The following is a 144,179-nucleotide window of genomic DNA, read 5'->3' as shown; positions in this document are numbered from 1 at the left end:
TTAAAGTGACTTTTTAGAGCTACACCTGCACCAAAAGGCAGAAAATATAGAGTAATTGTTTATTCAGCAAATATTTACTGAGTGCATATTATCTAGGCACTGGAGACAGAAATGTACAAGTTAGGCGTAGACTTTCTTTTAATGACGCATACGGTATTTTTGTGGGGTGGAGGGGCTTAAGTTTACAAAATAACTCACTAAATAAATAAGCAATATTATTTAGGATAATATGAAGATGTGCTATGAGACGGTGTGCTAGGGAGTGCATAGGACCCCTTTAGATGTGGAAAGAAAGCCTCTGTAAGAACTGATTGACCAGAGGAAATGTCCATGGGAAGATCTAGAGGCAGACCTGAAGCAGATCATTCCAGGCAGAGAGAAAAGTCCTAGAAGACCCTGATGCAGAAAGGGAGTTGGTGTGATGCGTCAACGAAAGGAGGCCAGGTGGCCGGAGCAATGAGCTGTGGTGATCGGCTGAAATCAAGTCGGTGGGAAGGTCAGCAATGACTGCGATGTGAGAGGAGATGAGAAACGATGATTTGAGTCTCCTGAGCACATACCCAGGAGCTGGTAGCTCGCTTGCAGCGGTTTGTATCCGTGGGCACCAGCTTGCTCTGAGGCAAGGCTGCATCACTCCGCTTCGGCTGAACTTCCTAGCTGCAGAGCGTGCTGTTCTCTGAAAACACCACCTTCATTTCGGCTGCTCTGCGAGTAGGTGGCAGTGTCATTATGTCAGCCTTTATGAAAAGAAATTATCGGGCTTGAGAGTCCGCCTGCCGATGCAGGGGACGCAGGTTCGTGCCCCGGTCCGGGAAGATCCCACATGCCGCGGAGCGGCTGGGTGCGTGAGCCATGGCCGCTGAGCCTGCGCGTCCGGAGCCTGTGCTCCGCAACGGGAGAGGCCACGACAGTGCGAGGCCCGCGTACCGCAAAAAAAAAAAAAAAAAAAAGAAAAAAAAGAAAAGAAATTATCACCAAAAGGTACAGAGTGCAGGATCTGGGAAATTCCTGCTTTAACTGCCCAGCAGGACTGAAACAAGGAGCCTGGGCCATTTCTGCTTCCTGGTAAGGCTCAGATATGCTCTGAAGCCCAGCGCTCTAACCCCTTCCATTCTGGTGAGGCCCCAAGAATACAGGAGTCCTGAAGAATCCAGATCCTTCTCAGTGGCAGACCAAGACACTGGCAACACAAATCTCTGTTCAGAAATGAGGCATCACAGCGCTCATGCTCACGGTGCAAATAATCTGCCTTTTTAGCTGCAGTAGCCAATTTGGTTAGCATTTGGGGAAAGAGATGGGAACGAAATTGTTAGTGCAAACATTGAAGTGTTACAGAAAATGTCTTCCAAAACGGGATTTTTTTTCTCCTGCCCAAGTTCGTAAGAGAGTGACAGAGGTAGAGGCAGACTTTTTCTGCATAAATGTTTCCCCTAACCAATGCCTCATGTGTATAGCACACAATACTCTTCAAACAGCATACATGGTAGAGAGTAAAGCCACAAGGAAAAAATATATTCTTTATTTCTACAGGTGTCTTTTACTCTCTGTTACCTGATGTTTACATAAGAACTAAACAGTTTGAAGAGCATTATTTCTCATTTTGAAAAGAATATCACAGAACACATTTTATGTGTTTGCCATCAGAAGTCTGATTTCCCCTTTTTAGTTTTTCTAATAAGGTAATCACACTGCTGGGATCAAATGATTGTGACTCAGGCTAGATCACACACACACAATATCCAAATTCATCAGAAGCAGGGAAGAGCTTTCAGATGTATTTCTTCCACTGTACAAATGCTGGGAGTCTGCAACTCAAGAAGCTGAAGAGAGGATGACCCAAAGCAAAAAATATAAATATGCTCCATTACTGAAGGGACTTGGTTGAAAAACACGAAAGTTCTATCCCCACTGCAGTCAGCTCACATCCTTTTTATACATTCCTCCTCCGAGACCCCCTCAGCCTGATGCACAGTTATTGAACTCATCCCAGTAGAGCTATCCATTAGTTTCCAGGGTAATTGTTTTTTATCTAAAATAAAACTTTACAAATTATAAAAAGCATGCAGAGTTCACAGATATTATTCAGTATAACTCTTATGAGTTATAAAGTACTTTATAATTGCTTTTTGTTAATTATGAGATTAACTTCTTAAAATGAAAGAACAAAGGCAAAAAGCCTGGATGACACTTGACAAATACCAAAAGTGTAAAACTATTTAGAGGATTTTAACATTCAGGAGAAGGTAATTACCTAGAAACCTGTAATATTAAGGATCAAATATGATGGACATTTACCTTGTGACCAGCAAGAATCTTCAAGCTATTTACTTTTTATTCTGATTATAACATATTATAAATTTGGTTTCTTTAAATTGGAAATGCTGCAAAAGAGAAAGTCATATCATAAATTTGATTTCTCTTTCTGCTACAGTAAATTCCCAATAATGTGCTACAATAAAGATAGCAAAATAAGTAATGTATTAGTGTACTATCTGGGGAAACAGAGGTAGATGCTGCCTTGTTCTTTCATCCACCTGGACCCCTCAATAAAAACAGACAGAGAAACTAAATTAAAAAAGCCAAAAACCAAAGGACCATATCTATAGTGATACTAGGTTCAAGGGGAAAAAAGAAGCTATTAGTTTATTTTAATTTTGATCATCAAAGTGAACCAATAAATAATAACTGTAAAAGAACTAAGAGTATTTTAAGGGGACTGGACTACCATAAAAATAACCATTGTAAAAAAAATACAGCCCTTCTTTTAAAAAAACAAAAACAATTCTAGAAAGCAAAAAAAAAAATAGAAAACTTAGGGAAAGAGGAAAGACTGATAAAATAATATGTATCCAAGAAGTGATTAAAATATATATATTTCTGAATTATATACTAATACTAAAAATGAAAGGATAAACCATAACATGTTTTAACGGTTATCTGTAGAGGAATTCAGAGAATAGATTAGAAAAGACCTTGGTAGCAGCTATGCATCATTATTTATTTATTTATTTATTTATTTTTTAAATTGACCTATAAACTTGGATGGAATTTTAAAAGACATCCGTAAAATTTTAAAATAAAACAAATCAACAGAAACATTTCTCTAGTTTATAGCATAACCACACAGAAATTACCTTTTCCAAGAGCCTTTAAAACAAAGTAATTTGATGTCATCTCTAGAGAGACATATCCTAAAGACAAAAGAGGTATTAAAAATTACCTGTTTGGGGCTTCCCTGGTGGAGCAGTGGTTGGGAGTCCGCCTGCCGATGCAGGGGACGCGGGTTCGTGCCCTGGTCTGGGAGGATACCACATGCCACGGAGCGGCTGGGCCCGTGAGCCATGGCCGCTGAGTCTGCACGTCCAGAGCCTGTGCTCCGCAACGGAAGAGGCCACAACAGTGAGAGGCCAGCGTACTGCAAAAAAAAAAACACACAAACAACCTGTTTTAATTATCATATGATTGTTGGTAACACTGGAATTTTTTTCTGAGAAAATCATGTATGTAGTGTGGGATAAAGTAAATGAGTATGTGATATTCAAATTCCCCAGAGTGGCTGTCAGATTTCTTGTGGGAGAAAGGAGAAACAGATGTAAACTAGAAGGAACTGAGTAAAAATTCTATAGTGTCGTTTCAACTGTAGTTATCAATATTTATTCTTTGGTATTTTATCTTTAAAAATACAAACATTCAATTCCCTTCCTCTGTCCATCCACTGAAGAGGCCCAGAAATTTTTATGAACTAATAGCAATGAGCGCCCCTAGTGTGTAGATTAGATTTTTTAAACATCATTTCCCACTGAAAGAAGCAAGGGTTCTTTGGAATAAGGGCTAATTTCATCACTGAGACATAAAATACACATGGGGGGGAAGGGTAAGCTGGAACGAAGTGAGAGAGTGGCATTGACATATGCACATTACCAAACGTAAAATAGATAGTGGGAAGCAGCCGCATAGCACAGGGAGATCAGCTCGGTGCTTTGTGACCACCTAGAGGGGTGGGATAGGGAGGGTGGGAGGGAGACGCAAGAGGGAGGGGATGTGGAGATATATGTATACGTATAGCTTATTCACTTTGTTATAGAGCAGAAACTAACACACCATTGTAAAGCAATTATGCTCCAATAAAACTGTTAAAAAAAACATACACCAGATTCTCTTGTTATATCAAACAACAAGGAATCCCCATCAAAGTCTACTAGGGCTCTATCTAAGGGACTCAAAGGCCATTTGAAGAGTTTCCCATTGGCCAAATTTGGGACACCTTGATTAATAGTAATAATAATTGCAATGTATTGAAAATACAAAATATGTTAAGCTTATTAGTTCTTTTTGATACCAAAAACAAAAAAGTTGTTGTTGATAGATGTCAATAAACTAACTTACTATTTTGAAAACTGGTAAGTAGACAAATTAGGCATATAAATGTCAGCATAAGCTGACTTCCCTATACTAATTGTACCACTTGGGAAACAAATAGTAAAGAAAGAGCTATTTCTGTTTATAGAAATATTTCAGTCAATAGACTTAAAAAGTTAGTTTTTAGAATGTCCCTTTTTCATAGCTACTAATAAATAAACTGATCTAGAAAACTGAGCATCAAGAATTGCTGACATCACAAAAATGGAGATAATCGGACATTATTTGTTTCATCATGGAAGCTCAAACCACCATTTTTGAAAAAAGTTTTGCCAATAATGTTGAACCTAAATCCTGTTATATCCAACCATCAATTTGCAAGAAACACAGAGGACAGAAGAACACAAAATATGAAACCATAGCAATGCAGTCAGCAAAATCCAGACTTTGCAAAGCTCTATGGTTTCTTTAACAATAGACTGCAAAGGAAAATAGTTACAGGAGAAGAGACCTATAACACAGAAGAAAATTAAGGATCATGTTCACCAATTTCAATGTGTGTGACTTGTTTATACCCTGATTTAAACAAAGGGTATAAGCAAGTTACAATGGCAGAAACTAGTCTCACCTGTTCTTGTACTTTATACAAATGGAAGCAAATAGGAAAAAAGAAATTGCTTATGCAACAATTGGAAATATGAGTACTGAAATTAAGAAATTATTGTTAAAACTTTTAGTATGACACTTGTTTTGTGATTTTATTAAAATAATAATTTAGTGCCTTTATATGATATTACAGTTATATATGCTAATATTTAGGGACGAATTCATATGTTTACTTCAAAACAATATGCAGGGTAGCAGTAGAGTGAGGAAGAGAAATTAGTGTCAGTACAGAAGAGACAAGATTGGACGAGAGTTGATAATTATGAAAGTAGTGTTATTGGTTCTTGGGATTCACCATGCTACCCTTTCAATCTATTTTATCTCCTTTTTTAATGTTTGATAGTTTCCATTAAAAAGATTAAAAGTACAATGAACAGGAAGCGAAGGAAGCCATAAAGTGCATTTTTCTGTGTAATTCTCTAATTACTCTGCGATAGCTACATTACTTATACTATATGAAAATTGACAAATGTGAATTCTGACAACCAATTCACCTACCAAAAGGTAGTTTTGCAGGGAAAAAAATGATAATGGAAATTGACATTCATGCTACAAGATATTAAATAAATGGGAAGATTCTGAAATATTTTCTCTGATGTGCAGTTTGCCTGCCTGATACATTTTCTCACTACGACCCCTCACAGTGACAGCTGTATCTCACACTCCTAGTAAATATTGGTTAAATTATGTGATTGACTAGATTCTAAACTAAAAATAGAAACCTTAACCAGAGTAATTTGGTAAACCTAAAGGGGGTTAGTCTTAAATATACAATGCTGTGTCTACAGTACTACTGGTAATGCAAATTCAACCAGGCTCTATGGAAATGGAAGTAAGATTCAGAAATAGAGATTTGAAAGTATATTGAGATGGGATTGGGAGGGTGGGAGGGAGGGAGACGCAAGAAGGAAGAGATATGGGAACATAGGTATATGTATAACTGATTCACTTTGTTATAAAGCAGAAACTAACACACCATTGTAAAGCAATTATACTCCAATAAAGATGTTTAAAAAAAAAAAGAAGAAAGTATATTGAGAGATTGTGTTGAAACATTTTAGATGTTTAGTGTATGTTTTCTCTCATTATCTCTTACAATTAGAGCCATCAGCCTAGGGCAGAGAAACTCAAATTTGTCATGCATACATAAGCATAGAAATTATAAGAAAACTGGAAAGATGAAAGTTCACACTACAGATTAAACATATTTACTGCATATGATTAAAATTGTTAAAGAATGACCATATCTAACTTCAAGTTTTGCCCATCATTCTGTAGTGCTAAAATTCCCTCATACATTCATTTATTGATTTATCCATGAATTGGTGAACATGTATGTACTTTCTTATGTATCAAGAGAGTGATTTCAGTGTTAGAGTTTCAATAATTAATAAGGCATACACTATATTTTGAATACGGAACAAGAGATTACTAACAAGCAAATAATTTAAAACAATGTGGTAAATTTATGATAGAGATAAGCAGTTGATTAGAAAATAATAGAAAAACATAAATATAACCACTCGGTAAGTGAAGGGAAAACTATGAGGCGTTCCAGGTTTAGAAATATAATAAAGAAAAGGTCTGGGGTGGACATTATGTAGGATAGAGAGAGGGACAGGGATAATGTTATGACAACACACAGTTCTTTTCTCATCAAAATCAAAATATAGTAAAAGTAATTTTATTAAATCTGCTGCGTCCTTGTATCAGGGTTGAAAATTCGGATCATTTTCACTAGTCTGTAAATTCTCCATGAGGATAAGTACTGCCTTGGCTTTGCTCATCATGCTTTGCCCAGCATCTAACACATTTTCCAGCCCATAATATGTGATCAATGAAACGTTTTTGAATAGAGGTATGGCTGGATAGAGAGATGAATGAATAAATGTCTCGTTATTTTCAAAAAGACTGCAGTCGGCATTTACAGGCATTAAAATGTGTCCTTCTCTTGGATTATTCCTTACCATAAAGCCCTGGAAGTGACATTTGTTCAGAGAGTTTAAATATTGGGCTGGCTTTTGAAACATTCACAGACATTTTAAGAAATAACCAAGGGGTATCAGCTGCAAAAAAGCAGCTGAGGCTGAGGAGATGGGCTTCAGAAATCATCAGCAAGGCCTGCCTCTGTAGAGCCCTGACCTTGTTAGCAGACAAACTCTCCAGGGAAACTCTGATACATGCATTCATCCATTCATCCAACAAACATCTACCCAGTGCCTACAATGTGCTGGTACCGTTATAAACGCTGGAGATGCAGAAACAGACTTTCACACATGTGTGCACGCATACACCTGCCCCTACAGAACGTATATCCAAGTCAGAGGAGACAGATAATTAGTGAAACGTATAGTATTTCATCTAATGATACGTGCTATGGAGAAAAATAAAGGAGAGAAGAGGCAACTAGAGTAATGGTGAACTGTGGCCTCACTGTCCATCAGACTGCTTTGGGAGGAGAACCTCTATGGGGGAAGAGATAATCTGGGTGTCCAATGCATCTTGAATACTGATATAACCGGGACATAAGGGCGTGAGGTTAGACCTATTGCCTCCAGAAAGTTAGCGATGGGGCTATGAGGGTTTTATTTGGGTGGAGGGAGGTAAAGGTGGAGAAAGGGGGTTGCTTGGACTGTGCATTGCTCACTCGTGCTGGGCTGAGAAGTAGTCTCATCTGGAGCACTGCCAGTTCCTGGGCCACCTCCTGACTCCTTCCAGGCCGATGTGGAGGGCTGGGCCAGCTGGTTATCTCCAGACACGTCCAATGAAGACGTTATATTTACCGTAAAACTTAGAGATGTCAGAGAGTCTAAGGAATCATGTACCTCAAGTTAATTAACTATTAGGGCTTTGGGATAATAAAAATAAAATCAGGGCTGTAAGCTTTCAATCAATATAACTAATGCATTGGTCCTTAGATTGGTCTGCTTAATAATTATAGGGCTCAATATTCTCATCACATCTCCATCCTCAAATTTGTTATATGACTTGTCTATATATCCGAAGAAATACTGTTAGAAAGAACTGTGTTGAGATACACTAACATGGACCAGTCTCTTTCAGACCCATGAATTAATTTTATTGATTGAAAGCTTAATGCCCCAATTTTATTTTTATTACTCCAAAGCCCTAATAGTTAACTTGAGATTCATGATTCCTTCTGATTCTCTAACATTCTTTTATCAGTTTTAGGATAAATATAACATCTTTATTAGAAGAAGACACAGACCTGTGATTCGAGTCTATGGTCAGTGCAGGACCGAATGACTTGGCAGGTTTCCCAATGATGCCAGGATTCCAGGAGACATCAGCTTTTCTATGGATACGGTGGAAACTCATTAAGCAACAAATCAGAGTACGTGTCCAATCCTCCATGACCCTTTGCCACGCAGACAATAAAAATGGGGTTTATAGGGCTTCCCTGGTGGCTCAATGGTTGAGAGTCCACCTGCCGATGCAGGGGACGCGGGTTCATGCCCTGGTCCGGGAGGATCCCACATGCCGCGGAGCGACTGGGCTCGTGGGCCATGGCCGCTGAGCCTGCGCATCCGGAGCCTGTGCTCCGCAACGGGAGAGGCCACAACAGTGGAGGCCCGCGTACCGCAAAAAAAAAAAAAAAAAAAAAAAAATGGAGTTTATAAACAAAACTTGGACAAAATAGAGTAATAATCATCTGCTTCAAAAATAGCAAATGCTAAGAAACTTCTTTTGGATAAGGCAGAGTAGGATTCAAATAACTACTGTCCAGAAATTTGGTAGCATCGCAAAACAGTCTCAGACCTGCCCCCTTAACGTAGTACATGATAGACAGGTGCGAAATGAGAAATACAGGCAACTCAGGTAACAGCTGACACATGAAGAAGGGCCCAGCTGGGCTTGAGATTCTTAGGGTTGGTTTGGGAAGAGCTTAAACTTTGAGAACTGGATAGATGGAGAGAAATGGAGAGGGAATTCCAAATAGGGTGAACATTGTGAGAAGAAACAGGGAGGTGGAAAAGTAAACTGCTTTTCCCAAATTTATTCCTTAAGGGATGGGGGGATTATAAGGATTTCAGCAAGACGGCAGTGGGATGGGTGCATAGCATTGGATTTGTGTACAGAACTCAGTGATCTTAAAAAACATGGAAGGGAAACATTCCATCCCCAAAATAGGTTTCCTTCTTTCTTTCTTTTCTTTTTTTCTTTTTGCAACATAACCAAATCAAACTTTAGAGCAAGTAAGAGAAAGAATGTTCTCTGCTGCGTTTTGAAAACTCAATTCCCTTTGCGTTCTTTATATCTTTAAATAAAACCAGAGGGAACTGCCGTTCTCTGGGATATTGCTAACAAGCCATTTTAGAAGCTTTCTAGACAGAATGTTTTCTTTGGGGAGCTTCAGAGCTGCTGCGCCTGTGAAGTGTTCAAAGCCACTTCCTCCCCCCACCCAGCCTTGTGCTTCTGGACGAGGGGCTCAGTATGACTCTCATGCTGGACTTGTTTTCCCCCGCCCAAGAGAGAAGGGAAGGTCTTACAGAACAATTAAACACGTAGAACTTAGTCATTCCTCCAGGAAAATGAGAAACTGCAGACAGTACTCTGACGTATGAAGAAATGTTTTGAAGACTGTAAATGTCTCTGAGGGGGAAGTTGATGAATGGGAACTCAGGCATTATTCACACTTCTCCTTTGTTCAGGTTTTATGTAACAACTAAAAGCACCCACGAAATTGTAGACACATCTTGTGCAAGGTTTATTTTCAGTGAACATAATGAAAGTCATACTTAGGACTATTGGGAAATCAGAAAACTTCCACTTGTTTTGGTACTTAAAAGACGTGTATCAGAAATCGCAAGAATTGTGCCTGGGTGGGTGAGAATTTACTGAGCAGGCAGTGGTTAGGCTAGACAACAAAGCAACAACAATACTAATACGAGCACTTACTATGTACTAAGAGTTTGCATATACTATCCCACTTCAGGGTCATAACACTTATTCTTTGAAGGAAGGATTATTATAGGGAAGGAGAGGCTTAACCAACTTGCCCAAGGATATCAGGGCTAAACAGGGGCAGAGGCAGAATTCAAACCTGTGTCTTACTCTAGACTTGGCATGCTTCCCCACTAAGCCCCACCACCTCCCTGCCCACTGATAGTTCTGAAATGAGCAGGAAAGTTCCTAATTCTCTTAATTTCTTGTCTTTTTTGCTTTCTTCATTCTCTTGTCAAGTGATGTTGATGTCTACATGCTTGAGATAACTGAATGGAGTCTAGAAACTGGTCACCATTAAAGGTCATGGAAGCAACCCCCAGAGGTAATGCAAGGAGTTCTTTCTGGAGATGCCAACATGTGGAGCTGGATAGCTTCTTCCTCAGGACCTGCCCAACACATGAGAGAGTACCCTCTGATGGCCTCCATATGGCATCCAGTAGAGACCTTTAAAATATCAGGAAGATGTTTCTGAGGCTGCTCCAGAGCTAAATAACTTGGAAGCAGGGACCATAGGGAAGGCTATCATAGAATTCATGGGCCTGAGCAGAGACTCAGAAACTTTCACTAATGCTTAATAGAACAGCATTCATCCTGAACAAACAATTGTACCTCTCCCTCTCCCCAGATAGACCTTCAATAATAAAAAGGACACAGCGCTGTTCCATGTTCTTGATACAGGAATCTTTAGATATAATCTTCATGTAATCAGAAGAACCGAAAATACAACAGTGAAAAAATCTTAAGGGACTCTTAGAAGTACTTTTAATTATTTTTTTACCATATTAATAATGTTAATGTTCAGATATAAAACTAAATAGAGAAAAAATGGAGTGGTAGGAAAAGGTTGTTGATTCTTCAAGTCTATATTTGTTGAGCACCTACTGGATGACAGCTGTTACAATCTGTATCATAGAAGATAAGAAAGCAGTATATCCATAGACTATTTTGACTTAAAAGAATTGAAGATGCATGTATAAAATGATATTTTTCAAGGGAAATAGTTAACTATTGTCCATACTCTCCATTTTGGTGATTTGGAAATTGCACAGGATTTGACATCCAAATAGCATAAGGACCATATTGCAATTTCTACTACTTCTTCATAAACTTTTAGTTTCCTTCCTTTAGTGGGTTAATACCAGGCTAACTACACTGAAAGCAATGACTCACCTTTCCTTAGGTTATGCACTAGTGTTTATAAATCTCTGAAGGGGTTATATTTTTTAGATAATGGATTTCTGTTCCTTCTGTCTTGAGCCTTTGTATGATCACTTCTGCTATCTCAGCATGATGAATCTTTCCATCTTGTTAGATTTATCATACAGTGAAGAAACTTGACATTCTGATGACTCTTTTTGTTCTTCTTTCTCAAGGTTCTCCCTTGAAACGTAATGAATCTGTAATTAAAGCAGCTGCATTTAATAAATAATCCTTTAAGGCTAAAACACTACCATTTTGAATTGAGTAGTTCTTATTGTCCAGACAGACACTCTACGTAGCACTAAATATTTTAAATTAATATTAATAAATGTGTCTGAGCAATCATAAACTCAGTCCCAAGACTGGTCAAGTATGCAGACTGAATAGGCAACTGCTTGCCCTGCAGTGACAGAGGGGCCGGCAAGTACCTGGTGGGTCCATCAAGACATCCATACCTGCTCTCCCTTATGTGAAAATCAACCAGGGAAAATTCTTTTTTTTTTTCTTTTGTCTTGGGTTTATATGTTCATCCTTACCGAAAGTGTAAAAATTTATGATGTGTATACATTTAATATAAGTTGGAAATGCTTTCTTCAAAGCATATTTTATATTCAGGAACTATAAAATGAAAATGAAAGGATGGACCGTAAGGGAAATGGACACCTAATGTAAGTGGAAGGAGAATTCTCCAAGGGACTCAACTGCATTGGAGGCCAATGCAAGCCTTGGCTAATTCAGAGACATGCTCGGAGTTAACTGTAGTAAAACGAAAAGTAAAATAAATTCTGAATAATAATATCCTATCACAGGACTAGACTATTCATCTGCATACTCTAGTGAATGACTTACACCCCAATGCCCCATGACTTAATAGCTTCCCCAAATTTTACTCATTTATTCAACAAACATTTAAGTGTCTAAAATGTATCTTCCAATAGTCTAAGTGCTAGGGTAACAGCTGTGAACAAGATGGACAACATTCACTCAGGGGATTTACATCCAGCTTTAAAATACCCCGTTTAAATCGAATCTCATTACACCATTTCTTATCATCTAGATCTATCATAGATCTATCCAAAAGCCACAGGGCAGTTTTGCTTACAGATTACAAGTGGTCCCTTTCTATGGGCTATTTTCACAAGTAGTGAAATAAATAAAATATTTTATCATTTACAAATATGTCTTTGCTCTGAATGAATAAATGAACTCCTTTCTCTGTCCCAGGGCATCGACTTCTCTTGTTAAGAAAGAACAGTCCAATCTCTCTGCACAATTCTACCTCCCATAATAAACATTTAATGCCTTTAAGCAAATAATGTTATTCTCATTCTGGACTCTAGAAATTAAACAGAAACATTCATGTTATTCCTCTCATTTTCTCTCTGATGTCCTCTGTCATATCCAAAGAACATTAGTTTGTTGAAAGGGTCAGAACTGAGCCACAGGTGTCAGTGTGAATGACTGAAAGGTAAAGAAGAACCTGCAGAAGAGATCTTCATATCAGTTTGATGTAGGAACCTTGGTTCCATCCACAGTTGTGAAAATGAAATGCTAGGCAGGCAGGAGTTCCTATTCAGGGTAGTTTATTAACAAGAAATAGAGGCCAAGTTCAAGTTCTGTATTTCTACCTGCTAGGCGTATGCCCTTGTGCAATTTGCTTAATATCTCTAAGCCTGTTTCCTCACCTGTAAAATGGACACAAGATGTATACACACTTGTTATGGATTTCAGAGGAAGCATTGTTCTATCCTTATGTTACCACTTTGGGTTGATCCCTGTAGCCCCAAGAGAAGGCAGTCTTGAATATTTCTACTTCTTCTCTAACACTTTTCCTTTGCTAATCAATGTACAAAGCATATCACGCCAGTTGAACACGGGGGGAACCTGATATATACTGTCATATCAACCCTGAGCAGTGTCATTGCATTAAAAAAAAAGGAAGTGGTCCAGGGCTTACCTCCCTTCTGCTATCCTAATCACTAAGGAAGGCTTTTATCTTGTTGGCCCGGATAGCAAAACCGATCTTCTAAAGGCCTACCTGGAGGCTTACCTTGCTCTGGACCTTTCTTCCTTTCTCTCTGAAACTATCCATCTTTTAGGAGATTGTATATTTGATGAAGCCATGCGGATTCTTCATGTATAAAGGTAATCTCCGTATGCTCACTTTCTGGACAAATGCCTCAAGATCAAGTTTTGGGGAAAGAGAGAAGCCTCCTTTTTAATGAAACCATAGCCACAGTCTCCAATGCAACTTTACACAAAATAGAACCAATGCTGTACTTTGCTTTCATCTGGCACTATGCATCGACGTCTCACATTTTTAAAGAACACAGAGGACTAAAGATTCCTAAATTTCCAAGGAAGAGTGTATAAAGTGTATGTATATGAGTTCAAATTCAAGAATCTAGTCCCTACAGGAACTGGTGAGAGTAGGTGGACCATCATATTGCAAAGGCAGAAAGCCAGGAAGGGAAAGTCTTGTTACTTAAATGGAGCTGCAATCTGTGGTCTTGGCACCAGAAACAATGCAAGATCCTAGTTCTTGGGGCTTGGGATGGAAAGGAAGAGCAGAATTAGCTGTAAGATTGAGATGTTGGTTGAGAGCCCATTTTGAGGAAAGATACCACTAGGCCCAGATGCTGAAGAAGCACTGAATGTCTTAGTGAGGGGTTGTTTGACACTTGCTATAGCCGTTTAGAGGGCAGGAAAAGACCATAAATTTGACAGGGAATTAATTAATAGTGATCCAAATTGATTTCAATTTAAACTCCTTCTTACTCAATTAAAATAATCTAGAAAGATTTCATTCAGTGCAGTAGCTTTATTTAAGTAGCCATTAATATCCTATAAAAATATCCCCTTGGATAGATCAGTGTTAGCATGTCACGTACCTCAAGGGGCCAACCATGAGACGCAATTGGACAAAAGCAGTCAGATGCAGGGAATCTAATAAAGAGCGTGGGGTGAAGAGAAGGGGAGGACTGTAGATCACACAGAGCAGCTGCTAGCTGGACAGCACAAGGGCCTCTTCAGGATGTGGTTTCTCAAGAAGATCCAGAAATCCAGGTTCTGAGAGTTTTTTAAGTATGGCATTAAACAATTTTTAATATTGGCAACTAAGTCTAATTTTATAAATTCACGTTAGCGGGAATATCCATGGTTTCAGCGTGAAGCCGTGGGTTTGTTATAGGACTGAGGAACCATTATTTTAAAATTCATGGTTCACTAGTCAGTTAGGATGGAAATCAAATATACTTGGCTTGCCCTTTTCTATCTAACAGAATTTTACCTAAATGACTTCATTAGCTTTTTAATTAACAAGAATGGATATACCATTTAATCAAGTAATTTGAAATATGCTTTGTACCTTATATTATGATCTGTTATTAAAGTTAGAACTAGAAAGAGGGAGAAGTTTGAAGGGGACAGTGAGCAGAAGAAGCAGGTTTGAAGATACGTGAAAAAAGAAGAAAGAGAGAGGCAAGGAGAGAGTAAAAAGGCGGAGCAGACAAATGGTGCTGGAAAGAAACACATCCTGGAAGAGAGAAGCCATTCACACACTGGGAAAGCATATAGAGAGTAGTTAGAGAAATTCTGAATCCATAGCAGTTGAGAATTTCACTTTGCTATGTACCTCATTTATTCACTCCCCAATTAATTCAAGTTAACAAAGATACATTGACCCTCTTTGGATGCCAAACACGGTGTAGCTGAAACAGAGGCAGCAGTGAAGAAAAGCAGGCCCACGAGCTCATGGAGTTTACATTTTCACGGGGAAACAGAAATGAGAAGATCAAGAAATTAATATCTAATCTGTCAACTCTTAGGAAATGTCATAGAAGGAAAATACCAGGGAAGGACAGGGAGAACTCATAGTTAAGAGATTGCCTCTTTGGGTAGGTAGTCAAGGAAGGCCCCAATTTTAGCAGAAATCTTAAGGATGTAAAGGAGTTGTCCATGAAGGTAACACTACATACTATAAACCACCTCCACGAGGGCAGACATTGCATCTACTTTGTTCACCTCTGACCACTCATCACTCAGCACACAATGATTACTCTGGGAGGAATGGCCAAAATAGCCTTACATGGTAGATATTAGTCTCTGGACAGCCATAGCAGGAGATACAGCACCTTCCCCCAAACCTGGAAGAGTTCAAGGTCATCATATTAGTCTGTTAGGCTACCATAGCCAAATACCTCAGACTGGGTGGCTTAAACAAGAGAAATTTGTTTTCTCACGGTTCTGGAAGCTAAAAGTCCAAGATCAAGGTGCTGTCAGGGTTGGTTTCTAGTGAGATCTCTCTTTCTGGCATGTAGACAGTCACCTTCTCACTGTGCCCTCACATGGCCTTCCCTCTATGTGTATGCAGAGAGAGGTCTCCGGTGTCTCTTCTTCTTCTTATAAAGACATTGCTTCTATCAGATTAGGACCCTATTCTTTTTTTTTTTTTTTTTTTTTTTATTTTTTGCGTTATGCGGGCCTCTCACTGTTGCGGCCTCTCCCCTTGCGGAGCGCAGGCTCCGGACGCACAGGCTCAGCGGCCATGGCTCACGGGCCTAGCCGCTCCGCGGCATGCGGGATCTTCCCGGACCGGGGCACGAACCCGTGTCCCCTGCATCGGCAGGCGGACTCTCAACCACTGCGCCACCAGGGAAGCCCTAGGACCCTATTCTTATGACCTCATTCAACCTCAAATGAGGTTTTCTCTCCCTAAAAAACCTACCTCCAAATACAGTCTCATTGGGGGTTAGGGCTTCAATATATTGACATTGGGGGACTACAATTCAGTTCGTAATAGCCATTGTATCCAGGGAGTTTCATTAGTCTTCTTTAATCACAGGCAATAGGTACTGACCATGACTAATTTAGACAAAATGGAGTGTGCTGAGTGGGCGTTAGGGACAAAGCTGCCTTTACTTGAGCCTGGAACCGCTGGTCCCCAACTATAGTTGGGCAGTGAATAACCTGTACGATCATAATTCATGGCCTTATTCAAGAATCTTGGAGAATTGAAGGAAATGAAAAACCAGACTTTGGAAGGCGAAAAATCAGAGAATTTCCAGAGACTTCAAAAGCTGGAACTAATAGAGTCTCTTCAGTGTGCCATCTTGAATGACTCGAGTCATTTCAGTCTTTTTAGACCTCCCAACAAGAAAAAAGTTTGGAGGAGCGAGTTTGATGGCTCTCAAGTCATGCTCATCTCTCTTTGTAAAGAGAGGTCAAAGAACTTGATAAACAGTCCTACTGAGTCTTTCTTCATTGGGTCTGGGATGGTGCCCAAAGATAAATCAAAGTGCTGTTACAAGAAACAGGAGGAATGGACTCTTGGTAGACAAAGTTGTGACAGCTGAAAATCCTCTTCCAGAAGAAAATGAGCCCTGGTTCCAGTGTGTGGGGATTGGAACTCAAACTCTGCCTTGTTCACTGGCTCTGTGACTTTTGTCAAGTTACTTAACTGATCTGTGCCTCATATTCCTCATCTGTAGATGAAAGAAAATTCTAGAATTATCTCATAAAAATGTTGATTTAATTCATAAAAAAACTTAGAGCACTGCCTGACAGTCTGTAAGTACTCAGAAAACATTAGCTAATATTATTTTATGAGACTTAATGTCCTTATTCATGATCTACTGTATATTCTGCTTTAGAAAGTAATTTTTAAATCATTTGATTACCTGTTTAATTATTATTAAACATAAATCATTCAATTTGATTTGGATTTAAGTTGACTGAATTTCTGTCTCTTTCTCTCTCTCTCTCTCTCTCTCACACACACACACACACACACACACACACACATGCGTGCGCGTGCACATGCTCTGATGTAGGTCTCCTAAGTTTCTTCCTAAATATATTATTGGAAAATATGCTTATGAAATTGCTCTTCGTGAAATTATAGTCGTGAATATTCAAACTCACTCAAAGGCCAGAGATCAAAGCATATGATAAATGCAGGATTTAATAGGCTATGAGGAGGAGGCCAGAGAGTGAAGGTGAGTGTTAGTAATGGTTGTGTAAAGTTATTTTTATTCAATATCAGGCAGAGGGAATAAATACAAAGTTAATGAAATATTTACATGACCCAAATCGGGAGGCACTGCAAATGTTGGAAAAGCCTAAGAACCACTAGCAATGTAGCCATAAAAGGAAAAAAAACAAATGAAATTCAACTAAACAACAGTGGAATATTATGATGAAATGAAATGAAATTGAGACGGTAGACTCCTAAATTATAACACTTATTACAGTGCACTGTGCAAAATTTTTTACATAGTCAGCTCCACTGCTCAGCCAAAAGCACTATGAGACATTAACTCATTTAATTAAAAAATTATTGAGTATGGGCTATGTACCAGATGCAGTGTTATTCAGGGAGATGCACCAGTGAACAGGTCCACGTCCTAGCTAGTGATTGCTCAGATTCTATTTCACCCATCTTTGTACCCCCTAACACACAAACCTGGAGAATAGGAGAAGAAAGGAAGCAGAGGCCATTTTTCAAGTGATACCTAACTGAAAAAGGAATACTCATGGTCAAATGTATCTAAAAGGAAAACTAATAGTAACACGTATTCATTCCAACCAGACCCTGCTTTCAGTCCTTGGGTTGCATTCTCATTTCATCCTCAAACAGATGCTGACACCTTGCCTTGCACTCTAGTTAAGGAAGCTAAAGGTAAGTAACTCTTCCAAGAGTACCTAGATTGCTATAGTTAGCAGTGGTGCTGAGATTCAAACCAGGTATGTCTGATTTGGTACTTTTAAATCCTCATAGATCATTTTAATTTCTAGGAGGTAGGACACATCTAAGAGGAGCTTTATTTAAATCTGTGAATCTCATGCATTTTTACTGAGCACACAGAGAATTTTCATGCTTGAATTCTAGATTCTTTTAGTTGAAAAAACTGTAAAAAGTTTTTCAAGTGATTATTTCATTGTTAACACTTCTTATTAAGATTTGAGTTAGAATATATCAAACATGCTCACTGCTTCTTTATTCTGAGCTAAACTCCCCTTTGTGAAATATTTATATCCATTATCTCAGTTGATGCTTACAACAACTTTGTAAGGTAGGTAGTGGATAGGGAGGGAAATGCATTTCCTTACCCTTCTTCTTTACTGTTTGTAAACTGAGATTTAAGATTTATCCAAGGGCATATGAGGAAACTTTTTTTTTTTTTTGGAATCACCATCCCCACCCCAGCTTACCTGATACATTTTCCTAATCTTGTTTGAGCCAAAAGTCACTCCTTCCAGAGAGGTTTGTTTTACCTTCTTGTGACTTGTTCAAATCTATTTGTAAAAGACAAAGAACTACTTCAAAGATGCTGTAAGACTTTCCTAAAGGGTGTATATAAGAATTTGAAGCTAATTTCTGAAGTACTCCATAAATGCTGAAGAGAAAAAACAAGAATAGATCTCAGGAAAATAGTCTGAAATCAATGAGCAGAATTGCTCTAGAAATCAATATCACCAAAGGAGACATATGGCTGAAAACTGAGGACAAATTAGAATTGCACACACAGTGTAACACAGTACCCAAACAGGCAGTGATTCTCAAAGCTGTGTATAAAGAGACATTTGATCATACGTTAGGAAAGTAAGAGCCTTTTTCTGCAAAGCTCTGGGGACACCACATCTGATAATAGTGTCTGAGGTAATAGAACCCTACCAAGAGTGAAATAGGCAGGCAAAAGAAAGGATTGGGGAGAAGAAATATTAATTTCCAAGTTAGGCTAAGGAGCTTAATGTGTGTAGGTTGGTGATGTAGTGTCAAAGAGACCCATGATTCTGAACAATAATACCACTTCTGCAAAGGAAAATAGATGTTATTTAGTCTAATTTATGTGGGCTCATAAAAACAAACCAGCTGACCACTGAAGACTTAAAGAAACTAAAGCCAGATCCGTGCCTCTAAAAAAAAGTGTTCAAAATATTCAAAAAATGAAAGTGTATCTTAATTTTTAAATTAGCCTGGTGGCAAAGATTTTTGTTGATTCATTCTTTCAGTGAATTCTTATTGGATGATTGCTATGTGCTAGGCAATGTATTAGGGGCTGAGGTAGAAACATGAAGAAACTTTACCCTAAAGAACTCATTTTTAATTCAAAATGCAATTGCAAACAAATGCTTTATTAAAAGGTGTTATGTGTCTTAAAATGCACTTATCTGTACTGTGATGAAAATAGGTGCTTAGAGGAAGGGCAAATTTGTTAATGGGGTGGGAAAAAAAGAAATAACACTGTAAAACGTATTTCATGTTTTCTTTCATTTGGCTTTATAACATAAAGTTCCCATGTTATTCTACACTTTTCACGAACATTTTAATGGCTGCAAATCATGTCCTGGAGTGCAAGTGCTCACACCCCGCCAGCAGAAAGGGTATGGAATAGGCATCATACCAGGCTGGTGCTGACAGTAAGCCAGGCCACTTTATGTGTGGGGGCCTCCAGAATGTCAACCCCACCAGTGAGGAAAGTCACGCTTCCCATAGCCCAGATTTGAACGCTGCTCACCAAATCCATGCTTTGACTTCCATTGGAAGAAAATCAAGACTTGTCTCTACGTCATGCACTAGGGGTGCCTGGTAGCTTCTGTAGCCTGGCTTTGGACCAGTGACTCATCCGTACTAAAGCTGAAGCACGTACTCAGAGAGGAGGCATGGACATGGCAAGTGGGTGCCATCCACACTTCACCAGCACTAGTGGCATCATCTCACCATATCCTTCAGACCTGGAGGGGCAGGGTCTTCACTGTCTATAAGTCCTATGGGTTGCCATGATCCTTTCCACATTGATCCTAAAAAGGGGGGAGTAATTAACAAGTTAATACTATTAACAATATCAAATATCTCTTTCATTGTAATTCTAAGTAACACATATGGCAGGCCCTGTTCTATCTTGCAGGCACTAATTCATTTCAACCTTGGACTAACTTTAGGAGGGAAATGTGATTGTTTCCCATTTTATAGGGAAGGAAACTTAAGGTTTAAGAATAATTAAGATTTCTAGGAGAAGCTGCCCAAGATCACTCAGCAGGGCTGTGAGAGAGGCAATATGGGAATCCAGGAAGTCTAGATATGGAGCTTGCCTGCTTTACCATGGTGTTACCTGCACAATCAGGACTTCACCTGTTTAATTAATCGAGTGAGTGGCCAGATCCCCACTAACAGAGTATATACGATATTGGAGCCAAAAGTCCCCTTTCAGTACCAGTTCACTGAACCAACAACCTGTGCTCTTACTAAGACAGCTCTGACAGGGCCAACATAGCTTCAAAGGAGAAACGGACAGAAGAAATATTTGAAACAATAATGACTGAGAATTTTCTCAAACTAAAGTCAGTCACCGGACCACAGTTCCAGAGGGCTGAGAGAACACCAAGACGAATGCCAAAAAACTACACCTAGGAGTATGGTCTTCAAAGTACAGAAATTCAAAGATAAACTCCTGAAAGAAGCCGGGAAAAAACACTTGTGTGTAGAGGAATAAACATAAGATTACATTCAGCTTCTCCTCAGAAACTATTCAATCAAGAAGAGAGTGGAATAAAATATTTAAACTATTCAAAGACTATAAGCATCTCTTACAACCAAGCTCCATGAGGCAAAGTGTAAACACCATATGTACTTATTGGTGTTTACACTTCTTTTTCTCTTTTACTTATTGAGAACTGTCAGTTCTCAATAAGTTCTCAGCAGACAAATAAAACTCTAAAAAGAACTAACTGGAAGTTTTAAAAAGAAAATATATTAGCTGAAATAGGAAATTCAATAAATAAGCTTAATAATAGAATGGTGGTGACAGGGAAAAAATCATTGATTTTGAAGATAGAGCAATAGAAATTATCTAAGTCAAGGAATAATAGTTAAAATGCTTTAAAACATATCAAAGGCTTGAGACAAGTTCAGTAACAAAAGTCTTATCATTCATATTATTGGGATCTTAGAAGGAGAGGAGAAAAGATTGGTGTGGGAAAGAAATATTTAAGTAATATCTGAAAACTTCCCACATTTGTTAAAAGGTACTAATTTAGAGATTTCAGAAGTTCATTAAACCTAAATAGGATAAACCCAAAGAATGCCATACTCAGACACATCACAATTAAACCATGGAAATCATAGGCAATGAAAAAATTTTAATTTATTACATGTAAAGGAAAACAGGATGTGACTGAGATAATTGTGACTTTCTTGCCACAGACAGTGGAGGCTAGAAGACCTTGGAACGGCATCTTTAAAATATTGAAGGAATAGAAACAGGTAACCCAGAATTCTTTATCCATCAAAATGTTTTCCAGCAATGAAGGTGAAATAAATACATTATAGATGAAGTAAAACTAAGAATTTGTTTTCAGCAGAACTGCTCTAAAAAATACGTTAAAGGAAGTTCTTCAAGATGAAGGGAAATTATACCAAAGGTAAACTTTGAGCTTTAGGAATGAAAAAAGGGCAAGCAATATAGTAAACACAAAGGAAAATATAAAGAAATATATTTAAAGAAATATATTTAAAATATAAAGAAAATATTTTCTTTCATTTTATTTAAAATATGTATTGTGGATGAAAGGAAAATTATACCACTTTGATGTAATTTTCTATGTGTATAGATGAATACATATAAAAACTATAACATGAGAGTAAAGAAAGCTGAAAACAAGAGTGTACTTTTTATAACCACAGTACTGTTACCAATTCAGAGAAATTAACTTCCATAAAATGTTTTTATCTAACTTACAGTCCACGTTCTAATTTTCATAATGATATATTTTATATCACTTTCCCTAGAGTACAAGATCAGTTTAAGATCACATGTTGCATTTAGTCACATCTCTTTAATCTCCTGTAATCTGGAAGAATTTCTTATCTTTTCTTTGTATTTCATAACACTGAAGGTTTAAGGTATACAGTACAATTATTTTATAGAATGTGCTTTGATTTCGCTCTATAGCTTCATGATTGAGATTTAACGTACACATTCCCAGCTGCTGGAATACTACATAAATTATATTGTGACCTTTAGAGGATACCCCATTTGAAGGCACCTGTTGTCTGTCTGATTTTTTGGGGTATGTTAAATTTGATCATCTAATCAGAGTGTCCTCTAACTTTTCCACTGAATAGTTATTATTTCTGTTTTGTAACTAATAAGCAACGTATCGGAAGACCATTTGAGATTATGCAGCTATTCTGATCTTCATCAAACTTTGTCCCTGTTTTTTTAATGTTCAAGTGATTTATTGTAAACAGGATTACCCTAGCACTCCACCATACTGGCTTGGCCCCTAGACTTAATACTCATTCATGATTCTTGAAACCTTTGGAATTATAATTTCAAAATAATAATTTTCCAACTCTGCCACTTCCTCTATATTTACCAATCAGCATTCTATTGTAAAAAGAGACATTTATCTAAACTAACCAGCTAACTAGTTTCTACTGCAGACTCGTAGATTTCTATTTTACTTTTAAAAAAATCCGCTTATTTTCTGGCATAACAAACAATTCTAGGGCCATCTTGGACCTTCCCCACCCCAGGCCTGGAATTAGCCATTTCTTCAGGAATATCTGGTTACCAAGGATGGGATATGGTACTTATAAAACAACATTCAGGTGCTAGATACACTCTTTGCTATTAGGGCATCATTATTTCCAGGTCATTTCAGTGGACAGAGGTAAGATATATTTACAGGGATTTTGTTTTGCTTTGTTTCCCTAACCTGAGGTTATTCAGCCAAAGCATTGTGTTCAATAGTTACTTGAATTAGTTCACCTCTCTACCCATTCAATGTGGCTATGTTACTCATTTATAATAGAGTTGGATTTACTTGCCCCTGCTTGCATTCCATCTTAGAATTCCTTCTATCTTTTTAAATTTAATTTTGAATGTTTAGAATATGAACATGATTCCCAAATTAATCAAAAATGATACTCAGAAAAGTGTTACTCCCTCTGTTTTCTCTTTCTTTTCTCCTTAACCTAATAACATAGGTAACCAATCTTGCAGGGTTCTAGTTATCCATTTTGTGCTATCCTTTACAAAAATAAGTAGATTCATTCTGTATGACAGACTCTAGGTCCATCCACAAGTAAAGAGAAAAACAAATACCATATGTTAACAAATACAGTATATACGGAATCTAAAATAAAAATGGTTTTGATGAACATAGGGGCAGGACAGGAATAAAGACACATAGAGAATGGACTTGAGGATATGGGGAGGGGGAAGGGTAAGCTGTGACAAAGCAAGAGAGTGGCATGGACATATATACACTACCAAATGTAAAATAGATAGCTAGTGGGAAGCAGCCTCATAGCACAGGGAGATCAGCTCGGTGCTTTGCGACCACCTAGAGGGGTGTGATAAAAAGGGTAGGAGGGAGATGCAAGAGGGAAGGGATATGGGGATATATGTACGCATGTAGTGATTCACTTTGTTATACAGCAGAAACTAACACAACACTGTAAAGCAATTATACTCCAATAAAGACGTTAAAAAACAAAAAAAGTAGATTCATGTATGTTATATTTCTCCTTCGTTTGTACACAAATGGAAAAATGCTATATTAAATGTGCACTTTACTTTTTAAATATATTACATATTACAAAATATATAAAGAATAAACAATTTCCCTATATATTATGGTTATTACAATGCATTTTGTAAATCATTTCAATCAGTTTTTACTCAATTTTTTTTCACAGCTGAACAGAACCTTTTGTTCATTCAACAATTCCACTATATTTGGACATTTAAGTGGTTTATAATATTTTGCAGTTACAAATAATGCTTTAATGAATAACCTTGAGCAAAGCCATTTTTGTTGGAGGTGTATCTTTAGAGCTAATTTCTAGAAAAGAGATTGCTGAGTCAAAAGGCAAATGCATATATTGACTTTTAGACACTCCCTTTCATAGTGGTTGTACATTCTTTGAGCAATATATGAGTGAATATTTCATAGAGTGACCACAGCTTCACCAGCATTGTCAGCAGGATATATTGTCAAGCTTTCAAATTTTGTTCAACATTTCACTTATCTTATAAGTAAAGGTGAACATCTCTTCATGTATTTAAATATTTAAAGAATCTGTGTGTATGTGTGTGTGTGTATATGTTTGTGTGTGTATGTCTATATATGATTTCCCATTTTCTTTAGGTTTTTTTCTCACGTTTATTAAAATTTCTTCATATACTGAGTATATTACTTTGTATCAGTGATGTATGCTGCAAATTTTCTTCCATTTTGTCATTTGCCTTTTGATTTTCTTTCTGATGTGCATTTTTCCTATGCAAATTTTAACAAATCTATTTATTATGAATATTTATATGAATTTATATATTTATATATATTGTATGAACATAAATCTCTATAAAGTCTAAAATAATCTTATTTTATTGAATATTAATTTTTACATATATTTAGAAAGTTTCCCTACATTCATAAAGGAATTCATGAAGGTTTTTTTTAAAATACTTGGACAGTTTTATGTTTAACAATTAGAACTCTGATTCATTTGGAGTTTCCTCTGTGTATGTTTTGAGAAAATAGTCTATTTTATTTTTCAAAATATCCATTAAACTATTCCAACACCATTTACTTAAAAGCTCATCTTTGCTGCAGTGATTTGAGATATTCCTTTATTATATGTACTTGAGTTTACATCTGAACTTTCTATCCTATTCCATACATCTATTTGTTTATTCATGGGCCAGCGACACAAACTCTAATCATAGAGGCTTTGTTGTATGTTTCACATAGTGTAAAAAACTACTTCCTCCTCATAACTATTCCTTTTCAGTGGCGTCCTAGCCATCTTTACATGTTTATTTTTCCCATTAACTCAACTAGCTCCAGAGAAAACTCTATGATTCTTTTATTTGTATCACATTGTTTATAAATTAACTTAGGGAGAATTTATATCTTGATACTGTTGAAATGTTCTAAAGAGCTACTTTTGTTCAATTCTACTTTTGTGAAATGTCAGGGCATTTTATATCTCTCACATATGTTCAGGGGTTTTTTAAAATAAATTTATTTATTTTATTTTGGGCTGCGTTGGGTCTTTGTTGCTGCACATGGGCTTTCTTTAGTTGTGGCGAGCGGGGGCTACTCTTCATTGAGGTGCGCTGGTTTCTCATTGCAGTGGCTTCTCTTGTTGCGGAGCACGAGCTCTAGGCACAGGGGTTTCAGTGGTTGCAGCACACGGGCTCAGTAGTTGTGGCTTGTGGGCTCTAGAGCGCAGGCTCAGTAATTGTGGCACACGGGATTAGCTGCTCCATAGCATGTGCGATTCTCCAGGACAAGGGTTCGAACCCACACCCGCTGCATTGGCAGACGGATTCTTAACCACTGCGCCACCAGGGAGAGCCCTGTTCAGGTGTTTTACGTTAAATGTATTTCTAAGTATTTTATCGTATTTTTATTATCATAAAAGAGGCTTTCTCTTTTATTATATATTCTCAGATTTTATTTGGTTTTGATGACTTTGAGGAGTATTGGTTGGATGTTTTTAGGATGCTCCTCTATTAGAACGGGTTTAATGTTTTTCTCATATTTAGACTCGGATTGTTGGCTTTAGGGAGGAAGATTGAGAGATCAAGTATCTTTTTAATCTCTCCACACCATATCGTATCAACATGAATTACCATTGTAATTCATGATCTCCAGGCTGAGGTACTACAGGTCAGATTTTTCCACTGTCAGTTACTCTTTTGCCCCCTTTCTATAGAATTTTTTCCTCTTCACATAGCATACTCTTTGAAAGACAATTATTTAAGAAGCGGGGATTTACACTCCCCCTCCTTGAGCATAGAGTGTCAACATAGATTATTTAGAATTCTTCTGCACATGAGACATGTCTATTCTCTCCCAGTTATTTATCTACTCAATAATTTATACATATAAGTATGGGATTAAGGATATTTGTATTATACCTTGGGTTATTCTTTTGTTCAATTATCTTTTGCTCAGATTGTTCCACCGTAGGGAGCTCTTTCAGCTGGCTCCTATGTACCTTTGACATACCCATTATTGTGGGTTTCTATTTTTTAGCATTCTGTACTTTCTGGCAGTACAAGATGCTCCAGGCCCATCTTATATTTTCTGGCTCCAGTCCCAGAATCATCCACTTTTCTAAGCCAATTTTCTGATTTTTTTTCTTTTGGCAGAATAATGCTAGAAACCAGGATCTCTCCCTTAGAAACTAGGTGTGTTCACGGCTTTTGGGGTGTCATTGTTTCTTAGTCTGAGTTGACAGACTAAGGAAATCTATAGGCGTGATTCAATTTTTATTAAGATTTTTTTAGAGCAGTTTAAGATTCACAGCAAAATTAAAAGGAAAGTACAGAGAGTTCCCATATAGCCCTCACCCCTACACATGCGCAGCCTTACCCATGATCAACAACCCTCACCAAAGTGGTATTACGTTTGATGAATGTATATTACAACTGACCAGCCTATATTGACACATGATAATCACCTAAAAACCACAGTTTACATTAGGATTCACTCTTGGTGTTGTACGTTCTATCAGTTTAGAACAATGTATAATGACATGTATGCATGGCTATGGTATCACACAGAGTATCTTCCCTGCCCTAAAGACCCTCTGTGCTCTGCCTACTCATCCCTGCCCACACCCCGCCCCCTGGCAACCACTGATATTTTTACTGTCTCCACAGTTTTGTTTTCTCCAGAATGTCATATAGATGTTATCATACAGTATGTAGACTTTTCAGATTGACTCTTTTCCCTTAGTAATATTTATTTAAGATTCTTCTATGTGTTTTCTTGACTTGATAGCTCATTTCGTAGTGTAGAATAATATTCCATTGTCTTAATGTACCACAGTTTATCTATCCACTCACCTACTGAGGACATCTCAGGTGTTTTTAAGTTTTGGCAATTATGAATAAAGCTGCTAGTGCAGGTTTTGAGTGGCCGTAAGTTTGCAATTCCTCTGGATAAATACCAAGGTGTACAATTGCTGTTGTGTTGCATGGTAAGAGTATGATTAGTTCTGTAAGAAATGTCCAAACTCTTCCAAAATGTCTCTACCATTTCCCATTATCACCAGTGATGAATGAGAGTTCCTGTTATCTCACATCCTCACCAGCACTTGGGGCCGTCTGTCTTCTGTTTAGGCCATTCTAATAGGTGTGTGGTGATATCCCATTGGTGTCTAATTTTGCATTTTTTCTGATGACATATGATGTGGAACATCTTTTTATATGTTATTTGTCATTTGTATGTCTTCTTTGTGAGGTGTCAGTCTTTGGCCCATCTTTTGTTTTGTTTTGTTTTGTTTTTCTTGAGAGGTGAGAGGCATGAAGTTTATTTTTTAATTGAGTAATTCCACCATATAATTAAACAACAAATTCTAGAGGTTTGGCCCATCTTTTAATTGAGTTATTTATTTCCTTATTATTAAGTTTTAAGAGTTCTTTGTATATTTTGGACAACAGTCCTCTTTCAGATGTGTATTTTGCAAGTATTTTCTCCCAGTCTGTGGCTTGTGCTCTAATTCTATTGACATTGTCTTTTGCAGAGTGGAAATTTTTAATTTTAATAAAGTTCAACTTACCAATTATTTCTTTCATAGATTGTGCTTTTGGTGTTATATCTAAAAAGGCATATCCAAGGTCATCTCATTTTTCTCCTATGTTATCTTTAAAAGTTTTTTTTTAATTTTGTGTTTTACATTTAGATCTGTGATCCATCTTGAGTTAATATTTGTGAAGGGTGTAAGGTCTGTGCCTAGATTCATATTTTGGCATGTGGATGTCCAATTGCTTCAGCACCATTTGTTGAAAAGACTGTCTAAGTCCCATTGTTTTGCTTTTGCTCCTTTGTCAATCTGCAATTAAATTTTGAAAGAAAAATTTGATCTTAGGTCACTTTGTGTAAATAATACCCTGAGATAGTAAGGTATCCTATTTTAATTTTTTTCCACTTGTGAAAAAAAAAACCCTGGGTAAATCAGTATTTTCCTAATTTTATTCACCCCTCCTCCCCCAAAATGTAGAATGTAACTATGTAACTAATAAGATTCTGAAATTATCATCCATAACCATGCATTTTTAAATGGCTGGACTGATTAAATCATTCTTGCTGACACCACAATTTATCTAAAAGAAGTAATTCTCCTGAAATTGAACTTAGAAAATAAGTGAATACAAATACCAATCCACTTATAACTTTTCATTAATTACACTTTACAGAAGATTTTATTTGATGAAGTGTGTGATAATAAAATGTTTGATAACACACATGATTTAAAAAAATCTTAAGCTATTTTGGACTCACAACAGATCTCTTTTAAAACTTTATTTTGTTTATATCTCTTTTCTCCTGGGACACCACTGAACCTCTAAAGCTGTAATTACAGCATATTTAACTGGTTAGATGTACTACATATGAGTGTGATCTAAATAATTTCCTTAATTTTTATGTGGAACTAAACCAGAATTCTTGTGAAATTTGAAATATATCATTTGTATTTTTTTCCTGTCATCTACTGGTCTTGTTACTCAATTTGACTGAAGATTGAAGAAAAGTCCCCAATCTATACATTTTAGACAATTGTCTTGGAAGGAAACCAGTTTCTTAAAAACGGGTTTCATAGTAGGAGATAAATATCAATAAATCTCTTTTTTTTTCCTTCTTAATATGAATTGGGACAAATTTTACTATTGTTTTTGCAAACAAGAAATAATACTATTTCCAAAATAAAAAGGCACATCTTCCTGTTAACCTCTCTGGATAGGTACATTACTATATAGTAATCTACATTAGCAGGCTCAAGGTATGGAAGAATATGAATCCTTGGAAACACTTCATTCCATGAAGATGTTCAGCATTTGGGTTCCTAATTTACCAGCATCCCTGAAGTGTAAAGGACAGCACAAAAAGGACCCTAGGAGATTTTTAAAACAAAGAAAACTTTTAGCCTGGCCCTATTTCATAGTCTTTGGGGAAACCTGGAATGGAGAAGAATCAGTGACAAAGTCAGAGCAAGGAAAAGTTGGACATGGTAAATTACAGACACTGACACCACTGAAACCGAGTCCCCCTAAAACTGAGTTCCTCTGCTGAGTTTACGATTAACCTCACTATCCAAAACTTTATTCCCTTTCTTTTCCTGAACCTGTCCCCACCAAGATTGAGAGGTATCAAAGGAAAGAGGGGATTGAAACCATATACCAGCCCCTGTGTCCCTGTCCTTTGAAGTAAAAGGCTTTTGCTGTAGTCTCCCAGGCGTCCCTTGAGTCTCAAAAGGCTGACTCAACAATTAATGATTAGGAAACCTGAAGATGTAGGAACAAATAACAGCTGTTGGGCTGGGGAACTGGTAACAATTTAGACTATAAATCCACCACATAGCAGAATCACCAAACTCACAGTTCAATGAAAGAGATAGATAAAGGTCTGGCACACATTCCTAAGTTATTTTTACAGGAAGCAGTCCCCACCAGATGAAAACTGCTGACCACAAGAGCATAGACCCTAGACTGGTTGAAAGCAGAATGTTGATGATGCTTGAAATTTCACATTGATGCCAACCAATCCAAGAATTGTGCACGAGCCAATCATGCAGCCTGCAGCCCCCTCCCTCACACTGCCTATAAAACCCCTTCCCTGAAAGTCATCTGGGTGTTTGGGTCTTTTGGGCATGAGCTACCCATTCTCCTTGCTTGGCAACTTGCTATAAATGCTGCACTTTCCTTCACCACAACCCCATATCAGTAGATTGGCTTCACTGCGTGCAGGTGACTGGACACAAGTTTGGTTTGGTAACGCCAACACCAAAATTTTCCCCTCCAATGGAGATGTATTTTCTTGGTTCTTCATCTTGCTTCATACTTCCATCTTTCTCCCTAAAAATCAACAAAAACCACCGCTGTCTGTTGTCCCTGATATCTATCTTCCTCTTCTTCCTGTCTCTAAGAAATGAAGGAAAAATGGAAGTGACATCTCATTTTCCAGCAGAAGTAGACAATCCTTCCAGACTGCTGCTTTGAAACAGAAAGCCCCTCAGATGTTATCTCTGCTTTCTAAGTGGCATTTGGAAAATGAAACAGAAGGTATGAATTGAGGTATTTTCAGACTCTCCTTAATGTGTTCATGTTCCCAAAGGATTCTGACTCGCTTGGATCCAGTGAGCATGTTTTTCTTGATTCAGGAGATCTGTAGCCACACTTATTAAAAAGCTTCCCCATTATCCTTGCCAAGTAGTTTTTCTCCTCTGCTCTCAGTTTAGGGACATGGAATTTCTTGTCCCCAGAGACTATGTTTTAGGGACATCAAACATTTCCCTTTGTTTCTTACAATTACCCCTTTAAAGAAGTGTCTTCAGCACAGCAAAAGCAGTCTTCTGGTTATGGTATTAAAGAAGGTTTACCTTTGATATGTGGAGATCTGTGATTACAAACAATGACTAATAAGAAAATTAAACACAGAATTCCCTGAGTGGATATCACATGTATTTACTTCCTACCAATAATATGCATAGTGATCTAGTCAGCTGTCACAGACCTCCATTTTTTTCCTTCTAACCCCAAAGCCATTTCAAGTTGTCTATACTCTCTAGAAATTTCTTCTCCCTTTCTCCTATTCTTTTTTCTCTTCCCCTTTATTATCCTGTTTCAGAGGAAGCAAGATCATATCTGGCCTATTTCCCAAGTGTCACCTTCCTGATACTAAGCCACATTTCCTTATTGTCTTGTTCAGGAGGATGTGAAATGTATAGAATGAATTAAAGTTTTGCCAAAAGCATATGTATTATGTAAAATATCATATTTGTTAGCAAAAGATTCTCAGATTATATATAACTTTTTTTAAATATAAAAATTTTTTAAAATATAACTTTTAGATTATAAATAATGCAACTAAAATTAAAATATATAGAGCTGATGAGAAAAGGGAGTGGAATTAATTATATTGCCCAAGTACTAACCAAAAGTTAGTTGCATTGGGCAAAATATAATTCAAAGGAAAAACTATTTACAGAAACTCACAGACATATATTAATAAAAAAGAAATGTGTGATATGAAATATGCACTATATATTTTTTAGGCCACAGAGGAAATCTTCACAACATTTTTTTGAAAAGCAGTATCATAGGTCCCATGTTCACTGACTAGAATTCATTGAAGTTAGAACTCAAAACAAAATGTTGATTAAAATATAATATTTGGAAGCTAAAAATTCAATTTAAAATAATATATAACCTAAGGTGGATATCAGAAAGAAATATAAAAATATGTAGGCCTGAAATAAAAATACAATATATCAAATCTCAAGTGTAACAAAATTATATATGGAAAAAATTAAATACTAAATGCTTTCAATGAACAAAGTTTTAAATTATAGGAATTAGACCTATAATCAGCAATAAATTTTATCCAAATCATCACAGTTAGGAAATAATTATGATTTAAATTAGTTATTAAAGTATAAATAAATAAAAACAAGTTAGTTTACTCTCCCCCTGCAATTTTTCAGTGGGTTGAAAAATTTATTACTATAAAACTCCTGGCAAGTCTGATTAAGAAGAATCAATGCATTTGACTTTATCGAACCTACATTCTAAGGGAAGTAATAAAGTACGCATGTAGTAAGCAAGTCTTTGGTTTACCTGTACTCCCCCTCACTCTAACTGTAGCCAGTGCCCTTAGAGGAGCACAGGGAGAATAGAAGAGCAAAGCAATTGTCTTTGTTTCTTATCAGTTTAGTCTGAAGTTTATTGGACATTATTTTACAGCAAGTAATTCTGTTGAAAGATGATTGCATCTTTAATTCTTTCTACCTATATTTCAGAAGGCAGGGCTGGCACTCAGAGCTATGACACATTAAATCACTACTAACCCTGCAGTTCTTTACTGGAATAGCTAATCTCTAGAAAGTGCCCATATCATTCCACTCCCACCCTTCAAATAAAGGATACTGGGGCCAAGTGTTTGGGCAGCACAACTCAATGTGTGTTGTGCAACTGTGCCCTCCAGGAAGCTCTTGTTACCGGGTTGCAACAAAGGAGGGAATGTTTAGAGCCATTCTAATAGTTATCTTACAGAGTAATTTTAGGTTGTGGAAACTCAAAATGTAACAGAGAACAAGCCTGACTCCATATTGGATCTATTCCTTTAGCTCTAACCTCTGTGCTCTGTTGCCTGTGCTTAGCCATGCCGGCTCTGCATGTAAAGGAATGTTGCCTAGAGCCTGAAATATCTATGATCGCCCATTCTCAAGGCTCTGCTTCCCAGGCTTGATCTTTAAATGTGTAACACTTTTTTACATTCTTACAGAGATAAAGTTGCAGAACGGAAAATGACATCTGTCTTGTTGGAGGTTTGCAAGAACATCGTGACCAGACCTACACGGACAGCTGTAAGAACAGAGGATTATCACATGTCTGCCGTGGTCTAGCTGGCAACAAGAAGTTTGCAACAAGGAGCACTATTCCTTGCCCCAACGCCTCATGTTTTGATTTATTGGCCTGCCGTGCAGGGAGAAGTACGAACTTGGATTCGGTAACAATCATTCTTCAAATGGCCTGTATTTTGTGTGTCCTCTTTTGCCTTTTCACTTGCTCTATTAATTCATTTTTACTATATTTTACTAAAGTATTGGCCTGCAACTGAATGTGAATAAAAAGCCAAACAAAACTGGTCCTTCACCACAGGTAGTTTGAGAAATACTGCTTCAGTACATCGGATGGCTTTTCTAGCAATGTTTGTAGCTACTTTTAAAAACCCAGAGGGAGCAGCTGCCTAGCAGCTACTAAGTGAAACATCAGCTTCAGTTGCAGACACTGTGATGTCAGGTTTGTTTGTGGGCACCTGGACCTCCCTTTGAACTCTCAGTGACATTTCTCAGCCTTCACCCTTCATACGTGCCTTTATCCAAACAACAAATCAGCTGCTGCAGGCATCACGCTGGTCACCAGAGTTCTGCGGTGAGCAAGGCAGGTGTGGCCTTGACCTCAGAGTCTTGACTTTAGTGGAGATATTATCCCTTTACCACCACTGCCCTTAGAGTTTCCTTCTCCACCTAGTTTCCAAAAGTTGCTCTCAGAAAAGAAGCTGATATTGATCGTAGTGTTAAAAATAAGCAAAGTGTTACTCTCCTCAAGGGTAGCTCATGTGAATTATTACTTCTAACTATGGGGTGAAAGTTTCCAGTGTTAGGTTAGTGAGGTTCAGGATGTGGTAAGGAGAGTGTCTTGCTCAAGGGAAATTACAGCACACATGCAACCCTGATTTATCTGGACTAAGCCCAGGGTCACTCCCTTCTCCCCTAAATTGTGTCTCTCAGCATTCACCTCAAACTCAAGGACCGTGGCCTTAACCCGGAATGGCTTTTCTCCATCAATTAATAGTTAAGTATTTGCCCTTTCTGAGATCTATCAGACCATGCCCTTAGAGCACTTTAACTCAAAATTGCAGCTACAGTATCAAAAACAGCAATCACAAAATTTCTCATTCACTCCTTTTAATTGCAGAGGAAAAGTCATGTTTGTTCCCAATCATTGTCAGTTTCTTCTTAACTAGCTAGGAAGACATTTTGCTAATAACATGCCAGGAAATATATCTCCCAGGAGAGATCTGTTCTTTAGTGGCAACTGAAGGACCTCTTAGCAAAGAAAATAAAGTGGATGACTAAGTGCAAAACATTCATTAAAGTGTCCCCCAAACATGTTTTATGTGAAAAGAAAAATGATTTGGCTACAGAGAATGATTGGTATGTCAAAATTTTCATTTCAGGCAACAATTTTCTTATTAGAACAAGTCTCAGTTGTCTACACCTTGGTTTTGTTCAGAAGATGTAACATAAGATAAGATTAAAGAAAACTCCCAATGCTGTTATCTGCCCTGCAGTACCTCTATTGTAAGTACAGAAGATAACAGTTCTGATATTTTTTTTCATTTCCTTGGGTATCAAATCTCTCTCCCACTGCACATGATGACCTTCACGCTGCAGCTGTCTGCTGTGGCAGCTGCTACTCCAGCTGCTGAGGAGACCTGAACAAATAATCAAGGGGTTTGTCTCTTGGAAGGAGGAAATATACTCTTATCTTTAAACTCAGGCTCTTGCATGTCTTACAAGGAGCAGCTGAAATGATCCTTATAGTCCAAGGTACCTCAAGAATGAAAGTCACTAAATATAGAGGCATCTTACACTGTGACCAATTCCCTGAATAGGTGATTACTTTATAAGAAGTGGGTTTATAGGAGTAGCTAAATACGTACGTGCACCCACTGCTGTCCCTTGCTAGAGAGGCCAGAGCTTGACTTCATAAGATGCTCCTACAGCCCCGTAAGGTAAGTGTCACTTCTGCCTTCAGATTACTCCTGTTTCATAAGAAGTTTCACAGGAGAAGGATTTCTTGTTCTCCTTGCATTAATGGTTGCCAAGTGTCACTTTAAAACATGTCCCAGCATTTGAAATACAGAATATCCATGACAAAGGAGACTTACCATGTGGCCACATGATATTGTAAAAATGTGTCCAATTCAAAGGTGAGAAGACCAGAAGGTTGGTTATCACTTTGCTTGGGTCTCTCAGGTTTCTTAACTATAAAGCAGGTTTAGAAACTGCCCCCCCAAGAAGTGTTACAAAGATACGAGGAGCAGATATGGGGAAGTGCACCTTGAAAAACATGGAGTGCTTTATGTCAGTGGTTCTCAAACTTTAGCATGCATCAGGATTTGTTACAACACCTCCTGCAGGCTCCACTCCCTGGTGTCTGACTCAGCTCGTACCAGGTGGGGCTGGAGAACGTGAGGCTGATGCTGCATGTCCGCATAGCACACTTTGAGAATAACTGAGAAAAATCAATTTATTTGAAACTACATTTAGGGCTTCAGTCTCACCCTTTTTCCTTGCCTATCTCTGCTTTAAACAGAGCAGTTGGGCATGTTTTATTTATTTTTTATTTTTTCTGTATTTAGTATATAAATACCCCAGTTCTGTTGTCTTTTTTTTTTTTTAATTTATTTTTGGCTGTGTTGGGTCTTTGTTTCTGTGTGATGGCTTTCTCTAGTTGCGGCGAGCAGGGGTCACTCTTCATCGCGGTGCGTGGGCCTCTCACTATCGCGGCTTCTCTTGTTGTGGAGCACAGGCTCCAGACGCGCAGGCTCAGTAATTGTGGCTCATGGGCCTAGTTGCTCCACGGCATGTGGGATCTTCCCAGACCAGGGCTCGAACCCGGTCCCCTGAATTGGCAGGCAGATTCTCAACCACTGCGCCACCAGGGAAGCTCCCATGTTTTATTTTTATATCTTTGCCAGTATTGGGCCTGTGGGTAATATTTCATTTGAAAGGAGGTTGAAAATTGTCAGTTTTTAAAAGTATTTATCAAAATGGTAAAGCACTGGACTGTACATCTTCCCTAACCTAACAAAAGTGAAATGGAGTTTATAAATTATCTGAGTACTTAGATCAAATGGAAAATCTAAACATTAAGCATTCAAAATCTGAAAATTTCAAGAGCCCATTTTATTCATCTTTGTTGTCCTAGATACTTAGGAATTCCAAATTGTTGAGGCACTCACAGATTTAAATCTGAAAAAATCTATAAGGAGAGCAAGATTTTTGTCTGGTTATATCATTAATATTGTATTATAAATCTAGGGACCAACTTTTTAACATAATTGATCCTTTCTGGTTTTTTTTCGGGGGGGTTATTAAGGAATAAAATCAGTTTGTCTTAGGCAACTGAAAGGCATTATATAAATTGAATTTATGATCAAATTTTTTAACATCTTTACTGGAGTATTGCTTTACAATGTGTTACTTTATGCTCTGTATGATCAATTCTTAAGAACCACAGTGCATGGAGGAAAAATGAACATTAAACAATCACATGCCTTCTTCTAAATCCTACCAGTAAGCAAAATATATACACAGTATTTACACTGCAAAATATATGGTGGGATTTTCTTAACAGATATTAATTACTAATTTTATTTGTTTAGATTAATATGAGAAATTAAAAGTGAAGTGGGATAGGACATAGATTATAGCTTTTAATACTATTTCCTATGGGAAGGAACCAATCTCCTTGCAGAAATGACTATTTCCATATATATAGGAAATATACAAGATGAGCCTGAGACATCTTTTTTAACAGAAGCAAAGCAAATTTTCAAATGACTCGTGGAGCCATGACACACTAACAGGAGCCAACTCAAAGGGGCTCACACTAGCCACACTTGGAGCAATTTGATCATCAGAAAGAATATTGACTGCAAGTAATTAACACACATTTTATATAAAGTTTTGTATTTTTAATGACAAAAAAAAACCTCATTGGCCCACAGTGCTGGCTACTAGAGCACCAACACATTACTTTGAAATGGAAAGTAAAGGAAAATGGCCAAGCATTCATCCTATAATCCTATAATTTCAAAGTAATCAATAGTAAATGGGGAAAAATTGTTCTTTATAGAAAATGCTCAACTTTTAAAAACATGCAGAATGACAGAATTTGAAAACAACCAAAGTGAAATAATAAATCCAACAAACGGTTATTAAATGGATTCTAAAGCCATTAAGTGAAATGTTAATGAAGAAGTTTATGTTGGAGAAATCAGGCTGACCCCACCTGTACCCTCTGATTAACTTTAACATTCATTAAAAATGGAAAAACAAGACACTTTGTGCTTTAAGAGGTACTTCAAAGGGAAGTTGAAAGCATCCATAGAAGTATTGTTGCCAAATAATGTATCTGAATCTAATCACACCCCCATATCTAGCTTACAGGGAATAGAGGAAAAGTTAATAACATCAAATGAAACCATCAGCCAGATGTGGAAACTGAAACATTCTATTGGACAAGAGAATGGCTTTCTCCAACATAGCAATAATATGAAAGGTTACACCACACAGAGTTTAGAAAGACGCATAACCTATAAAAGTAAGAAGACCTTAACTAGATTCTAATTTGACAAAACAACTATAATCTATAATCATATATGTCAGAAACAGTTGGGGATATTTTATTACAGACTAGAGGTTGGGTAATATTAAGGGAATATTATTAATTTGGTTATGTGTGATAATGGCATAGTGATTATACATAGGCATATGTATATGATGTATGTAATTATGTATATATATATACATTTTATCAGTTATATATACATACTGAAGTTTTTCCTGGCAACGCCATGATGTCTGAGATTTTTTTTTAAAACACTTATGCAAAATAAAATGTTCATGGGAAGAAGAAATAGTTGAAGCAAGATTGGTAAAATGTTCGTAATTGTTGAAGTTAGGTATGAGACTACAGGGGTTTAATATAGTATTATCTCTACCTATGTGTAGGTGTGAAATTTTCTCCCCAAAGCTATGACATAATAAGAAGTAGAGAAAGATAACCCCACATTGACATAGGGAACCAGAGGAACCTAGCCCACAGGTTCTCAAACACTTTGGTCTCAAAAGGTCTTTACTCTTAGAAATTTTTGAGGATGCCAAAGAGCTTCTGTTTATGTGGGTTATATCTATCAATATTTAACATATTAGCAATTAAAACAGAAATTTAAAAAATATATGTATTTATAAATATTTTCATAATAGCAATAATAATGCCATTATATGTTAAAATAAATAACATAGGCTTGTTTTTTAATATTTTTATTGGAGTATAGTTGCTTTAAAATGTTGTGTTAGTTTCTGCTATACAGCAAAGTGAATCAGTTATACATGTACATATATCTCCTCTTTTTTAGATTTCTTTCCCATTTAGGTCACCACAGAACACTGAGTAGAGTGCACTGTGCTCTACAGTAGGTTCTCATTAGTTATCTATTTTATACATAGTAGTGTACATATGTCAATCCCAATCTCCCAATTCATCCCAGCCCCCTCACCTTCCCCCCTTGGTAACCATAAGTTTGTTCTCTACATCTGTGTCTCTATTTCTGCTTTTCAAATAAGTTCATCTGTACAATTTTTCTAGATCCACATATAAGCAATATTATACAATATTTGTTTTTCTCTTTCTGACTTACTTCACTCTGTGTGAGTCTCTAGGTCTTTCCATGTTGGTGCAAATGGCATTATTTTGTTCTTTTTTATAGCTGGGTAATATTCCATTGTATATATGTACCACATCTTCTTTATCCATTCCTCTGCTGATGGACATTTAGGTTGCTTTCATGTCCTGGCTATTGTAAATAGTCCTGCAATGAACACTGGGTGCATGTATCTTTTTGGAATTATGGTTTTCTCTGGGTATATGCCCAGGAGTGGGATTGCTGGGTCATATGGTATTGCTGGGTCATATGGTATTCTATTCTAAGTTTTAAGGAAACTCCATACTGTTCTCCATAGTGGCTGTATCAATTTACATTCCCACCAACAGTGCAAAAGGGTTCTCTTTTCTCCACACCCTCTCCAGAATCTATTGTTTGTAGATTTTCAGATGATGGCCATTCTGAGTGGTTTGAGGTGATACCTCATTGCAGTTTTGATTTGCATCTCTCTAATAATTAGTGATGTTGAGCATCTTTCCATGTGTGTTTGTTGGCCATCTGTATGTTTTCTTTGGAGAAATGTCTATTTAGGACTTCTGCCCATATTTTGATTGGGTTGTTTGTTTTTTTTGATATTGAGATGCATGAGCTGCTTGTATATTTTGGCAATTAATCCCTTGTCAGTTGCTTTGTTTGCAAATATTTTCTCCCATTCCAAGGGTTGTCTTTTCTTTTTGCTTATGGTTTCCTTTGTTGTGCAAAAGCTTTTAAGTTTAATTATGTCTCATTAGTTTTGTTTTGTTTTTATTTTCATTACTCTAGGAGGTGGGTCAAAAAAGACCTTGCTGAGATTTATGTCCAAGAGTGTTCTGCCTACGTTTTTCTCTAAGAGTTTCATAGTGTCTGCCCTTACATTTAGGTCTTTAATCCATTTTGAGTTTACTTTTGTGTATGGTGTTAGGCAGTGTTCTAATTTCATTCTTTTACATATAGCTGTCCACTTTTCCCAGCACCACTTATTGAAGGGACTGTCTTTTCTCCATTGTATATTCTTGCCTTCTTTGTCATAGATTAGGTGACCATAGGTGCATGGGTTTATCTCTGGGCTTTCTATCCTGTTCCATTGATCTATATTTCTGTTTTTGTGCCAGTACCATACTGTTTGATGACAGTAGCTTTGTACTATAGTCTGAAGTCTGGGAGCCTGATTCCTGCAGCTCTTTTTTTTTTTTCTCAAGATTGCTTTGGCTATTGGGGGTCTTTTTTGTTTCCATACAAAATGTACGATTTTTGTTCTAGCTCTGTGAAAAATGCCACTGGTAATTTGATAGGGATTGCATTGAATCTGTAGATTGCTTTGGTTAGTATAGTCATTTTCACAATATTGATTCTTCCAATCCAGAAACATGGTATGTCTCTCCATCTGTTTCTGTCATCTTTGTTTTAAAGTTTAACTTCAAAAAATTAGGAGTGGGGCTTCCCTGGTGGCACAGTGGTTGACAGTCTGCCTGCCAGTGCAGCGCGCGCGGGTTTGTGCCCCGGTCCGGGAGGATCCCACATGCCGTGGAGCGGCTGGGCCCGTGTGCCATGGCCACTGAGCCTGTGCGTCTGGAGCCTGTGCTCCGCAATGGGAGAGGCCACAGCAGTGAGAGGCCCGCATACCGCAAAAAAAAAAAAAAAAAAAAAAAAAAAATTAGGAGTGGCATTGTTTCATATATTTGCAAATTTCTTTAATTTCTGGCTTAATAGAAGAAAGCTGGATTCTCATATCTGCTTCTTCATTCAATCTGTTGCACTACTTGTGTTGGCTGAAAAATACGAAGAACACGCAGCCTTAAAAAATGTACGTAGTTGAAAAAAGGAGTGTTTAGTAACCTTTTCAGATAACTTAAAATATTCTTCTGTGATGTTACACCAAAAATTAATAAATATAATTCCTTAAATATTAGTTGCAATGTAGATTCTGAAGTCCTATCAACAAACTTTTCATACTCTATTAAATATTAGATTACAATAAAATTTATTGGTTCATCTTGCACTTTATTTATTTTTATTTTATTTTTTTGTGGTATGCGGGCCTCTCACTGTTGTGGCCTCTCCCATTGCAGAGCACAGGCTCCGGATGCACAGCCTCAGTGGCCATGGCTCACGGGCCTAGCCGCTCCAAAGCATGTGGGATCTTCCTGGACCGGGGCACGAACCCGTGTCCCCTGTATCGGCAGGCGGACACTCAACCACTGCGCCACCAGGGAAGCCCTGTTTGTAGGTATTTTTTGATTTCCCCTTTTATTTCTTCAGTGATCTCTTGGTTATTTAGTAATGTATTTTTTAGCCTCCATGTGTTTGTATATATTACAGATTTTTCCCTGTAATTGATATCTAGTCTCATAGCATTGTGGTTGGAAAAGATACTTGATATGATTTCAATTTTCTTAAATTTACCAAGGCTTGATTTGTGACCCAAGATATGATCTATCCTGGAGAATGTTCCATGAGCACTTGAGTAGAAAGTGTATTCTGTTGTTTTAGGATGGAATGTCCTATAAATATCAATTAAATCCATCTTGTTTAATGTATCATTTAAAGCTTGTGTTTCCTTATTTATTTTCATTTTGGATGATCTGTCCAATGATGGAAGTGGGGTGTTAAAATACCCTACTATGATTGTGTTACTGTCGATTTCCCCTTTTATGGCTTTTAGCATTTGAGTTTGTATTGAGGTATTTGTATTGTATGTATTGAGGTCCTCTTATTTTGTGTGCATAAATATTTACAATTGTTACATCTTCTTCTTGGGTTGATCCCTTGATCATTATGTAGTGTCCTTCTTTGTCTCTTGTAATAGTCTTTATTTTAAAGTCTATTTTGTCTGATATGTGAATTGCTACTCCAGCTTTCTTTTGATTTCCATTTGCATGGAGTATTTTTTCCATCCCTGCACTTTCAATCTGTATGTGTTCCTAGGTCTGAAGTGGGTCTCTTGTAGACAGCGTATATATGGGTCTTATATTTTTATCCATTCATCCAGTCTATGTCTTTTGGTTGGAGCATTTAATCCATGTACATTTACGGTAGTTATGGATATGTATGTTCCTATTACCATTTTCTTAATTGTTTTGGGTTTGTTATTGTAAGTCTTTTCCTTCTCTTGTGTTTCCTGCCTAGAGAAGTTCCTTTAGCATTTGTTGTAATGCTGGTTTGGTGGTGCTGAATTCTCTTAGCTTTTTCTTGTCTGTAAAGTTTTTAATTTCTGTCAAATCTGAGTGAGATCCTTGCTCAGTAGAATAATCTTGGTTGTAGGTTTTCCCCTGTCATCACTTTAAATATGTCCTGCCACTCCTTTCTGGCTTGCAGAGTTTCTGCTGAAAGGTCAGCTGTTAAGCTTATGGGGATTCCCTTGCATATTATTTGTTGTTTTTCTCTGGCTGCTTTTAATATTTTTTCTTTGAATTTAATTTTTGATAGTTTGATTAATATGTTTCTTGGTGTGTTTCTCCTTGGATTTATCCTGTATGGGACTCTCTGCACTTCTTTGACTTGATTGACTATTTCCTTTCTCATATTAAAGAAGTTTTCAACTATAATTTCTTCAAATATTTTCTCTGTCCCTTTCTTTTTCTCTTCTTGTTCTGGGATCCCTATAATTCGAATTTTGGGGCATTCAATGTTGTCCCAGAGGTCTCTGAGACTGTCCTCAATTCTTTTCATTCTTTTTTCTTTATTCTGCTCTGTGGTAATTATTTCCACTATTTTATCTTCCATGTCACTTGGCCGTTCTTCTGCCTCAGTTATTCTGCTATTGATTCCTTCTAGAGAATTTTTAATTTCATTGGTTGTGTTGTTCATCATTGTTTGTTTCCTCTCTAGTTCTTATAGGTCCTTGTTAAACGTTACTTGTATTTTCTCCATTCTATTTCCAGGATTTTGGATCATCTTTATTATCATTACTCTGAATTCTTTTTCAGGTACACTGCCTATTTCCTCTTCATTTGTTTGGTCTGGTGGGTTTTTGTCTTGCTCCTTCACTGCTGTTTCTCTGTCTTCTCATTTTTCTTAACTTACTGTGTTTGGGGTCTCCTTTTTGCAGGCTGCAGGTTCATAGTTCCTGTTGTTTTTGGTGTCTGCTCCCAATGACTAAGGTTGGTTCAGTGAGTTGTGTAGCCTTCCTGGTGGAAGGGACTGCTGCCTATGTTCTGGTAGATGTGGCTGGATCTTGTCTTTCTGGTGGGCAGGACTGCATACAGTGGTGTGTTTTGGGGTGTCTGTGAACTTAGTATGATTTTCAGCAGCCTCTCTGCTAATGGGTGGGACTGTGTTCCTGTCTTGCTAGTTGTTTGGCATAGGGTGTCCAGCACTGTAGATTGCTGTTCATTGTGTGGAGCTGGGTCTTAGCATTGAGATGGACATCTCTGGAAGAGCTTTCACCCTTTGATATTACGTGGAGCCAGGAGGTCTCTGGTGGACCAATGTCCTGACTCGGCTCTCCCACCTCAGAGGCACAGGCCTGACACCTGGCCAGAGCACCAAGATCCTGTCAGCCACACAGCTCAGAAGGAAAGGGAGAAAAAAAGAAAGAGAGAGAGAGAGAGAGAGAAAAAAAAAATAATTAAAATAAATTTATTAAAATGAAAATTAAAAAAACTTTTAAAAGTAAAAAAAAAATTTTAAATAATAAAGAAAAAGGAAAAAGAAAGAATGGAGAGAGCAACCAAACCAAAAAACAAATCCACCAATTATAACCAGCACTAAAGACTATACAAAAACAAACAAACAAACCAAAAAGATAGACAGAGAACCCTAGGACAAATGGTAAAAGCAAAACTATACAGACAAAATCACACAAAGAAGCATACACACTTAGAAAAAGAGAAAAAGGAAAAATGTATATGTATCTATATATATATTAAAAAAAAGAAGAGAGCAACCAAATCAATAAACAAATCTACCAATGATAATAAACTCTAAATACTAAACTAAGATAAACAAAACCAAAAACAATTTAGACAGAAAGCGAACCCCAAGTCTACAGTTGCTCCCCAAGTCCACCACCTCAATTTTGGGATGAATATTGTCTATTCAGGTGTTCCAGAGATTCAGGGTACATCAAGTTGATTGTGGAGATTTAATCTGCTGCTCCTGGGGCTGCTGGGAGAGATTTCCCTTTCTCTTCTTTGTTTGCACAGCTCCTGGGGTTCAGCTTTGGATTTGGCCCCGCTTCTGTGTGTAGGTCGCCTGAGGGCATCTGTTCCCCACCCAGACAGGATGGGATTAAAGTAGCAGCTATTATGGGGCTCTGGCTCACTCAGGCTGGGAGGGAAGGAGGGGTATGGAATGCGGAGCAAGCCTGTGGGGGCAGAGGCCGGCGTGACATTGCACCAGCCTGAGGCGCGCCATGTGTTCTTCCAGGGAAGTTGTCTCTGGATCACGGGGACCCTGGCAGTGGCGGGCTGCACAGCCTCCCGGGAGGGGAGGTGTGGACAGTGACCTGTGCTGGCACACAGGTTTCTTGGTGGCTGCAGCAACAGCCTTAGCATCTCATGCCTGCTTCTGTCATCTACACCGGTAGACTGTATGTTTGTCTATCATTCATTCTTTCATGTAAAACTGTTGTCCCATTAAAAAAAAATAGCTGCTATTTCAACTTACAACCAAACAATTGCACAAATGCACTTTATTTTGAGGCAACCAACCTACTTTGGAAACCAACAGAAATGTTTTACTCTAATTTCCCATTTTGTCTCACAGACTAATAAAGCATGATGTACTCAAAGTTAGAGATTTTATGAAATTAATAAATTCTCCATTTCCATTAAGGACACTCAAGTGAAACTATCCATGTATTTTAAATTTTTAACTATGAGTGCATGATAGTAAAGTAACAAGGACCACTGCAACAGTCTCATACCACTGTTTTGATTTTCGGCCAAGACATTTACTGTTTTGTCCACCATTGCTTCTGTACCATCAGCAAAAATGTATGCAAAAAGCAAATAAAACCATATTATTATGAAAGCAGTTTTGATCTCACAGTCCCCTTGCAAAGTATTAATCTTGTCAAACTCCCATCGGATATCTATAACATATACAAATAAAAGAATCATTAATAGAAAATACTAGCATAATCAAAAGGTTCATTTTCTAATCAGTCTTTCCCTTCTCACAATAGTTAAAAAGAAATGTTTATGCTTATATAGAATTTTTTAAGCAAAATTTGCTGTAGAATTTTAAGCTTGAGAAGAACTTCTTGGAAGTTTTATTCCTTGATCTACAAAACTAATATGAAAAATTGATTATTACAGCAGAGGAAGGATTCTTTGACAAAAAAAACCAAAACACTTCTTCATAGATTTGGGTTGTATATTTCCAACACAGCACATTATATATCGAAAAAAGCTCTGGTATATGCACAGCTTGTGGATCAATTGCCTGAGTTTTATCTCAGGAACATGTAAAACTAGATCAAAAGTAAACTGGATCCCACTGGCAATTTGTGGAGAAAGTGAGGGTTTGTTGATATAGAAGTGATTTCCTTCTTCCTTTGAGTTCCTTTACTTTTTTGTAGAGAACACATCTGAGCTTTCATCAAACTGTCCACTGATTATTTTGAATTCTTCTCTTTATCAACTTTCTTGCCAACTCTCTGGACCCAAATCTAAATACTAGCTTTGTATTCTCACATCTTCTGTTTTTCCAAATATGAACTCCTGTTCACCTCCTCCTTCAAAAATTGACATGAAAAGAAAAATTATTGAAGAAAAATGCTAATTGAAGTTTAAAATAGAGGGGTAACAATAGAAAGAATTCCTCTTTTTAAAGAATTCCTAGAAGTTAGAGATAGGAGGTTGCTGACAACTCAAGTCTTTTTTTCCCTCTAAAGGTGTCACAAATAAACAGAGACAAAAGAACTGATAAAAGTGGATAGATATGCAAGACATAAAATAACCCAAACACTCTTCAAGTCTAAATCCAAATCCTCTTTTGTTTCTCTCACTGATTCACTCTGAAAAGATTTTCTACACAAAGCTTTATGATTTCCTTGGTAATAATAATATAATTAACCTAGTAAACATAATGCATTTGTATTACAGACTACAGCATATTTCCTTGCATACTAATTAAGGATCCATTTATTATTTCTAGTCAAAACAGAAAGAAGAATGATCTGGGATCTCACCATCTGCATTCCTAATGACAGCAGAAATCAAATTGGCACATTCACATGGACAAACTCCTTATTAATGTGTTTTATTTTAGTAAGCAGCAATATTGGTAAATATAACATTCAAGGTATATGTACCTTTGTAGAAACATTTTATTCTAACATTCATAAAGGCACAAATAACTGTATAGTTAATACAAGCACATGCTTAGTCAATATATTTTGTAAGAAGTTGTTAACTTAAAAGAGTTTAGTACAAACCCCAGGAAGGGATTTCAGTTGGATGGAATCATTTGTTAAGGGCTCATTACTTATTTTGGTTAGATGCTTAGCAAAGCTTACCTGGAGATAGTATTTTCCCTAGCATTTTTCGGACGGTCACTGATCCTTAGTGGTCACTCTATTTTTTCTTTTTTCTAGGATCTTCATAATCAAAATGAAACTATTCAAGTGCACCCAGTTTGGAAATCATAAGACGCCTAAGACAATCCGTTAGTCATTTTCTTAAATTTTCCAAACCCATGGAACAAGTAGAAGTATCCTTCTCTCTGTTCTACTAGTCCACTTATCTTAGGAGTCAACTCCTTCTAAAGTTCCACACGGAGAGCATCACTAACCAATAACAAACGTCTTTCACTCGGGACCCTGGGTGTTGCTTGTTCTCTTCTTATTGATTAATGTAGTTAATCACTACATGTCTCTCTTTGTCTTATTTTCCTTCAAATTATTGCTATTGATGAGGCATATAGGCTCTCTAATAAGAATTTTTAATATCACACAGCTCTTAGCTTGGTAAGAATGACGAGGGGGCTTCCCTGGTGGCACAGTGGTTGAGAGTGTGCCTGCCGATGCAGTGGACACGGGTTCGTGCCCCGGTCCGGGAAGATCCCACATGCCGCGGAGTGGCTGGGCCCATGAGCCATGGCCACTGAGCCTCTGCGTCCGGAGCCTGTGCTCCGCAACGGGAGAGGCCACAACAGTGAAAGGCCCACGTACTGCAAAAATACAAAACAAAACAAAACAAAACATGAACGACGAAGAAAACCAACTTAATACAGAGATGTTTAAGGAAGACAAATTTCTAAGAGTGAGCCAAGGCACAGGTATTTCTAAAATATCCCCAGATAATTCTGAAGCACACTCCTGGTTAGGAAACCATATGTTCATTCTTTAGTAGAACATTCAATGCTTTCTTGAGTCTTACATTTAACTAAGAGCAACTGTGCATGAATATTGTTAGGAAAAACTAGAATTATTAATCTGAATGGTGCACTTAGATTTTTAGGCAAACTATATCTGATTATGTTTTCTAGACAGCATTTTAACATTTACTTTGGATGCCTTTCATGGTTAATGGTTTCTATACATGAGGCAATATATTCTACATGAGCAGGAAATGGGTTTATCTTGCTACATACTGTATCTACATTCTTTAATGTCAAACACATAGAAGGTACTTGATAAGTGTTTCTTGAATGATAGAGCATACGCTTTTGTGTAACAGTTAGACCATTAGCCTTTCTCTAAGAGAGAGATTCTATCCAACAAGAAATTTTAAAAACAGTTTCTAAAACATATCCCAAGCCTGTGAATTGCACAAATGACATCCATTTATAACTATTCAATGGTTAAATTGGACATCATGTAGAAGTTAACAGTTGTTCTACTTGTACAGCAAAGATACAGTTTATGTAAATTAAAGATAAGGCAAGATTCAGCCACTAATTAAATTTTTCAGAAAATCACCTCACAAATATTTTTGTGAAGTCTGATCCAATCTGTTCCTGCCATTATGGATGTTCTTATGTAGCATGTGAATGAAAGTTTTACAAATGGATTTAAGAACCACCAAGAGGCTACCTGGGAATTTTCATCATCTCTCATCATTCCTGAGAGAGTATTGAAATGGCCAATATGTTTTTTCATCTCTTAGGTTAGGGTTAGGTTTTTATTTTTTTAATTACATTCTTCTGGATTCTGGAAATAAAATCAAGTATCTATAATACCTGTAATTAATTATAAAACCAATAACATATCTGTTTTGCAAGGCAATTAGCAAGAATATTCCTTTTACTTTTAAAGTATATTTTAATATGGATTTCAATCTTAATAATCAAGATTTTCTTTGCATGTTGGAAAGTCATAGGTTTTTTTTTTTTTTTTTTTTTAAAAAAAACAATGTGAGGGCTTCCCTGGTGGCGCAGTGGTTGAGAGTCCACCTGCCGATGCAGGGGACACGGGTTCGTGCTCCGGTCTGGGAGGATCCCACATGCCGTGGAGCGGCTGGGCCCGTGAGCCATGGCCGTTGAGCCTGCGCGTCCGGAGCCTGTGCTCCGCAACGGGAGAGGCCACAACAGTGAGAGGCCCACGTACCACAAAAAAAAAACACAAAAAACAAGAAAACAAAAAACAATGTGATGAGTTGCCCAATTCTCTAGAAATCTCTTTATATGTATACTCTGTCAAAACAGTGAATGAACTCAGAAATATATCTATGAGGAGCAGAGATATTACTCTTAAAATGTAGCATGGCAAGGACTCTAGTTTCCAGCTTTGCATGTAAGCTTGAAAGTTGCCACTCTGTCCTAATAAAAAGGAAAAGCTGAAGAAACTAAAAAAACAACAAATTTGGTTCCACAAGGGAGGGGAAGACACAGGGCAAACCATTGCCCCAAGATTGAAGAGCAAGACAGATGAATACAGAAACTATACCATGCAGAATCTGGGCACAGTACTCGGTGCAGGGAATAAATGAGGTAAACATTTTAAAAGTGGAAAAGAGCTGTAAGTGTTCAAATACATTTACTATAATAAGCACTATAATAGAACAATGTACAAAATTTCATGAGAGACAAGAGTAGGCAGGAAGAGCTACGTCTAACTTACAGCTTTACAGTACAGGAAGTTGGAAAAGCAAGTAGATCTCTAGACAGAGAAATTTTTGTCTATTTTTTACACTTCTAGTAAACAATTACCTGGCACATAAGTATTATTTGTTGAATGAAAGTGGCTAAGACAGTCAACTATTCCAATACCAATGTCTAAATGTCAGATTGTGGCTGAAAGACAGACTAATCAAGTTGATTAACTACTACTACTATTTTTTTAATCATTCACTGACTACATAAATGATTAACTTTGTGTATTTTTAGGGCAGTCAGTCCAATGAACACACCATTACAGAAAAAGAATAGCCCTAAAATTTAATTTTCATATTCTGCTAAAATTAATCTATAGCAGCAAAGTCTCATACATACCGTTGTATTAGAAAAACTACTTTAGGTGCAGGGTTTCCTTAAGACGGATCTTAGTATCCAAGGCAAACTTATTTTCATCCTAGTAAAAATAGAATCCTCTCAATAAGAAAAAAATTATATGACATTTACACGCTTGTTTTCCATCATGTTTCTTTTGTGAAAATGTGATGACAGCTTTTTCACATTTTTCAGTTGGTCTGCTTTTGTTCTCAGTCTGCATGTACTCTGCACAGGAACCCTTTTCAGTTAAATGTATTGCATTTATTTTCCTCTAGTCTGTTATTTGTCTTTTAACTTTGCATGTGGTGTCCTATTGCACTCAAGTGTTTGATTTACATGCCATCTGATCTATCAGTCTACTCCGTTATGTCTTCCAAGTTATGTATCTTAATCAGAAAGGCATTTCTCATTTTAAGATGATTTTTAAAGTCAGTTATATTTTCTTTAATTTTGTTTTCTTTTGCCTTTCGTTATTTTATATTCTGTTCTTTAATTTATCTAGAATTACATTTCAGAAGGGAGCAAGGTAATGATTTAACCCATTTGTTCCCCCCACATGATAACCTATTTTCACAACATCATTTATTGAATCATTTATTTTCCCTGACCCATCTTACAAACATAATTTACAATGCCACATATTTCACAAATTAAATGTTAGATATTAATATTTCCTTCTGAACATTTTTTAAAGTTATGGTTCTCTACTTGTCTTTATGTGCCAATACAATATTTTAAATTACTATGGCTTTTAAGTATGTTTATATATATGGGCATACACACCCCTACAGACTGTTCCTGATTTTGGTTTTTGCTTTTCAAAATATTGAAATTATTTTGGAATTTTTCCTTCCAAACTGATTTGAAAATTAGTCAAATTTTATAAAAATTCTTCTTGGATCTTGATAGAAATGGCATTAAGTTCATAAGATTGACATTTAATATTAATCCTATTCATTGAGGACTGATTAATTGATTTGGATGTGTCACTCAGAAAAGTTTTATAGTTTTTTTCATGACCGTTTCTTAGGATCATTCCTATGTGTTTTACTGGTTTTCTTACAATAGTAAATGATATTATTTTATTCCTGTATAAATTCTGGCATGTATTTACACAGAAAAGTTCTACTTATTAATATGTTGATCTTTATTTAGTTATCTTAATAGATTCCCTTATTAGTTTAAAATTTTTATTCATTTATGACAATGGGTACCCTCATCTCATTTTTACAGACTTTGGTGAGAATATTTCTATTTTGACTAATGCATATGAAACTTAGTGTAGTTTTTTGGTTCTGCCTTTTAGCAGAGTGAGATGTTTTGCTTGTGCTCCTAGCTTACTGAAATTTAAATTTTTGTATTATATGCAAACAAATTTTAGCTGAAGTCTTTGTATTAAACCTTGAAATTCTGGAATAAACTCTATAATAGTGCAATGTTGTCTATCAATGTCTCTTTATTTTTTAAGTTTTTAAAAAATATTTTATTGGAGTATCCTTGATTTACAGTGTTGTGTTAGTTTTAGGTGTACAGCAAAGTGATTCAGTTATATATATACATATATTCATTCTTTTTCAGATGCTTTATCCATATAGCTTATTATAGAATATTGAGTAGAGTTCCCTGTGTTATGGTTATGTTTATTTATTTTTTGAATTTATTTTTTGTTTTCTTAACTTTTTATCTTATATTGAAGTATAGTTGATAAACAATGTTGTGTTTGTTTCAGGTGTACAGCCAAATGATTCAGTTATACATATATATGTATCTTTTTTTTCAAATTCTTTTCCCATTTAGGTTGTTACGTAGTATTGATCAGAGATCCCTGTGCTATGCAGTAGGTCCTTGTTTGTTATCCATTTTAAATATAGCAGTGTGTACATGTCAATCAAAAACTCCCTAACTATCCCCTCCCCCTTCCCCTCCCCCTCCTCCCGCCACAAGTTCTCTAAGTCTGCAAGTCTGTTTCTGTTTTGTAAATAAGTTCATTTGTATCTTTTTTTCTTTTTTTTTTTTAGATTCTGCATATAAGCAATATTTTTGTCTTTCTCTGTCTGACTGACTTCACTCACCATGACAAATAAATTCCCTGGCTGTCCAGTGGTTAGGGCTCCACGCTGTCACTGCAGCAGGCAAGGGTTCGATTCCTGGTCAGGGAACTAAGATCCCACAAGCCAGATGGTGTGGCTGGAAAAAAAAAAAAAGGTTAAAATATTAATGTCTCTTTAGAAGCACACTACTGGGCATCATCCCCAGAATAAACTAGCCTAATAATAAACTGGCATTGCAAGGACCCAGGACCTTAACCCAATCTGTGTGAAGGGCCAAAAAGAGATTATGTTCATGTCTCTTACTGTCCAGATTTTAATTCTATTAAAACATGATGTTTGTGATAGAATACTATCATTGTGCTGGTGAAGTACAAAGGCAAAGACAGTGCCAGTTAATTGAAAAAACCAGTTACTTCTCTCTAATGGGTCAATTATGAGTACACTTCTTTTGGAAAGCTACTTTTCAGCTAACTCAGATGTCAGTAACGCTTTTGCCTAAAGATTTTTACTCTTTTTTAAGGGGTAGGTAAAACAATGAATTGATTTTTTTCACCCTTCGGCTCCTGTGTTCCTTGAAGATTCATTTAATCCTTACCTATAGGTCCAGGCCCTTGCCACACTCTAACAGTCCCAAAAGGAAGAATTCGAAGAAATTCTACACTGGCAGCTCATCATTAGTCAGCCTCACTGCAAGTCCCTTATATGTCTGTTACTCTTCAATCCTTTCAGTGGGTGAAGGACTACCCTAAAATTAAGACTTTCTAACTTGATCTCCAATGCTTTTAGTCACTCATTATCATTCATGAACTCATCCATAGTTTTTGAGCAACTCTAGTGATCCAGTACTGTCCCTCGCTGCTGAGGACAGAGCAGGGAATAAGGCAAGAGCTTTATCCTCATGACATTTGTGTTGAAATGGGAGGGGCACATGAGAGTGGAAAGAAAGATGATCAATAAGAAAACAAGTAAATGATCAAGATTGAGAAATGCCATAAAGAAAATAAACGAGACAACTCAAAAAAGATGGGGGAAGACCTACCTGAAAAGGTGACATTTGAGCTCAGACCTGAATGGCAGGAAAGCATTGGCCATGATAATAACCTTACAAAATATGATTCCTAGTAGAAGCAATAGTATCAGCTGGAGACCTAAGGAAGGGATGAACCTGATAGACTTGAAGAACCAAAATAAGGCAAAGCCTCATCAACATGATGTCTCCCTCCTAGAGGGCTGCCTGTTGCCTTCTGATGGATACCTCGGAAGCTGCAATTTATTACAAGATCTGACTGGTTCCCATGCTTGGAGGCTGGAATACTAACCACAGTTAAATGCAGCCTTCCCCAGCCTCATGGTGCCTTCTGCCACCATCTTAGCATATTCCTCACGATGTGAATTCTGATCAATTGTTCACCTCTGTCTCCATCACTGCACTGTGAAATCCTTGATGCTTAATGGAAAGTCTGTATTATTCATGCTGTGCTTTAGACCTCAGTTGTATTTGAAACATTATACACTAAAGAAAATCTTACATAACCTATTAGTTTATATCACAATCTACTGATATTAATGGCAAATAATACTAGAAGGATGTAGAGGAAGAGTGGGTAGTACCAGAAAATATAACTGAGCCAAATGCAAAGATTATAAGCTAAATACATTTTCTGAAAACATTTTTATATTACAAAATCTGTACCACTTAGTTAAGTATATCTGGATTGCAGTAACTATGAGGCATTGACCAAGAATAATGGAAAACACTACATTTGGGAAAATGATCATGTGAACACAATCTCTTTACCTATCACAATCTCTTTTTTTCTTTTTTTAAACACTTATTTATTTATTTTTGGCTGTGTTGGGTCTTTGTTGCTGCACGCAGGCTTCCTCTAGTTGTGGTGAGCTGGGTCTACAGCGCAGACACAGTAGTTGTGGCACATGGGCTTAGTTTCTCCATGGCATGTGGAGCCCAGACCAGAGCTTGAACCCATGTCCCCAACCAGTGTCTCCTGCATTGGCAGGCGGATTCTTAACCACTGCGCCACGAAAGAAGTCACTGTAACTTTTGTTACAATGTAACATTGTAACATTTGTAAGGCAGTCCTAACTTTATAAAGTACATCTTGTTACAGAACACTCTTGGAACTCCTTGCAGGAAAACTCTTAGAATGTCTAGGAGAGAAAGTTAAAAGATAATAAAATATCTAAAAACATATCTAAAAAGGGAATGTGATTTACAAAAATAAAATAATTATCTAGAAAAGAGACAATCTCTTTTTACTGAGGAAGGGGTAGTGGAGTCTGCCCCTGGTGGATTTCTGTTGGCTAACTGACTTCAGTTAAAATTTCTCAAAATGGTTAATTTATTTTGTTTATGTATGTGCAGGTTGAATTTAGCATTTATTTCAATAAATGACAAGGGATGTTCTTTAGCCAAAAATCATTCATTAAAATTGTATCCTCTCCAGGGCTTCCCTGGTGGTGCAGTGGTTGAGAATCCACCTGCCGATGCAGGGGACACGGGTTCGTGCCCCGGTCCAGGAAGATCCCACATGCTGTGGAGCGGCTGGGCCCGTGAGCTATGGCCGCTGAGCCTGCGCGTCCGGAGCCTGTGCTCCGCAACGGGAGATGCCACAACAGTGAGAGGCCCGCGTACCGCAAAAAAAAAAAAAAAAAAAAAAAAAAAAAATTGTATCCTCTCCCAATGATCTTTAGAATTGTCACAACATAGTCCCATGTGCTCTCTGATATTTTCTCCAATACTTCCAGTTGTTGCCAATACTTTGAAACTATGCTTATTCTGAAATCAAATAATGATGGATATTTTACTTCAACTAAAACACGTGAAACAAAGTGTACGCACCACATAAAGTTACATGTCTTTAAAAAACATGTCTATGTCTATTCAAGTATCCTAGGCTGGGGGAAAGAAATCTGGATCATGTCAGAGAACTAGATATTACACCCAAATCAGCTGTGAATAACATTATATAAGCTCGACAATATACTATCACTTATCTTTTTTTTTTTTTTTTTTTTTTTGGCGGTACGTGGGCCTCTCACTGTTGTGGCCTCTCCCGTTGCAGAGCACAGGCTCCAGACACGCAGGCTCAGCGGCCATGGCTCACTGGCCCAGCCGCTCCGCGGCATGTGGGATCCTCCCGGACCGGGGCACGAACCCGTGTCCCCTGCATTGGCAGGCGGACTCTCAACCACTGTGCCACCAGGGAAGCCCACTATCACTTATCTTTACTTCATTCCACAATAAAGCACAATATACTTTATATGTTTCAATTTTATTTTGCAGTAAAGTTGAGGTCAGTAATAAAAGATTAAAATTGCTATTGTACTTAGTAAAGCACATAATAATAATAGCTAATGAAGATTGACTGCTTACAATAAGCTAGGCACTTTGATAAGAGTTTTGCATGCATTACTTCATAAACAAACATTACAGAGAAGTATGTTTGTTATCTCTAGTATTCACAAATGAGGATACTACAGCTTAAAGTGTGTCATTAACTTGCCCAAGGTTATGGAGCTAGTAAATAGCTGAGCCAAAATTTTAGTCCAGTGTGTTTGATTAAAGACCATGCCCTTAACTGTTAAAGTAATGTGATTATACTAGATTGCCACTGGCTTCATACTCTTTTATCTAGTCTCCCATGTAACTCATTGCCCATATTTTCAGGAGGATTTATACGTTTGAGAGTATAGGAAGTAGCCAAAAACCAGAATGCTTCTCTGTGTGTAGCTAACTAATCTCTTCAGAAATCAAGAATGAAGCACCCTCTCATCACCAAAGTTTACTGGCCCTGACAATAGGAACAGATGGCATGCCTGGGACTACACAGCAGCACATAAACATTCTGGCAGAGAATAAATGAGAACATATAAGTAAAAGCAACATCACCATCACTTGAGAACCAACTCTACTCTTGTTTATTCTCTTTTAGCAATTTATGAGCTCCATGAAGACATTATGAGTGATACTTTCTGAAGATTTGGCATATTTTGGCCATAATCATCTTCATAAAGGAATGTGTGTTTAGACTAAGGTTTGATGAGAACTTGTTTGATGGAACAAGTGCTTTTTATGGGCCTGGCTTGTTATACAGACAGTTTCTAAAGTATGCAAAGCAATGGAATAGATTAAGGAGAAAGAATGTAAATCCTTCTTTGCTGGAAATAGAGAAAATATATCAGTATGATTCTTTGCTAAGGATTAGACATATCCATTCTTTACATGAACACCCATTGGATAATATCAATATATATGCCAACACTAAAATACAAAACCATAAATCAAAAGGACCTCTTTAGAAATGCCTAGTTCAAGGTCTTGTTTTCCTCTACATTCAACAGCAACCAATTAATGTAAAAGCGGTACCCATTTCTAACTGAAGTCCATGAGATTGCATCAGTTCCTAGATCCAGTAACTATTTTATCATCTTGAAGAAAACTATATAAAAGTAAGTCATTTCTATTTTGAAAGAACAAATGTCAGCATTTTAATTTTTCATATTTTATCCACCTTTTCTTTCTGCTCTGAACAAATGGTGTTACCCAGTTAATCAGAATCCTCTTAATTCCACCTTATTGTTATTTAACAGTTCCTCAGGGCTCTTACATCTTCTCTGTAAAAAGAGGATCAAAACAAACAGTCAAATTTCAATGAAGATTCTAAAATCTGCACTGCTTTTCCAAATAGACCAAGAAAATGAACAAGGAGAGGGCAATGCCAAAGTATACTAGGAGATTGAGCAGAACACCTACCCACCTCTACAGTAATTAACTGACACAATAATAGAATACGAATGAAACATATTAACTTCCTTTTCAGTTCTCTAGCATAAAACTTTCTATTACACGTAACTATATTTCAACTCATTGCTTCATAGTTAAAGTTTCTTTTTATTATTTTAATTGTTTCTGAAATGTGCAAGAATATTATGGGCCTATTAATATAAAAATGTGTTGTTATACTCTATGCTTTTTCATTTGAAAATTACTGGTATACAGATGTGAGAAAATTGAAGCAAAGCTCCAAAACCAAAGGTCCTTGGACTAAAACAATTTGGGGATAAATAAAATGCAAAGTTGTAACTATTTGGTTAATTGTTCATTTAGGGATCAAAACTCAAATCCAAAATATTGTCCTGACTTCACTAATGAAATATATTTCCCTTTATCTAATTTTACAAAGAAACTTCTAATCATCTCAGTAAACTAACATGGATTGAACTTAAAGCCAGATAATCAAAACAGAAAAAAATCTTTCTAGAATTATATAATCATACATTTTAATAAAAGTGAAGACAGAGAATGGGACATGATATATGCTTTCAAGAATACCTAGTAAAAATTAGTGTTAATATTAATTTATTGAAGTATTACTTGTACTACTATTACTAATAAAACTATCTTAAGAATTTCATAAACATGACACATGTCTTTCAACAATATTCCTGTTTGGTACTTACAAAATAACACTTTGAAACATCCTTGTAATCATGACTAGGTCAATTATCCCCAAATTATTCTCTAAATTTAGTGCAATTCTGATCAAATTCTCATTATATTAGAGTTGTCTCTGTGCTGTATATGCAATGGCTTTTGATAAATATATAATAAGTACCATATTCTGTACCATACAGAATAGTTTTACTGTCCTAAAAACCTTCAGTGTGACACCTGTTCATTAGTCCCTCCCTCTCCCTGAATCCCTAGCAACCACTGATCTTTTTGCTGTCTCCACAGTTTTGTCTTTACCAGAATGTCATATAGTTAGAATCATACAGTGTATAGCTTTCTCAGACTAACTTCTTTTATGAGCAACATATACTTGAGATTCCTCTGTGTCTTTTCCTGACTTGATAGCTCATTTCTTTTTATCGCTGAATAACAGTCCATTGTCTGGGTTTATTTATTCATTCACTTACTAAAGGACATCTCTTTTGCCTTTATGTTTTGGCAATTATGAATAGAGCTGCTATATCCAGTTATATACAGATTTTTCTGTAGAAAAAGTTTTCAACTCATCTAGGTAAAGTGACTGCAGGATCCTATGGTAAAAGTATGTTTGGTTTAGTAAGAAACCACTGAACTATCTTTCAAAGTGGCTGTACCATTTTGCATTCCCACCAACAACGAGCTAAAGTTCCTGTTGCTCTGCATCCTTGCCAGCATTTAGTGTTGTTAGTGCTTTGGGTTTAGCCTTTCTAATAGGGGTGTAGTAGTATCTCATTGACATTTTAATTTATAATTCCCTAATAACATATGATATTGAGCATTTTTTCATATGCTTATTTTCCACTTGTATATCTTCTTCTGTGAGACGTCTGTTCAGATCTTTTGCCCACTTTTTAATTGTCACTTCCAATATTTTTCTTCATCTTTTGCTTTCAGTAGTCTGACTATGATTTCCTTGGGTGTGGTTGCTTATACGTATTCAACTTAAGGTTAGCTGAGCTTCTTGAATGTACAGGTACATTTTTCGCCAAATTTAGCAATTTGGAGGGCATTATTATTTCAAATATTTGTTCTCACTTATTTTTTTCTCTCATTTAATTTAGAGGCTCTAGTTACATACATTTAAAATTTCTGAAATTGGCCCACAGGATTTTGAATATTTTTAAATTTCTCTATATGCATTGGCTATTTTTATTCATGTGTCCTGAAGTTTATTAGCTTTTTTGGTCATCACTAATCTGCTATTAGGCCCATCCAGATATTTATTTCAGATATGGCATTTTCTGTTCTAGAATTTCCATTTGTTTCCTATTTAAAGTTTCTATTGATAGTCTGAGATTTCTCTCTCATTCATTAGGGGCAAATTTTCCTTCATACTCATGGTCATACAACAGCTGCTTTAATAATCCTTGTCAACTAATTACACCATCTTATCCCAGGTTCAGTTTCTATTGTTTGTCTTTTCGCTTGAGTATAAATAACAATCTCCTATTTCTTTTTATATGGCAGGGTATGTTATACTTTGTCTGGAGTCTTGTGAATTATACATTGTAGACACTATAGACTTTGTTATGTTCCTCCAAAGAAAAACTTTTTGCAGGGAGTTATCTTGTCTTAACTCAAATTCAAATTGCAAATAGTCTTCCCTGTGGTGAGTGACTACTGAAATTTCACCTCAGATCTTTTAGCCTAGCTGGGCTGCTTGAAATCTTTCTATTACCTGTGAAGTTCAGGGGTCACACAGAGATTTGAGTAGCGATTATACAAATAATTTTAGTCTTCCCTCTTTGTCTCTCTCCTTTCCATGATTTCTGTCCTTGTTTTTCAGTTGCCATAATTTTCCCAAATTCTAACCTCTGGTTTTTCAAGCCTGGAACAATGAAAGTTTTTTATGTCTGTGTTACCCACCTAGCATAGCATATACTGAGGCCTTAGTCTAAAAGGCATAAAAACTCATGTGGTACAGTTTCCTTCTTCCAAGTGGTGACCCAGCAAGTATCTCTCTGCTTTTGGCCACTCTCCCATGCCGCAAAATGGTTGGTTTTTTTTGTTTGTTTTTTTTTTTTTTTCTTTTGCGGTACACGGGCCTCTCACTGTTGTGGCCTCTCCCGTTGCGGAGCACAGGCTCTGGACATGCAGGCTCAGCGGCCATGGCTCACGGGCCCAGGCGCTTCGCGGCATATGGGATCCTCCCAGGCCGGGGCACGAACCCACGTCCCCTGCATCGGCAGGCGGACTCTCAACCACTGCGCCACCAGGGAAGCCCTGGTTGTTTTTTATATTGTGTCCAGAGTTTAAAGCTGTTATCTGTGGGAAGCTTGGTCCAATAGGAGCTATTTTGCCATTACAGGAAATTGAAAACTTTGAAGCAATGTTTTTGGTAGCAAAAAAACACAAAAAAACAGGGCTTCCCCGGTGGCACAGTGGTTGAGAGTCTGCCTGCCGAGGCAGGGGACGCGGGTTCGTGCCCCGGTCCGGGAAGATCCCACATGCCACGGAGCGGCTGGGCCCGTGAGTCACGGCTGCTGAGCCTGCGCGTCCGGAGCCTGTGCTCTGCGACGGGAGAGACCACGACGGTGAGAGGCCCGTGTACCGCAAAAAAAAAAAAAAAAAAAAAAACACAAAAAAACAAAATTTGCAAATGTCCATGAGCAGAGGAATGGTTACACAAATTGTGCTGTAATCACAAAAAGAAGTAATGAATAGCACTAAAAATGAATGAGCTACAGCCATATTCTACAATGTGGATGAATATTAGTATAGTAGTTAGTATAAGACATATTATGCTGCTGCAAAAATAATATATGATGAGCTTGATGACTAAGCAGAGCAAAGATTTAATATTTCTCACACTAATACTGCCGTCAGTCTAGAGCAGGATTCAGCAAACTTTCTTGTAAGGCATTAGATGGTAAATATTTTAGGCTTTATGAGACATAGGGTCTCTATTGCAACTACTCACCTCTGTCATCATAGCATGAATATAGCCATAGACAATACATTAGTGAACAGGCCTGGCTGTGTTCCAATAAAACTCTGTCTCCAAAATCAGGTAGTGGGCTGGATTTGGTTCATGGACAATGGTTGCTAATCGCTTGTCTAGATGATTCTCAAGAGCTTGGCCTTTCTGAAGTAGCTCAGAGATTCAGGCTGCTTTTACCCATTGACCTCACACCATCTCAACCATCTTGAAGCAGGGTTCCTCCAAGATCACAAGATCATAAAAAGAGAGCATTGGAGGTGGTTGTATATCAACAAATATTGTAGTCCACAAGTTACACACACTACTCCCTCAAATATCTTGGTCAGAATTTATCCTATGACCATAACCCAACTATGAGAAAGCTAGTGAAAGAGGTAAGAACGCTTGTGAACACTAGGAATGGCTAAAGATATAATACTGAGTAAAAAAAAAAAAACTGTGCCAGAAGATTATACATAGCATAAGGAGCTTATTATGGAGTGAAATATGTAAAACAAACTATATAATTATTAGGTATTTAAAAATGCATGATGATAATAAAAGGCAGAAAAAGCAAATGTGATACATATAAAATTAAGCATGGTGCATGTCTTTTGGGGGACATAGGGAAAGAACATATAGGTACATTTTAACTTTTGGTGTTTTTTTAATCCTTGGACTGATCATTGTGCTCAAGAATGTTTATTATTATAAAAGAAAAAAAATTCCCTGATGAAAGTTATCCATTCAGAGATTGAGATTACATGTGTAATAGTTAATTTTATGTGTGAACTTGGCTGCATCATGTGATGGACAGATATCTGGTTAAACACTTTTTCTTGGTGTATCTGTGAGGGTGTTTCTAGAAGAGACTGGCATTTTATTTGGTCGACTGAGTAAAACAGATTGTCCTCCCCAGTGTGGAAGGTCATCATCCCATCCACTGAGGTGCTGAACACAGCAAAAATGCAGAGAAAAGTTGAATCCATTCTCTGCCTGATCACTTGAGCTGAGACATATATCTTTTCCTACTCTTCCTTCAGACTCAGACTGGAATCCACACAGCTGTTCAGCTCTCATGCCTTCAAACTACATCACTGGCTTTCCTGGATCCCCATCTTGCAGATGGCACATCTTGGGATTTCTCAGCCTCCATACCTTATAATGTATCTCTTTCTAGACATTTCTTTGAATTAATGAACCTAAAAGTACAGAAACTAAAGAAGGAAGTTATCTAAATCCCTCATTCCTCAGAGAATCATAACAAAATGTAGAGCATTTCATTTTAGATTTTTTAAAATGTTTATTGGAGTATAATTGATTCACAATGTTGTGTTAGTTTCAGGTGTACAGCAAAGTGAATCAGCTATACATATACATATATCCTCTCTTTTTTTAGATTCTTTACCCATATAGACCATTACAGAGTACTGAGTAGAGTTCCCTTGCTATACAGTAGGTTCTTGTTAGTTATCTATTTAATATCTAGTAGTGAAGAGCAGTATGGAAGCTCCCTACAAAACAAAACTAAAAACAGAACTACCATATGACACAGCAATCCCATTCCTAGGCATATGCCCAGAGAAAACCATAATTCAAAAAGATACATGCACCCAAATGTTCATTGCAGCACTATTTACAATACTAGGACATGAAATCAACCTAAATGTCCATCAACAGAGGAATGAATATAGAAGATGTGGTACATATATACAATGGAATATTACGCAGCTATAAATAAGAACAAAATAATGTCATCTGCAGCAACATGGATGGACCTACAGATTGTCATACCAAGTGAAATAAGTCAGACACAGACAAATATCATATGATATTGCTTATATGTGGAATCTAAAAAAAAGGGTACAAATGAACTTATTTACAAAACAGAAGTAGAGTCACAGATGTAGAAAACAAACTTATGGTTACCAGGGGATAAGTTGGGGGGAGGGATAAATTAGGAGACTGGGATTGACATTTTACATTTTTGCTATGAATTTTTTTCATTTTTACGTAGTCACAATCTCATATGTATTGATACTTTCATCCTGTTTTTGTTTGGTTTTGTTTTCACTTAACATGGCAGCATAAATCTTTTTCACGTTAATAAAATACAGTTATCATAATTTTATAGGAACTCACAATATTCCATTCAGAAATAATTCCATGGTAAGCTTATACATTACTCAAGTAAATACTAGAGACTTAGATTTGTCATTGTTATTGTTTTTTGTTTCTGTTGTTTCCATGATAAGACATATGGGAATGAATATCTTTGCTCTGAGAGGTATTTATGGATATCAAGTTTTTCTCTTAGGTTACACATCCATAGTAAAAATTTCTGGTAGCATTTTATGACAGTTTTGCAGGTTTTTAATGGCTATTGGAGAGATAAAATTTAACCTTGATTTGATTTAAAACAGTGTTCAATTGTGATCTGAATAGATTAAGTGCTTGTTAGAATGAAAGGTTTTGGACCTTTGTTCTTGTTGTTATTTTGTACTGGGATATTTTGTTGTTGTTGTTAGCGGATACTGCAAGTTCTGTATAAAAGGAAGTTGCTGAGACCTCAGAGACCTTTTTGGACAGAAAGCCAGCATAGATAAGAAAAGATCTTGATGCTTCAGAAAGGTGGTGTTGAAAGGCACAATAGCTACAGCTAGGCCAAGCAGTGTCCTTAAGTATAAGTGCAGAGTATAAGGGAAAGGAAGAGTTGTTTCCAAGAATGTTTATGCAATAAAGATTTATAAAGACAGCCCCAAACTATATGCATCTACTATTCCCCTAACTGAGTAGAAGCACCCCAAATCCAGGTAGTAGGGACTCAAAAACTCAATTGCTTCCAGGAATATCTCTAAGGACTCTAGATGTCTTATTTTATTTTTTTAATGCAATACTATATATAATTTTAATAACCATAAAAGCACCATTATATACAACACTTAAAATAATACTCCACAAAACATTAGAAAGAAGCTGTCGGCCAAGAAATAAAGCATGCATCCTACATAATCTTATCTATCACGGTCTCACACCAAATTAATCTGATTCCAACATGTTAAAATTTAATTTGGATTCATAAATTCAGTATTAGTGTAAGAATTGTGGTAGAAATTTGTCTTAATGCCACATAAAGCAACAAGACTGCTCCTCTTAAGATGAGCATGACTTTTCCATATCTCCATAGGATCTGCATCCTGGGATACTTCATTCCTTGTACTCCCAAAACTTTGGGGCTGCCAAGTGATTATACACATTTATAAGCATAATTTTAAAAACTGCCTAATTATTGCTCTTAAAAATTGGTGGTTTTATAAAGCCAGGCTTGTTTTGTTTACACTATTAGCTCAACAGCCAAAAGTTATTCAGGTTTAACCCGTTCCATAAAGTGGTATTTAAAACACACAATGTGACTTTACATAATGACACTGATTTTCCTCAGTAGGTTGTATAGCCATTAAGAAGGATTTTATCAGACATTTCTAACAATGATACATTGTTAAAATAGAGGAACAGTTTCCCAAAGTGTCTATTTTGAAGAACAATGTTCCCTTAGGTTGTGTACTTTCTGGCATATTCATTTTAAAGGAAAATCACTATCATCATTACAGCGACACATCTCACATTTTTTGGGTACATGGATGATCAAAGTATCAATGACACTAAAGTTTTCCCTGCATCCTACTTCTCCCCCACCTTTCCAACTTCCTGATGGAGATGAATTTCCTGAAAAATAGATTGCTTCAGAGAAAGTGGTACTGAAGCTTTATATAAACACTTCAGTTCATTAATGAACCCATGTGGCTGATTAGGTTCTTGGGTATGTTCTCAAGTTTCAGTTTCAAATTAATTCTTTCCCTAGAGAAAGGGACTTTGTTTAATCAAATGGGTAGAATTCCCAGCATCGGGCCATGCATACAGGATCACTTTAACAAATGCTTGTTGAAGAGGAATGTAATGACTTCTGCTCAGAAACTTTCAGGTTTGACAATTTACACTGGAATGAGGGCTCTGACTACAACTGAATGAAGGATAAAGACTAAAAACTGAAGGAAAAACTGATTTAGGAAAATTGTGAATGCCCAATACCCATGGTGACAACCATTCCTTGTGTTAAAGGAGCTCTCATTAGTGAAGTCACCAGGGGCCCTCCGGTTCGAGAACTCTGCGAAGGTGTTCCATACCCTGCACCCTCGGAAGGAGATGGATTATTCCTGTCCTGATTTCTGTTGGCTCTGCTTGGTTTTTCCAGCATGCAGCACACTGGAAAAAGTAACTTCATGTTCATACCTTTCATTCTGTGTATTGTCTCTCTTGGGACTCTATAAATATTTCTTCATCTCTGGCCTGAAAACTACCATGTCCATTTACAGCCTGAAAAGATCCTTTCGTTGGTATTTCGTTGGAGGTTGACATCATCAGTAATAACAGCAGTAATATCAGTGCTGATGGGGGATATGCCATTCCTCATTGCTTTTCTTGCTCTTTTCTGGTTCCATTCATGAGTTTTCTCCAGGAAGTCAGGATTGAACTCATAGGCACCATCTTCTCCGAAGAAAAATAATTATCCGTGCTGAAAATCAGGGCCCTGGGAAAGTTGTGTTGCTATTGTCTGGCCAGTGCAGTTTCTTCCGAGCCGGAGACCTCGCAGGAGGTAGAGGTGTTTCCGAAAGCTGAGACGGCGCAGAGGTGTCCCACGAGGAGGGCAGCGGGGCAGGTGGTCAAGGCTGCTGCTGCCAGAGGCTCAGCCTCCCAGAGGATTCAAGAAAACTCTCCTCATGGGGTGGGGGCCGTGAGAGCCTTGCGTCCCCTTTCCGGAAGTCCCAGACCTCTTATTTTAGCCCAGACCTGCTCATTTCCAGAAAAACAAAAATGATCAAATCCATTTTGTAAAATGCTAAGTGGAAGAAAAATATAAACCTGAACAGGGTGGAAGAGTAGCAATAAAATGCTTGACAAAGTAGGCATTTTTCGGGAGAGATCAGGGAATGTTGAAACAAATTTGGAATGTTGTATAATCAGCAGCTATTATTATTTAAACTCATGGAGAAAGGAAATGGACATAAGACGCTTTGGGGATTGTAAAAGGAAAAATATACATTTCAAAATAAACATTATATTTATATTTTGAATGATGATATTAGAGTAATTTACTTCATTTTAATATAAGGGGAAACACTAGAACAAAACATAAATTTCCTTTTACAGAGACAAAAAGCACAAGACACATTCACCATGGCTTTGTGCTCAGGTGAGATTCTATTAAATATCCAACTGCTATATAAAGATAGAGAAAATATTTAATGGAGAAACAGGAAGTGACATCCATATGGCTCTTGTCTGTGGTTTTAACCAACATCTGTTATCCTCAAAAGGCCAATACGAAATGGTCTAGGCTAGTGGTTGTCAATATATGGGCAGCATAGAATTCTTCCTTCAGATTAAATCTTACTCCAAAGACCGAAATTTAGAATGGATAAAAACACTGATCTGCTAATTAAAGATGATGTGAAAGTCCCTGGCCCTGGCCTCCTGGGCCCCTCTACCCACATATTCAACAACTGCTGAGGGTCCCCCAAAGCTCAGTATTAATTAAGCCTCAGTGTGACTCTGCACAGTCATTCATAAAGGGTGATTGAAAAGTAGGTAGGACATGGAAAGGGAGATATTGCTGCCATAATACTTGACAAAGATATGTATCAATGATACCTACTGCTTGTCTTTTTAAAGGTGTTTAGGCAGAATACATCTTTATGAAACCATGATATCATAATTTGTCTATTTTAAATCATATAATCAATAACTACATTAATAACTATGCACCATACTCTGGCCACATGCCTTTTATACTTTATTGCTGAACCTGCAAGATAGGTATTTCTATTTCTAATTGAAGATTCATAAATTAAAGCTCAGAAAAGTTAAATCTCTTGTCTGTGTTTAAAAAAAATAAAACCCAGTGGCAGATCCACTATGCCAAAGTTGGACTCTCTGATATAAAAACTTGTTCTCTTTCTTTATAACATGTTGCCTTCTAATGAAATTGCATGCCTAGAGAATTTTAGAATCACATCTTATCACCTTTAAACATCAAAAACAATCTTATCTAGCATAAATTATTGAAAGGCAGGTTTTTCTTCTTTTAAGCATTTGAACCATGTGATAAACAGATGCTCGCAGTGTCTAAACTGCTAAAGTAAAAAAGTATATATATTTAATTAATTGATGTCTTCATAAGTGAGGTATTTTTTTTCCAATTAAGAATCACCAATGGAAGCCCTGCTCAGAAATTAAACAAGTGATAGAAAGAAAAGGTACAACACTATTAGAGATAATTGGTAAATTAGCATTAAAAGTTGCTTGTTTTATTGACCTGTCAATACACTGAATAGATTTTTTAAATCTTTTTTGTGCATTATGACTATCTAAAAGAAAATTTGGATTTTCTTCATTCCATTTTGCAATTACATTTAATTAATTCTGTTTCGGTAGCCATTAAATGAAAGAATCACATTGATGTGAATTCCTGTTTATCCTTTAGAATTCAAACATGATCAATTTCTCAGTAATGAGATGAAAAATAATGTTGATATTAAGCAAGTTTATTAAAACTTTGATGATCTTACAATAATTTTGCCCCAGGGTAGCGTATTTGAACTCTTAGTGGAGCACAGAGAACAGGACAGTAGACATGAAATAGTGGACATGATTAGAGAAGGATTTTGTTATAAGAACAGAATCATGGGCTACAAATTTTATCCTGACTCTCCTCAAAAGGTCCAATAGATGTTTACAAGAGCACTCATGCACACAAAAATGGAAAAATCCATACATTTCATGGACGATTTGGATTATTACCGTCTCTATACTAATACTAATCCCTAGGAATCTAGAACACTTTAGTCTTTTGGTCCAAGTGGTAGCTTATTGAAATCAGATGCTGAATGAGTACTTAAATTAAAAGTGTTCATGTGACCCATTGGCTCTTTGACTAAACAAGTGGTTGTTACTCTGGTTCCCAAATTAAGATGAAAGTAAATGTAATCAGCAGCTAAGAGAATGCCACAGTAACTCTCTGTCCTGTGGTAACCATGGTTGAAAGAGCCAGGTGGAGGGTCCTGATCCTCACCCCTTTATTTGTCAGGATTCTCTAGAGGAACAGAAACAACAGGAGATAGATATTAGATAGATAGATACATACATACATACATACATACATACCTATATACATACATACATTCAGATATACGGAGATTTATTATAGGAATTGGCTCACATATGGAAACTGAGAAGTTCTACAGTCTGCTGTCTATAAGTTGGAGAAAAGGAAAGCTGATGGTATAACTCAATACAAGTCTGAAGGCATGAGAACCCGGGTGGGGTGGGTGTATAGAATAAGTTCTGGAGTCCTAAGTCCCAAGAATCAGGAGGTCTGATGTCTGAGAACAGGAAAAGATTGATGTCCCAGCTCAAGAAGAGAGAAGAAATTCATACTTCCTTCAACTCTTGTTCTATTTGGGCCCTCAGTGGATTGTTTGGTGTCCACCCACACTGGTGAGGGTGGATCTTCTTTACTCAGTCTACTCAATCAGATGTTAATCTCTTCCAGAAACACCCTCACAGTCATACCTAGAAATAATGTCTTACCAGCTATCTGGGTATCCTATGCCCAGTCAAGTTGACACATAAAATTAACCATCACACACTTTATCTCAAAAGTGTAAAATAATTAGCAATATCACATGCCTGGGTGAGTCCTGGAGATTAGTGCCACCAGTGAAGGCAAGAGATACAGAGGTGATGATTCCAATCACACCATGACTTAATGTGCCCACTGTCTTGAGCGGATCTACCTATCTTAGAGAATGAGTGGATTATCATAAACTCAATTAGCTAGCGATTCCAATTGCTGATGTTATTTCACATCATATCCGTTATCATTTTACAATTTATATAGTTAAATATTTTATATTTATTTATACATATGTATTTCTTCTCCATCTCACAAGTCAGCAAAAACCAGGATTTGTTTGCGTTAATTTAATAGGAGTAATATTATATCTTCATTAACTTGTTTTGTTGGCCCTGTACCCCTCAAGACCTTTTATCTTCCTCCCAAATCTGCTCTGAAACCTTGATTTCATAAGGCTGATAGAGCCCAACGAATAGAAAACAGCAGGTCTGCCAGATGCCAGGTCTGTAAGCTCCTATTGCCAGAGGGTGAGAAATGATTCTTATTAAAATCTGGAAGACTGATTCCTCAGTAGAGTTCTGGGGGAATTTAGAAGCCTGGAAATTACAGAATATTCCTTCCAAAATAAATGATAATTTGCTGTACCTCATACTGTTTATACCACAAATAATGAGACAAAACATATGATACATCGTTTTGTATTTTGCAGGAAAAATGTAATTTTGGGGGGCGTGTTGCTCTGATTCATTTATTGAGTAGCTCAAGATGCTACCAGTATTGAGAGAAAAATAGAAAAGAGTAGATATTTTAACTGATTTGGGCTGTATGTCTGTAGCTTTTTCACTGGGACTTTATGACTAGGGAATTCAGTGTTACCCAAAGTACCTGTGTCATACTTGGATGTTATGTGGTGTTTGTGGTAAGCCATGGCACACAGAATCCTATGTTTTGGCATAAATACAGGTAACAAGTCATTAACAAATAATTATTTTCCCTTAGAGAAAGAATTATCGGTTTGCTAATAAACCCTAGTAGAGATTGAATACCTGATTATAGAACTAGGTAGCCCAGTAATTTGAGTTGCCTATCATGAACTGAGTGTTACCAGATGTTATAAACCAGAAAAAGTAGGCATGTTCCTCAAACTAAATCAGAAAATACTACTGTGAACAGGATCTGAAAGCACAAGTGTGTTACCTTCATGAGCAGTTCATGCTCCCACTGTGTTTACCCCTGCCATATGTCCACCCCTCCCTCAAGCCACAACTGCAGATAGAGGCACATGCTGTCGACAAGAACCAAAAGACTTCCTGAAGACCTTTCATAGTATGCTGGAAATAGGAATACGAGAGTTGTGGCATTTCAGCCCTACTCCCAAGCTGAGTTATATGGCATCTAATTCTTTTAGCAAAAGAGAAGAAGGCTGGAAAAGACAAAGATCAGGATCTATACAAGTAAGTGGTGGAAAATTGTTTGGACAGAGAAGAACTTGGAAAAACTGGTACGTAGGAGTAGGTTTCTAGGATGTTTTAAAAAGAAGCATGTGAATGGAACTTTGGCAATGCACCATGTGAATGCTCACCAAAAGGCTCCCAGTGCAGTGGGGACTCTCAATACACTGGTGGTTTTCAGTCACCTCTTTCCCAAGCCTTCCTACTGCTTGGCCAAAGGATGCAATGACCTTGAGGGCAAGGTCAGAGACTATGTAGCAACAAATATTTCCCCACTCCATGGCCCACTGGCTCCAACCTCTATTCAGTATCCAATTTTCCAGCACCAGTGAAAAAGACCAAAAGTAAAGTTATTATTCCCTAGGGATCTAGCCAGCTATCTGATTGTGAATTGAAACATTAGACCTTTTACATCATGAAAGGAAGAATAATTTTCCCCAACTGTACCAAATATTTATTCTGAATTTAGGTTTTCCTTCCATTTCTGACATGTTTCTTCCATTAACCCCATCTCTGAGTTTACTGAATGCCTTATTCACAACATCATTTCTTATCAAAGAACTAATTTCATGCAGACAAATTAAGGCAATAGCCTAAAACTCACAGAATTTACTGCCTTACCATGTACCTTATCACCCCAAATCACTTGACCTTACAGAGGGCTGAAATAGTCTGAATGGAAATAAGATAGAAGATAACATCTTATAAAATCTCGGTGCTGTCCTATGTGAAATGTGTATATTCTCTGAACCAGACCTGGAATACAGGAAACAAAGAATAGAAGTATGTTTCACACCTCTCACGCTCATACCTAGTGAAGCCCTCACAAGTTAATGTTTCCATTTATGTCTTTGTGTCCAGCTCTCTGTCTTAGGGTTCACCCAGGAGGTTTTAGAACACAAGGATAAGTTCTTCTGTCAGGGGACTCTACAATGGTCTCAGTGAATTGGAGGCTATTGCTTCCATTTGTCCAGTTCAAGCTCTTCCTGTTGTTGTAGGACAAAGTCACAAAATAGAGGGTGATTGATCTTGATTATCAAGGGAAAACAGATTTGTTGGAGGTAAGGTCGTAATACATTTAGAACCCAAAGTCTTCCCTAGGATTCCTCCTAATCTGGTAGGAAAACTTGTTGGAAGACTCCAGAAACTTCAGAAAGACCAAACATCATACAGGTAAGACCATCAGTTAATTCTATTCCTCAGAAATAGTTGTTTGATTTACCTCAACATGAAAACAGTCTCAATTGCCTGCAATCCTGGCTGAGGGCAAATGAAATATTGAATGATTCATCAAGACAGAAATCAAAAATACTAGTGATGGTCTCATCACAACTGTAGAAACATAATGTCTTCATCTGAGTGACCTAGAAAATATAACTTAAGGAAAATTTTATGTGCTAATGCTTTGGGGATGGATGTTCAATTCCAGGGATGCAATAGTGAACTGAACAAATATATTGAGGCAAATTTCATTGCGTGGGTATTTTAAGTTTATTCTGTTGGTGATGCACTCTAATTCCTTTGGCTTTCATTGTTCCTCAAGGATTTAATTATTTGAATACGGAATACAAAACAAAACAAAAATTCAACTGCTTTACCACTAGTGTCACTCAATGGCATATTTCTACTGTCTTCCTCAATATTTCATCAAAATATCCCAGATTACATTTTATAGAATATTTTATTTACACCCTGTCGTGGCTGCTTTTGATTTTTTAAAGTACACTTTTGCTTTCTAAGACAATTTATTTTAAAAAGACAACTCTGCTTTTTAAGTCCATTTCATAACATAATGTTAATTTCTTTTATTTTTATTTTTATTTTTATTTTTATTTTTGGTGTGTGGTATGCGGGCCTCTCACTGTTGTGGCCTCTCCCGTTGCGGAGCACAGGCTCCGGATGCGCAGGCCCAGCGGCCATGGCTCACGGGCCCAGCCGCTCCGCGGCATATGGGATCCTCCCAGACCGGGGCACGAACCCGTATCCCCTGCATCGGCAGGCGGACTCTCAACCACTGCGCCACCAGGGAGGCCCTAATTTCTTTTGTAGAATTGTTTACAGTTCCCCACAAAGGAAATTTCACTTTGGAATAGACTTATCTCAATTTTAAAGCAATCATGGTATATAGATTTTCACTTGGAAGTTTTAAGTATTTCCATGGAAATAGATGCAGGGAATAAGGCCACAGAGCAAACATCTTTGCTGGCAGATATCTAAATAAGAAGAAACAAAACAAGAATAATCCAGCCTTGATTAAAGCCAAAATGAGAGAACAAAAAATTATTGTAAAGCAACAAAGTGTGGAAAGAGGCGTCTACAATTTACTTGTCAAAGGTGTATATGTACTTCCTGAAGGCAAGCCAGCCAGTAGATTGTACACGTAAATTCTGTACCTTTACACTAATTTTTTTCCTTCATATACAGTATTCGTTTCTTCATATGTATTTTAGGACTCATTTCTCATTTTTTCTTAAGTGAAATCTATGCTAAGAAGTCAGTAGTGCCTGCTTGCTTCTCAGATGTCTGAATAAGACCCCACTGTGAATAACAGGCCATAACCCACTTGCATGGCCTTTTTATGATTATTCTAGATTTTAGATTATGGTTGTTGTGTGCGTTACTTTAAACTAGAGATGGAGGCAAGACAGAATAAATCAGTGAATATTCCTTTTCTACCTAAGACAGCTCTTAATTAAACAGACATTTACTGAGATTCTGCCTTTGTTTTCCAGTATTTTGAGTGTCAAAGTAATAAATCTTATTATTCGGTTGCTTTTCTGCATGTAAGAAATGGAAGATCTTGGAAAAAAAATTAAGGGAAAACATTCCATTTATTAATCCTCTAAATTAAATCAATGCCAAACCTTCTCTCTAGTGAGTTTGAATACATAATATGTAGCATGCTATTATCATTTATCATCCATCCAAGACACTTTGGAGTGTGAAAAGGAATGCTTTAATAATTACCCTAGGAAAACTAGGACTATCCCAGGCAAACCAGGAAATATAGTTGCCCCCATAATATATTTTTTCTTTCAAAATGTTAATTTTGTTTGCTTTTTATGAAATATTGAAAGAATAATGAAATGGTCCTAGAAAAAATTACATTCTACTATTCTCTCTTTTCCTTACTTTTTCACTTTCATGAGTTTGCAAAAAAGATTCTTAACATTCTGTTATTATTCACGGCCCATTTCTTTTAATGTCTTTAAATGCATAAAAATACATAGAATTATAAATAAATAAAACTTTTTACTTTGAGATTCAGGCATTTAAATATTATTAGAAAATGAATTTGTGGTATAGTAATATATGTGCTGCTTTATAAATGCATTAAATTACAAAATATAGCAAGTCATTTACTATAACTTTGAAGTAGTTTTAAGTGTAATGGTATTTTGAGTTTTATGTTATAAAAATACTTATAATTTCTGTCGGTAACAAAATCATAGATACTGCTAATCTTATTGAAATATGCCACCTAAATAATAAAGGAAGAAACCTAAATTTCAGTTAGATATTAGTGAAAATAAAGATGCATTTCTTCCCTGCCAAATTCAAGGACCTCTTAAATGATTTAACACAAGTTAAGGACACTTGGCTTAGGAAGCCAAAATAGTAAAATACATTTTCCCAATTGGGTCCTAATAATCGTTGTGGCCTTATAAATTAACTTTCCTATAACTTGTGTGATCACTTTTCAAAATCACAGAAAATAAGTAAAAATTATGCAGGTATGAATTTTATGTAATGTTTTACTAAGATATTATATTTTTAGCAGTGTTCAAGAGCTACATGATTTTGGAAATTAATTATCAAAGTTGCCCAAATAACTTATCTGTGATGTCTTCCTCTTAGAGATTGTACCCCCCATTTACCACACTGCAATAAATCAGATGTTACTTTTCTTTAATCTTTATTTTTTGTTAATAAGCTATGGCTATTATACAAGCAGTTAATAATAGAATTCAGATCTACGTCAATCAGGGCTTCAAGTCTTTTACAATATGGCACATTTTTCTGAATTTAAATGACAGTGCTTTGTGCTTAGTGAAACTGCATCATTTACATCAAATGGTGATGAGCTACAATGAATCAATTTTGGAAAAGGTTGCATTTCAAATAAAACTACCCTGCCACTTCTAGTAGGATTTCCTTAAGGTCAGAGCTGCTCTTCCTTATTTTCAGAAATGTTTTCAATGAAATTAAGGGATGAACAAATTCTGTTCACCTAATCAGTTTTCTTAGTATGTTTTCATATCAATCCTAAATAAACTTCTTCAATCCATCAGCTTTTTAAGAAGTAAAATAATAACATTTCACTTGGGTGGTTATACAGTGCAATAAATGGAGAAGCAATTAAACTGTATACACTTTGCCTAAATATACATGGAGAATGGGATAAGGGGACTGCAGGCTGAAGCAACTATATGAACGAACAAACAAACAAGATGTGATGCATGTGATAGTATTTGATATAAAATGTCCTCTCTCAGGGTTTCCCTAGTGGCATAGTGGTTGAGAGCCCTGCCTGCCGATGCAGGGGACACGGGTTCGTGCCCCGGTCTGGGAAGATCACACATGCTGCAGAGCGGCTGGGCCCGTGGGCCATGGCCGCTGGGCCTGTGCATCCGGAGCCTGTGCTCTGCAATGGGAGAGGCCACAGCAGTGAGAGGCCTGCGTATCGCAAAAAAAAAAAAAAAAAAAAAAAAACTCATAGAAAGCAAATAAGATGTTAATTGAAACAGTTTCGTGAGAGATTTAACTATACCTTAAAAAACTTTGCATAATATGCATATGATAAACAAAGATATAAAGAATGTAAATAATACAGTAAACTTGGAAATTTATTTAAAAATACTAAAACTTTTCAAGTAGCCACTAAAAAGAATGGATGGCATATTAGGCCATGGGGCAACATCAGTAATTTCCTGAAAAAATAAATCATATGAACTAGAATATTTTTCCATAATGCAATAAATCAGGACCATTAACAAAGGGCTAATAAGCAATTGAGACTTAGGGAAAAACTATTAAATGCTACTGTATTAAATAAAATTCAAAACTATGATCCCAGAATTTTACAAAATAACTAAAATTAGAATACCATGTTAGATCTCATGGGAGATGAAAACAGCATACTCAAAAACATGACCTTCAATATTTTCATTTTTAAGCAGAAATAAAACAAGTATACTGAATACCCAACTCAATAACTGAGAAAAACAAAACAAATTTATATAAAGGATAATATAATAAGAACCACAAAGGAAATCAGTAAGTTATAGAACATAGTACAAATAAAAATGAATACAATAAATTGTACTTACGAAAAGTTAGCAATAATTCCTGGTAATTCTAAATAAGAGAAAAGATAAACACAAGAAAACAAAAGTAGGAATGAGATAAAAGATACAATAACCTATACAAGGAAATAGCATTTATATGAGAATATGTGAAATTTATCCCCATATTTCTCAAGACATAGTTTTCAACTCTTCTAATTTAAGAATTACCTGTAATATTAAAGATGCAAAAGTTTAGGTCGCTCAGAATTAGAGCTAATGAATGGATCAGAATGTTTGGAGAAGGAGCCAGGAATCTGCATATCTATCAAGTGATACTTATTCACATTAAAGTTTGAGAATTACTGTTCTCCACTAAAAAAATATTTAAATTTCTATTTGTTTGATTTTCTGTTAAAATTATGGTACCAAATTTGACTCCAATAGTAATGGTTAAAACATGAAAATGCACAAAAAATTATCTTCACAAAGAATATCTGAACCAAATGCACTTAGAATGTTATAGAAAATGTTTAATAAATAAATAACTGCTCCAGAGCATTAAAAAGAAGATAGAAGTCACCCGAGTCAAGTTACCAGCAGGTTTCTGATATCTAAGCAGGGTAAAAACAGCATACCAAGCCACCCCAGAGACCAAGTTCATTTTAGACTGTAACACAAGAATTCTACATTATTAAGAAATAAAATTCAAGAGCACATTAAAGGAATTATCCATGACAATAATGGGGACCTTGAAAAAGAATTTATAGTTTAATAGAATAACATCCTGGGCTCAGGATAAAGTCAATGGAAAATATCATAAAGAAAAATAAAAATGGAAAATAAATTAGGAAACACGAAGAGATGGCAATATAATTATAGCAAATATGACAAGAATGGTTTATAAACTCAATAAATATGCAAATTTTAATTAAAAATTCAGGAAACACTACAATTGAAATTTTGGTGGGGAGAAAAGGCACAAAAATCCACATGGAGAATATACAAATGAGACATTGATATATGAAAATTTCTCAACTTACACAGTAATCAAAGTATTACATAATTTTAAAAAGATAATAAAGCAGTTAAAACATGAAAATGAGCACTATCACTAACTAGCTAGCAAAGATCATGAAGATGTTGAATAGCAGTGATCTACCCCAAGCATAGGCTTGAAAAAAGGATTCTGAAAAAACATGTGGTCATAATGCAAAAATTATTTTATCAAACACACCCACGTGAGGCCAGCTTAAAAGGAATCAACTGAAGTGGACACCCAATGGACGCTATTTTTAAGAATGGTGATGGTGAAGCTTTTGAGTCCTGTCCCCAGCATCATTGGACTTGCTAATGTATCTGTACTAAGCTGCCTCCATGGGGTTTCTTTGCTGGAGCAACCTCTGTGGTATGATTGAGGAATTCTTCCTCTCTTCATATTCTCCAAGACTGATTCGCAGACATTATTATTTTTTTCACCTCTTTATTGGAGGATAAATGCTTTACAATGTTGTGTTAGTTTCTGCTGTACAACAAAGTGAATCAGCTATACATATACATACATCCCCATATCTCCTCCCTCTTTAGCCTCCCTCCCACCCTCCCTATCCCACCCCTCTAGGTCATCACAAAGCATCCAGTTGATCTCCTTGTGCTATGCAGTTGCTTCCCACTAGCCATCCATTTTACATTTCGTAGTAAACATATGTCAATGTTACTCTCTCACTTCATCCCAGCTTCCCCTTCCCCCCCGTGCCTTCAGTCATTACTTTTTATCAGAGACAATCTCGAGTGAATTCCGTTTGTTGCAACTAAGAACACAGATTCAGAAGCTGGTACTAGTTGCAGACAACTGATACTTAAAAGAATAAATCTGGCATTATTTTTCTTGTTCGATTGGTTCTGAGGTGGTAAGATTATAACTTATAAACTGTAAACATTCTCTGGACCAACAGATAACTTATTTACTCTCACCTGTGGTCACCTGGCATCAAGTGCCCATCTCATGGCAAGACTTTGAAGGACCCAATATCCATTTCTGTAAAACAATACGATGAACATGAAGACTACGAGATGGACCGATGGCCTCTAACTGCGCTGGGATGCTCCAGAAATAAAATGACAAATTCAAAGTTTTAATTTTTTTTTCAGGCAGACTCAGAAAATCAAGGTTTTTCTATGCTGTGCTAAATGAATTTCTAGTCACTTGTAGCCACAGGGTTGAAAGTGGAATAAATAAAAGTTAACATACAATCCTGTGGCTTGAAAACTTACATCAGTTGAATTGTAATTTTGCCAAATCTCTTATGTAAATGTTAAAAATGAATAGGGCACCAAGAACTGGAATCAGGACTCATGGAAAGATATACATGGTTTAAAGCAGTAGTTCTCAACTGGAGGTGCTACCAGTCCCAGAGGGTTTCCGTAAACATGTGGAGGTACTTTTACTTGGGGATGCTTACTGGCATTTATCACCTGGGTATGAGTGATTGGCCTCTCACTGTTGTGGCCTCTCCCGTTGCGGAGCACAGGTTCTGGATGAGCAGGCTCAGCGACCATGGCTCACGGGCCCAGCCGCTCCGCGGCACGTGGGATCTTCCCGGACCGGGGCATGAACCCGTGTCCCCTGCATTGGCAGGTGGACTCTCAACCACTGCGCCACCAGGGAAGCCCGGGTATGAGTGATTTTAAATGCTCTAAAAAATATGGGAAAATCCTGCACAGAGAAAAATGTTCTCACCTAAATTATACTTAGCACTCCTATTGAAAAGCACTAGCTTTGAGTGATAAGCACTCTCCAGTCTGACTGAGCCTCCTTTGCCTACAGAAACATCTCCTGGTCTCCTGGCAGGTACGGTTGTTTCAGTCTTGCTTGAAGACCCATTAACAACCCTACCAAAACATTTACCTGGAAACATGAAACAGGATTAAGTCTAGCTGCATTATCAGGAAAAGATATTAACAGTATTTAAAACCTAATAGAATTATTTTCTATCTCACTTAAAAGTAGTCCAGAAACAGGTACTCCAGACTTGGAAAGGGTCCTCCATGGTCACCAACACCCCAGGGTCCAATTACTTTTCTATTCCCCATTTTTAGTGAACTGTTACATTGTCCTAGTTCTAATTCCAGTCAACAAGAGAAGAAGAGGATGAAGAAGAGTGAACCCCATTTTTTAAGGAACTTCTCAGGAAGGCCATGCAACTTCTTTATGCCTCTCATTGGCAGGACTTGATCATGTGACAAACCCAGATGCAAAGGGAAAGGTACTATTTTAGTTAGGGCATGTGATTTTTCCTATAAAAAGTGGGTTCTGAGATTAATGTGGAAGGGGAGAATGAATATCAATGTTGTACCACACAAAAGCAGTCCAATATCTCCATGCCTCTTCCCAAGTTATCCTTGTTCATAGGCTCTGGGATGTAAAGGTTTTTATGCAGCAAGCAAAATTCAATATGTTGCTAATCCATATCACTGAAGACTTGGAGAAAATGTATGAGGATGGGTTCCAAGGGTGCTAAACAGAGAGAAACATTGCTATATCTGACTGAATTTAGTGAGATAGATGTATTTACCAGACATTTTGGACTCAATATGGTAGTTGAGATAGATGGAAGTAGTTTTAACCTCCTCTATGGTTTTACTGAAATATGTACTTCATAGTGTACTAGACCAAACAATTTTGAGATACAAGAAATTCCTTTTTATATAATAGATAAAGGAATCCAAAAGCTTATGGAGAAAAAAAAGGCATGTAAATATGTTATGTGAAATTTACTGTGATTTTGAAAATAAGAATACTGATTTATAACCAAGTTGGTATCAGTTGTAACCAGAAGATAATCTTTTGCCATAATACTGAAAGACACATTGGATCTGGAAGTGTTCTAAACCTTTGATAAGTGTTGCAGGGGCTAACTCTTGTATGACAAGAATATTGATAGACTTGCTGGACATTAAAATGGGCTCCTTTAATTTCAAAGATACTGAAGGAATCTGGACTGGCAGAGGTCAAGTTGTTCTACTTAACAAAATTGGGCATACTTACTATAATACACAGCAGGGTAGAGTGGTTATTAAAATGGTAACATCTATAGAGATTACTGAAATCATTATTGAGGATAAATGTATAGGTTCAGGTAGATGCAAAGTGAACTAAGGTCTATGTGCTTTGCATAAACAAATACATTCTAAATCTGATGACAGAGACATAACATTATATCATAACATTAGAGTCTTAGCACCTTGCCTAATTCCAGATCTGAGTCAGTTCAAGACTGAGAGTCCCTTGAATATACCAAGAGAAAAAAGACTTGCAATAATATCGTAGTCTATATGGTAAATGTTTCTCCTCATCTTTTTCAATGAAACTTCTGTCCTGATAGTGGGGTAACTGTGAAAAGGGGAAAAGCAAATACCCATATTAGTCAGAGGTGCTTGATCTCCGTGGTTACTGTTCAGAGAATAGGCTCCTTCTAGCTGTTCAGCTATGTGAACCACGACAAGTATGAGAAACGCCTACCGAACTCATTTTTTAATGTACAAAGAAGATTAGAAGGTGGCAGATCAGAGTGCTGTACTTCTGGGCATTACATTTTAGCAAGAAAAATAAGGTGGCAAAGAAAATGTCGAGTATTTTCTTCACAAGACTTTGCCAGGTTTTTCTCAGGAGATAAAGTCCTCTGCAGTACTTCTGATTCCCATTAGCCAGAAATATGTCACAGAGTCATAACTGCAGAAAGGCCAGGAATTTGAGCACGATATGGTCAGCTTCTAGCAGAAAACAGCATGGCTGAAGCAGGTCTGAATGGGTATTCAGGTAGAAAATCTCCTTACCTCAAGTGTAAAATGGAGATTGATCAAATTCCATCTCATTTGGGGCCCCGTGGGATCCCATGTCTATCTTGTGATAACCATAGTTTCTAAGGATGTAGTATGAACAGATAAATTTAAGAAATACCAGTCACTAGTGGAATAAAGGCTATCATGCTAGTGGTAGCTAAGAAAGTCCTGTTGAGGAAAAAGGAGGGGAGAGATAAATTAGGAGTTTGGGATTAATATAAACACACCACTATATATAAAACAGATAAACAACAAGGACCTACTGTACAGCATAGGGAAATCTACTCAAATTTTTTTTGTGTGTGTGTGTGTGTGGTACGCGGGCCTCTCACTGTTGTGGCCTCTCCTGTTTCGGAGCACAGGCTCCGGATGCGCAGGCTCAGTGGCCATGGCTCATGGGCCCAGCCGCTCCGCGGCATGTGGGATCTTCCCGGACCGGGGCACAAACCCGTGTCCCCTGCATCGGCAGGCGGACTCTCAACCACTGCGCGACCAGGGAAGCCCATACTCAAATTTTTGTAATAACCTAGATGGGAAAAGAATCTGAAAAAGAATATATATATACTATATATACGAATATATAAGAATATAATATATTATATAAAGAATATATATTGTATATGAATATATATGAATAAAATATATATGAATATATATGAATTATATATTATTATGAATTATATGAATTATACATTAACTGTATATATTAAATATATATAATTATGTACCTCATATGTAAAAATATATAATTTATATAATATATAATATAATTTATATAATATATAATATATAATATATGTATTAAATATATATCATATAGTTTTAATTATATGAATTATTATAGTTTATGTGACTTATATTCTTATATGAATTATATTATTATTATATATTATATGAAATATATATGAATATATTAATATATAATTCATATAATACATAATAATTCATATATAATTATAGTTCATATACAATGAATTATCTCTTATATATGAATTATGATATATCATAATTATAATATAATTATAATAATTGTGAACTATAATATCATAATTCATATCTATTATGATTCATATATAATAGATAATATAGTAAATTGTATGTCTTATACAATATTTATATATTATGTAAATATTATATAAGATATATAATTTATTATAAATATATTTATATATTTATAATGATGTGAATTCATATATATTATATATGAATTGTATATGAATTATTATATATGAATTATATACAATATATGACATATGTATGAATATATATGAATCACTCATATTTTTAATATATAATAATATATCTTATATAATATTTATATAATATATGATATATATTTAATATATAATTGTAAGTTATATAATTATATATTAAATATATACTAAATATATATTATATATACTGAATATATATATATATAATTATATGAATTATAATGTATTATATGAATATATATGAATATATAGCCATATATTCATTTCATATATTATATATGAATATAATATATGTAATACATATATAATATATATTATGTGAATTATTATACACTATATAAGAATTATATATGAATTATCATATATATGAATTATATATAATATATAATATATTATATATCATATTATCATACTATGATATATTATATAATATATATCTTATATATAATATATATTTATATATGAATATATGAATATAAATGAATATACATAGATATATATGAATCACTTATATTTTTAATATATGATATATAATTAATATATAATAATTATATGTAATATAATATATATTTATAATTATGTGAGCTATATATTATATATGAAATATTATATATGTGAATTATTTATAATATATAAATATGATATATGAATATATATGGATATAAATGAGTATATATGAATATCTATGCAAATCACTGTGCTGTACACCTGACACTAACACAACATTGTAAATCAACTAGACTGCAATAAACAAAAGGAAAGCCCTCTTCAGCTCCCTCTCCCTACCAAAATAATAAACCAAAATCAGTACCACCTCTCTGGGGGAATCACCACCAAAGACTGAAAAAAGCAAGAGTGATGATTCCTAACATATCACCATTTAACTTGACTGTTCTCTGTAAACAGAAGAGCCTTGGAAATGATATTTGATTAGCATAAGTTTAATCAGGTGGTGAATGTAATTGCAGCTGCTGTTCCAGATGGAGACTCTTTCCTGGAGCAAATCACCACAACTCCAAATACCTGAGTGTATTTATTGATCTTGCTTTTTTAAAATTTCTATCACAATTATCAGGCAACTCCAGAAGTGATTTGCTTTCACATGGACAGCTGCACACTTCCAGCATCCCACAACAGGGCTCTGCCAGCTCATCATAACTGAGCCACAGTTTAGTCTATAGGAACCCTTATTACCTCACTGTCTCCAAGGCATAATCCTGAATCTACTTAAGTGATTACTCTGTGCTCAGATAAAATGGTGAAATGGAAAATGGAGCTCTAGACATCTTTGTAAGACAGATGTCCAAAAGCAGGAGATAAATGGCATTTGCCACTCAAGTAAAGCTAATGGCTCAGAGCCCCGAGACATGTTTGGAGATCCCCTTTTTCTTTGCCTGTGCTCTCCAAAAAGCAGAGCTGGATACATGCAAGTAGTTTATTTGGAAAGTGGTCCCAAGAAACAGAAGTGAGGAAATGAGGAGAGTAAAATAGGAAAAGAGGGAGAGACAGTTTATTGTTTTGTCAATTCCCCATGGACCTTCCGAATTATAGAGAATGCACTTCAGAACTGACCACCTAAGAGAAGGCAAGAGGATGATTTATTCATCAGCTTCATCTGCCATTGGTCAAAGTTTGTAATTCTAAATTGTGAACGCATGATACCTGAATGGGTTTCCACAGGGCCCCATACCACATCGTCAGAGTTGCCTCAGGATAGGAAGTAAGAAATGTATAGTAACTTTGGACTCTCTGTGGAGTGGTAAAATATGCCTCATACTTCTCTGCTTGAGCATATATCTAGCATTGCCCAGCCCTAATTAGCTATAGGCTGCCCACATGACATTATTTCCTCTGCACTTCCAGATTGCCTATGCATAAATACCGAATGAGGTTTTGCAGGTTTCCCATGCCAATGCATCAGAAGGGCCCAGAGACAAGAAGCAAGGTCCGTTTGTGCAATGCAGCTGAGGCAAGGGGGGGGTTTGCTGCAACTGGTTGCCAGAGCCACATGAGGAGCAAAAGGTGGGCTGAGAGAATATGAAGTGATGTAATTCAAGCTTTAGATAAATGCCCCAGAAAGCATTTGCCTTACACACTGCAAGGAATAGTAGGAGACATAATATTTGGTGAAACTCTTTGGACTTTCACGATAACAAAAAATCCATTTGGATGTGCTCTTGCAACCCATTTTCTGAATGACCCAAAGTCTGTCAGTTCTGACTGGTCCCTAAACAAAAGAAGGCTCTCTGATTTGACTGGTATGACTAACCCACAGATGCAATGTTCTTGAAATATCTATGGCATGTTGTGATGCTGAGTAACGACTCTTTCTTGGAAGAGTCAATGATCTCAGTTGGAAATTTATAGCAGATGTCTCCAAAGTTTGAAAGTGAATAGTCTCCTCCTGAGAGGCAATTTTTGTCTTGCTTCTGAGCTCCAATAAAAATGGAATGCCTAACTCTAGGAGTAAAGGTAACCTGAACTGCTTTTCATGACATGATCATCTGATCAAGCCATAAAATTTGGGGTCAACAGCAGCATAGCAAATGGATTTTGTGTCTATGAGACTGTGTCGGTAGGTGCACAAGTGAGTTCCATAAGCAAGTTTCTCCTGTAAATGTTGGCTCTGCCTTTCCCTTGCCATACTTGCCTCAACCTGCAGCTCAATCTCGTGGAGTTCTTCACAACCAGATGATTCAGAAGAGAACATCTGAGCCTGTTTCCTATATTACTCAGCAGTACACACTGACACTTGATGGAAGTAGGTTTTTGGAGAAACAGTCCCACTCCTGTGACCCTGAAGGGCACTGGAGACAGGAAATATTAATGATAAACAGAAATTCCAACAGTTATTCTTGTGGTTCATTGATTCCTGGATAGTGGTTACAATTTCCATGAACAATCAATAACTTAGAAAGAACAAGATTAGAGGATGGGAGACAAGGATGTTTGAGGACAGGTTATGTAGACAGAATGAGTCTTAAATGTAAGAATATTTTTATTTAATGTGAGTGTTTGCCAGAAATGTCTCCCCTGCAAATAAAACTCTCATAATCAAGTGTATATAATGATCTGCCCTGTGGATGTCAAACTGCCTCATTGGACAGCCAACCCAATAATTATTCATTAAGCTTATTAGCAAGGAGTGCATGTTGGTAGGAACAGATGTCATGCATGGGCTCAGTGACATGGATTTTCCCTTTCTAATACTCACCTGGCTACTACTAAGGTTGAATATTCAATTGGCCAGTGGCTGTGTCTGACCCTGATCCTCTTATAAGTAACAAAACCTAAGGGGATCCTTCAGACAACTCATGGAAGATTAATTATGCTAGACACTTTTTGTTTCATGAATGAGGTAGTAACTTGTCCTCCCTGGAATAGACACTTCATATGGATTTGGATTTTTTTTTCTTGGTTTGCCAATCTTCTGACAGTAATACCATCTGTGGGTTTTACTTAGTTCCATATCAAACATCATAATATCCCATGCAACGTCTTTATGGCCTAGGAACTTATTTTTCAGCAAAACAAGTAACTAACATTTAATATGTATTTTTATTATTATTTCACAGCTTTTAATGTTCAAATTGTATTTTCTCCCTGAGAAACATCTTTGTTATCTCTTTAAGAGATATTTTCTGAATTTCAGTATGTGGTTTAACCACATATACAGATATGATAAAAGCACGGAGCATGTTAAAATATATGTTAACTTTCCTTGGCCCATTGAAAATTTATCTTTACAGAGGTAATGAAATATACAGTGATAAGATTATGGGATGTCCCAGAAAACTCTCAGCTATCTCCAAACACCAGGGTATTGCAAATATCCCACTGGGATTCTGATACATAGGCAGGAATCTCCTCGGCGGTCATAAGCATCTTTTGAACACCATTTCGTTAAGATGGTTTCTATGGTAATGTAATGGAAAGAGCTATAGTGTGATCCAGATGCTGTTAAATACATGAATTTTTTTACAGGCGGCACATCAGACACTATTAAAATAAACATATAGTTTCTTTTTTTCTTTTCTTAACCTTTATTGGAGTATAATTGCTTTACAATGTTGTGTTAGTTTCAGCTGTATAAAGTGAATCAGCTATACATATACATATATCCCCATATCCCCTCCCTCTTGCGTCTCCCTCCCACTCTCCCTATCCCATGCCTCTAGGTGGTTACCCAACACTGAGCTGATCTCCCTGTGCTATGCAGCTGCTTTCCGCTAGCTATCTAGTTTACATTTAGTAGTGTGTATATGTCAGTGCTACTCTCACTTTGTCCCAGCTTCCCCTCCTCCTCCTCGTGTCCTCAAGTCCATTCTCTACGCCTGTGTCTTCATTTCTGTCTTGCCCCTAGGTTCATGAGAACCATTTTTTTTAAATATTCCATATATATGTGTTAGCATACGGTATTTGCTTTTACCTTTTTGGCTTACTTCACTCTGTATGACAGACTCTACGTCCATCCACCTCGCTACAAATAACTCAATTTCATTGCTTTTTATGGCTGGGTAATATTCCATTGTATATATGTGCCACATCTTCTTTATCCATTCATCTGTTGATGGACACTTAGGTTGCTTCCATGTCCTGGCTATTGTAAATAGAGCTGCAATGAACATTGTGGTACATGACTCTTTTTGAATTATGGTTTGTTCAGGGTATATGCCCAGTAGTGGGATTGCTGGGTCATATGGTAGTTCTATTTGTAGTTTTTTAAGGAACCTCCATACTGTTCTCCATAGTGGCTGTATCAATTCACATTCCCACCAACAGTGTAAGATTGTTCCCTTTTCTCCACACCCTCTCCAGCATTTATTGTTTCTAGATTTCTTGATGATGGCCATTCTGACCAGCATGAGATGATATCTCATTGTAGTTTTGATTTGCATTTCTCTAATGATTAATGATGTTGAGCATTCTTTCATGTGTTTGTTGGCAATCTGTATATCTTCTTTGGAGAAGTGTCTATTTAGGTCTTCTGCCTATTTTTGGATTGGGTTATTTGTTTTTCTGTTATTGAGCTGCATGAGCTGCTTGTAAATTTTGGAGATTAATCCTTTGTCAGTTGCTTCATTTGCAAATATTTTCTCCATTTCTGAGGGTTGTCTTTTGGTCTTGTTTATGTTTTTCTTTGCTGTGCAAAAGCTTTTAAGTTTCATTAGGTCCCATTTGTTTTTGTTTTCATTTCCATTTCTCTAAGAGATGAGTCAAAAAGAATCTTGCTGTGATTTATGGCATAGAGTGTTCTGCCTATGTTTTCCTGTAAGAGTTTTATAGTGCCATTGATCCAATAATCTTGCATTCCTATACACTAATGATGAAAAATCTGAAAGAGAAACTAAGAAAACACTCCCATTTACCACTGCAACAAAAAGAATAAAATACCTAGGAATAAACCTACCTAAGAGACAAAAGACCTGTATGCAGAAAAGTATAAGACACTGATAAAAGAAATTAAAGATGATACAAACAGATGGAGTGATATACCATGTTCTTGGATTAGAAGAAGCAACATTGTGAAAATGACTATACTATGCAGGGCAATCTACAGATTCAATGCAATCCCTATCAAATTACCAATGGCATTTTTCACAGAACTAGAACAAAAATTTCACAATTTGTATGGAAACACAAAAGACCCCAAATAGCCAAAGCAATCTTGAGAAAGAAAAATGGAGGAATCAGGCTCCTGGACTTCAGACTATACTACAAAACTACAGTAATCAAGACAGTATGGTACTGGCACAAAAACATATATAGATCAATGGAACAGGATAGAAAGCCCAGAGATAAACCCATGCACATATGGTCACCTTATTTTTTATAAAGGAGGCAAGAATATACAATGCAGAAAGATAGTCTTTTTGATAAATGGTGCTGGGAAAACTGGACAGCTACATGTAAAAGAATGAAATTAGAACACTACCTAACACCATACACAAAATTAAACTCAAAATGGATTAAAGACCTAAAGGCTCACTCTCCACAGTAAAGGACTTAGTCAAAGCTCAATTCTGAAACTCTAACCCATCAGGAAGAGGGAATCCCTCTCCATTCCAACCCGTCACCTAAGAGAGGAACAAAAGAATAGTCAACAGGGATCAGGGCTTCAAGGAAATAGATTGAGAACATTGCAACTAGGGAAGGGGATAGGAGGAAGGGGAGATAAAATCTACATTACTAGACTTATGAAGGTCCCAACAGATGGGCCCCCTAAAAGCCTGAAATTTAATCAGAAGATTATAGAACACTACCTCTTCCATATATCCTACCACCATACCATACCAACAGGATTCCAAGATAATAACAGTGTTTTACAGCCAAAGAAGTTATAAAACATAGACTTTCTGAGTAGGAGTACTTAGAGAAGCCAAAAGTCAAGAGGGGAGCCAAAAACAAAGACAATTGAGGAATATAAGCCAATGATACCTGTAGCTACATTAAACATTAAACACAGCCCAACTCCTAGCCAGATTAACATCAATCCTCACACAATGCCTATTATCCCATTCCTACTACCTGAAACAATAGGTACAGCCAAGACATGCCAAAAGGCAAGAAAAACACTTTGAGGAGAAAATGCAATCATCAGAACTAGACTCAGATATGACACAGATGGTGGAATAATCAGAGAATTTAAAGTGATATTCTAATGGAAAAAGTAGATAATATGAAAAAACCTGATGAATAATATAAGTAAAGAGGTACAAACTCTAAGTCAAAAGGAGATAATAGAAATCAAAACTCAGTAACAGGAATGAAGAATGCTCTCAATGGGCTCATCAGGAGACTCGACATGGCTGAGGAAAGGATCAATGAACTTAAAGACAGGTCAATAGAAAGTTCTCAAACTGAAATGCAAAAAGAAAAAAAAGTAAAAGAAAAATGCACGTTAATCATGAGCCACAGTGTGATTCTAGATTGGTGTGTGTCAATGAGTTAACAATAATTATTTCTAAATTGGCAGTGGTATTATTAGTGATTTTTCTATCTTCATGCATATCTGCAGCTTCTTCAAGGAACATAACTGCCTTTGACAATAATAAATATACAAATTGTTATAGATAGAATTTCATTATAGTTGCTCATTGGTAATTGGATTCAGTGTTTTGACATTTAATATTATTTTTGTTAAAAGATACTAATTTGGCTACAGAAGCTGAGTGTATGGAGACACACACACACACACACACACACACACACACACACACACACTGATATGTACAAAACTTTTTGTCCGAGAAGGAGAGGGAGAAAGGTTTTGTGGAAGAGAAGCTACAAAGAGAGAAGAAAGAGAAGGAGAATGGAGTATCTGATCTTCCTTTGGCCTCTGGGACTGCGTTTGATCTCCTATGAGTAAGGAATAAGGGAGGAGAAGACGTCAAAACTGTTCACTTTGTGAAACTATATATATGCTTAGCTATTTTTAGGGTTTATGACATAAAATGTAGCAGCATGAGCTGGAGAGGAGGCCTCTCAGTCATGGAACATAACCCAGGTTTGGCTGAGAACTGGAAACTTGGCAAGCACTTGTAGTCTGCAGCCCCTAAAAGGGAGCGTCACAGCTATTTCAAGCTACTCCTTTTGCCATATATGTGAATATGCAGCACATGGAACTGTATAAGCACATGTTTGCTGTGGAGTTTCAGGAAGAGAATCAGCCCTAGAGGCAGCCTACCTGGGTTAAAAAATGGCTAAGAAACCTGGGATCCCATAGTGCTTCAGATTTCTCACCTGTCAGATGAGGGAGTTAATAGTACCCGTGGTATGTGGTTGTTGTGAGGATACAATTAAATGACCATACTAAGCATGGCATAACTTCTCACACATAATAACTGCTCAGTAGATTATCATCTACAGTGGCTAGCTGACAAAATGGCCTTGAATACAGAAGTTCTAGCCCTTTCGGAGCATCATAAAGTAGCTGCAGGAAGGTGAGGCTGAGGTCCTCCTTTTTGTAATCAGCAACTGCAAACCGGTAGATATTTTATCTACTGGGTTATCTTTTAAGAGGAAAAAATTCATTAACCACAAAAAACTCAAGGTTGAATAATTCAAAAAAGTTGTCTAAATTTTTAGTTCAAACATATTGTTAAATCTCAATGTTTTCACTTCTTTTTACCCATAATGTTTATCCTTCAAAATGGAATGTACAGAATAAGAGTGAAGATTAGCTATAAATCTGGATGATGTAAACAGAAGGAGCTCCAGAATGGAAGTCAGGAAGTGTAGATTCTAATCTTCATTCTGTAGTCATCCTTGGGGTAAGTCATTTTACAACTCTAAGGCTCAGTTATTTTAGCTGAAAAATAAGGATACTGGAATATATCTTCTTGTATAATGAAGAGTGCTATACTGTGAAAACCTCGGGCCTGGCTTTCAGAAGGAGCCAGTCTGAATCTTAGGTTTACACTTTCTGGCTCCATGATCTTGAGAAGATCACTTTACTTCTTGATCATTTCACTCCATGGATGCACTTCACCTCTCTGCCTGCACACTGTCAGAATATTGAGAATGTCTGAAATAGAATGCCTTCAGATTTTTTGATGACAAATTAAAACATGGTATAAATAGAGGTAATCAATCAATCATGGAGCAGAATTTTTATCTTTGATTTGACTGAATTTACCATATGGAATAAAGCTACTTTAACTCTTTGCTTCAGTTCCTATATTGCAGATGAGAAAGTTTTAAGAGATTATCTTCATCAACTGTACTATTTTACATATTAGAAAACTAACCTCAGAAGGTGAGGTCAAGGAGTTTGGGGGAATTGTATTCTTTTTCATCTCAGTTGTATCTAATATGGTTAAGTTCATCTCTTCAAGACCAGTCTATGCTATGTAGCATAAATTAATTCTTCAAAAGAACTCAGTTACTAATTTGAAAAAGATACTCAAATTTATGTTTCACATATTCTTTACTCTTTATTCCTATAACTCAGAGAAAGTCTTACCCATTTTCAAAAACCTCAAGAAGTCAGTGTGAAAGGACACATTTTCCGTTTTATAGGTCAAAAAATGTAGAAGTAAATAACTGTACCTATATTGCAAGATAAAGTCGGTAAGAGAAGTATTTTCACAGAATCTAACACAGGTATAAAGAAAAAAACAAAATTGTTCTGAAATAAATAATTACATATGATTCTAATAGTTGGCGGCTTCTTAAACTAGTCAGCCTACTACCAAAAAGTTTTAAATGAGCACAGGACTCTCACCAGTCTTTCCTATCTTCACTGAAGTCAGGACTTGAATATATCTGATGATCAAATGATCAGGACAACCCTTTGATAAATAGAAAATACTATAGAAGATTTTACAAAACTTATCATATTTTATCTGAGAAGTATGGCTAAGATAGCAAAGTTAGCATAATTACCCCTAAATGTGGTGAGTTTCTGCTGGGTGTGAGAACTATCTACATTTTTAAAGTGATGAAGCTGCTGAGTTTATAATGACTTATTTCTCATTTCAAAAGTGCATCCCCCCAATTCTGAGGTTTATGTAGCCTTGCTCTCCTAACCTTTTAATCATCTCTCTGTCCCACCATTCTCTTTATATAGGAGCAGCAGGCCTACATTTCTGAGTGTGTAGGAACTGGAGGCCCACATCAAGCTGTGTGACATGACTGAATGACAAAATAATGGAATGATAGCAGGGACTCTGGAGTCATGGCAGAGATATTTTATTGCTTAGCAACCCAGACTGATGTCAAGAGTTTTGCTAAATGCAGGTGGTGAGTAGGACTGTTGAAAATCAAAATGGCTTTGCTATAATTTTTTAAAATAGTTCTCAGCAAGAAATATTAATTAACTTACCCATTTATTTGTTTGATTGATTGCTATAACAGCTTTCTGGCCAAGCACTAAAGTGGCAATTACAGTTAGCTAAAGGGCCATAGAAACAAAAAACAGGAGATAAAAACACCTGCAACTTCTGGAGGATAAACATCTGCTTTTCTGAATTGATACTCAAGTGCATTTCTCTCATCATTGTTGCTATTCAGTCTAGGAAAGTGAAATGGTCTTTGAAAGCACATTAAAAATAATGGTATATTACTTAAAAACTGTATTTATCAAGAGTATACTTTCAGTCCAGACATCATATTTATTCCATGCTTGGGCCTCTGTTCGCAGGAAAAGTGTATAAATGATTGTGCTAAGTAGAGTTTCACAGGTTCTTGAATTAATTTCAAATATGCCATGGGGAGCCAAGTATAAAATCAGAAGTATATGTCCAGTTTATGTCACAATAAAAATCACACCTGCTGCTACGAGGAATGGCTACTGTGAAGACATACTTTATCAGTTTTCATATACCTGTAAACCACTGTAAAAACTGAAAAGAATAGCTTATTGTTGATATTTTGGATATCACATTTTAAGGATAAGCTACCTTAAAATGAAAGACTCCAGTATGAGGGTGGTATTCCTTTCCCAGTCATAAACCTGGGCATGTTTTCTATTTTCTAGTTAGCAGATGACAACATTAGGAAAACCATAGACAGCGCTTTGAGTAGTTATCAATATGGTGCAGGCCAGCAATAAAGGGAGATGTTTTATCTCAAAAATTAGCTGGACACAAACAAACCAGAATACTCAGTTAACAAAGATGACCTCTTTAAAAAATTGGACACAACATGTTTAGGAAAATAAGCAAATGAACAGAAAAGAAGACCACATTTTCTGTGTATTTTTTCTGCCTTACTTTTTCTTGAGAAAGGCCTAGTTTGGAGGGGAAGAAATATGGTACTAACAACCTGGGTGATTTGTGGTGAAGACACAATATCTGTGTCACCAGGACTACTTCGCTACAAGTCATAGCATAAGGATTACTATTACTGAGTGTCCTTCCTTTGTTGGATGCTTCACTCAGCTACCTTTTCTAGTTTGGTTAACCTGGGCGTATTATTTAACACCAATCTTCAATTTCCTCACTGAAGCAAGGTCAATGATAGCTGTGTAGTTGTGAAGATTAAACGGGATAAGGTACTCAGCACCTAGCATAGGGCCTGGCATCTAATAACCATTTCATAAATGTTTTCTTAGTGTTATTAACTCTTGAGTCACACCCTAGAGGTAGGTATCTTTAAAGGACGGGGATCACAGTGAGGTAATGGAATAAGTTAGAAAACAAAGTCATGACACACTTACATAAATTTTGTAAACAGGCTGACATGTTTCTTTTGGCAGACAGTACAGTATTTGGCCCACAGAATGTTTTCCTTTTCATATTTGGAATTATTTTTCAATGTATAGATTTCACAAACCAATTTCAATTTCCCGCTTTTATTGAAAATGTGAAATATCTAGTGATATTAGACCTACCAACCCAAATGGCAACCATCAGGGTAAAGTTGGAGCTGTTCTTTTTAGCAGAGGTTCTCAAGTTTGCCATGGTTTCCACTTTTACTATTATCTTCACAACAACAAAAACACAATAAGTACAAATTATGATTATGCTTGCAAAATTGTCCGCCAATATTATTATTGTTGTTAGATTTTTTTCCATAGGATTTGCAAACCTGGTGGTGCCCTCCCTTTGACTGAAGTACACAGACTCCTCCATGTGTCTGAACTACCCAGGTAAGTAAAGTAAGTAGCTCTATTTTTAATTTTTTTAGGAACCGCCATACTGTTTTCCAAAGTGAATAAACAAATTTACATTCCCACCAACAGTGCACAAATTTCCCTTCTCTCCACATCCTCACCAACACTTGTTATTTCTTGTTTCTGGGGTACTAGCCATTCTAATAGATGTGACATGATAGCTCATGTGGTCTTGGTTTGTATTTCCCTGGTAATTAGTGCTGTTGAGCACCTTTCATGTACCTGTTGGCCATTTGGAAGTCTTCTTTTGAAAAATGATTATTCAGTTCCTCTGTCCATTTTTCACTTGGTTTGTTTTCGTTGTTGAATTATATGAGTTCTTTATGTATTTTATATATTAACACTTTTTCAGATATATAGCTTGCAAATATTTTCTCCCATTATATAGGTTTCTTCTATTTTTTTTTTGGCTGTGCAGAAGCTTTTTCTTTGATATAGTCCCACTTTTTGATTTTTTGCTTTCATTGCTTGTGCTTTTGGTGTCATATCAAAAAAATCATGGACAAGACCAATATCATGAGCATTTTCCTTACATTTTTTTTCCTAGGGTTCTTTATGATTTTAAATCTTATATTTAAGTCTTGAATTCACTTTGAATTGATTTTTGTTAGTGGTATAAGAGTCTAGTTTCACTTTCCTGCATATGGTAATCCAATTTTCCCAACACCATTTATTGGAGAGATTATTCTTTCTCCACTGAATATTTTTGTCTCCCTTGTCAAATAATAGTTGACCATATATGCAAGGGTTTATATCTGGGCTCTCAATTCTGTTCTATTGGTATGTGTCTATTTTTATGCCAGTACCATATTGTTATGACTACTATAACTTTGTAATATAACTTGAAATCAGCATGTGTGATGACTACAGATTTGTTCTTTTTCTTTTTTTCAAGGTTGCTTTTGGCTATTTAAGGTCTTTTGGATTCCATACAAACTTTAGGATTTTTTTTCTATTTATGTGAAAGATGCCATTTGAATTTTTATAAGGATTGTATTGAATCTGTTCATGGCTTTGGCTAGTATGGATATTTTAGCAATATTAATTCTTCTGATCCACAAACACATCATTTCTTCCCATTTGTCTGTCTTATCCAGTTTCTTTCATCAAAGTCTTGTACTTTTCAGTGTTCAGATTTCTCACTTCCTTGGTTAAATTTATTCCTAAATATTATATAGATTTTGATGCTCTTATGAATGGTATTGTTCTTTTTATTTTTTCAGATATACTGTTGCTAATGTATGCAAATGTAACTGATTTTGTATGTTGATTTTATATCTTGCAATTTTACTAAATTCATTGATTAGTTTCAATAGTGTTTTTTTGGTGAAGTCTTTAGGAATTTTTTAATATAAGATCACATCATCTGTAAAGATAATTTTAGTTATTCCTTTCTGATTTCTCCTTTTATTGCTTTTACTTGCCTGATTACTCTGGCTAGGAATTCCAGGACTATGTTGAATACAAGTTTTGAGAGTAGGCAACCTTGCCTTGTTCCTGATCTTAGAGGAAGAGCTTTAAAACTTTCATATTGAGTGATGTTGGCTGTGGGTTTTTCATATGGCCTTTATTATGTTGAGGTATGTTCCTTCTGTAACAATTTGTTGAGGATTTTTATTATAAAAGGATGTTGTATTTTGTCAAATGTTTTTTCTGTACCTATTGATGATCAATGATTTTTATTTTATTAACATGATGTATCACATTTATTGATTTTGGTTTGGCAATATTTCATTGAGAGATTTTGAATTTGGTTTGGCAATATTTTGCTCTTGAATTTGGTTTGGCAATATTTCATTGAGAGATTTTGCATCTATATTTATCAGAAATTTAAGTCTGTAGTTTACTTTTCTTGTAGTGTCCTTATCTGGCTTTGGTATCCTGATAATATGAGCCTTGTAAAATGAGTTTAGGGGTGTTCCCTCTTCTTCAATTTTTTGGAAGGGTTTGGGAAGAATTGGCATTAATACTTTAAATATTTGGTAAAATTCCCTGATTCTGGACTTTTCTTTTGGGGAGGTTATGATACTGATTAAATCTGCTTACTAGTCATTTGTCTATTCAGATTTTTTTAATGACACAGTTTACCTCTTTTTATATTGTGTATTTATTAGCAAATTATAAGAGCTAGAGTTAACTTTAATACTCTTTGCCTTTAATCTTTATGCTATAGTTAAGAGGTTATCATATTACAGATCATATATATTACAGATCATATATTATATGATATTACAGATCACATATCATATTACACATCATCATATTACAGATTAGAGTTTTCTATGTCATACTGTATATTTACCTTTACCTGTGTATTGTATACTTTCATATGTTTTAATGTTACTAACTAGTATCTTTTTATATCAGCTCAAAGAACTTCTTTTAGAATTTCTCATAAGACAGGTCTAGTGATAAAGAATTCCCTCGCTCCGGGCTATTGTGAATAGAGCTGCAATGAACATTTTGGTACATGTCTCTTTTTGAATTATGGTTTTCTCAGGGTATATGCCCAGTAGTGGGATTGCTGGGTCATATGGAGCTGGAAACAACCTAAGTGTCCATCATCGGATGAATGGATAAAGAAGATGTGGCACATATATACAATGGAATATTACTCAGCCATAAAAGGAAACGAAACTGAGCTATTTGTAATGAGGTGGATAGACCTAGAGTCTGTCATACAGAGTGAAGTAAGTCAGAAAGAGAAAGACAAATACCGTATGCTAACACATATATACGGAATTAAAAAAAAAATGTCATGAAGAACCTAGGGGCAAAACGGGAATAAAGACACAGACCTACTTGAGAATGGACTTGAGGATATGGGGAGGGGGAAAGGTAAGCTGTGACAAAGCGAAAGAGAGGCATGGACATATATACACTACCAAACGTAAGGTAGATAGATAGTGGGAAGCAGCCGCAGAGCACAGGGAGATCAGCTCGGTGCTTTGTGACCGCCTGGAGGGGTGGGATGGGGAGGGTGGGAGGGAGGGAGATGCATGAGGGAAGGGATGTGGGAACAGATGTATATGTATGACTGATTCACTTTGTTATAAAGCAGAAACTAATTAAAAAAAGAAAAAAAAAGAATTCCCTCGGCTTTTATTTGTTTAGGAAAGTCTTTATTTCTCCTTTATATCTGAAGGATAATTTTGCCAGATAGAGTATCCTTGGCTGGCTTTTTTTTTTTTTTCCTGCAATTTGAATATACCATCCCATTCTCTCAACCAGTAAGGTTTCTGCCGAGAAATCTGCTGATACCCTAATGGGGGTTCCTTTGTGGCTTACAAACTGTTATTCTTTTGTTGCTTTTAGGATTCTCACTTGGTCTTTGAATTTTGACACTTTCATTACAGTGTGTCTTGGAGAAGATTATTTTGGTTTGAAATAATGAGATAATCCATTACCTTCAAGAACTTAAACATTCTGTTGTTGATGCTCTCTGCTGTATTCTTATTTCACTCATTGAAGTCTTCAGCTCCAGAATTTCTATTTGGTTATTTTTTATCTTTTCTATTTCTTTATTAAATTTCTCATTTTGTTTTCCTGATTTTGCTGAGTTGTCTTTCTGTGTTTTCTTGTAGATAATTGAGTTTCCACAAAACAGCTATTTTTAATTCTTTATTGGGTAAATTACAGATCTCCATGTCATTGGGTTTAAGAGGAATATTATGATCTTTTGGTGATGTCATATTTCCTTGATTTTTCATGTTCCTTGGAGTCTTGCATTGATGTCACATTTAAAGTAGCAGTCACCTCCTCCAATCTTTACCAGCTACCTTCAGGTAAGAGTTACTTTTCATTAGTCCTGCTATGTAATCTGTGACTTCCTTCTTCAGCCTTGTATAGATGTACCTCTCCATGCCTCTTTCTCCCTCTTGTGGCATAAATCTTAAACTCATATGTTTCCTCTTGATCTTACAATGCACCAGGCTGGCTGGCTGGCTGCTGGAAACTTCTATTTTGTTTTCCCAAAGGTGGCACTACAGCTCAAGATTGTGGGCAAGTTCCTCCCCTGCCCACAGACCTTGGACTGCTTTCTGTACACGTTCCCTGTCTACTTGAGCTCACTCCCACTGCTACTCTCAGGAGTACACACAAGGAGCCGATCCTTCCTGTCATTTCCATTATCATAATATATCTTTTTCCATCCTCCCACTTTCAGTCTTTGTGTGTCTTTAGCTCCGAAGTGAGTCTTCTTGTAAGCAGCATATAGATATTTTTTTAATTCAATCAGCCACCATGTGTCTTTTCTTTTTTTTTTTTTGGCTGCATTGGGTCTTCGTTGCTGTGCATGAGCATCCTCTAGTTGCAACGAGTGGGGCTACCCTTCATTGCGATTGCAGTGCACAGGCTTCTCATTGTGGTGGCTGCTCTTGTTGCAGAGCACAGGCTGTAGGTGCGTGGGCTTCAGTAGCTGTGGCACACAGGCTTAGTTGCTCTGTGGCATGTGGGATCTTCCTGGACCAGGGCTTGAACCCGTGTCCCCTGCACTGGCAGGAGGATTCTTAACCACTGCACCACCAGGGAAGTCCCAGCCACCTTGTGTCTTTTGATTTGAGCACTTAGTCCACTGACATTTAAAGTGATTATTAATAGGTATGTACTTATTGCCATTTTATTACTTGTTTTCTGGTTGTTTTTGTAATTGTTCTCTGTTCTTTCTTCTTTTAATTTCTTCCTTTGTAGTTTGATGATTTTCTTTTGTGGTATGCTTGTGTTCCTTCCTCTCTAGGTCTTGTGTACCTGCTGCAGATTTTTGATTTGTGGTTAGCATGGAATTCATATATACTGACCTATAACTATATCTACTTGTTTTAAACTGGTAGTCATTTAACTTCAAACACATTCTAAAAGATCTATATTTTTTTAACTCTCGTCCCACACATTTTGTGTTTTGATGTCATATTTTGTACCTTCATGTTTATCCCTTCACTGTTTATTGTAGTTATAATTGATTTTACAATTTTTTGCCTTTTATTCTTTGTACTAGCTTATTTAACTGTTTGTTCCTCAGCCTTCAGTATATATTTGTCTTCCCTAGAGGGATTTTTCCTTTCCTATAGATTTTTACTCCTTTTTATAGCTTTCTCTTTTCCATTTAGAGAAGAGCCTTTAACATTTCTTTTACGGTAGATTTAGTATTGATGAACTCTTAGTTTTTGCTTGTCTGAGAAGTTTTTTTTTTTTTATCTCTCCTTCAATTCTAAATGATAATTTTGTTGGGTAGAGTATCCTGGGATGCAGGTTTTTCTGTTTCATCACTTTAATTATATAATGCCACCCCCTTCAGGCCTGCAAAGTTTCTGCAGAAAAATCACCTGATAACTTTATGGGATTTCTTCGGATATGACTTTCTCTTTTTCTCTTGCTGCCTTTAGAAGTCTCTCCTTATCTTTAACTTTTGCCATTTTAATTATATGTCTTGGTCTGCTGATAACCTGATTTTGGGCTCTCCACCCCCCATAATTTTTTTATGTGAGAAATAAATTTCTGTTGTTTAAGCCACCCAGTCTATGGTATTCTGTTATAGCAACCTGATCTGACTAAGAGACTTGTACTATATATAGAGAGAGATGTGTGATTATATCATATCTATATTAATTTATTCTACTTTCCATCTTTACTTGATTAACATATTCTCTTTTCATATGAGTCTTACACGCTTTTCCTGGTCCCCATGGCAGAAAACATGGTTTTGTACATTTCTTTAGTATTGTTGCTTTGCTACCTGACTCTTACTTTCAAGTTCAAAATAAGAAGAGGTTCATTGTCCCAATTGGTGCCCACCTCCTGAATGAATCAAGAGTGACCAGAAGTTGGGTCACTTGATAATATGGTTGCAACATCTGCAATAATATGTATAAAGTTTTTGCCAGAGGGAGAAAGGAGTGGGGGACAGATTATCTGAAAGGAAGGGAAGGATCATTTCCAAAGGAGAAAGTTCAGACACAGAAAGCAATAGATTTTCGATGCATTAGTATTTACAAGCACTTTTCAAAGAGACCAACACATGAAAGTATTCAGTAAATACTGGTTTTCTTCATTCTCTGCTTAGCGATTTTTAGTGCCTTCAAATTATCTTAGCAGCCTTCCATTTTTTTAGTCTTTGTGTAAGTTTGTCAATTAAGGAAAGAGCTCTTAATTCCTTAAACAAATCTAACATTTATTGTCCCTTATGTCCTTTTCCTCCCTTTCTCATCTCCAACTAAGAAACTGTAGGTGGTTTCTTTGGCATAAGTTACATAGGGATTTTTCTCTAAGAGTCTGTAGAGTGTGCTGGAATTGAGTGTAATGTCTGAAGTCCATAGGATTTGTAATTAAGTTCTATTAATTTTATAATCGGGTAAGTCGGGTTTCTCTACAATTCAGTAGTATCTATTTCACAGCGTTGTTTCAGATATCAAGTAAGACGACTGTGAAAGAACACTGTATATGGTCAAGTGGTATTCAAATATTTTCAAGGGGCAGCAGGTCCCTAAGGTGAGATACAACATGGCAGGAAAAGCTTCCAAAGTTTGGAACGTGTACTACAGAAGAAAAGGACAAAGAATTCTAGTCCTAGAATGTATGCAGTGCAAAACTTTCTTCTGGGTAATAAATGGGATTTCAAGAATAAATATAACTCCTCCTTTCTTTTCACTCAATGTAAGAAATATGAAAAAAGGCCAATTGCTTTGAGAAGACCAAAGCGTTGAAATAAAATTATGCCAACTCATCAGCTTCCTTCCCATTTGACTTAGCAAGAATGAGAGCCTCAATCAGTGGGGAAACTACTAGTTCTATTATTCTGAAGTTTTATTATGAGTTATCCCATAGAGAAATCACAGTACTAACAGCTGGAGAATTCAGGGCAGTCACTATTCTCCTGGGGTCTTATTTAGTCACTAGCCACTGCAGCCGCTGACTTTCAACACACTTTGAAAGGAGTTCAGGGTGGAGATCAGGAATGACATACTCTGTGTTCTGGGAAAAACTGACAGAACAGGTCTTTGGATAGCTCGATACTTTCAGGAATTTTTATGAGCCCAAATTTTTGCATCTTCTCACACCTAGAAAAGCCCTAAAATTATTAACAGAAACATCTGCTCATCATGACTAGCAGAATCCTTCTGCAAAAAATATGTGCTTGATTGCATGTATCCCCCTTTACCAGTCATATATACACTGACTTCCCCTGCTACCTCTTCAGAACAGTTCCTCAGAGCTCTCTGAGATGCTGTCTCCTAGGCTATAGTGCTCATTTTGCCCCAAATAAAACTTAACTCACAACTCTCACGTTGTGCATTTTTTTCAGTCAACAAAGTAAAAGCAGGAAATCAACATCTACACTATGGCAGTAACGTCTGTAGTATGCATAGTAGACAACTGAAGTTTAAAGTGGTACTGGCATAAAAACAGAAAGATAGATCAATGGAACAGGATAGAAAGCCCAGAGATAAACCCACGCACATATGGTCAACTTATCTTTGATAAAGGAGGTAGGAATGTACAGTGGAGAAAGGGCAGCCTCTTCAATAAGTGGTGCTGGGAAAACTGGACAGGGACATGTAAAAGTATGAGATTAGATCATTCCCTGACACCATACACAAAAATAAGCTCAAAATGGATTAAAGACCTAAATGTAAGGCCAGAAACTATCAAACTCTTAGAGGGAAACATAGGCAGAACACTCTATGACATGAATCACAGCAAGATCCTTTTGGACCCACCTCCTAGAGAAATGGAAATAAAAACAAAGATAAACAAATGGGACCTAATGAAACTTCAAAGCTTTTGCACAGCAAAGGAAACCATAAACAAGACCAAAAGACAACCCTCAGAATGGGAGAAAATATTTGCAAATGAAGCAACTGACAAAGGATTAATCTCCAAAATTTATAAACAGCTCATGCAGCTCAATAGCATAAAAACAAACAACCCAATCCAAAAATGGGCAGAAGACTTAAATAGGCATTTCTCCAAAGAAGATATACAGACTGCCAACAAACACATGAAAGAATGCTCAACATCATTAATCATTAGAGAAATGCAAATCAAAACTACAATGAGATATCATCTCATACCAGTCAGAATGGCCATCATCAAGAAATCTAGAAACAATAAATGTTGGAGAGGGTGTGGAGAAAAGGGAACACTCTTGCACTGCTGGTGGGAATGTGAATTGGTACAGCCACTATGGAGAACAGTATGGAGATTCCTCAAAAAACTAAAAATAGAACTACCATATGACCCAGCAATCCCACTACTAGGCATATACCCTGAGAAAACCATAATTCCAAAAGAGACATGTACCAAAATGTTCATTGCAGCTCTATTCACAATAGCCCGGAGCTGGAAACAACCTAAATGCCCATCATTGGATGAATGGATAAAGAAGATGTGGCACATATATACAATGGAATATTACCCAGCCATAAAAAGAAATGAAACTGAGCTATTTGTAATGAGGTGGATAGACCTAGAGTCTGTCATACAGAGTGAAGTAAGTCAGAAAGAGAAAGACAAATACCGTATGCTAACACATATATATGGAATTTAAGAAAAAAATTGTCATGAAGAACCTAGGGGTAAAACGGGAATAAAGACACAGACCTACTTGAGAATGGACTTGAGGATATGGGGTGGGGGAAGTGTAAGCTGTGACAAAGCGAAAGAGAGGCATGGACATGTATACACTACCAAACGTGAGGTAGATAGATAGTGGGAAGCAGCCGCAGAGCACTGGGAGATCAGCTCGGTGCTTTGTGACCGCCTGGAGGGGTGGGATGGGGAGGGTGGGAGGGAGGGAGATGCATGAGGGAAGGGATGTGGGAACGGATGTATATGTATGACTGATTCACTTTGTTATAAAGCAGAAACTAATAAAAAAAATTAAAAAAAAGAAAGAAAGAAATTAAAGTGATTTAACATCAGAGTAGGGATAAAATTTTCTATTTGAATATTCAACGTTGTTCCAAAGAAAACCTCAAGTGTTTTCTTTCAGAAAAGCAAGGGATACTTTAATTTATTTTATTTTTGTCTGTGTTGGGTCTTCGTTGCTGCAGGCAGGTTTTTCTCTAGTTGTGGCCAGTGGGGGCTACTCTTCATTGCTGCGTGCAGGCTGCTCATTGCGGTGGCTTCTCTTGTTGTGGAGCACAGGCTCTAGGCACATGGGCTTCAGTAGTTGCGGCACACGGGCTCAGTAGTTGTGGCTCGTGGGTTTAGTTGCTCCACTGCATGTGGGATCTTTCCAGACTAGGGCTCGAACCCGTGTCCCCTGCATTGGCAGGCGGATTCTTAACCACTGTACCACCAGGGAAGCCCACAAAGGATACTTTAAAGATATATAATGTAAAATGTATCACTAGACTTCAAATGTTAATTTTCAAAAGTAAGTATATAATTTGAATTTAACTTATATGTGTAAATTACTAAATTCCACTTTGAATTAGAATCATTTTCAAAATTCCTTTTCTGGAATTATCGTTTAATGAGTCTTTATATGCAAGACATTTTCATTTTAATTACCATGTTTTCTTTCTACATGATAAATGAGATTTTTACAGAAGAAAAGTGACACTTTCATAAAACACTTTCGAAAATATACTCTTACAAAAACCAAACATCATTGTCATAATGATTCATAGCTCAAATCAATCCATAGAATTAAGGTTCTCATGTTTTCATGTTTTGATACTTACTTATGGGTTCTAAGTAGAGATATATTTTAATTTTGAAGAGAAATAATGTGATCTGTGAATTTTTTAAGTCATAGCAAAGTGAAAATACACACCATTTGACATGAAAGAAGGTTGTTCTCTGAAGTTAATAAAGTATTGTAGCTGGACATTTTTTCCAGTTATTTGTGAGAAACTACCCAGAGTTCCTTCAGAAAAACCACATTATCTTTCAAATGCCTTTTTATAATTAAAATATAAATGAGACTTATGTAGAAGAGACTTGTGTATCCTAAAAGTAAATTAAAATGTTTGCTTCACCCTACACTGGATTATCAGTAGACAGGCAATGTATGTATTTAGAGCACAAGGAAAACAAGAACAGTACTATTTGTATGTATATGAATTTAATATTTAATATTTCAAAAATGGGAAAATACACCTCTATTGTCCTTTCTTGCATCTATGTTAGTGTACAGTATCGAATGTATGTGTATAAGCGTGTGGTGAAAAGGGAAATGAGACAGAAATATATTCTGTGCAAGCTTCCAGGAAACAGCTGACCTTATTATCAACCATCCTTCCTTTAAACATTCTTGTTTATTGTCTCATTCATTTCCTTTCATTCCTTCCTTGAAATATGAAAACTATAGTTTCATAAAATAAACTGTCAGAAAATTTTCTATATTATACTTTACATTCTCAGAAGCCATTGAGCACTACATAAATACAATACATAAAGTTATAATCATCTAGAAGCAGCAGAAAATTTTCTCAGCTATCTGTGGAGATGACTTGTATTTTTCACAAATAAAAGAAGGGAAGAAGATAGTGATATATTTTTTTACCTGATCTCATGATGTTTATAGAACTCTTTTTTTTTTTTTTTTTTTTTTTTGCGGTACGCGGGCCTCTCACTGTTGTGGCCTCTCCCATTGCAGAGCACAGGCTCCGGACGCGCAGGCTCAGCGGCCATGGCTCACGGGCCCAGCCGCTCCGTGGCATGTGGGATCTTCCCAGACCGGGGCACGAACCCGTGTCCCCTGCATCGGCAGGCAGACTCTCAACCACTGCGCCACCAGGGAAGCTCTATAGAACTCTTAAGTGAAGGCAATGCAATCCCAATCATGTTTTTGAAGGCACCTAGGCAATCTATTTTTTTAATCATAAATTTGCATTTTGGTGTGATTTTTGACACAAGAATAAACTTCTGTTTCATGCCTATGTTTCCCTTAAAAATCAGACTTTCTACTTTCCCAAAGATTATAACAATTTACATCCATTTACATACTGATCATGTATTGATCTCCCCCCTTACGAAGAGGCACAACTGTTTAGGATATTAAAATGAATTACTTAGATGAATTTAGTTTTTTTTTTTTTAAAAAAAGATTTTTTATGGACTTCCCTGGCAGTCCAGTGGTTAAGACTCCACGCTTCCAATGTAGGGAACTCAGGTTCGATCCCTGGTTGGGGAACTAAGATCCCACATGCCGCACAGCCAATAAACAAACAAATAAATAAATCGTTTTAAAAAAGGTTTTTTATACTACTTAAGCACCTGCTAAAAAGTTCAGTAGGGTCCTTGACAGCAGGGGAACACTAATAAATGTTTAACATCTAAGAAGGCAAATGTTGGGCATAGCTTTCCTCATGTAGTCTTTACAACTATCCTATAAAATCGTTATTATTATCCATATTTTATATCTGAGGAAGCTGTGGCTCAGTAATAATAAATTGCTCAACACAGTAAGTTGCACAAACAGTAAGTAGGAAAGCAAGATTGTAATTCAGATTTCTGTATCTCCAAAATTTGTATTTATTCACAGTGTTACTGGTTCTCCAGTCTTCACATTTCTATTACTCAAGTTTCAAAAGAGAGAGAGAGAGAATTAGAAATATAAGATTGCCAAATTTTTCCTTTACTGAGTGTAGACATTAAAAATCAAATGAGTAATTTTCTTCTCTGCTTATGCTGAAAAATTATAGAAAAGCAGCAGGGAGGAAAAAGTACAAAAACCCAAACTTCATTTTCTGCAAAATAAAGAGATAAATGTAATCTATAATCTGCAGATGCCAAATTAAATATAACTGCTGATGTTAAGCAGAAAGTGAAAAGAAGAATAGAAACACATGAGGATGAAGTACCAAGAAAACTCAGAAACACCAGCAAAAATTCACTTCCTGTAGGTGAGAAGCTCACCCTGAAATAATACATTGCCTACTTAACAGCAGATATAGGAATTGGGGTTACCAGAACTGTTTGCAGAAACCTTTCTCCACACTAATAAATTCAGAGAAACAAAAATTGGGGAGATGCATAAAAATTGCATAGTTTGGCCAGAGCCGTATTTTCAGGGCCATGTTTGTTGTCTCTGTTATAACAAAAAATGTATTCTCTAGAGGGTAAAATCTTAAAAAGTGCTCTAACCTTTCCCTTCCCTTTAATACTACAAAATGTTTACTTTTTACTATCCAATCCCTGATTATTCCAGTGTCTTATTATAGTAAGTAATTATTTATACTAAAATTCTCCTGTTTTAATTACTGTGTGGTTTCTGTTGCCTGATTGGGCCCTGGGAAAGAATGAATGTTGGTATAAATGGGACCAGATTGGTCATGAATAGATAGTTGCTGGGACTGGTTAAATAGATACATGGGGGTTTATTATATTCTTCTACTTTTGTGTATATACAGAATTCTCCATAGTAAGAAGACAGCTAAACCAGCTTTAAAGAATACGTCTGCAATGGAACATATGACTATTCATTCTACATCATAGAAAAAAAGACTATAAAGAGTTTTGCTCAGATTTTGCCAGGAAGAAAATTTGTAACAAATTTACCCCCCCCCCCAAATTTACTTTTTAGAACTTCTTATATATCAGAATTGCAGATAAGATATGGTGGATCTAAATACACATATGTAACCATTGAATTATTCAGGTACTCGGCATGAAACAAGCTTCACACTCAAATTAGGGTCTTTCAAGGGAGGCTTATAAAGAGAATATTTTCAAAGGCATGGGCACTGTGGCAATATTAACAGCAGAGCTGTTACCACCCTAGGACGCAAAAATATGAGGAAAAGGAGCAGGTATTAGAACCTGAAGGAGAAAGTTCTATAAAGAAGGCTACCTTGAAAAATCAAAGAGCACAACAGTCTGAGGTAACCTCTCAGAAGGTCCCTGACTTTATTCTCCTCCCTCCTTCGGGTCTCCTGAACCTAACTGGAGACCACGTGGCAAAGGACCTACCTGTTGGTCCGTACCTGTCAGTAGCCTCTGGGACATAGATCAGGGTGGAATAAGATGGAAAGTACGTATGGGGAGGTCAAGGAAAAGCTATGACAGAGAGGTACAAAGACAGATACTCAAAAAATACTTACAGTGAATAACACTGGGGTATAGAGGAAAAGAAAGGGTGAGGGAAGAGGAAGAATAAGACACATGAGATAGATCATGGTACAGAGTAGCAGATTTATAGATCTGTGTACAAAGTACACAGTACAAGGTGAGGACAATTCTGTAAACTTATAAAGATAATCACTAAAACAAGAACAAAATCCTTGTCAAAGATCAGAAATACACACTGCCGAGCAAGAAAAAGTATTGCCAAATGGTCTTTCACAGGTGTTGTAGCCACCTAGACACCTACTAGCAATATATTAGGACCTATTTTCCCACAGCCTTACAGAACTATAAAACTTTTGAAATTTGCTGAGCTGAAAAGTAAAAAATGGTATACTAATGTTGCCGACCCCATTTTCTCTTCAGTAATTTAAGATACAAGGTATATCATATACCAAATTTCTACATGTCTCTGTATCTATTATTGAACTTCCTATTTCATTTCATTGTTTTGTCTATTCATTTGCTAACATCATCTTATTATAATTACACAGGACTGGGCTTCCCTGGTGGCGCAGTGGTTGAGAGTCCGCCTGCCGATGCAGGGGACACGGGTTCGTGCCCCGATCCGGGAGGATCCCACATGCCGCGGAGCGGCTGGGCCCGTGAGCCATGGCCGCTGAGCCTGCGCGTCCGGAGCCTGTGCTCTGCAACGGGAGAGGCCACAACAGTGAGAGGCCTGCGTACTGGGAAAAAAAAAAAAAAAAAAAAAAACATTACACAGTACTTTTACTATGTTTTCATGTCTGGTAGAAGTAGTCTTCTCAGACTCTTTATATTTTGGAGAATTTTCCAAAAATTCATTTGTTTATTTTTCCATATTAACTTCAGTTTGTCCAGTTAAAAAACATGCTTCATGGGGATTTTATTGCCATTGTGTTAAGTTACAAAATAACTTAGAAAAAAAAAACATATTCTGAAAGTTCTGTCTTCAGAATATTGTTGCAAATGTGTATAAATTTTGAACTGCTAAGAATTTATCCTACAGATGTGGTGCACATGTATGAAATGCCTTAAGTACATGACTATGCATTGTGACATTGTTTGTTATACCATGCCGAACACATCATAATCAAAGTCAAAAGGCAAATGACACAACGGGAAAAGTGTTGACTCCTGGCACGGAGAAAGGGTCGACCTCCCTTACATATAGTGAGATTTCTGTAAATTGTCAAGAAAAATCCCCATAACACAATAGGAAAATGGATAAAAACATGAAATGGCAGCCCATCTCCACACCAACCAAAAGCAAACAAATAAACACAAATAGCCCCTAAGCAAATGAAAGCTTGCTTAAACTGACTCACATGTAAGATACAATTAAATTAAAACTATACTGTGTAAAAGTGTCAGAAAGTTTGACCTCAAACTCTGCTGAGGAGGCTGTGCAGAAACAGTTGCTCTCATACATTGTTGGTAGGAGTACAAACTGGCAGAGTTTCTGTGGAAGGCAATAGTCAAATACCAAAATTACAAATCACATACTCTTCAATTTGATCATCTCAATCCTGGGGATGTGTCATGCAGATACACATAAATTTACCACAAATATGTATAATTATTCTTAATATAGCCATAAATTAGAAATGATCCAAGTATCCATCTGTAGACCATTACTTAATTAAAGTATGGTACTTCATAATGCCATATAATGAAACTGTAAAAAGAAATGTGGAATCTCTCGATAAACTGTGATGTTTTTAATGATATCTTACTAAGATAAAAGAAAAAAAAGTATGTGCAATACTCACTCCAAAGAAAATGAAATACTTAGGCATAAAGCTAACAAAACATACAGAATTTAAATGTTATAACTTACAAAATGGTGATAGAAAGAGGATCTAAATAAATTAAGAGACATACCATGTTTATGGTTTGGAGATTCAACATAGTAAAGATACAATTCTCCCCACATTGATCTGTAGATTTAATGCAATTGCTATCAAAATTGGAAGGTATTTTATAGACATACACAAGCTTATTCTAAAATTTATGTGGAAAAGCCAGGAACCTAAACAAGCTAAGACTATTTTGATAAAGCAGAATAAAGTGGGAGAAATTACTATACCTAAAGTTAAGTCTTACTATAAAGCTACATATTCAATTTTTACTATAAAGTATTCAGTATTCAAGGCTTACTATAAATGTACAGAACTATAAAGCTACAGTATTCCAGCTACAGTATTGGCAAAGAGGTCAATACATATATCAACAAACAGACTAGAGAACCCAGATAGAAATACAGTCAACTGATTTTTTTATAAAGGTACACAGTGATTCAATGGAGGAAAGATAGTATTTTCAACTAATGGTGTTTGAACAATTAAGCACCCATAGACAAAAAAAAAAAAAAGAATCTCAACCTAAAACTCACACTTTAAGCAAAAATTAACTCAATTTGGGACACGGGATTAAATACGAAACAAAACTATAAAACTTTTAGAAAAAAATGATCAGAAAAAAATATTCAAGACCTAGCAATAAAAGAGATTTTTTTTTTTTTTTGCAGTAAGCTGGCCTCTCACTGCTGTGGACTCTCCCATTGTGGAGCACAGGCTCTGGATGCACAGGCTCAGCGGCCATGGCTCACGGGCCTAGCCGCTCCGCGGCATGTGGGATCTTCCCAGACCGGGGCATGAACCCGTGTCCCCTGCATCGGCAGGCGGACTCTCAACCACTGTGCCACCAGGGAAGCCCAATAAAAGCGATTTTAGCCTTGACACAAAAACCCAATCCATGAAAGAAAAAATTGATAAATCAGATCTAATCAGAATTTAAAACTTTTTGAAAGCCCATGTGAAGAGGGTCAAAAGACACACTGCAGATTGGGAGAAAATATTTGCAAGCTATATATATCAGACAGATGTCTTATATTTAGAACATGTAAAAAATTCTTAATATTCGATAGTAAACCCCCCAAGTCCAAATATTAAATGGGCAAAGACATGAACAGACATATCTTCAGAAATAACATACACATGGCAAATAATTACATGCTAACATCACTAGCCATAAAGAAAATTCAAATTAAAACCACAATGAGATATTACTACACATCTATCAGAGTAGCTAAAAGACACAGTGGTAACACCAAATGCTCGCACTCATATGCTGTGGTGGGGATGTGAAATGGTACATCCATTCTAGAAAATAGTTTGGCAGTTTCTCATAAACCTAAACATGCATATGTCACTTCACCTAGCACTTTTACTCTTGGGTATTATCCCAGAGAAATGAAACCTTACATTAACATAAATGTTCATAATGTTCATAAATGTTCATAGCAGCTTTACATTTGTAATAGCCAAAAGTTAGAAACAACCCAATGTCCTTCAACAGAAGAATGGTTAAACAAACCAAGGGACATCTTTATCGTGAAAACTAGAGCAGTCAGAAGGAACTAACTGTTGATACATGCAGCCACTTGGATGAATCTGAAGGTGATAATGCTGAGTGAAAAAGCCTATCTCAAAAGGTATATATGTAAGTTTCTACGTATATAACATTTTCAAAATGAAATTTTAAAGATGAAGAACAGATTAATGATTGCCAGATTTTACTAATTTTACACAAATACATGTAAACCTGGTGAAATCTAAATATGCCCTGTAGATTGTACCAATGTCAATTCCCTGGCTTCAATATTGTGTTAAAGCTATGCAACATGTTACCACTGGGTAAACTGGATGAATGGTACAAGGGACCGTCCTATACATGTTTTGCTACTTTCAGTGCATCAATAATCATTTATATATTTTTATATGAATACAAATATATTTCATATATTATTTTATATATATTTATCAAAATCGTTTAAAAATGGCAATGTGAAGAATTATGTGTATAATATGCTATTGTTTTGTGGAAAAGGGGAGAGGGGAAATAACATATATTTGTTTGTGCTTACGTATCCATAAAGGAACTCCAAAAGCATACTAATGACAGTGATTACCTGAATGTTTGTAGGTTGGGGGGAACCGTAGCAAATAGGAGACAGATGTAGAAAGACATACTTTTTTTTTTTTTATATTTTGAACTATGTTAATCTATTTCTTATTTTACGGTATGCAGGCCTCTCACTGTTGTGGCCTCTCCTGTTGCGGAGCACAGGCTCCGGACGCACAGGTTCAGTGGCCATGGCCCTCGGGCCCAGCTGCTCCATGGCATGTGGGATCCTCCTGGACCGGGGCACGAACCCGCGTCCCCTGCATCGGCAGGCGGACTCTCAACCACTGCGCCACCAGGGAAGCCCCATATTTCTTATTTTAAAAAGTAAATAATTATTATTCTAGGCATAAAAATAATTATAATGACCATCATTCATAAAAGAACACAACACCAAAAAATTTGAATGATGTAACCTTGGATTTAGGTCAGGTATTCAAATTTAATTACTGTTAATTCATTAAAATTTTACTTCATTATTATTTCTCTTATTTCTGTGGATTTAAGGAAACTTGACCACTGGTCAGGGCTGGTCTTGAAAATAACACTCAGAAAACACTGCATTCATTCACACCAATGTTACCCAGGTTCCAAAATGAATCTCTTTTTGATTTGCAGTACTGTGGCTTCAGCATATGCAAAGCATTGTTCTTTTGGACTTTAGAAACAGGAAAAACAAAGAGATCCTTTAAATAACCTCCACAAATTGAAATAGAATATGCCTCTCTGTGCTTTAGTGTTCCTTGGGAAATAGACTTATGTGGTACTAGTTGTACATTTCCCAACAAAGAAAACAAAGAACAAGAGAAAAACAAATTTCAAAACTCAAAAGAATTTTTGGAAACAGTCAAGAGCAAATGAGGGGCCTCAATAAAAAATGCACAGGCAGCCTCTAAGCACAATTTATTAATGCAGCATATAAAAGTAAAATGCCAGCCACCTCAAATACTAATGGAAATCAATAAATGTCAATCTGCATAGTGCTGCTATGATGGAAATCTCTGCTTTTTTATTTATCTGCTACAACAGAGAAAAGTGAAATTTGGTAACTTAGGCCAATAAAATATTAAAGATACTCTGAGGTTTATTCACATTCAAAACTGCAATTATCTGCTAAGTTAAAGGGTCATTTTTCTAGGTATCTAAGCTTTATGTGTTAAAGCTAACTTTATTTATTTAGCCACACCACAGGGCTTGTGGGGTCTTAGCTCCCTGATGAGGGATTGAACCCACGTCTTCCGCAGTGAAAGTGCAGAGTCTTAACCACTGGACTCCCAGGGAGTACCCAAAGCTAATTTTAATATTAGTGGTCTATGCATTTACTTTTCTCATTGCTTCTTTCAATATGTGTACAAAGCAGTGATCAGTTTAGCCAATATTTATAGGAGAAAGGAACAGACTTTAAGAAACTATGAAAGCAAATTTAAGAGCTCTAAATTCATGTTTTTTTTTTTAAGTACACATGGGAACACACAAATGTGTTAGCAATTGGACAATCTATCATTATTGGGGAAAGGCAAATGTCTTGAATTTCAATGGCAGCAACCCAGTGAGGCCAGAGGGTCTACAGGAAGGGTGCTCTGAAGAGGGAACATGTCTGGGAACAGAGTCTCCCTCTGTACACACTTTCTTCCATTGAGAGCACTGTCATCACTAGCATGTCTTCCAAGTTTGGGGACATTCAAAGCAAGTATTCAAAGAATGATAATAGCTGACCTCTCTGGCCTGGTCAATTTTCACCCACACCAGTTTGGCCCTCACTCTCACTCCTCTACCCTTTCTGCTCAAATGTCCCCTTATTAAAGAGGCCTTCCTTGGTACTCCTCACTAAAAGAGCATGCCACTGGGTATCACTCACAGTTTTCTTCCCAGCACTATCACCACTGCCTATTTTATATTTACTTGGTTATTGTCTCAATCCCCCTCAGGAATGTCAGCTCCATAAGGACAGGGACTGGACAGTTTGATTCAATTCTATGTATCCAGTATCTGGAAAAGCAATAACTCAGTAAGTCCTTCTACTTAAACCTCATAATGATTCTGTAAGTAAACGGATGCTAAAAATAACTGGGTTCCCCAAAGTTACCCATTTGTTCAGGGGGAAATTTTATGACTCAAAGCCATATCTCTGAGTTCTAAATTCTATGTTTTTTCCAGCATATCACGCAGCTTCTCATTTTGATACTGTGAATTACTTTAAATCTGGAAATTCTCATCAAGTCTTTGTGGAAATGGGGCGTTGTGAAGAGTAAGTGTCCACCTAAAAAGAGCACGTAATTTTTTTATTAGTTTGTTACATAATTCCTCCTTCATGTGCACAAGCAAAAACCTTTTCTTTTCCAGAAACACAGAAGAATATTTAAGTATACTTATAATTAAGAATAATATGGAAACAAAAAAAAGTGTCACTTTTCAGGATAAATTTAGATGCTAATGCAAGGACATTAATAAATCAATGAAATTAACTGCAACTATTTAACAATTTACTAAACATTTATAGAGTATCTTTTATAGATCAGAACCTCTGCTAAGGCCATGGAGTTATAAAGATAAATAAATAATAATCCACATCCTTAAAAGTGTTAAATCCACTTCAAGATATAGACATACAAGTAAAAATACAATATAATGGAATCAGAGGCTTTTGTAAGTTGTTAGGAGAGCAAAGGGAATCAGTAACCAGTTCTGCCTAGGAGCATCAAACAGAAGAATTGCAGTTTGAGCTGCATCTTGGAAGATAAGTAGACATTCCCAGGTCCAATAGCAAGAGGGAGTAGCAAATATATGTGGCTGGGAAATGATATGTGTATTTCAAGGACTAGGACATTTAATATGTCTGGGCATCAGGTACATTGAGAAGGTCCAGCTGGAGATGGGACTGTCAAAGAGCACAGCAATACCATCTAAATATTCTTAAGAAGATTCAGTGAGATGATGCATGTAAAACCATCAGCATAGTGCCTCACTATGTACTGAATAAATGCTGGCACGTGGAATGGAATGGAGGAATCGAGATTTTTATATATCCACAATTCCAAAAGAAAAAATGTCTCTTGGTATAAAAATAAATCCATTGTTTATCAAATAAAATTCTTTATTGGGGTCCCCACGTGTTTAGAAATGGCATGCATATTATTTACACAGAGCAGTATTCAAAACCAGGGAATCCAGACAGCAATCTCATCTGATGTTTTCAGCAAGAACCGATATACATGACAGGGAGTTTAAGAAGTAATGAAGCAATCCTGTATTTAGAACCAGCCGTGATACAGACTTCACTTGCTTGAATAGCAGGCTGATTTTACAGAGAAGAGGGTGTGAGTTTGATTTCTTTTTTCATTACTCATGACTTCAATCCTTAGGGAAATGACAAGATAATTTGATTCTCAAACACTCATTTGGGAGTGTCAATGATAAATGATTGGAAATATTGCTGCTCCCATCACACTGCTTTTCTTATTGGTTCTCACCTCTGTACTTCCTTCTTCTCCTCTTCACTCAGCCCCAAGGAGCGAACTTGATATTGGAGCGATAAAGCTTGTCACAATAAACATAATCTTCCATCACAATCTTTCTCTTTTTCCCCTTTTCTATTGTTTCTCCCTAAAAAAATCTTCAGTTTGATCCTTGCATGTCAACTTCATACTTCTGTATGACTGAGGGACAACAGGAAATAATTCCACTGTTTGTGCCAGTCAGCACAAGAAAATTGTAATTTTCCTTGTCACTGCATCTTACAATCTCCTAATGAGCAGCTCTAATGCTGGGCTATTGAATTACACAATAAACAGAAATTTCCCATCATTTAACATTTGTTCAAAGACTCTGCTGTGGGTCCACGAGAGGAGAAAGAAGAGAAATGTGTACTTATCCAGTGAATTCAATCAATGCAAACCGCAAATTTAATTATTCAGGCTATCAAAATCTGTTGTTGTTATTGTTATTGTATTAATGCCTAAATTATTTGAAAAAAAATTATTCTAACCTTACATGAAAGTTTGGCCTTTGTTGACATAAATGTGCCTACCAAAAAAATGATTTTGTATTCTAATTGAAGAATTGTTTATTTTGCAAATGAGAAAAGAGAGATACTTGGGCTAGTTATATTTGTCTGAAAGGATGTAAGGGCTTTATTACATAGAGCCCTTAGAACAGGGATCAGAAACCTTTATCTTTTGGGCCAGACTGAGGTCTTATGCCTATAAAAGTCTACTGTCTCTACCTTTAGACCTATGAACTCCCAACCCACGTGGCTGCAGCCAGGATTCCCACCAGGCTCTTCCTCACCACAGTTCCCACTGAATATCAGGGACTCAGTGGGAAGGACAGAACAGCCAAGAGCCAGAACAATGCCTTCCTTCTGGGGGGCATGGCCTTCCCACCCTAGCTCCTGCCAAGCTTCCCTCCTGCTTTAGTTCCCTCCACAAGACTCATTTAGTTCATCATAACCTCATCCCTTCAGAAAAATCTTCCTTCACCATCCTGTGCAAAAGTACAGTAGGCATTTCTAGAAGGAAAATGTGATCCCATGAAGGACCAGTGTATGGAAATTTGTATTTAAAACATTAATGACAATGGAAGTACAATTGTGCAGAAAGCATAGAAAATGAGGTTGTCCATTTAACTTTGCTTTCTGGTGCTGAGAGGTATTTGGCTCTTAAAGTACCATGACCTTTAACTGTGAACTTTCCTGTTGAAAATCTTCTTAGAATGTATTAGTGCACTTTTTGTCCTGAGAAAGTAATATCACTTAGCCTTTTTTGATGATTCAGCATCTTGCAGTAGTTTGTTAAGAACAGATAGGCAGTTTCTCTTTTAAGGTAACACATTTTTCTTTCACTTGTATGCTTTTAACTAAAAGACTTTAGGAAACTATGTGGTTGAAAAATATTTTACTAAGCATTATCCTGCAAGGTGAAACATTCATTCATTCATTCTTCATGCATTCAGTTACTGAGCACTTAAGTAGTTCCTACAAAGTGCAAAGCACTGTGCCAGGCTCTGGAATGCAATGGTGAAGAACACTAAAATCTCTAAGAAAGGAAGAACATTCAGGCCAAGTTCACCTTATATTCTCTTAAGATATTGTTGAACACTCCCGAAAACCCGTTTGTAGACCTGCAGCATTACCATCCACACGGCATGTGGTAGAAAGACTGCAAACACAGCATAAATGCAAGACATATACCTCCATCTGGAAGAATCCGAAAAGATTCTCAAAGGTGACCGGGACTCAAAGGATGAGGAAGAGGAGGGGTTTGGCATTTCAACAACATTTTTCAATAACCCTACATTTTCTTGCTCTCTGTTAACAATTATTCTTAACTTTCTGGGGAGCCCCATAAAGAATCTAATAAAAAAATGTTAATATATTTGTATATCCATATACCTATACACACACACACACGCACACACACCTCTTCTTTATCAATGGACACAGGTTGCTTCCATATCTTGACTGTTGTAAATAATGCTGCAATGAACATAACGGTGAATATATCTTCTCAAACTAGTGTTTTTTTTTCTTCAGAAAGATACCCAAAAGTGGAATTGCTGGATTGTATGGTAGTTTTACTTTTATTTTTTTCAGTAACCTCCATACTGTTTTCCATTGTGTCTATACCAATTTACATTTTGATTAATGGTGCACAAGGGTACTCTTTTCTCCACACCTCTACCAATACTTGTTATTTCTTATCTTTTTGTTGTTAACCATCTGATGTCTTTTTGTGAGGTTGTAGTTCATTGTGACTTTGATTTGCATTTTCCTGATGATAAGTAAAGTTAAGCATCTTTTCATGTGCCTGTTGGCCATCTGTATGTCTTCTTGGTAAGAATTTATCTTCGGGTCCTCAGCCTGCTTTTTTTTTTTTTTTCATCTTTATTGGAGTACAATTGCTTTACAATGGTGTGTTAGTTTCTGCTTTTTTTTTGGTATTTATTTATTTATTTATTTATTTATTTTTAATAATTTTTTTTATTAGTTTCTGCTTTATAACAAAGTGAGTCAGTTATACATATACATATGTTCCCCTATCTCTTCCCTCTTGAGTCTCAGCCTGTTTTTTAATGGGGTTGTTTGATTTTTTGATATTGAGTTTTAAGTGTTCTTTGTATATTTTGGATATTAATCCCTTATCAGATATATCACTTGTTAATATCTTCTTCCATTCAGTCAGTGGCCTTGTTGTTTTATTGATAATTTCCTTTGCTGTGCAAATGTTTTTTAGTTTGGTGAAAACTATTTATGTATTTTTGTTTTTGTTTCCCTTACCAGAAGAGACATATCCAAAAAACTATTGCTAAGATAAATATCAAAGAGCATACTGCCAATGTTTTCTTCTAGGAGTTTTATGGATTTAGGTCTTACATTTTAGTTGTTAGTCCATTTATAGTTTATTTTTGCATATAGTGTGAGAAAGTAGTACAGTTTAATTCATTTGCATGTAGCTGCCTAGTTTTCCCAACACCATTTATATAAGAGCCTGTCTTTTCCCCATTGTGTATTCTTGCATTCTTTGCCATAGATTAATTGCCCATATATGTGTGGGTTCATTTCTGGTCTCTTTAATATGTTCCATTGATTTATGTGTTTGTTTTGTGCCAGCACCATACTGTTTTAATTACTGTAGCTTTGGAGTATTGTTTGAAATCAGGAAGCAGGGTACCTCTAGCTTTGTTCTTCTTTCTCAAGATTGTTTTGGCCATTCAGGATCTTTTGTGTTCCCATACAAATTTTAGAATTATTTGTTCTAGTTCTTTGAAAAAAGTCATTGGTATTATGATAGGGATTGTATTGAATCTGTAGATTGCCTATGCTCCTTTTAATAATATTAATTCTTCCAATTCATGAGCATGATATATGTTTCCATATGTTTGTGTCAATTTCAATTTGTTTTGACAACATCTTATGGTTTTCAAAGCACAGATCTCTCACCTCCTTGGTTAAATTTACTCCTAGGTATTTTATTCCTTTGATGCAATTATAAATGGGATTGTTTTCTTAATTTCTCTTTCTGCTAATTCATTGTTACTATAAAGAAATATAACCCAAAAAAAGAAATATAACCAATTTCTGTATATTAATTTTGTATCCTGATACTTTACTGAAATATTTATTGTTTCTAATAGTTTTTTGTTGGTGTCTTTAAGATTTTCTATATATAGTATCATGTCATCTGCAAACAGTGACATTTTATGTATTCCTTTCCAATTTGGATTTCTTACATTTTTTTTTCTTTTTTGATTACTGTGGCTAGAATATTCAGTACTATGTTGAAAACAAATGGTGAGAATAAGCAGCCTTTTCTTATTCCTGATCTTAGAGAAAATGCTTTCAGCTTTTCACTACTGAGCATGATATTGGCTGTGGGTTAGTCATATGTGGCCTTTACTATATTGAGGTATGTTCCCTTATTACCCACTTTTTTGAGATTTTTATTATAAATGGATGTTGAATTCTGCCAAAAGCTTTTTCTGCGTCTATTGAGATGATCATGTGATTTTTATCCTTCCTTTTGTTAATGTGGTGTACTGAATTGATTGATTTGTGGATATTGAATTATCCTTGGATCTCTGAGATAAATCCCACTTGATCATGGTGTATGAGCTTTTTCATGTGTTGCTAAGCTTGGTTTGCTAATATTTTGTTGAGGATATTTGCATTTATATTAATCAGTGATATTGGCCTATTTTTTTTGGGGGGTGTCTTTATCTGGTTTCATTATCAGGGTGATGTTGGCCTTATGGAATGAGTTTGGAGGTGATTCTTCCTCTTCAATTTTCTGGAAAAGTTTGATAAGGATAAGTGTTAACTCTTCTTTAAATGTTTGGTAGAATTTACCTGTGAAGCCCTCTGTTCCTGGACCTTTTTTTTTTTTAGGAGTTTTTTGATTACTGATTCAATGTCACTACTGGTAATCATTCTATTCATATTCTTTATTTCTTCTTAATTCAGTCTTGGGAGATTGTATGTTTCCAGGAATTCATCCATTTTTCTAGTTGTTCCAATTTGTAGGCATAGAATTGTTTGTAGTAGTATCTTTGATCCTTTGCATTTCTGTGGTGTCAATTGTAACTTCTCTCTCATTTCTGACTTTATTTGGGTCCTCTCTTTTTTTTATTATTAGTTGGTCTAAAGCTTTATTAAATTTGTTCATCTTTTCAAAGAACCACCTCTTAGTTTCATTGATCCTTTCTCCTGTTTATTTAGTCTCCTTATTTCTACTCTGATCAATATAATTTCCTTCCTTCTACTAACTTTGGGGTTTTTTTGTTCTTCCTTTTCTTGTTTTTTTAGGTGTAAGGTTAAGTCACTTATTTAAGATTTTTCTTATTTCCTGAGGTAGGCTTGTTTCGCTATAATATTTCTCTTTGAACTGCTTTTGCTAAATCCCATACATTTTGGAATGTTGTGTTTCCATTTTTATTTAACTCAAGGTATTTCTTTATTTTCTCTTTGACTTTTCAATGACCCCACTGGTTGCTTAGTAGCAGATTGTTTTGATTCTACATGTTTGTTTTTTCCACTTTTTTTTGTAGTTGATATCTGGTCTTATGCACTTGCAGTCAGAAAGGATGCTTGCTATGATTTCAGTCTTCTTAAATTTACTGAGATATGTTTTGTGGCCTATCATGTGATCTATCCCAGAGAATGCCCTATGTGCATTTGAAAAGAATGTGTATTCTGCTGCTTTGGAATGGAATGTTATATATATATATATATATATCCCTTTATCATTATGTGATGTCCTTCTTTGTCTCTTGTTACAAACTTTGTTTTAAAGTCTATTCTGCCCTTTTTGTTGTGCTGCCCACACTCATGGGCCACTCTCCAGTGGTGTCTGATCCCCACGTACTCCTCACCTCCACACTGCCACTGACATGATGCTGTCCTGCAGCCTGGCCTGCACCTGCTTCTGCTCAGCACCATCGCCTTGGACATCATCGTGATGGCCAGCCACAGCTGGCTTAAGTCGGGTGACAATATCCACATGTTCTTACTGTGATGGTGATATTTTCACAAGGGTGGCTACAGCATGTCTTACAAGGATGGCTGCCAGATCGTCATGATGTACATGTGGGGAAGGGGAGCTGCCACCAAGCCTTTCTGCAGCTTTATCATCCTGGTGATCTGTTTCATCCTCTCCTTCTTTGCCTTCTGTGGATCCCAAATGCTTGTCCTTCTGAGACTGAATTGTGGCCTCCTGGTCCTGGCTGTTGTATTCCATATCATCTCCCTTGTAATTTACCATGTGAAGTACACCTAGATTTTCAACCTCACACCAACCCTCTTGTCACTACATCTATAACTGGGCCTAAGTCTTCAGATGGGCAGCCACAATTATCCTGATGGCTGTGCTTTCTTCTGTTTCCTTCCCAACAATGAAGGTGGGCTCCAGGGAAATGCCAAGCCCAGGTATTTGTACACATCCACCTAAGTTGGTAAATGAGCAGAAGAAAATCACTGCTACTGAGATGGACTACAAAGAAACTGTTTTCCTCAGAATAATTTCAACTTATTTTTATGGCAATGTTCATAGAGTTAAACTAGGCGAAGTGCTAAAATAATTTGGGAGAAAATGTTTCTTAAATGGTGTTATAGTTTTATATTCATATTTTACATGTGTCTTGTAGAGTTAAACAAGACTTACTCTTTTAACTATCTATAATATGCCAATATTTTCTTATAACTATCTATACCATTTATACTGCATTTGTAAAAGAATGTGAATATTAAACATACCACTTTATAAGGTAGAAATAAGAAGGCTTCAGCAATTTGAGTAACCTAATCAAGTTTTTGTTTTTCCCGGATGGAATGGACTAGGTCTATTAAGCACTAAGGAAAAGAGGGAGATATTAGTAAAAATTGTTACTGAACCAATATTCTAAAAGAAGTACAATAAATAAATATTTTTCAAGCCTCCAGCTATTTAAAGAAGCAAAAATATTTCTTAAATGTGTATTATTTGTGAGAATTTCTAATTAATAACCTTAACAAGTGACTTCTTTCTAAGCTTCATGTTAACTTGATATGGCATTGAGGAAAGTATTTTTTCATGGCCATAGCCTGTTGCAGTGGCAAGGCCTCCTTAAGTAGTAAAATTTTAAGATAAAATTTTCTCATTTAAAGTAGTTTATAGGGTGGGAGTGTGGGAAAATGCTATACTAATAAATCTGTACTGTTTTGTGTGTGTGTGTGTGTGTGTGTGTGTATGTGTGTATTTAGTACCAGAATAGATGAGATTGAAAGATGGACTGGTCATGACTGATGGATAGGATTAGGCTGTTCAGTAAAGCATCAGTGGTTGGTTCCTATAACAAAAGTAACATTGAAAAAGGCTAAAGAGAAGAAATGGCTTGAATTTTTTATCTTAGTTTTGACTGGGCTCTAATCATATAGACACAGCTTCTAAAAGATTGCAACTATAAGCAAAAACTTGATCTAGTTAAAAACCTGGTTTTCCTTGACAAAGAGATTTTTAAAATCTGATGCAAAACATACAACAGGAGAATTCAGGGATGTGAGATTTATCTGAATGGCAAATATATGATACACCATATGGATTTTTTTTGGATAATGGATAATGAACACAATTCATTTTATATATCAAATTATTATTTTATAAATTATAAGAGTGAGCAATTGTAGTTTTCAATATGAACTTTTCCCAATAAAACAAGTGTTCTAATCTTGAAAATAAATAAATAAAGTCTATTTTATCTGATATAAGTATCACTACCCCAGATTTCTCTTCATTTCTATTTGCATGGAATACCTTTTCACCCTCTCACTTTCAGTCTGTGTGTGTCTTTAGATCTGCAGTGAGCCTCTTGTAGGCAGTATATATATCCGTCTTGATTTTTTATCCACTCAGCCACTCCATGTCTTTTGATTGGAGCAATAGTTCATTTACATTTAAGGTAATTATTGACAGGTATGTACTTATTGCCATTTTGTTCATTGTTTTCTGCTTGATTTTGTAGTTATTCTTTGTTCCTTTCTTCTTCTTCTGCTCCCTCCCCTGCTCGCTCCCCTTATGATTTGATGACTATAGTTAGTCTTATGTTTGGATTCCTTTCTTTTTGTTGTGTTGTTGTTATGTAGTTTTGTTATATAGCTTTGGTTAGGGGTTACCATGAGGTTCATATATAATAACCTGTGTATATGTGTGATTATTTTAAGTTAATGGTCCCTTAAGTTCAAAAACATTCTACCTACCCTTCATACTTACTGTCCCCATGTTCAATGTTTTCCACATCATATTTTACATTTTTTGTTTGGTGTATCCCTTTACTTATTGTGGATATAGATGATTTTACTATTTTTGTCTTATAACCTCCCTATTAACTTTATGAGTTGTTGATCTACTACATTTACTGTATGTTTGCCTTTACCTATGAGATCTTGTTTTTGTAATTTTTGTATTTCGAGTTGTGGTCTTTTCTTTTCTGCTTAGAGAAATTCTTTGAACATTTCTTATAATGCCAGCTTAGTGGTGCTGAACTCTTGTATATTTTGCTGTGTGTAAAATTATTTTTCTGTATTTCCAATCTGAATGACAGCCTTGCTGGATAGAATATTCTTGTTTTTAGGGTGTTTTTTCTTTTACCACTTTGAATATTTTGTGCCACACCATTCTGGCATGCAGAATTTCTCCTTAAGAGTTGGTTGATTGTCTTATGGGAATTCCCTTGTACTTAACTAGATGCTTTTCTCTCAATCCTTTGAGAATTCTCCTTTTATCTTTAAGATTCTCCCTTTATCTTTAATTTTTGCCATTTTAATTATAATGTATCTTGGTGTGGACTCTTTGGGTTCATCTTGCTTGGGACTCTCTGTTCTTCTCAGACCTGGATGTCTGTTTCTTTTCTCAGATTATGGATGTTTTCAACTATTATTTCTTCCAATAAGTTCTCCACCTCTTTCTCTCTCTCTTCTACTGGGACCTCTAGAATATGAATGTTAGTACACTTGATATTGTCCCAAAAGTCTCTAAAATTATCTTCATTTTTTAAAAAGTCTTTTTTCTTTTCTGCTTGGGTGGTTTCCACTACTCTGTCTTCTAGTTTACTGATCCATTCCTCTGCATCATCTAATTTACTGTTGATGCCTTCTAGTGTATTTTTTATTTCAGTTAATGTATTCCTCAGCTCTGTATGGTTCTTCTTTATAGTTTCTAAATCTTTGTTAAACTTTTCACTGTGTTCATCAATTCTTCCCTGAGTTCATTGTGCATCTTTATGATCATTACCTTGAACTCTTTATTGGGTAGATTGCTTATCTCCACTTTGCTTAGTTCTTCTGAAGTTTTGTCTTGTTCTTTTGTTTGGAACATATTCTTCTCCCACCTCATTTTGTGTAATTCTCTGTGTTTATTTCTATGTATTTGGTAGATAGGTTACATTTCCTAATCTTGGAGAAGTGACCTTATGTAGGAGATGTCCTATGGGCCCAGCAGCTCACTTCCCTCTGGCCACTAGAGTTATATGCTCTAGGGGTACCCTCTATGTGGGCTGTATGCACCTTTCTATAGTGGCAGAGCCAACTACTATGCATATGCTGGTAGGTGGGGCTGGCCCTTGGCTAGTTGGCTGCCAGGCCCCGCCTCATTCAGTGGCTGCTGACCCACTAGTAGGTGGGCCTGTGTCCTGACATGGCTGGTAAAGGGCCTGGGGGTAGAGGGCAAGGGCTGGGGCTGCTGTCAGCCCACTGGTAGGCAGGATTGTGTCCTGAGGCAGCTTCCTGAGGGACTGGTGGGTCCTGGAGCTGGTGCGAGCCTGCCGGAGGATGGGTCCAGGTTCTGGCATGACTGGCTGCTTGGCCCAGGGTTCCCAGGACTGTTGCTGGGTTGCTGGTAGGAAGGTAACCTCCTGGTACTAACCAGCTAGAGAAAGGACACTGAAATGGAGTGTCCTTGTGGTAGAATGAGCACCCTAAAAATTGCTGCTGTCAGCATCTATGTCTCCAGGGGGTAACCCAGTGGCTTCCTTCCTCTCCAAGATCAACAGATGTATCTGACCCAGGCTTCTTTCAAATTGCTGCCTCTACACTGGAACTCAGAACATGTGGGATTTTGTGTTTGCCCTTTAAAAGTGGAGTCTCTGTGTCCTACAGATTTCTGGATCTCCCATATGCAAGCCCTGCTGGCTTTCAAAGCCAGACATTCTGGGGTTTTGTCTTCCTGGTACAGGACTCCTGGGCTGGGGACCCTGATGTGGGGCTCATACCCCTCACTCTTTGGGGAGAATCTCTGTGATTGTGATTATCCTCTTGTTTGTGGAAGTGTGAATCTTGGTTATACCTTGTCTTTGCCCCTCCTACCTGTCTTATTTCAGTTCCTTCTTTTGATCTAAAATAGGTCATAGATATCAATTCTTAAAGGTAGGGGAGGGAACTCCTTCGTGAATGAAAATAATCTGGCCAGTCCATCCGCCCTGCTGTGTTAGACTGCAGCAGTTGCTGTAGCAAATATCTGTGTTTTATGAATATCACCAAGTAACACAAGGAGTCAAAGATGAAAACAGACTTGATTAAATGCAGACTAAGTGACCTTTAAAATTATTTCATTGCTTCTGGACAGTGGTTTGGGTTATTGTGGACAAATAGCTACTCAGTAGATACTTGTGGTACTTGGGGCTGCATCTACATGAGGCCAGGAAAGCCCCCTCCATGTGTCTGCCAGAGTCTTTCCTCTTAGAAATACACACCAGCCAGCCACCTTTAATATGGAGAAACCCACGGTGAGCATTAAGAAGCACAGCAAGACAGCTTATATGTGCTCAGTTCTATTTTTCTAGCTGAATGCAGTGATATATTTACCATCCCAAATTATTTTTTCTTCCGGCAAACTTGAATGCTCATGGTATCTAAAATAATCAAAAATCTTACAGAAATATACAGTACAAAATGCAACCATACTGTTAAGTAAAACTATACAGAAGGTAAGTTTTGTTTTCAATAATCTCTTAAATTTCACTCTTCCTCTGGGGCCCTCACATGACTGCTTGTGACATGCTGCTACTCTTTTTTGTCTACCTAGAAGTATTTGAGTTATAGCTCAAAACTAGTCCTTTCTTATCCCCTAATATTCAATTTTAATGCTCTGGGCTCCAACAATCTACAGCACTCAGAAACTCATTTACATTAAGGTGTAAAGGACAGATGGCTAATGGAATGTAATAAAACTTCAAGAAGTATTTATATTTTAAAACAAAGGAAATGAATCCTTAATTAATAAACATCAGGCAGGAAACAGGGTAAGTTTTCTAGAATCTCTTAAATCCCAGCATATAATTGATTTGCGATAGCATCAATAAAACGGGTTCCAAATCATAAGTCTGTACAGTTCTCACTTTCAACAATAAAAGGGATCACAATGATGAATGTTCCAAAACATTCACGGTTTCCAGCAGAACTACAGATGTTGGCAACTTCCTTCCTTGGATGTCTGAGTAACCCGAGATCTTACATGTAACTTATATGTGCTGTTGTATGTCTAGTGTCTATTAGATTGATTGCATCAGGCTTAAAGAGTCTTCCATTTGAAGAACTTGTGATAAAATATTTTTTCCTCCTCAAGAAAAAGAAAAACAATAAAAGGGATTTTACCAACACGGAAGCATAGCATATAATATCAGACCCTCGCTCCTAAAGACAGGAAAGGAAGCTGAGAGAAGAGAATACTAAGTTCTACTGAGCAATCACATTGCTCCAAGAACTGTCTCAGATGTCTGCACTTATGATATAATGCAATCTTAAAATCTTTTCAAGGGGGACATATTAGCCCTATTTTAGGTATAGGAAAACTGGCATTTATAGAGATTAAATAGCATGTTCCAAACTGCATACTAATAAGGAGCAAAAACAGAAGTTTAAATAGTTTTTCTGACTCAAAAGTCCATGGTCTCTGGATAGACACCTGGCTTATTCTGTGTGAACAGAGGAAATCCAGTCAACAACTATCATGTTTTAAGCACTCTCTGGACTGAGCACTGCCACATGGCAGCTTGTTTAATCCTCATCACAAATCTGTGGATAAGACACTCTTTGGCCCACATTAACACATGAAGAAATGAATGCTCAGTGTGGTAAAGGTCGCAGAACTGGCAAGTGGTAAATCTGGAAATTGAGCCAAGGTCAGCCTGGGTCTAGATTCTAATTCCAAATTTACCAAAGTTTCTATGCTGTGTATTTTTTGTTTCAACCAAAAATGGGTGATGATACTCAAAGACATAGGGCAAAAAGTATTTGGGGCAGAATTTTCTCCAATGTATATATCTTTTTTATCCAAAACAGAGGAGATTCCACAGCCCATACTCACCATTGTAATGTTTGCTCCTTGATGGAAGCAAATTTTTTCTTTTATGTCTAGTCTAAGTGTTTTGGTTTTATGTCAGTTTTGTGAATACTGATAAGTTTTTGTCTCCAGGATTTACTGCTTTTGTTGTTAGGGGTAGTGTTTTAGAATTCTGGGGAGAGATACAGAGGGGAGAGGAAAATAACGAAAGGGACAGCTCTTGGCAAAGAGGGGCTGTGATAATAATACACACAATTTAAAAACAGAGAAAAAATAGCATTAATTTAAAAGTTTTATCTATATAATGAGAAAACAACCCTAACACCTGAAAACATCCTGTTACTTGCCTGAATTTACTTTTCACTCAGAAATTTGACTCCATGTAAAAATAGGCATATGTCTCAAGTACCCAAGTTTTTGACATATGTATATAGCTCAGTAACTTTCCATAAAAGGGAAGTACCTCCTGCCATGCATTACTCATCACAGCCAAAGCATTTATATTTAATACTGCCAAATCCAGCAGTTTAAAGGTACCTTTTTATCCATACCAACTCCCTTGGAGGAGGTCAGGGACCATGATGTGTTCCCTGGCTGGTCAAGGTTGTAGTCAGACAGGGAGGGACAAGAGTTTGGGAGAAGACCAAGAAGGAAACCTGTGTTCCCTAGACACAACACTGAACTTACAAATAAACCCTTAAAGTTCTATTCTACGTTACTGTTTCAGATTAGCATTTAGAAAATGCTCTTCTCAAAGACTAACTGAAACAGACCTGATAATACATCTCCTTTCCAAGTATAATGATACAAATTATTCAACTGGGGCTGCTGCCATAATTCTCTAAATCACAGAACTGGATGAAATTGTTGTAATACCTTGTTCATAATAATGATTGTGATGATGATAACATAAAAAAATAGTACCCAATTCACGATAGTGTTATAAGGTCTAATGGGGGAGGGCGGTTATGTAAAGTATGTGGCACAGAGTAAGTCCTCAATAATGCTACCTCCTCCCCAATCTCTTTTAATCTCTTTTATTTTTTGCAGTACGCTGGCCTCTCACTGCTGTGGCCTCTCCCTTTCCGGAGCACAGGCTCCGGACGCGCAGGCTCAGCGGCCATGGCTCACGGGCCCAGCCGCTCCACGGTATGTGGGATCTTCGCGGACCGGGGCACGAACCCGTGTCCCCTGCATCGGCAGGCGGACTTTCAACCACTGCGCCACCAGGGAAGCCCCCCAATCTCTTTTAAAGTGAAGCAGTTAAATTCCCAGCAACATGTCTGGAATCCAACTCTAAGCATCAGGATTACACATGGAAGAGATGCAAGACTTTGAACTATGTTTTGTAATGTAGAATGAAAACCTAGTTGGATACTGACACTATTCTTTTCATTTTAAACACTCAAGCAAGCAATAAATAAATAAATAAATAATAAACAAAAGACAGGATCCTTTGTGGAGTATCCTTTGATTCTTGTTCCCAACCTAGGCTTAGGAAACTCAACAGTGTCTCCAGTTGAATGGGTGGGTACCAAGAAATTGAGAAACATTTCTCACAAATCGTTTAAATTACTGTCACTGAAAAAAAAATCACAAGATATTTTGGGAATAAAATATGGGGAAGGGTTTTCCCTGGATTCAAAAGGCTGCTAGATCACTGCTCTAGGATATTAAGTCTCTAAACTATCATAAGAATAAAATATAATAGATGGAAAGCACAGAGCTTTCACCTTTGATTATATAGTTACTTGTGTTTACAGAAGATGAACCCTATATAATATGTGTGTACGTGCCTGTGTGTGTTAACAGACGGAATCCAACTGGGCTTACTAAGTGAAATAGATTACAAGGAAGTCATGCCATTTGCCATACGCTCACAATTGTTACTTCTTTCTTTTATTTGTTGTTTATCATTTGTTTTGTATTTTTAATTAATTCTTTTTTTTTTTAACAGAAGACAAAGCCCTTATTTGGAAGTGATGTAAAAACAAAGGGCTGAATCTGAGAGTCATGCTTTGCTGATCAAGATCCAGAAGTAAGCTGTTTGTTTTAGGGTAGACAGGATTTGAAGCATCTGGGGGAAAGCATGTAAGGGGAAGCATTCAACATCTTCTGAAGCTGAGACATGAACACCATGTAAACAAGTCAGGAAAACAATGTATTGTACATTAAAAAGCACATTTTTGGGCTTCCCTGGTGGTGCAGTGGTTGAGAGTCTGCCTGCCGATGCAGGGGACATGGGTTCGTGCCCCGGTCTGGGAAGATTCCACATGCCACGGAGCGGCTGGGCCCGTGAGCCCTGGCTGCTGAGCCTGCGCGTCCGGAGCCTGTGCTCTGCAACGGGAGAGGCCACAACAGTGAGAGGCCCGCGTACCGCAAAAAAAAAAAAAAAAAAAAAAAAGCACATTTTCTCATCTGCAAGTTTTATGTTGCTTTTGTTTTGGAGATTATATATATATATATATATATATATATATATATATATATATCCTTAGGAAATGACAGATACTCTATAACTAAGCTGTTATACTCAGAGTGTGGTCCATGGATGAGCATCATTGGTGTTTCCTGAGAGCCTGTCAGAAATGCATAATCTCAGGCCCCACCATAGACCTACTGAATCAGAATCTGCATTTTAATCCAGGTGACTCATGCTCATTAAATTTCAAGAAGCACAACTGTGAAAAATCAATTCCACTTGACCTTCTATATCATTCAGGGACCCCTTTCACACCCAAGGATGCTGCATGTGCCAAGCATTGTTCTAAGAGTTTTATATAATTATTCTCAGGGTATCTCACCCTGGTCACACATTAGAATTACCCAGAGAGAATTTTTTAAACAGATTATCAGGCCCTACTCCAGATAACATAATTTAATTAGTCTGAGACAGGGTCTGAGCAAAGGTCTTTTTAAAGTTCTCCTGATAAATCAAATATGCGGTCAAGGGTGAAACCAATTGCATTATCCCATTTAATTTTTACCTGCAAACATAAAGGTGCATATGATTACGTTTGCAGAGGAGCTTGCTCATGGTTGCAAAACATGCATTTAAACTCGTCTTTCTGATTTCGAACACTCACTCTTGCATTTTAAATCTACCAAAGTGTTGGGGATCTTCATGCCATCCGATTCCAAGCGCCCCATGTACGATTATCCCAACATGCTATACTCTGTTGGAAAGTCTCTGAGAGAAAGGGGACAAGAGAGTGGACTCTGGGACCTTAAGGTTGGGCAAGACTAGGATGGAAAGATGAAGAACCATACAACTGCTTCTCCACAAAAGCAGACCGGCCTGGTGCTGAACCCATTGAGAGTATTCAACAAGCCAAGAATGTGCTGGTGAATCACAGGGGGAAGGTGTGGATCTACACACACTATCCCAAATTCGATTAGCACATGAGTTTACAAGACACAACCAGGTGTGTTTACAAAAGTACCCTGGCAAACACATGAAAGAATGCTGAACATCATTAATCATTAGAGAAATGCAAATCAAAACTACAATGAGATATCATCTCACACCCATCAGAATGGCCATCATCAAAAAATCTACAAACAGTAAATGCTGGAGAGGGTGTGGAGAAAAGGGAACCCTCTTGCACTATTGGTGGGAATGTAAACTGATATAGCCACTATGGAGAACAGTATGGAGGTTCCTCAAAAAACTAAAAATAGAACTACCATATGACCCAGCAATCCCACTACTGGGCATATACCCTGAGCAAACCATAATTTGAAAAGAGACATGTACCACAATGTTCATTGCAGCTCTATTTACAATAGCCAGGACATGGAAGCAACCTAAGTGTCCATCAACAGATGAATGGATAAAGAAGATGTGGCACATATATACAGTGGAATACTACTCAGCCATAAAAAGAAACAAAATTGAGTTATTTGTAGTGAGGTGGGTGGACCTAGAGTCTGTCATACAAAGTGAAGTAAGTCAGAAAGAGAAAAACAAATACCATATGCTAACACATATATATGGAATCTAAAAAAAATGGTCATGAAGAATCTTTTTTTATAAAGGAATAAAGACGCAGACCTACTAGAGAATGGACTTGAGGACACATGGAGGGGGAAGGGTAAGCTGGGACAAAGTGAGAGAGTGGCATGGACATATATACACTACCAAACGTAAGGTAGATAGCTAGTGGGAAGCAGCCGCATAGCACAGGGAGATCAGCTCAGTGCTTTGTGACCACCTAGAGAGGTGGGATAGGGAGGGTGGGAGGGAGGGAGACGCAAGAGGGAAGAGATATGGGGATATATGTATAGCTGATTCACTTTGTTATAAAGCAGAAACTAACACCGCATTGTAAAGCAATTATACTCCAATAAGACATTAAAAAAAAAAAGTATCCTGGGCACAGCCTCTGGACCAAGTAACCTACCCTTTGTGGGCTGCTCTATCACTGCAGTCCCATCACCACACTTGTGAGCAAAAGACAGCCTGAAATTTCAACTGATTATACCAACATGGGATGACCAGTCAGAGGCTAATGTGTGGAATGTTCCTACAGTCAGGGAGGATGTGAGTCATGACTTCATGCATCATTTAAACAAGCCATGTGTAGATTCTTTTAAGCATTTGCCATAAATGTCTCCTTATATCACCATCTGTTCACTTTAGGTACAAGAAATATTATAAGATCATTCTTGTTATATAGATTTCCAGTTTGCAGTTTTGAAAAGCGTTTCCCCTATCTTTTGAAAAATGTGCAAATAAGTCAGAAGAAATGGGCATTTTCTTTTACAAACTATACTTGCAGCGGTGTTAAGACAATCTCTCTGTCATCTGGCCCAACTCCAGGGACTGGGTCTCTCTCAGGGAGCACTGGAAATCCTAGTATAATCCTAAGATGTGGATGTTGACTTTGAAACTCTAATTTAACTGACACATGTGTGAAATGGCACATAGAAAACTCCCCATTGGGGACAGTAAAAATGCTAGGGAGTAACAGTTAAGGAGAATGGCAATGATATTAACCTCACTTATTTTCTCATTATATATGATTCTTTTCTAACACAGAAATTTATTTTTGTGATACATAAGATTGTACTCACATTTATAAACACCTGTTTTTAAAGTAAATGCCAAAATTACACAGATTGGAAAGTCTGCCTTCTGGGAAAAACTGACATATAACACACATTACTTCTGTGGGGGAAAAAAAAAAAAGCAACCCCCTCTTTAAATGGTAGATGGCAGTGTTCTACCTTTGAACTATGGATATATTAACTTCAAGCCAATGAAATTCTGAAAAGAAAACACAGTGATGAGAAAAATCATAATGATGAAAGGGTTTAATAATTTGTTCTCTCTATTTTGCATATAAATTCTGTGTATTCTAATGTCTGACTTCACCCAATGTCACATTAATCAAAGGTCACAATGTTTTAAAGCACTAAGATTTTAGCATTACTTCAGGATAAGAGAAGAATAAGAAAATAACTAAGTTTGCAAATATAAAGAAAAACTTTAGTTTTACTTTAGGGATCCTCTGCCTGAATTTGCAGTTCTGAAAAAGCTGCTCTTTTAAATAAATGATAAACCCCTTATCTCTTGGCTCAGGGAGCTTCATGTTCACTGAGTCTAGAGAAGTTGATACCATTTGCAGGGTCCAGGAAGAGGGAGTCAGATTGTGAGCGGTGAGCACCTGCGTCCTCTGCGCAATTCAGAGGCGCTCTGCCCCCTGGTGGACTGTTCAAGCATAGGCTTTGAGAAAGGGTTTGGAAGCCTCATTTCCCGCCCCCTTCTCCTACTGGCCTCTTCTCATCTGAAAACTCCAGTAGAAGCCCCAAGTTGAAAGCTTTTGCCCATTCGTTTCGGTCAAAAATTTCCTTTGATATAATATAAAAACCCTCGGCTACCTAATCAGCCCTGCATGGCTAAAATAAGAACCATATGAGATCAATGCGTTATCGTTGATTATCATGGCTTTCCATAGGTAAGAAAAAAGCAGAGAAGTGGAAAATGAGACACTGAGGAGAGACGTGGAAGCAGTGAGGGCCTTTGGAGTCTGGGAAACAACTGGAAATCTCAAGACAATAAAGAGAAAAGAGAGTTTAAAAATGACTGAGAGGGGCTTACCTGGTGGCGCAGTGGTTGAGAATCCGCCTGGTAATACAGGGAACACGGGTTCGAACTCTGGTCTGGGAAGATCCCACATGCCGTGGAGCAACTAGGCCTGTGAGCCACAACTACTGAGCCTGCGCGTCTGGAACTTGTGCTCCGCAACGAGAGAGGCCGCGATAGTGAGAGGCCCGTGCACTGCGATGAACAGTGGCCCCTGCTTGCCGCAACTAGAGAAAGCCCTCGCAGAGAAACGAAGACACAACACAGCCAAAAATAAATAAATAAATAAATAAATAAATAAATAAGCAAGCCAAGCATTTGAAGCCCTTAAAAAAAAAAATGACAGGGTGCTACAGGAAATGATATATTCAGCGGTTTCCTCTGGGCCACCAGAGCCACAGCAAACCGTCTCTTCTGCTGCCTTTCGGCCTCTTGGCTGTGTGTCGCCAGCCCAGGGGGTAAGTATGAAAGGCTCCAAGCCTCAGTTGCTTCTAGCTTAGCCATGTTTCTCCCATTTGGGCTAGTTTGGTCTTCCCCAGTGCAACCTTTCTCAAATAGCCCTCAAGGTTTACTCGGCTACAGGTGCCCTGTATCCACAAAGAAGGCCGTGACAAAATCATGGCTAAAGAGGAAGAAGTATCATCTGCTGAGAGATCAAAAGTGTTAGGAATCTTGATAAGCGCTTTACATGTATAGGCTCTAAGCCTTTGCAGCAAATCGCGAACCACACAGCGGTAACAAGCTCTATGTGTAACTCAAACCTAGAACCGATTCCAAAAGCTATGTTTTCTGTCTACTTCCCCAGTGTTCAGATAGGTTGGTCTCCTCCTCTTAGGTCTCCCCCAGGGCTGCTTCTAACTCAGGTCCTCCTTTTCCTTTTTCTGTATGTCAAGCACCATGCAGTGCCTTGGAATCTTATTCCCCAGCCTAGGGACTAAACATTCCTTCTAAGAATGCTGATCTGGAAAACCCCTGGGATAGTGGAACTGACTTGCCCTCTTTGCAGACTGTGTCTAATTCCTTTTAAATTCTTCCTCCAGATATAAACTAAATCCCTCAAATTGTGGCAGTACTTGCACCACAGTATCATTTATCATCAACTTTTCTCTCTTGAAGGCTCAAATTCCTGATTGCAACCCAGAATCCAGTGAACCAGCCTTTCCATAATAATAGAATTACCACCCAATGCTTTTTAGAACACAAAAAAGGACTTTTATTTCATTATTTTCCTAAACTTCATTTTCAATTACACATTTTTTGAAAGGTGGAAAAGGCAATTTGCAGTCACATTAACTCCATCAAATACACATAATCTGAGCTTTTGCTGCTTGAGTGAATTACAGTCCACTCAGGGTTTCCTGACGCAAGAAGATAATACTAAGATAATAGAGAGGAGGAATGAAGATTGGCCTGTAGAAAATGTGTTGAAGTCAATAACTGTTCATTCATAGGTGCAGTGTCCATTCTTAGAAAGGAAACTCTAAAATTCCTAGAAACACAAGACAATATTGGTATTTGGGGATGAATATACATTCATATATTTGTGTGAAATTTTGTGCAGTTCAACAGTATGGAAAATGTTATTTGTTACCACAGCCAATGAAAATATACTTTCATTTCTATGCCGGTTAAATATTTCCATCTCCCATATAATGTTCTGCAAAAAAGCCATACTATGCTATAGGCAGCAGTAACTGAAAAGGCGCTTAACAGTCTTAACTACATACCCCTAGGGTGAAAAATACACTTTGCATAATCATGTGCAATGTTGGATGAGAAGTCTGGATCTCTTATAACTACAAGGGTCTACAAGCTTCTACTTCATACAGTATGCCCCCAATCCAGTCAATTCAGCCAAAAAGTCAAGCAAAAATTTAGGTAGGTCATCTATAAGTGGCAAACAACCCGTTTGACTAAATTGACCATGTTTTGTTAATATGAGGACACCATCATTGCAGGTGCCCTATAAAGAAATCACTTGTAAATGGCTATTGGTTCAATTAATTTCGCCCTCTTAGGCTCCTAGAAGTTGGCTTAATTGCTTCTTAGGCCCAATAAAAAGCCTTAACAAACATATTAATAACATAAAAATAAATATCATGCTCTGTGCACAGTCCTCTCGGTAGTAAGCTAGATTTCTCCATAGGAGAAATGTCACAAAAAAATGAACAGAGAGACGCGGGGATACAGCAGAAATTTAGGATTATCTAATGCCTGCAATTTTCTCTTACTCCAGTGACAGTTGTCAATGTTGATCAAAATTTTCTTTTGTACTTAGTTTACGTGTGAATCTTTGAATAGGATATTTTCAAGAGTCATTATGCCAGAGTAAAGGGCTGCACAGCAGGGAAGCAGTGTACTTCAGCTCAATACATCTATTGTCTGACAGTCTGGACTGGGGAGCTTGAAGCAGGGAGTGAATCCATTTTACAAAGACAACTTGTTTCTTCAGACAAAAGGTATCACCTGCAGAAAGCTCTCTAAAGAACGGAGTGTGAATCTTCTTTGGCATAATAAATGTTCCACAGACATTCATTTTCCATGCAGGTAATCCTTAGGGGCTACTCCATTTTATTTAGATCATGCATATTTCATCTATTAGTGTGTGATCTTGCCCTGTGTTGGGGAGGAGTCCTCAGAGTGAATTTGAGATAACAATTAAGTATTTTTGGAATTTGAAAAAAAAAGAGATACATTTAAAGTATTACTGATAGTATGTATATTCATTGACATGTCAGGTCAATGACAAATTTCCAAGGTTCAAAAGCTTGTTAGTTCCCTGGTTGCCCAGTAAGTTTGAGGTTTGGTTCTATGAGTTACAGGAAAACAGGCTCAATTTTAGCTTCTCTAAGCTTTCTGAAAGTCCTTGCATGTCATTTTCTAATAATCTTTGTTCCTACTCAAACTTCAATAGCAAGGGAAAAGAAACAGGTTTTTATCTTTAACATGGTTTTTAGGGGTTCTACTGTTTTGAAGATTTTTGGAGAAAGGAGCTAGTTCTCTTGGTTACTTTATATGTTAGCACACAAAGGAATTACAGATGGGAAGGAGAGTGCAAATGACTGTCAGAAAAAAGTCTCATGCATTTAAGATTTTTTACAAGTCAAAATATACATCCTCCGATTGCCACCCATTCCTTAATTGTATAAGAACCATTCCTATCTCATCTGTCTCCTTCATAGCTCACTCAATTGGGATTAAAAATACGTTTCTTGCAAAGGAACTTATATATCTTATACCCATCAGTTTCATCAGTGGCGTTAATAAGAAATATAGCAGCAGCTTGGGTTGAGTCACCCATCATATCCCCCATTTCTGGGGATTTAATTGTGTAAAACGACAGGTACATGAAATTAGGAGGAAAAAGCAATCTGCAGACTTTGGCACTAGCACACGTAACACTTTGTTTGAGTTGTTAAGGAATGAGGTTTGACAATCACTACACAGGAATTAAAAAATTACAGATCTGCAGACAACAAACAATCATAGGCATTGGTTTTCAGCTTAATGCTCCCCATCCACCCCCCCCCACCCCATATAGTTTCAATTATAATAAAAATAGAGATCTTAACATCAGAATTTTGCTGTTAACTCTTCAAGCCATACATAGGGTTTGAAGCACCAAACCCACAAGTTTCTCCAACCAAGTTTAAATGAACAAAAACTGAACGAAGACTGAAGGATGCCAAAGTAACTGTTCTTAAGTGAAGCTGTAAAACAAAGTTCTCCCCCCAGACACAGGGTATTAGTGTCTAGTTCAAGTACTACCAGGCTGTATGTAGATCATGTCTCAGACAGGCTCCAGACAAGAACTACAAGTACTTCTGGTTCTAGAGGGCATCATCCATGACACCAAAGCAGGGCAGGGATCCCTTTTCCATCATCGATTTTCTGAAAGTTGCAACCCCCCTTGCGATGGGCTGCGGCAGGGTCGGTGCTGAAACTGGGGTTTGAGGGGAGAAAGTGAGCCCCCTCCTCAGCTGTTTGGACAGTTCTCCTTTAGCGCTCTCGCAGGGCTGTCCTGGCTTCTCAGGATCCATTGCCCTTGCTCAGAAGAGAGAGCCTCACTCCGACCCAGTAACAGTCAAAGAGTCGACCTACCTGTGGAACCAGACACAACATGGTCCCCCAAAGGCCGCTTAGGCGACCCCGCTGCAATTGACAAGTCAACTTGTGCACTTAAAGCGTATCAGTTTATGGAACGCTTGTTTGAAGTCTTCGTTGGACATGGTATAGATGATGGGGTTGATGAGGGAGTTGACATAGCCCAGCCACGTGAAGAAGTCAAAGATGGCCAGGTGGAACCAGCAGGCGTCCTTGCAGATAGGCATCACCAGGGAGATGATGAAGAAGGGTAGCCAACACACGATGAACGCTCCCAAAATGATCCCCAGGGTCTTGGTGGCTTTGCGCTCCCTAGCGGCCATGAGTTTCTTCTTCTCCAGCAGGGCGTCGGAGACTCGCACTTTCACTTGGTTCACGTACACAGGAGACCCCGATTCGCTGGGTAAGTCCGGAGCCCGCGAATTAATGGAGGTGACCGAAGACGTGGACCCGGGGGAGTCGGTCACCAGCTGGGCTCGGGTCAGACGCTTGCCGGTTCTGTTGGGCGTCTGTTTCAAAATCCGGGAGCGGGCTTCCACGTAGATGCGGCCATAGAGGGCGATGAGGAGCAGGGTGGGGAAGTAGAAAGCGCCCACCGTGGAGTAGACAGTGTAGAGGATGTGATCCGTGTTCACCACGCAGTCCGACACCTCCTCCTCGGCTTTGGCCTGACGCCAGAAGAAAGGCGGCAGCGAGATGGAGATGGAGAAGACCCACACGAGCGCGATCATGACCGCCGCCCTCTGGGGAGTCCTTTTAGCCGAGTACTCCACGGCGTCCGTGATCGCCCAGTAGCGGTCCAGGGCGATGACACAGAGGTGCAAGATGGAAGCAGTGCAACAGGTGATGTCCGAGGACAGCCAGAAGTCGCACACCACCTGGCCCAGCGTCCAGCGGCCCGTGACCGTGTACATGGTGCTGACGGGCATGACCAGGATGGATACCAGCAGGTCGGTGACCGCCAGGGAGGCGATCAGGTAGTTGGCGGGGGTATGCAGCTTCCGCGTCCGGTACACAGTGGCGATCACAAACGCATTGGAGAGCGTGGTGGCCAAGGTGAAGAGCGCCAGCAGCATGACCAGTACTACTTTCCAGGGCAGGGCTATGGAGTCCTGGTAGATGTAGCCCTCGGCGCTGCAGTTGTGGGAGGGAGCAGCAGAGAGGTTGGATTGCGAAAGCTCCGTCTGGGGGCTCACGGGCAGCGGCGGGGCACACTGAGCGCCCGCTTCCTCCATGTCTCTCCAAGCGCAGCTCTCGGGCATGGAGCGGACGAGGAGGAGGAAAGGACCGCTGAAGGGACCAGAGTCTTGTCCCCTGGTGGCTAGTCGGATCCGTGGGCTCCTCAATTACTCCTCCACCCAGGTTCCCAGGTGAACCTCGAGGTCAAGGGCGAGGCAGACGAGGCCGGCGGGCGCGTCCCCTGCACTTCGGGGCGCCCGTCGCTGCCGCCGCGTCTCTGGCTGTTCCTCTCTACGCCCCGTCTTAGCCCCGGGTCGCTAAGGGCTGGTCCACAGAGCCCCGCTGCCGGGAGCTCCGGCTCCCACCGGGGCGTCTAGAGGAGAAGGCTGTGGTTCTGTCTGGGGAAGGCGCAGCGGCCAGGTGGGAGGTCTTACCCCAGCTGCTCGGGGCTAAGCGTCTCCTAACCCGGGCGCTCCGGGATCTGCAGACTCGGCCCGCACGAGTTTCCTAGCTGTCGAGACCGAAGCGTGCAGGCCAGCGAGGGGTCCTGATCTTGCATTCCCGCCCTCCTCCCCAGGCTGGGGCAGTTTTCCTGCGGCGGCCGCGGTCTCCAGGGCTGGGCCGGGTGAAATCTGGGAGCCGCGCTGCGCCGCGCCGCGCCTCGCGCCGGAGCTCTGCCCGCCCTTCTTTTCACGCGCTGGCCACTCCGGCGAGCTGCCCCGCGGAGAAGGGGCCGCAAGAGGTGGGACTCGGGGGCTGGGGCTGCGGCTGCTCGCGCCGCGCCGCCGCCGCCGCCACCTCGGTCCCACGGGCGCCGCTCGGAGCCATGCCGCTGGGCGCACGGGTCTGGGGGACCTGGCGCGGCGGGCGGGGAAGGGGCAGGTGTCTGGGGGAACTGCAGGGACGCGGCATACGCCGGTCCGGGAGGCGCGTGTGAGTGGCGGAGCGGTTGGGCTCCTTTTATAGAGTCCAGGTCCGGCCCGCCGGAGCCGGTCCGCGCGGCGAGTGCCCACGCCCGCTCCCCATCACCTTCCCTTTTTCTCTCTCCCTCCCTCCTGTCCTCCCGCCCGGTTCCCTTCCCCGCCAAGGAAGCTCCCGCCGGGTCCTATCGCCGTCTTCTCCAGGTCCCATCCCCTGGCCCCTCTCCCAATCCGGACACCCGGGAGCCGCGGTTCTGGCCGGAATGGGGATGAGGGCGTCCTGTCCATGCTTCTGTCTTCTTCCGAGCTTGCTGCACGCCCCTCCAGTTACACTCGCACCCTCAGCCGCGGGCACGCGCACAGCCTCACTAGGCTCCTTACTAGGTCCCTTACTAGGCTCCGAAGCACCGTCCCCCCCACCCCCACCCCCACCCCCGACCCCAGCAGGCCCGGCCAGCGCTAGGTGGAGCCAGCCGCAGTCTCTGACCTCTCCACTCTGGAATTTTATCCAGCCCTGCGGGCCACACCCAAGTTAGAAGGAGGCGCCAGTAATATCGCCTTAGAAGGAAATGGCCAATACTGCATTTTATACTTCGGGATTCGAGTCATAAACTCTCGGTACAATACAAACTAATTTTTCATATCTGATTTGAGGAATCTGTGCTTTCCATTTAATCCCTCCCCTTTAACTGTGAGTCGACAGGAAAGGAGAGAAAAAAAAACTGCAAAAATGTACAAGTATCACAAACACAAGCACACTGTGAAATTAAACCGTCCGCTCCACCCTTCCACTTCAGCCGCTCAGCAGTTCAGTGTCTCAGGAAAACAGTTTGCAGTGAGCACGCTCGCTCCCACGGCCCGTCTGGAAAAGAGGTCATCAGAATTCACGAAACAAACGGGCTCTGGGACCACGACCACCAGCACCATCCGTGCGCCTCCTTCGGCTTCAACAAATACATCGGGGTATCACCCATGCGCGGCTCCAAGCAATACCAGTACCTAGGTCTCATGACCCCGGAGCAGGTGCTTTGTACGCCGTTCCTCCTCCATCCCTAACAGAAACACGTGTAGAGGAGAAGTACAAGTCAGAGAACATTTACCCAGGAAAGGACACCGTATTTTCAGCCGTGAGAGCTAAGTGGTCCCAACTGCGAGTTCCAAGCGTCTAGCTCCGTGTTTGGCAGCTAGAGTGCATTCAATAAAAATGACCTTATAATTGCACTTATCAGGGTAAGTGTAAGCACATTTTAAAGAGAATTATTCAGTTTGGGGCCGGAGATTATCTGGCCCGTTCAGTTTAGAAGAGTCATTGAGATCCTTCGAAAGAAGAGCTTTTTACCCAAGGTGACACAACCCTAACCCCAATTCCCTTGATTCCCGCGTCTCTAAGCCAACCAGACGGGCAAAAAATCTAGTGCCTGCTCTATGTTGGGAATTCTTCTAGGCATCTGGGTTGTAAAGGCCAATGGGGTAGACCCAGTTTTCAAGCAGTTTACATTCTAGAAGAGGCAGGCATGCAATAATACCATGAACAAGTAAATAATGAGAATACTTTCATACAGCGTTGTGTTATGAATAAAATAAAACACATTCATGTCTTGAGAGTGAAGGTACTTCTTTAGGTGGAAACTCTCCAAAATTGTCCTCTGGCTGCAGTCTGGGCTGCAGCAGCCAAGCTGGGTATAAAGGCACCACCTTCTCTGGCCTCTCCTGCCTTCCCTAGAGCCCAGCATCGCTCCGGTAAACTTAAGCGTCATTTGCACCGCATTTTAAGGGGTCCTGCCCATCCTTCCACCCCACCCACCTACATCAGGCCCCTAGCGAGTTAACTTATTTTGCAAACTGCAGAGCTCTCTTAGAAACCGCAGCAAAGGAAAGCGAAGCAGGCGAGCCTAAACCACTAGGTGGAGGCGTTGGTCAGGACGGAGCAAAAGTGTGTGTGGTTGCTGCGGGCAGGCGGCGTGAGGGGTCGGTCGGGCAGGAAACTGTTTTCCTGCTACCTTAGGGGAACGGGGCAAGGTTAGAGAGAACTGCTGAAGGGATGCGGGGAGGAGGAAGGCAAAGAGGAATGCTAGAGGCTGCAAGCAGCCTTTCCTTTTGCAATTTAATTGCTCCTCCTCGGGCTTGGCTTTAGCGAAGTGGGGGACCTGTGGCTTTCTCCAGCCACGCCTTCGCTGCTTCGCGAGTCCCGGACACTGAGTGCAATCTGTCTCCACTGGGAGGAGTTGGATTTTTCCTCCTTTGGTTAAGACTTTGCGTGGACACACCCAGCCACCACACGGATGGGATTTGGGCAGAATTTAGTGAAGAACGGCCCTTCATTAACTTGGCTCCCTTGTTTCACTCACTTTTTTTTTTGCACTTAAAAACATATAAAATATAGATATTTGCACATGACTGCATGTTTGTGAAACACTCCAGAGACCAGGAAATCTTTAAAGTCGCTTCTGCCAGGGTCGCCCCTGCGGAGGAGGGTCCCTTGGCCGCTCTGCAGTCTGCAGCCGCGCTGGGCAACGTCCCTTCAAGTCTGCAGGAAATTCAGCCGACACAGACTCAGCTGGAGGGGCAAAGAGAGAACCGAGGTGGGGTACTGAGCTTCTGCTTGACCACCGGGCACTGAAACTGCGAATTAATGTGCTCCCCTCATCAACTCCAAGCAAGCGGGGTGGCCTTTCAGCAGAAGCTGGGGAGGTGGAGGATAACGCTGCCACCGCAGCGACGCCTGTGATTAGACACGAAGCCTGAGAAGGTGGTGAGCTGCGGAGGGGCCACAGAAGAATCGCCCCTCCAAGAGACCGAGTCTATGCTAGAAGGAAATGCTGCCGCGAAACACGAGGCGCGGTCCTCCGGGGTTGCAGCGCAGCGCTAAGGAGACACGACGCAGTGAAGACAAGCCCCTTCCACCTCTACGCAGCCCCAACAGACACCCGGTAGAACGTGCTGCAGCTCAGCTCTGGCTTGGCTGGAAGCCAGCCAGCCCTCTGGTCTGTGCGCTTGCAACATCCCTAGACTCTTTCCTGCATTTCCCAGAAAGAGACTTTAACTCCAGGGCACAGCAGCAAAGAACTTCCTTGTGAATTTTATCTTTGCTTTGCAGAAAAAAAAAACCAAAACAAAACCTGGAACACTCATGCTTTCGTCGCTTTGCTCCTTTGATAAAGCAAAGTGCAACTTCACACGCTCCATCCCCACCAGTTGAAAACTCCACAAGCAGTCCCTAACCACAAAGTGTGAGGACCCGTCGAGCTACTTCTTGCAAATCCTGCTTCCTCTATCTATGGCCATGTTCTTTTTTGTTTGCTTCCTTTTTTTTTTTTTTAACTTCCACCCAGGAAATGGGCAGCAGGAGATGACCACGAGCTCTGTACATCCTCATGCATGATGGTAGCCTGTTTCTAGGTTTCTCTTATATTTCTTCCAGTAACGACTCCTTGAGAAGAATACTGGTAGTAATGAAAGTTACCTCTTACTTATGTCTTGCTTGACACTATGGAGATGTTCCGATAAATGAACATTTACATACATACAGATGTCTACATACAATTTTTGCAGACAACCTCTGGGGTTTACCAGACCTTCTGCAGCTCAGATCCTTCTCCGTATTATTGACCCAACATTGGGCTTTTGACTTGGTATCCGTGTCACTGTACTTATGTGTTGTGTGCTCCTCAAGGGGTCTTTAAGCCAAATAATGAAAATGGGTGCTTTATTATCTAAGTGCCAGGCTTGCATAAATTAATGCCTGAGAATTAGTAACTCCGCTATGTGTTTGTGTATGAATACAAATATTTTATAAGCTCTATCTGCATTTAAAGAAGAATGCAGATGAAAATTAGAGCACATATATATAACTTAGACATGTTCTAATGCCTGTGTCTGTAGTAACAGCCACTTTGCTACTTCCAACAGATACCCACAACAGGTAGGTTACTGCTGGTTCAAAGCTAGCCCAGTTCTAACTAGTAAAACAGTCAGCTCCCAACCTAGATCTCAGTCACGTATTACCTGACTGAAGACCTAGGTCTCAGAAGATAATTTCTAACCTAAAGCTTAGAGTAACATAAGCAAGGTTGCATGGGGGAGAAGAGTGCTGATTTTTTTTTTTTTTGGACAAAGAGAAGGTTTTGGCAATAATAAGAAATCACTGAATAGAAACAATGCCAGTGAATCCACCAAATTTGAGAACAGCTTGCTGCCACCAGCAGGCAGTTCTGTGCAGGATGAAGTCTCTCCTAAAAAATGAAATCCAAGAATTTAATAGTGAAACTGTCCACTGGCTTAAGGAAAGAAGCAATAGAAATTGGGTTTTGCCTTATTTTCAGACTAGGAAAAATTGCATCACTGTGTGATTCTTTCCAGTTTTGCAAAAAAACAAGCCAAGCTATTTTATTGCTTCTTCATCTGTAAATAACGAATAATAAGCATTGTCTTTTATTGAGGGCTGTGTGCTAACTAAATCTTATACTGCATGTTCCACATACATTCTCTCACTTAATTCCTATAACAGCACTAGCAGTTGTCATTATCATCTTCATTTTCTGGATGAGGAAGCTGAAGCTTAGAGAATTTAAGTAAGTCTGCCAATGCCAGACAGCTGGAGAATGACAGAACTAGCCTCTCTAATTTCAAGGTCCTCCTCCTTACCAAGGGTCTACACCCAGTCAGCCAGGCAACTCAGCACTGGCAGCCCTTTTAACCATCCTGCCTGTGGCTTTATTTCACCTCACTTGTGAAGTGGCATCAATGTTGATAGCTATTTAAATCTCCAGAATAGTTTTTGGTTAGGTGCTTATACATTTTTTCGGGGGGGGGGTGGTAACGGTAAAAATCAGGTAGAGAATTGTGCACCATGATTATGTTTAGCCAGATAATCATCACTTCCTAAGTAGCACTGTTAGGTGATCACATACCACATACCACATATTCTGAAGTCCACAGCCCAAACAGTTTGACTTCCTTTCCTGGTCCCATTCAGTTACCTTCAGGGTTCGCTTTTTTTTCTTTTCTATCTCATCTACCTTTTTTTTTTTCTCCTTTTCATTATCCTTCCCTGTCTTCTCATCCTTAATCACTTCCCCCTAAGCCTGACACACATATGCATTAAATAAAAAAACAATAAATTAAAACTTTTAAAATTTGTTTGGAAGAAATACGTTAAATACAGTGACATTCCCTGTTCTCCACTTTTAACCATGTTAATGTAAATATCAGTTAAAAAAAAACTAAAAAAATTGAATTGCTAAGTCTGTTGAATGTAACTGACTTTTTTCCCACCAGTGGGTCAGTCAGTGACTTAACCAAAAAAAAAAAAAAAAAAAAAAAAGAGGGCTTTTCCTTGAAAGAAAATTATTCAGATAAAAGTTCTTTAAAGGACATCTTATCAACCAGATATCAGCAGTTTGGCAAGTTCATCTACTAAGAACTTGCCAAAACCAGGAATATAAACAAAATGAATCTAGATTCCTATGTACTAAAAATTTTGCCCTTTATGCATGAAAGAGTTCCTCCCAGCCCCACTCAGATCTTATTTCTATTTTTTAAATTTATTTTTAAAATTTTTATTAGAATATAGTTGATTTACAATGTTGTGTTAGTAATGTACAATGTGTACAGCAAAATGAATCAGTTATACATATATCCATTCTTTTCCAGATTCTCTTCCTATATAGGTTATTACAGAGTATTGAGTAGAGTTCCCTGTGCTCTACAGTAGGTCCTCATTAGTTACCTATTTTATATATAGTAGTGTGTGTATATGTCAATCCCAATCTCCCAAATTATCCCTCCCTGCCTTCCCCCCTGGTAACCATAAGTTTGTTTTCTACATCAGACCTTACTTCTTGCTTTATATACACTTCTAACATGTTTGGCTATGTGATTTCCAAGGCCCCTGAAGATTAGAAGCATCACATTAGAAACGGATGAGAAATTACGTCAGGTAAACATATTGAATGCATTACAATGTCACAGCTGTTATCATTATTGCAAAATAGTTGGGGGAATCCAGGGTAAACTTTAAAAAATAAAAACCTAAAATAATGACAATAATATTATTATTTGTGTTAACACATTTGTTTTTTTAAAGTCTTTATTGAATTTGTTACAATATTGCTTCTGTCTTATGTTTGGTTTTTTGTCCCCAAGGCATGTGGGATCTCAGCTCCCCAACCAGCAGATCAAAACCAACTGCCCCTGCATTGGAAGGCAAAGTCTTATCCACTGGACTACCAGGGAAGTCCTTAACACATTTAATAGTATGAAGTATAGTATCAACTCAGACATTTATTACAAGTGATGGAAAACCAATTTAATCATACCTAAAAACAAAAGAGAATTTGCTTCAAGGAGAGCTGGACCCCTCAAAATCAAGACAGGAATTGAGCCACCAGCCACCTTGAACCAGGAAGGAATGCATCCAAGCCTTAGGAACCATCCTCACTCCGGACACCATCACGACTCTCCTTTTTCTGTTGGTTCTTTTCTGTGTGTTGACTTTTTTCATCTATTTCACTGTAGACAGGCTTTCTCCACATTGTTGAAAACACAATCACTAATACTTTTTGACGATTACGTTTTAAAGCTTCAATCCTCTTGTAGAAACTAATTTGAATCCGTTCCAAGTTCAGAAATTCTGAGAAATGGGTTCTGCTTCTGAATAAAATGTAGACTGTGACAGGTCAACATTCTGAAAGTAACAACTAGAAAGGCTGAAATACTGTGGGAGCAAGAAGAATTAGACAAACTAAAATCCCAGAGAAGGAAATGTATTTCCTTGAGGAGCTGATGATTGCTGCCTGTTTTATTTCCTTGAGGCATTTGCTGGTTCTGGACACAGGTTGTGGATTAAACTTGGTCCAGGCAGAGGGATTCTACTGGGAAAAGAGAAGCTAAGCTTTTGATAGTCATTAGGACCAGTGTGACAATTTTGAATCTAGAAGCACCCCAAATGCATGGCCAGTTTTCTTTGTGGACATTTGCTATGTGTTGCAGCAGAATAGGAGACCAAGGAAGTGGGTAGGAAGATTCTAACAGGCAAATTGAAATCCCCCAGTTTTGGAGTGCTTAGAAGAAAAATTCTCTCTAGGGAGAAGGAGCCCTACATTAAACATAGACTGAAGATGCAGAGAGACAGAGACCTTCCAGGCTCTCAATCAAAAGGCCAGGATGGCAAAGCCCAGAGAAGAGGATACATCACAGACGGGCTGAGTCTAGTTGCAAATCAGCCTGGACACAGCTTGATGTCTGACTGGTCAATGTAGTCAGTTCTACATGCATTCTGCCTAACGTAGGAAAGGGTGAATGCTCTCTGGGCAAAATCATATCATTTGGGGCCTCTGGAGTCCATTTATGTATGATATCTGATTGCAATTTAAAAATGATACATTCACAGAGGTAATAAAAATGTGACAAGTAATAATAACTAGAAAATCAAGACAGCAGAAATAAATCCATACACAATCCAGATACTAGAGTTAGCAGGAAAGGACTTCAAAATAACTGTCATAAGAGGGTGTGGAGAAAAGGAAACCCCCTTACATTGTTGGTGGGAATGTAAATTGGCGCAACCACTATGAAAACAGTATGGGGCTTCCTCAAAAAACTAAAAATAGAGTTGCCATATGATCCAGCAATCCCACTCCTGGGCATATATGCAGACAAAACTACAATTCAAAAAGATACATGCACCCCAATGTTCATAGCAGCACTATTTACAATAGCCAAGACATGGAAACAACTTAAATGTCCACCAACAGACGAATGGATAAAAAAGATGTGGTACATATATATAATGTACCACTACTCAGTCACAAAAAATAACAAAATAATGCCATTTGCAGCAACATGGATGGACTTAGAGATTATCATACTAAGTGAAGAAAGAAAGAGAAAGAAAAAAACCATGTGATATCACTTATATGTGGAATCTAAAACATGACACAAATGAACTTATCTATGGAACAGAAACAGACTCACAGACATAGAGAACAGACTTGCGGTTGCCAAGGGGGAAGAGAAGTGGGAGAGGGATGGAGTGGGAGGTTGGGATGAGCAGATGCAAACTATTATCTATAGAATGGATAAACAACAAGGTCCTACTGTATAGCACAGGGAACTATATTTAATATCCTGTGAAAAACCATAGTGGAAAAGAATATGAAAAACTATATACATATATGTATAACTGAACTACTTTTCTGTTCAGCAGAAATTAACACAACATTGTAAATCAATGATACTTCAATAAATAAATTAAAAATAAAATAAGTGTCATAGAGTGTACGAGACAAAGAAGACATGTCACATAATTTCTCAGTTTTGGTAAATGTTCCATGATTATGTTAGATGTTAACATAAGGGAAACTGGGTGAGGGGATGTAGGTATTCAATGTAATATTT

The 144,179-nt window shown here is 37.6% G+C and overlaps 1 protein-coding gene and 1 pseudogene across 2 annotated transcripts; both read right to left on the bottom strand.

The window, feature by feature from the left end:
• Positions 1–63,137: 63,137 nt before the first annotated feature.
• On the bottom strand, positions 63,138–117,184 carry LOC308626256 (NEDD4-binding protein 2-like 1; annotated as a pseudogene). The gene is made up of 3 exons: positions 117,055–117,184; positions 77,922–77,990; positions 63,138–63,884 (listed from the first exon to the last, which is right to left on the bottom strand). The product of its transcript is annotated as an NEDD4-binding protein 2-like 1 (transcript).
• Positions 117,185–130,774: 13,590 nt separating this feature from the next.
• On the bottom strand, positions 130,775–135,895 carry HTR1B (5-hydroxytryptamine receptor 1B). The gene has a single exon (XM_081251353.1). The coding sequence runs from the start codon at positions 134,943–134,945 to the stop codon at positions 133,746–133,748; it is 1,200 nt and encodes a 399-aa protein (XP_081107479.1). The 5' UTR covers positions 134,946–135,895; the 3' UTR covers positions 130,775–133,745.
• Positions 135,896–144,179: the final 8,284 nt, after the last annotated feature.

The sequence above is a fragment of the Mesoplodon bidens genome, assembly GCF_964165515.1.
Source record: "Mesoplodon bidens genome assembly, chromosome: 12".
NCBI lineage: Eukaryota > Metazoa > Chordata > Mammalia > Artiodactyla > Ziphiidae > Mesoplodon > Mesoplodon bidens.
This window is presented reverse-complemented; position numbering and strand designations above follow the sequence as displayed.

What these genes read in the sequence shown, in the direction of transcription:
- HTR1B (XM_081251353.1), bottom strand. Translation starts at nt 134,945, where the DNA reads ATGCCCGAGAGCTGCGCTTGGAGAGACATGGAGGAAGCGGGCGCTCAG.